We start from the raw sequence: 144,179 nt of genomic DNA on the forward strand, positions 1-144,179 counted from the left end.
GAAGTATTTATAGGTAAAATGATAAAAGAGCTGGCATTTGTTTTAAAATATTCAGAAAGAAACAAAAAAACCCAGAAGTATTTATGGGTAAAGTAACTTAATTTCTTGGGGTTACTTTTTTAAAATTTATTTTAGTGTTGAAAGTCTTACAGATGTCCCCATTTTCTCCTCTTTACCCCTCTCTTCCCATCTCCTCCCTCTCCCCAGTTCTTCCCCTGTCTATTTTTGGGTGTCCATGGGCTATGCACATATGGTTGTAAGTTCTTTGGTCAATCTCTTCCTGCCCTCCTTCCCTCTGAGATCTGTCAGTTTGTTTCATTCTTCCATGTGTGTTCCTATCTTGTTCGTCAATTTATCTTGGGGTTACTTTAAAATATTCTAGAAAAAAAGTATAGTTGGGGAAAAAGATGAAAACATTTGAGAAAATGCTGGTATTTATTGAAACTGGATGAAAGGCCACACATGTGTGTGTGTGTATGTGGGGAAAGTGAAAACAGTTTTTCTCGACACCTCCCAGCAGAAGGCCTTTACGTAAACATGACATAGCATAGTCATAAGAGACATTATGTTAGCTAATGTCTGACCTATCCTTGGCTGAGAGCCACTATTGTTCTGGTCCCTATAAGACTGGCCCAGGACTTTCAGGGGTGCGGTTTGTCCCCCATGTATGCACAGCTGGCCACCACTAGGAAGATGGTTTCTCATGTACGTTCAGCCCCGTCATTGGCTGAATAAATATTCCATCCTAGTTTGGCTCCATTGGTTCTTTGGACTGTCTGGATCTAGTGCGAACCTCCCCGGCCTTGATCGTTTGCATTACAGGGGGTCTATTATACTATTCTCTTTACTCTTATGAATAACTAAACTTTTTCATAGTAAAAAGTTTATAATACAGATAACACTGCTCCATGGATGTTAGTGACTCAGTGATCCCCCCACTTTTTAATCTGACAGGGCTTTTTCACATCTTGATAACACTTCCTATGTTGTTTTTGCACTATTCAAAAAAACTGTCTCTTTTCTTTCTGGTCTGAAGGCTTCTTGTGACTTTTTTTTTTTAAAAAGTCTCTGAACCAACCCTATTCACTCCAACAAATACTTCCTGAGCATTAATATGTGTACCAGGCCCGGTATTACTAAGGAACATGATGTGTAAAAGCAGACACTGTGGCTAACACATTGAAGTTACAGTCCAGGGGCACCCACAAATATTAATTACTTATGTCAGTAAATGTAATTGCTATTATGAGTGTTATGTGGGAGAGCTCTGGCACCGGTTATAAAGATTAGTCCACAAAGAGTTGACATGTGATGTAACTGTCAGGGCTGCAGCCTGAAATTCCTTCACTTCCACGTAGGTGCTCCCTTTCAGCAGAGGCCGGAAGTTCTCTCTCATACCTGCTCCTTTACCTTCCAATTATACAAGCCTTGATGACTCTTACTTCTTTGGCCCTTTCAAACACTCTGCCCTTAGGAGCATTTTCTAATTGCTAGGTGCTTGCAAGCACCAAAACACTTCAACTGTTTGTTTTCCTTGGGGCTTTTGATAAAAGCACCCTTGTCCTTCTATTAGATTAACCATGAAAGTTATCACAGGTCTCACAGCCTCTTTTAAACAGATGTTTAATGCCCTGTCCCCTCTCTATCCCCAGAAATGGGAGTTTCTGTGAAGACTGAGAATACAGATGACCAAACCTTCCTCCCCACCTACTTGCCATGCATCTGAGTCCACAACAGCTGCATGCAGGGGTGCTGGAAGAATAGGAACAGGAAATTATTTTGCAGTTAAAAAAGTCAAGGACGAGCCCAGTTGGCGTGGCTCAGCGGTCGAGCGTCGACCTAGGATCCAGGTGATCGGGGTTTGATTCCCGGTCAGGGCACATGCCCGGGTTGCGGGCTGCAGCCAATCAATGACTCTCTCATCATTGGTTTCTGTCTCTCTCTCTCTCCCTCTCCCTTCCTCTCTCTGAAATCAATAAAGATATATTTTTTTAAAAAAAAAAAGGGCCGAAAGCTTCTGACCTGCCAAAAGAATGCTGCCTCTTTACTGATGTGATGGAAAAAAGCACTGAAAGGCCAACTCCACATTGGAGCTCTGGACCAGGCTCTCCCTCCAGCACTTGATCTATTAACAACCAGGCCATAAGCACAAGAGGCCTCTTTTGCATTCATAGCAACCTCTGCAAGCTTTCTGAAGACAATCATTGAGCAAGTGGTCGCAATCTTGGCATTTAATACAGGCTACTGAATAATGAATTCTAGTCTCCACTCTGCTTCTCCTTCACTGTGCAGTGATAAAAAGCATGGACTGGGGAGCCAGACTACCCAGACTACTTTCCTTCCAGTTCCAGTTAACAATCACTAGCTTTGTAGCCCTGGGAAAGATTCAACTGCTCTCTCCATCCTCAAAATAGGGGTTAATGATAGCACCCACTTCATAGGATTAATATTAAATATATATAAGGTATCTTGATATTGGAAGCACTATGTGCTTACTGTCATTATTATTAGGGTTGAAAATCATAATAGGGAGCCTAGCTCAGAGTAAGGAGACCTAGACTTAATCTCTTATCTTCATTTTCTCTCCTAATGCATGTGGCCTGTAACTCATGTCCTTCACTTGACTGTTGGGTTCCCAGTAGTGCCCACAGCAGGCAATCCATAAAAATGTACTGAAAACCAAAGGCTTGAATGAAGACATCTATTGACCTATCACTCCTGACTTCCATAGTAATTTGCTAAAAGGAGATTTCTAATAATGAATTAAATAAAAAAGTATTATTACTTTGAAAACTTTACAGAAACTTTTGGAAAATGTTTTGAAAGTTTTACTATTAAGGTAGTAATATAAGGTAGTCAAACTTTAAGTTTTATATCCTTGTTACAAAACTTTTGAGACATGCATTGATTCTGTTTAAGAGCTTAATCTAACCTTCAGTATACATTTAACAGCAGACCCCTTATTGGTGATAAAAATGAGTTCATACAGTGAGGTTAAAATTATACCAATTATAACTTGCATGTGCTCATTTTGGCACTGCTTTTGAGTTAAGTAATAAATTAAAATGAACTGAATTTTGAAAGGCTGTGCTCAATATTGGACCAATGGTTTCTAACCCACAGGCTATTTAACAGTCAATAGGCCACAATTTCTTTACCAGATCCTGAATGTGAAAGAGAATAGTCTAAATCTTGGTGAAATGGTAACAGGGTGGTTACTCCTCCAACATTTTGGAAAATAGTCTCTGGGGATCATTCTGATTAGAAAATGAATATGAAGCTGTCACTCTATTCATTCTAGTTTAGTGTATTCTAAAAGTAATGCACACTTTTGTGACTTTCATGACAGCATTTCTATGTAACTGTGCATGTGGGATTCTTCCATTTCTGAGCCTAGACTAAACCTGAGCAATGATAATACTGCTATTTAGGAAATCAGGTGTTACACAAAAGTAGTCCCTAAACAGCTTAAAAGATTTCATTGTTTTTAAAATCTCTGGTGAAGATACCTAGGGTTGATAAATCTGAATTTTACATGTCATATTGTAAACATCAAGTAACACCACAAACATTTTTAAAAAAGGAATTTTATTGGTCTTTAAATGGCTCAAATTGCAAATAAAGCAATTGGGTAGTGGCATCAGCCTAAGACATGTGATGTGTCTTTGTCAGTTGGCTTCATAGCACCTCAGTACCCAGGAGAGGAAAGGTCTCACAGCAAAGTCACAATGTTAGTGGTTAAGACCCCTGGTTAAATAAGACCACGAAGAGTACACATGGAGAGTGCTGGGCCCATGGGGCCAGTGTTACATTGGTACTTTAATTCTACACATGGCATAGCCTATGAAAAATACGAAATAAAAGATGTACATCTCAAACCCTTTAAGGACAAATATTTAACATAACAAGCCAGTCGCAATATCTAAAGAGCTGAATTCTAAAAAATCTATTTTTGTTAACTTTACTTACACATCTGTTACCTGGAATGCCTGAACACAATGACTTATTGAAATCAGGACTGAGCAAAAAGAAAGAAACACTCTGTGAATCAACTGTCTTAGCTCTGTTCCAAAGAAGAAAAGAAAAATCTGACAGTGGCAGATTTTCCATTGAAATTATGCTTCCAAATAGCGTGCTTAATTCTCCCTGTGGGCACACCACACAATGGAGACACAGGCCTAAAGTTTGGCCTGTGTAAACTTGTTTTCTGCACTCTACTCAGATTTGATTGCTTGATGTTAACTTTAAGGAAAATATAGCTACAGTGTTCTTCATTATGAACACAAACAGGCTACAAACACACCTAATAACTCCCATAGAGCCAAACTGTAATCGTATGAGTACAAATTTAAAAATCAACAGGTGATGCCCTGGTTAGGTGGCTCAGTTGGTTAGAGCATCATCCCATTCACCAAAAGGTTGTGGGTTCGAATCCTGATCAGGGCACATACCCAGGCTGCAGTTCAATCCCTTGTCAGGGCATGTATGGGAGGCAGCTGATCGATGTTTTTCCTCTCACAGCAATGGTTTTCTCTCTCTCTCTCTCTCCCCCCTCCTCTCTCTCTCTAAAAATCAATAAAAACATACCTGGGGTGAGGATTAAAAAAAAAAAAAAAAAAAAGAACAGGTGGCAAGCATGAGTATTTTCCCAAAGCGTTCTAGTGCAAAATGCATTAGCACTATTGATGTGATTGCTCCAAAGAGATAAAAAACTTAACACATGCTTACCACTTGCAGAAAGGGATTTACAGGAACTAGCATCTTAAACAAAAAGAGGGTTCACTAAATATAACGGTGTTGAATCCTCATAGTCTAAAATTATCTTACAAGTATATGCTGGCCCTTCATTTTAAACAACCGTATATTTAATTAGAAGCAATCAGGAGCTCTGGAACTTTACTTTGAGGAACCAGAGTATGGCACACATTTTAAATTTGGACAGAATCCCTAGCAGACAGTCATTTCTCAAGAATCTTCTATACAAAAGTTGTACTCCTTACTAGGTATGTAGTCTCTCACCAGGACACATGGGGTAATGGGCCCATGGTGCCAATGAGAACAACCCAGAATGATGTAACTGGGTATTTTTTAGTTTCTAAATTAAGGCATATTCGAAAATATCCATGTGCAAGTTTACACCACTTTTCTAAGTTAATGCAGGTTCACAGATAAATTACTCTCATAACTATATCCAACAATCATGCCAATTACTTTTCTTCTATTTTTGCATAATAATGGTTAAAAAAGTGGTACAGTTTAACTATCATGTTCACAATTGTCATTTTCAAGGCAGTAGAAGACCACAACATTTTAAAATGATATAAAATAGCTTTTCCTCCCATTCTCCACCCCCAGAGCACCCCTTTAACAGTTTAATAAAGACTGACCTCAAAACACAAGCTCATACATTACATTCAGGACTGTGATAATGTAGGCAATTATGAAATACGTTGAACTTTGCTTCTTGGTGAAGCCACATTAATTTCTTTTTAAAGTGAATATGCTTTCAGTGCAGTTCCAATTCATGCTTTTAGTGATACATAACAATTTCCCAAATGTTAAAGTAATTTCAGTCAATTAAGCCTTCGATGGCAATGCTTATAAATTATATTTATTAGTATGGTCAAGATAAGAAAGGAGTTTGGGCTTTGATTATAAAATGCAGCATCTTTCTCTGATTCTCTTGGCTAAACTTTTCCTTTTCTTTTTTCCATTCTTTTCTTTGCTATCTTCCATCTTTCTGGCTCGAATTTCCCTCATTAAATCAAAAAATACCTAGAAAGAAGGAAAAAGGGTAAATAAAACAAATAGGTAATATAAGCTTGGTACTTCCTGGCATCACAGCAGTAACCTCTGGACATAATATAAGAATAAATATTTAAAAGCTGTTGTTTCGGGAGTATACGGAGAGGAAAACTAAAGTCTACTTGTCTAAGTATATTGGGAAAATTGAGAAATTTTCTGAATTACACTCTTTGGTAAAATGTTCACATAATATAACCTTATCCTTCTATTCCAATTTTTAATATAAAAATTTCAAAAGCACTGCAAGTGATGATAGCTCCAAAGATAAAACACAAGGGATTACATCTGAATTATGAAAAAGCTTAATTATGGAACACTTTGCAAATTTAAAAACAATGTGGTGCATCTTTCCATGCAATGATATGGAAAGAATTATAAGACCTATTTGTTGTACAATTTAAAAAACCAAACCACAGAAATTGTCTATTTATCTACATACACAGAAATGCTATACATATAATATATAAACAGTCACATTCTACATTCTGTAAAAATCCTATTTATACAGGAGAAAAACAAACACACAAACTCTCCCTTAAACTCTGTATGCCCACCTATAAATGCAGGCAAATGTCTAGAAAGATACATACATGTTAGCAGTGTAGGTAATCCATGTTACCCACAGGGAGGGGAAGGGAGGGGATTGGAATTTGGGTGAAGAATAACTCACTTTTCCTCCTTATACTTCTCCCTCAATATTATGAAAAAATTTTTTTTACAAAAAAAATTCATGTGCAATGAAAAAACAAAAATAATATTAAAAAGCCAGAGCATTTAGCTAGAAGGGTACTAACAAGGTCATCAGATGAACCTGACACCCAGTCTTAAAACTTACAGTAAATGAACAAAAAGAATCTCTAATATTTTTAACCTCATGATTTCTGGATCAGGGTGAAAATCTACAAGCACAAGCAGAGTTCACTAAAACTTGAGGCCACCTACAGCAATGCTGTTAACATGCTTAATCAGTCCACAGTCTGTACCACCTTGGGAGATAACCAGTACGCAAATTCTTAGGTCCCACCCCAGACCAGATGAATCAAAATTTCTGGGGTAAGACCCAGGAATCTGTGTTTATCAAGCTTTGTATGCACTTGTTTGGGGGCTGAAAAAGACCCCCCTTGAGGGCTCTTAAGCATCTGTGTTGCCTTAGCCCAACAGGCAGTTTTCCTAAACACTGAAGACAATCTCTAGCAGCAGGATGATATGCACCTGGGAAGGCTCCTAGACATGAGGTAAGGCTGTTCCTTACCTAGTCTCTAGGAAAAACCAATCTGAACAAAGTGGGAATATAAGGAAAAAGGGTAGATGGTTTCCCTTTCCAGTCAGGAAAAAACAGAGGTTGAGGGTGGGGAGTGGAGTTGTACAGAGATTTAAAAATCTTCTAATCTAGGGTTCCTTCATTTTTGAGAACTTAAATGGGGCCAGAGAAGTGTCAGCTCTGAGGACTTCCACAATTCCTTCTAAATCATCCATCCAATCAAGATTAAAAAAAAAAGAAGTAAGAATTCAGGTCAGGATTCCTATCTGTGCTAAAAAAAAAAGTACATTTTGCTGTGGTGTCTCATGTTGTACTGTCTTTTGGAAACCAAGGGAAAAGCTGAAGTAAGAAATTCCTAACAGGTTGCACTTGAGCATTCAAGGCTGACAAAAATCAACACATATTAAATCATTAGAAAGTCTCAGAATCTCTGGACAAAATGGGGCAGAGTTAAAGCAAATCAACCGATTTTTAACATAGTAAGGAGAGCCACCTTTACCTTGTCAACATTAGCACGTGTTTTAGCAGATGTTTCCACATAGTTAACATTCCACTGATCGGCTCTGGTTTTTGCCTCTTCCACAGAAACCTGCCTTTTATCTTCTAAATCTGATTTGTTACCAACCAGCAGAAATGGAACATTCTCATCTTCTTTTACTCTTAAAATCTGCTCCCTGGATAAGAGAAAATGAGGAAAAAATATTACCTGTACATGTTAAAATAACTAAAATACCACCTGCTTTTGGCACTTACTTGTTTCTACATAACAACAATCAGCTCATCTATTCCATGGTAGGAAATGAGCAGCACTTCTTCCTTATTCTACCAACAATCATTTGAGTTACACATTCATTTAACTGAAAAAGAAAAAATACCCCAAGGAAGACAGTATAAAATATGGCAAATGAGGTATGAAATGAAAGTATCAAATGCAACTTCCCCCTAAATGCTTTCCGGAGCTCCACCTAGGATACGTGACATTTAGTCATCTGATCTCCTCAAATTCCACTTGGCTATGGCAGTTCTCAGACTTTCCTTGTTTGTGATGACCTTGCCAGTTTTGAGGAGTGCTGATGAGCGATCTTTAGAAAAATATCTCAGTTAGGATTTGTCTGATGTTTTTCTCATGATTAAGTTGGGGTCATGGGATTCTGGCGGAGGATACCGGTGGGGAGGGTGCCATTCTTATCACATCATATCAAAATCCAACAAAATGTTTTTAAAGCCCCACACATGCTGGAAATACCTGGAAGTCAGCTCTTGAGTACAGATTTTGCATTTAGAGATAAGTTTCAAGCTGTGAAGTGTCATCTTCACAGTCCTGTGACTCTGAGTAAAGTCCTTTTTTTGCCTCAGTTTTCTCATTTGTAAAGTGGGACTACAATGATACACCTTCCATATACAGTTGCTGTTAGAATTAAACATAAAGTGCTCAGAATAGTGCCTGGCACAAAGTCAATACTCAATAAATGTTAGCTGCTCTTACTGATTATTATTAACCCATTGGAGAAAGATGTTTTCTTGTAAAATCAACAAACAAATTTGTGACACTGAGGTTTACTAGCTTCCTATCTTACAGATGCCTCTTTGAAATACAGTGATGTTGAAACAATAGAAACATAAATACTTTAGACTAAGAGAAAAATGAGAAAATTAAGGGGATTATTAGAATGACAGATCAGCAAGGTACACCTGATTTCGTAGGAATCTTACCATGACGTTTGAGACGGAGTATCAATCTTTGTCCTGGTTTATTTTCAGATTAGTTTATTTTGTGCCTCTTAGACAGCATCTGCTGAATACCACCCACCACCTCCACTGCTGCTAACATTTTATTGAGTGCTCATAATGCAGCAGGCGCTTTAAATGTTTCAAGTGCTTTACATATATTATCTCATTTAATCCTTACCCCAAACCTACAAAATTAGTACTGGTATTGTCACCCTAGTACAGATAAGGGAAACAAGGCACAGAGAAATTATGTAACTTGCTCTGAGTCACAGTTAAATAGAACTAGGATTTGATTCTAAGAAATTTAACTCCAGAGCACACACACGCAACTTCTACACTAGATACTATGGGGCCCCTCATACTGGAATAACTAGAACAAACCCTCTTCAAAAAGGTTTAGTTCCCAAAAGTTATTCATCACAAGAGACCCCTACCTCTGACAGGGAATGAACACCAAGCACTGGGTATTATGGTGAGGGTCTCCAAGTTATAGGACATTTCCCCTGCACAGCAAAGTAACAATTTGGCAGAGGGAAATCTCTTTATTATATAGTCATCAGAGCAAACCTGTGGGAAAAGATGAGGTAAAAGGTGGAAGAAAAGTGTTGATCATATAAAGACAATTTTACCTTTTTTTTAAAAAAAAAAATATCTTTATTGATTTCAGAGAGAGGAAAGGAGAGGGAGAGAGAGAGATAGAAACATCAATGATGAGAGAGTCACTGATCGGCCGCCTCCTGCATGCCCTCAACTGGGGATCGAGCACGCAACCCGGGCATGTGCCCTGACTGGGAATCAAGCCCTGATCACCTGGATCCTAGGTTGACGCTCAACCGCTGAGCCACGCCCAGCCAGGCAACAACTTTACCTTTCTGAAAAAATGTTTTTAATTAGTTGTTTCAACTGAGGATTAGAATTGATACTAACAAAGTAACTAGTGATATTATAATATGATATCATAAAAGAGTGGCTTTTTTTTTTTTAATATATCTTTATTGATTTCAGAAAGAGGAAAGGAGATGGAGAGAGAGATATAGAAACATCAATGATGAGAGTCATTGATCGGCTGCAGCCCACAACCCGGGCATGTGCCCTGACCGGGAATCGAACCCTGATCGCCTGGATCCTAGGTTGACGCTCAGCCGCTGAGCCATGCCCGGCCGGGCTAATATGATATCATAGAATACTTCAATAACATAGTTTAAAAACAATGGCCTACATAAAAACATTTAATACATTACAAAAATACACAGTAGGGAAAGGGGTTGTATTTTACAAAGAAAACTTGCCACATTCCATTTTAACAACATGAAATGGGATGGCCATGTGGTGTTACAATAGAGCCATCATTCATTTAATGAGAGCCAGTATTGCAGAGCTGAAAAAGCAAGAATATGGAGGCAGACCTCTTGGATTTTAATTGCTTTGCCATCCCTAACTGCATGACCAGGGACAAGCCACTGAACCTTTATGTGCTTCACTTTCTTTACTTATAAACTTGGATAATACTTTTTAAAAAGAAATCACATTTAAGAAGTCACTAACTTTAAACATTATTTATTTTATGCACCAGTAAGAAAAATTGCTGCCAATTATAACTTAAGATGTCATAGTATATAATATAGCTCCAATTTTAGCAGATGACAAAATGTAAAAAATGTGTGTCTTAGAATCTATGAAATACAGTGGTATCTACCTCATATATGTTAAAAATGATTAGAACAGCATAAGGCACATGGTAAGCACTATATTAGATAGTGTTATTTTTTATTAGTGCTACATTCACCTGATTACTGAAGAAGTACCAAACCCTCTGAGACTCAATGCTTGCAGGACATTCTTTGGACCTGAATTATTAGTTTTTCTAGTATGAATAAACTATGGACCATACATACAGTCACCTCCATCCTTCACTAATTTGTAGTTGCCTTAAACATCTTTTAGAAAGTGAAAATATTAATGGAGTGCTGTGTCTGGGTGAGATAGGCTGAGCTGTACAGTTCTACAGAGTGCTATGTTTCCTAACCACTTACATGATTTCTTGCAAAAAGTATCTCAACACTCACCATTATTGGTATTAAATTTATGATATATTTGTGAAGAGGATTTTGGCCAATCACAATCTTTTTTCAGTGCTGGCAACAACAAATTTGCTGTTGCTTCCTTACTCAGTTTCCTTTGTGACCACCAGCTTAAACTAAGATGTTAATACTAACAACTTACCACTCAGTCTCACTAACCACCAGGAATTTAAGAGTAACTCTAGTTTGTGACTCTAGCACTTCTAGTCATTTATACATAATCATTAATTTGTTTCTTAATAAATACCTACTAAGCTACTATGAGTCAGGTACTTCAGGAAGACCCATTATTGAAATTACGGTGTGATTAATGCTATCAGAAACATGGCCATGGAAAACTTGGACCTATTGGATTTAGAGGTGAGAAGACAATATTCTTTAAATCAGTTGGTTTTATTAGCTACTTTCCTGGATATCAGAGAAAGGTAATGCTATGTCTAGAACACACATACACATTTGCTTACTGTGACACTCTCTTTAAATAGAGTTAAAGAGGCTATTACAGAATTTTAGAATAAGAAAATACCTTTACAAACTGGTCCAGCTTCTTCATTTTTGACAACAGAAAATGAGAATCAAAGTAAGAGTCTTCTAACATTTCTATCAATTGTTTACTAAGCATATGTTATATGCTAGCAACTCTGCCAAATATGGGTACTAGAAACACTGACATGGATAAGAAATGGATTCTGCTCTTAAGAATTTTTACCTATAAATCAAGCTCAGTATAAGAGTGTGCTGCTAGAGCTGAGGAAGTGCATCCCATACAGAGATGAAGAAACAATGGATTCCACCTTGGTAGGGGAGGACCAGAAAGGCTAATAAGAGGAGCTGACATTTGTGGTGTACTTTGCAGTTTGACTATGTGAACTGCTGACAGTCTCAAAATCCCCTTCCAATAATCACTGGTCAGTCATTAAGAAATTGTTATTTATAGGAGGTACAACAGAAGAGTAATGTGATTCACTGTAATAGCAATAGCCCAAGAGTCTTTCTCTTGGCATAGAAATACCTTATTTCCTTGAAATACCACTCTGACTTTGGTGACTGTGGTGATAAAATTTATTCCATTAACTAGAATAGGACCTGCTACGACATAATACACACTCAGATATTTCATGAATGAATAAGCACTGACATTTATATAATTTTCAACTTGTCTCCCAGCATTACAAGCTACCAGAATCTGCCACTCTTTGCAACTTATTATATACAAAACTGCTTCCTCATGGGAACCAACACACTTAATTTTACAAAAAAACCTGTATTTTAAAAGGTTCTTAAAGATATGCTTTTGTAAAGAATATTCTCATAGAATCCTTTAAATTCTTGAGACTTTCAAGTGTACACAAAAAGGAATACTTCGTAGGAGCCCAGGTTCAGTTTTTTGCTCAGCCACCTGAAATGACTTCTTTCCTCATTTCTGGAAATCCTTATCCTTCAGGCTCATCTATTTCATGAAGGCCTCTTCTGGATCCCCTGTAATGATCACTGTTTATGTCTCCTACTTGTCATTGACTTGCTCTAGGTTTCATGCCTTATTCAACTAAGCTGTGTGAATCTTGGAAACAGGAAACAAAAATTTCATGCTTCTTTTGTGTCCCCTATACCAAAGCAGGTGCTTAATGCAGAAATAAAACATATAAAGAATACTTTTGATTATGCATGTAGTACTTACGAGATTACTCAGGAACTTATTTATGCCACATTTCTCTTAGGTATAAAGAGAACCCCTCTCCCCTTTACTTCCCACCCTCCATCAAACCAAATGGATGCCAGACTTTGATTAAGCCAGTGGTCAATAAGGTAGAAAAGTTATTGTACAAATCAACCTAGTGTGCCAATCTATGGTATTCTCTCTTTGTGTTGTTGCTATTAATCCTCACCAGAGGATATTTTCCCCCCATTGCTTTTCAGAGAGAGTGGAAGGGAGGGAGGGGCACAAAGAGACAGAAAGTATGAGATATGCATCAGCTGGTTGCCTCCTGCATGCACCCTGACTGGGGGTGGGGAGCACACTTGAACCCAGGTACATGCCCTTGACCAGGATACCAAACCTACAACTCTTCACTGTGCAGGCTGATGCTCTAACCACTTAGCAATACCAGCCAGGGCTATGGTATTATTATTTCTCTTAAAAAATTCATTTCATGCTGTCAAGGACATCTACATTGTGAGGAGGATGGCAATGTGCCTGCTGAGCGTTACACAGGTGCTGAGAAAACAGTGACTAATGAAGAAAGATTTAAAACCTGGGTGAGGGCTCCATTATGTGATCCAAGTGTCAACTATTATGGCAGTAGTAGTAGTATACTCCAAAAAAAACCACTATTATAATGCATAAAGAGACTTTGGGTAGCGAGGCTGTCACAAACTCAAGCTCGTGAGTAAAAGAGGATAGATCCACATACTGATATCAAAGGGAATAAACACAATTAAGCACAGAGTGAAAGACTACCAAGTAAGAACTTCTAGTTATCCACTTGTTTCTGGGGAAGAAACTGTTATGCAATAAGTCAGAGCAACAACATTATTTCCTGACATACCTGAAATCAGCTGTGGCTGCAAAGGATTCCATTTCTGTAATAGAGAACACACAGAGGAAACCTTCCCCACTCCGGAAGTAGTTGTCTCTAATTGCAGCGTAGTCCTCCTGCCCAGCTGTATCCAAGATATCGATCTGCACTTCCTCCCCATCCAGCACTACTTTTTTCCGATAGCTGTCTGCTTTGGTAGGCTCATAGTCCTCCACAAACTAGAAAAGATGAAAAACCCATTTTTAAATTATCTTTTACTTTTCAAAACTTCTTATTTTGAAATACAGAGTCACATGAAGTTGCCAAAATAGGACAGAGAGGTCCCATACCCTTCGTTCAGTTTTCCCTAATGGTAAAAATGATGTTAATTTAAGTTTTCATTTTAGACAATTTGGTGGCTTCCTCATTTGCAAGTTTACAGCTTAAAATGCATGTCTTGTTTTCTCCCTTAAAACATAACCTGCAGAAGCCAAGCAGCTGCAGGGATTAGAAAGGACAGGCTGAGTGACACTTAAAAAAGAAAAGAAAAAAAAAAAAAACCGACCAGAAGAAAAAAAACACTACCTGCAAAAACTATTACACAAATATAGGCATACCTTAGAGATATTGAGGGTTTGGTTCCAGACCACCACAATAAAGCAAGTCGTAATCTTTTTGCTGGTGGAGGGATCTTGCCTTCAATTTGTAAAAAACATAAAACCTGTGAAGTGCAGTAAAGCATAGTGCAATAAAACGAGGTATGCCTGTATTAAATGTGTAAGAATCCCTTTCCATGTGACTCTAAATATCAATTTTCATGCCAGAATTGTGGCAATAACTTGAAAGTAAGTCCATATTTAGGTAAACATTGAAAGTAACATTAAATCTTTTCTTTTTCCAAAGCGAATCAAGTCAAACTGGCTTATACTTCTCTGCAGAATGTCAAATCTTGAATTCTAAGATTTCTCCTCAAACTTTTGATACTTTTAAACAGTACAATTAAACAACTTTACATTCCCACTTTTATTTTCAACGTCAAAAATCTCCCCTTGATATTTTGATCAGTGCATTATTATTAGTGTGGGTATACATACGAACATACTTTTGTGTGGTTTTTATTAGTTCCTGTAAATATTTCATTCTCTAACATTTTCCTATTTATTTGCTCATATCTATATCCTACCACTAGAATTTAACCCCTGAGAGCAGGATCCTGACTATTGGGACTCATCACTGTATCTCCAAAGCCTATAATAGCACCTGGTACATGGTAGATACTCAATAAAAATTATTTTTTTAAAAAAAGAACACAGTGTATTTGCAACTGTAAAAGCTATAGAACATTCTATTCTATTTACATGCTAATGTTTTACAAATATTTATGAACATCAAATGAGTATTAAATATTTATGAATATTAAACGAAGGCTTAACCATTCATCAAATGTCAAGGATGTGAATAGTTTTACTTTTGACCTCCTTATTGTCAAGGAGACAGATTTAGGATTAGTTTGAAAGAAGAGCAGCTAAACTCTGTGCTCACCTCCTCCCATGACCACACTAAAACTGTAACTAAATTATAGTACAACCATTTACTGAGAACCACCTAAAGACTAGCTGCACACAAATCCTAAAACTAAGGATATAAAAGAACCCACATCCATACTGGTGGGGGGGGGGGACGAAGAAGTGAAATAGGAAGGCCCCATATCCATGATATGGTGATTAAGGAGCAGGAGAGATATTTTGGCTGTGCAGGTCCCCTTGAGGAGGAAGTGGACCCAGCCTCATACTAGGCTCCCCAGACCGAGGCACCAGTATCTGAAAGACGAAGTCTGTATAACACCTGGCTGTGGAAACCAGTGGGGACTGCATTTGAGAAGGACAAGGGTCTACTAGAAACTGAGGCGAACCTCTTAGGTGGCCTGCACAGACTCACGTGCTCACGAACTCAGTCGCTCTAAGCTCCAGTGCAGGGGCAGCAGCTCAAAAACAACCAGCAACACAGAGGGAGGAAATAAATTGACTAACTTCAGGAAGAGGGCTGGAGGGGGAGAGGTCGGGGCAACTCTGAGCTGCCACTGTTCCTTTATTGAACTCCTCCCTAAACCTAGCCAGCCAGGCACAGGTGAGAGCCAAATCTGGGCTCTCCTTTAACCTGGCTAACACCATTCCCTGAGACCCTGTCCCTCCCAACTCACTTGCCCAATACAAGCCTCTTCCAGTGGCTCCTCCAGAAAAGCACCCTACCTTGGTTATTCCTATGAACTTTCTCAAAATGTCTCAAAAGATCCCCAAACAAGCAGTTGACCTCAGTGTAGCTTGTGGCTCTTGATATGCGGCCCCAAGCCTGGCATAAGCAGCAGCCAGTGTTGGCCTGGAACACAACTTTAACTAAGCAGCCACAAACCTGGCAAAGGTGGTGTCTGGTCTCAACTTGCACTATGGTGCCCACCAAAGGGTCCTATGACAGGAACTAGTAGCATCCAGCCTCACCAGAGAGTGTAGCCTCTCCCACGCATGTCCAAAGCCAGCTCCAGTGGCAACCAACTGAAGATCACTTTGAAGCTTCTACCTGGAGGCCCCCAAGCATGAAACAAGAGGCAACTGACCTTAGCCTGCACTGGAGCCCTTCCCAGGAGGCTCGAGACCCATAATACCCAGTGACCAATATCAGAACACACCACAGCATCACTCTAGCAGCTCCACAAATGACAAACCCGAAGGCCAGACTCAGTGGGCACCAGTGCCCAATTAAAGCAACTCCTGCTCCAAGGGGTCAGTCAAGACATAACAGCATGCCTGCTATAGTCACAGCCACCCTCACAGCCAGTCAACCTGAGGGTCAACCCCGCCAACTGACAGGCCAACAGCAATTGAACCCCAGCTACAACAAGTGGGAACACATAACACACACAGAAGACACTCCTGGGGCCCCAGGTACCGTCACCAGGGAAACTGCACCACTAGACCCCATAGGACACCTTCTACATAAAAGGTCACACTGTCAAGTCCAGGAGACACAGCAAAATCTAACTAATAAGAAGGAGAGATATACATACAGACAGCCAAAATGAAGACAATTTTTTTTCACAAAAGAAAGACATTATAAAGCTCCAGAAAACTAAATAAAATGGAAACAAGCAATCTCCCACATACAGAGTTCAAAACAATGGCTATAAGAATGCTCAATAAACTTAGGGGAAGAATAGATGAACTGAGTGAGAACTTACACAGAGAGACAGAAATCATAAAAAAGAACCATCAGAAATGAAGAATACAGTAACTGACATGAAGAATGCATTAGAGGGTTTCAACAGTAGACTAGATGAACCAGAAAACAGAATTAGGGATGTGTAAGACAGGTAGAAGAAAACATCCAATCAGAACAACAAAAAGAAAAAAAGACCAAAAAAAAGGACAATAGTTTAAGAGACCTCTGGGACAACATCAAGCACGACAACATTCACATCACAGGTGAACCAAAATAAAGAGAGAGCAAAGAATTGGAAACCTAATCGAAGATATGATGACTGAAAACTTCCCTAACTTGGTGAAGGAAATAAGACATACAAGTACAGGAAGTGCAGAGTCCCAAACAAGATGAACCCACAAAGGCCCACAGCAAGAAATATAATTAAACACCAACAGTTAAAGACAAAGAGAGAATTTTAAAAGCAGCAACACAAAGACAGTTACCTACAAGGGAGCTTCCAAAAGACTGTCAACTGGTTTTTCAACAGGAACATTGCAGTCCAGAAGGGACTGGCACAAAATATTCAAAGTGATAAAAAGCAAGGACCTACAACCAAGATAACTCTACCCAGAAAAATTGTCATTTAGAATCAAAGCTGACATAAAGAACTTCCCCAAAAAGAAAAAGCTAGAGAAGTTCCTCACCACCAAGCCAGTACTGCAAGAAATATTAAAGGGACTTCTTTAAGAAGGAAAAAAGAAAAAAGATATCAATAATAAAATGGCAATAACTACATAACTATCAATAATTACTTTACATATACATGAATTAAATGCTCTAATCAAAAGACATGGGGAGGAGATTAAAGATGGCAGTGGACCGAGTGGAAGGTACACTGACACTCTCCCAGGGCCAAACTGGAATTACAACTAAAATATAGCAAAACCATCCAGAATAATCAACTTCAACTAAAGACCACTTGGAGAGCACTCTCATAACCAAGGAGGAAAGGTGGAGAGAACAAAGAGACTGGTAGGAACTCCAGAGGCACAAAAGGGCTGTGGACTCCCACAGTAGCAGCTGAAGGTCTCGAGGAATATTTCAGCTCAGGAGAATTCCCAGTGAGAACTCTGGGGCATAAACCCCAGGCTGGGCTTCCCAGCCAAGAGCACCAGAATTGAGAAAGGTACCCACATAACATCTGGCTGTGAAAAGCTGCCGGGTTTCTGTCTCCAGGGAGAGATGGCTGGAAAAGCAGGCACCCTCTTAAACAGCCAATGCACAAAGTTTTGTGTGCAGCCACTGACCTTGGGCTCCAGCAGAGGGAGGACAGAGGGGAATGGAGCTGTGTGAGGAGAATCTAGGGCTGTGGGCTCTGGAGGGCACCCCTCTGGATTCCTGTGCTGAATCATTCCCCAATACTGTAGAGGGAGACATTTACCAATCAAGCAGCTTTTGCCTGAGGGGGAAGCAATTGCCCTACCCTGCTGGAAAACCATTTGTCCCTACCCTGTGGAGTTTCTACAACCTGAGGCTCAGGAAAAGAATCAGGTTAATCAGCCTGCAGGCAGAGGTAGACTTCAAAGTGCTCTGAGTCCTTGCCGGATCTGCTTCTGGACCTGGGCCTTGGAAAAGGAGACTTTTGTGTACTTCTTGTTCCTGGCCAAACAAGCCAAACCACACAAGAGGGAACCTCAACCACGGGATGTTGATAGCTTCAAACAGGGTAATCAAGGCCAGTCACAAACTGCATCTGACACAGCCCTGCACCAGAGACCCTCCAAAAAGACAGAGAGCCCCAGCAGGCCTACCTAATACATAGAAACAAACCCAAATAGTTAGCAAAAATGGGGAGACAAAAAAACAATCCTCAAATGAAAGAACAATAGCAGTCTCCAAAAGAGAGCTAAAAGAAATGGAGATAAGCAATCTATCAGATAAGAGTTCAGAATACTGATTGTAAGGATGCTCAGCAGCATGAAAAAAGATGTGGAAACTGAAGGAAATGAAGAATGACATAGCAGAAATAAAGAATACATTGGAAGGAATAAATAGCAGATTAGAGGAATCTCAGGATCAGGTGAGGGAATTAGAAGACAGGGTGGAAAAAAAATCACTCAATCAGAGATCCAAAAAGAAAAAAACAATTGAAAAACAGGAGAACAGTCTAAGGGAGCTGTGGGACAACACGAAAGGTAACAATATTCACATCATAGGAATGCCAGAAGAGGATGAAAGTAAGCAAGGGTTAGAGAACCTATCTGTTTGAACAAATAATGGCAGAAAAGTTCCCTAACCTGGTCAAGGATATAGTCATACAAGTTCAGGAGGCACAGAGAGTCCCAAGCAAGAAGAATCCAAAGAAAGCAACACCCAGACACAGCATAATTAAAATGCCAAGAATTCAAGACAAAGAAAGAATACCAAAGGAAGCAAGAAAAAGCAATCTGTAGCCTACAAAGGAGCTCCCATAAGGCTGTCAGCTGACTTCTCATCAGAAACTCTACAGGACACAAGGGAATGGCATGAATTACTCAAAGTAGTTCAAATGCAAAACAAGGATCTGACACCAAGACTACTCTATCCAGCAAGGCTATCATTCAAAATTGATGGTGAAATAAAGAGCTTCCCAGACAAAAAAAGGCTAAAGGAGTTTATCACCACCAAACCAGCATTGCAGAAAATGTTAAAGGGACTGCTGTAATTAGAACGAGAAATAGAAGCATTCCAAGAAATGTTAAAGGGACTGCTGTAGTAATAAGAAATTGAGAGTGAAACACAGGCATCAAGAACTAAAATGACAATAAATAAGGACTTATCAATAATAACCTTAAGGACTTTAATGGAGAAATCAACAGCAATACAGTCATAGTTAAGGAATTGAACACCCCACTGACTTCACTTAGATAGATCTTCCAGACAAAAAGCCAACACAAAAACAGTGACTAAATGGCACACTACATCAGATGGATTTAACTGATATTTACAGAACATTTCATGCCAAAGCTGCAGAATATACATTCCTCTCAAGTGCACATGGGTCATTATCAAAGACAGACCCCATGTTAGGGCACAAAACCAGTCTCTACAAGTTCAAGAAGATTGAAATCATATGAAGCATCTCAGGTTATAAGGGCATGAAATTAGAAATCAACTACAGTATAAACACTCAAAAACATTCAAACACATGGAAGGTAAATAACATGTTATTAAACAATGAATGGGTTACCAATAAGATCAAGAAAGAAATCAAAAATTTCCTGCAAACAAATGAAAATGAACACACAACCACCCAAACTCTATGGGACACAGCGAAAGCAGTCCTAAGAGAGAAGTTCCAGCACAGCAGGATTACCTCAAAAAGCAAGAAAAGTTTTTAGTAAACTATCTAACCCTACAACTTAAAGAATTAGTAAGCTCCCCTGTGAAGCTGTCTGGACCAGGGCGTTTGTTTGCTGGAAGGTTTTTTACTACTGCTTTGATTTCTTTAGTTGTTATTAGGCTATTCAAGTTTTCAGATTCTTCCTGATTCAGTTTTACATGATATCACTCATACGTGGAATCTAATAAACAAAATTGACTGAGGAACAAAATAGATCCAGAGACATAGAAGCAAGGAACAGACTGGTGAATCTCAGTAGGAAGGCGGGTTGGGGAGAGGTTAATCAAAGAACTTATATGCATATCCATGGACACTGACAATAGTGTGGTGAAGGCCCTGGGAAGGGGAGGATGAGGGTTGGAGGGGATCAATGGGGAAAAAAGGGGGGGATATCTGTAATACTTTCAACAAGAAAGATGAATGTAAAAGAAAAAGAATTTATTGGCTTTTGTTGGCTGAATGGAAAACAAGACCGAACATATGATGCTTATAAGAGACCCACTTCAGATTAAAACACATGTACACTAAAGTGATGGAAAACGATATTTGAGCCAAGAGAAGTGACAACAGTAACAACAACAAAACCTCCAAACTGGAGTAGCAATATTTATATTAGAGAAAATAAAATAGACTTTAAAACAAAGGCTATACCAAAACAAAGAAGAGTATTTCATAACAATATAGGGATCAATCCATAAAAGGAACAGAACTCTTGTAAATATCTATTAACCTAATTTAGGAGCATGGAAATACATAAAGCAAGTACTGACAGACGGAAAGAGAGAGATCAACAGTAAGACAGTAACAGTAGATGACTTTAACACCCCACTGACAACGTGTTGAACATCCACAAAGAAAATCACAAGGAAACAGTGGTCTTAAATGAGACCACTTAAATGAGACCATCTTAAATGATGCATTGAACAATGTAACATTAATTGATATTTTAATTATTTTATAATTGTTTTTAAAATTAAATTTATTGGGGTGACAATGGTTAATATGAACATACAGGTTTCAGGTGTGGGTTACGATGTTACAAGATCTGTATATTGCTTTGGATGCCTACCACCCAAAGTCGTATCTTCTTCCATCACCATATATGAAAACCCCCTTCAACCCCCACACCCTTCCCTCTGGCAACCACCTCACTGCTGTTTGTGTTCACAAGTTTCAGTTTTATATCCCAAATATGAGTGAAATCATATGGTTCTTAGCCTTTTCTGATTGACTTATTTCACTTAGCATAATATTCTCAAGGTCCGTCCATGTTGCTGCAAATGGCAGTATTTCATTCTTTCTATGGCTGAGTAGTATTCCACTGTGTACATGTATCACATCTTCTTTATCCAGTCCTCTACTGCAGGGCACTTTGGTTGTTTCCATGTCTTGGCCACCATGGATAATGCTGCAGTGAACATAGGGGTGCATATATCTTTGCAAATACATGTTTTTGAGTTTTTTGGGTATAAACCCAGGAGAAATTGCTGGGTTATATGGTAGTTCTATTCTTAATTTTGTTAGCAATCACCAGATTGCTTTCCATAGTGGTTGAACCAGTCTACATTCCCACCAGAAGTGAATGAGGGTTCGTTTTTCTCCATAACCTCTCCAACACTTGTTATTGCTTGTCTTGTTGATAATAGTCATTCTAACAGGCGTGAGGTGGTATCTCATTGTAGTTTTGATTTGCATTTCCTTAATTGCTAGTGAGGCTGAACATTTTTTCATATATCTATTGGCGCTTCATATGTCTTCTTGGAAGAAGTGTCTGTTCAGGTCCTCTGCCCACTTTCTGATTGGGTTGTTTGTTTGGTGTTGAGTTTTATGAGTACTTTGCATATTTTGGAAGTTAAAACTTTGTCAGAGCTACTGTTTGCTAATATCACCCATTTAGTTTGCTGCCTCTTTGTTTTGTTGTCAGTTTCTTTTGCTGTGCAGAAGCTTTTAAGTTTGATATAGTCCTATTCATTTATTTTTGCCTTTAATTCCCTTGCCTTTGGGGTTCAGTTCACAAAATGTTCTCTAAGACCAAGGTCATAAGTTTGGTACCTATGTCTTCTTCTATGTAACTTACTGTTTTGGATTTGACATTTAGGTCTTTAATCCATTTTGAGTTAATTTTTTTGTACATAGGGACAAACTGTAATCCAGTTTCATTCTTTTGCATGTGGATTTCCAGTTTTCTCAGCACCATTTATTCAAGACTGTCTTTACTCCATTGTGTGTTTCTGACTCCTTTGTCGAAAACTGTCTGCCTATATATATGTGGTTTTATATGTGGGCTCTCAATTCTCTTCCACTGATCTGTGTGTCTGTTTCTGTGCCAATACCATCCTGTTTTGATTATCATAATAGCTCTGTAGTGTAATTTGAAGTCAGGTAGCGTGATACCTTCAGCTTTGTTCTTTTCCTCAGGATTGCTATGGCTGCTTGGGGTCTTTTCTGATTCCATACAAATTTGATTTCTCGTTCTAATTCTCTAAAAAAATGACATTTGTATTTTGATGGGGACTGCATTAAATCTGTATATTGCTTTGGGTAATATGGCCATTTTAACTATGTTGATTCTACAAATTCATGAACACGGGATATTTTTCCATTTTGTTGTGTCTTTTTCAATCTGTTTTAATAATGCTTTGTAATTTTCAGTATATAGGTCTTTCTTGTTCTTTGTTAAGTTTATTCCTAGGTATTCGATTCTTTTCATTGCAACTGCAAAAGGAATTGCTTTTTCTATTTTTTTCTCGAAGTTTTGTTGTTAGTATACAGGAAGACAATGGATTTTTGTACTTTGAATTTGTATCCTGCAATTGTACTGTATTTGTTTATTGTTTCTAATAGCTTTTTGACGGAGTCTGTAGGGTTTTCAATATACAGAATCATGTCATCTGCAACAAGTGAGAGTTTTACTTCTTTGTTTGCTATTTGGATGCTTTTATTTCTTTCTCTTGCCTTATTGCTCTGGCTAGGACTTCCAGAAGTATGTTGATAAGAGTGGTGAGAGTGGACATCCTTATCTTGTTCCTGATCTCAGAGAGGAAAAGCTTTCAGCTTTTCACCACTGAGTGTGATATTAGCTGAGGGTATATCATATATGGCCTTTATTATGTTAAGGTACTTTCTTTTTATTCCTACTTTATTGAGTGTTTTAATCATAAATGGATGTTGTATCCCATCAAATGCTTTTTCTGCATCTCTTGATAGGATCATACCATTTTTATCGTTTCCTTTGTTAATGTGGTGTATTACATTAATTGATTTACATATGTTGGACCATCCTTGTGTCCCCGGAATGAACCCCACTGGAGCGTGATGCATTATCTTTTTGATGTGCTGCTGTATTTGATTTGCTAGTATTTTGTTTAGGATTTTTGCATCTGTATTCATCACAGATATTGGTCTGTAGTTTTCTTATTTCATGTTATCCTTGCCAGGTTTTGGTATCAGGGTTATACTGGACCCACGAAAAGTGTTAGGAAGTACTGCCTCTTTTTCAATTTTTTGGAAGAGTTTGAGAAGCAAAGGTTTTTAATCTTCTTTGAATGTTTGGTAGAATTCACACAATCTGGTCCTTGACTTTTAGATTGAGGTAACTAGGTGTTTTGTTTGCTTCTTGGATTCAACGATCTAGTTCTTTCCTTAGGTTTGGTAAGTTCTCATCCACTATTTGTTTGAATAGACTCTCTGTTCCCTTCTCCCTCTTCTTCTTCTGCAATGCCTGTGATTCTAATATTGCTTTTACTGACGGAGTCTGGTAGTTCTTGTAGAGCTCTTTCATTTTTCTTTATGCTCAGTGCTCTCTCTTCTTCCCTCTGTACCATTTTTAGATTCCTATCTTCAATCACTATTTTTTTCCTCCATCTGGTTGGCTCTGTTTTCTATGCTCAGTAGGTCATTCCTAATCTCCTTAATTGCATGCTTCATTTCCAGGATTTCTGATTGATTCATTTTTAAAGTTTCAATCTCTTTGGTAATGTACTTGTTTTGTTCACTGATTTGTTTTCTGAGTGCAATGAATTCCCTATATGTTCTCCCATCTTGTTGAGTATTTTCAGAACTGCAATCTTGAAATCTGTCATTTATATCACATATTTCCATGTGTTCCAGCTTGTTTTCTGGGGATTTTTCATTTTCTTTCTGATCATCCACGTTACCATCGTTATTTATGGTATTTACTCCTCTCCTTTGACTAGGCACAAATATCCCTTCTATAGCAGGGTTCTCTGAAGTGGTTTTTCTACTATTTTCCAGTAGATGGGGATGAACTGCGAGATTTTTTTACCTCTGGGATCTCGCTGACTTGACCTCCATAGCTTTTGCAAGACGTTACAGCTGCGCTGCTTGGGGTTAGGGTTTGTTTTACCCTTACCATAATGGTGAGTGACTCCGGACCCTGGACTTTCATGGGGTTCTGCTGCAAACTCAAACGCAGAGATCAGTCACAAAGGGAAACAGCAGTTCAGGGCTCTGTGGTTCCATCTGTCAGAAACACCTCTTCCTGACAGTGGACAGCTGCGTGGCAGGACCCCATGCTCCTGGTCAGGCATCTGCTAGCTCAGTCTCTGTTCACTCCCCTTGCCCTGCTGGACTGCCTCTGCAGTTCTTTGTTCCCGCCAGCCGAGGGAACCGCCTGCTTCCTCCCCTCTACCTGGCCACGGTGGGAGCTCTTGGCTGCAGTGGCTGCGTGTGCAGGCAGTCTTAGCTTTCCTCTTGTCTTGTCTGCTCACTTATTCCTGGTTGCCCACTTTTATATGTTTCAATGTGCGGGTCTCTCAGGAATGCCTCGGTACTGACAAGGGTCTTGTCTGTTGAATTATAGTTGGTTAAATTGTTGAAAATTCGCCCGGCTGGGCGTGGCTCAGCGGTTGAGCATCGACCTAGGATCCAGGAGATCAGGGTTTGGTTCCCTGTCAGGGCACATGCCTGGGTTGCGGGCTAGACAGCCGATCAATGACTCTCCCATCACTGATGTTTCTATCTCTCTCTCTGCCCCCCTCCTTTCCTCTCTCTGAAATCAATAAAGATATACTTTAAAAATAAATAAATAAATAAATTGTTGAAAATTCATAGAGAAAAGCCAAGGGGATCTCTCAGGTGGCCATTCCTCTAAAGGTGAATTAATTGGTATTTTTAGAGCATCTCACCCAGAAGCAGAATATACATTCAAGTGCACAGATTATTTTCCAGAACACACCACACGTCAGGCCATAAAACAAGTCTCAATAAATTTAAGAAGACTTAAATCATATCAAGCCTTCTCTGACCACAATGGTATGAAATTAGAAATCAATTACAAAAAGAAAACTGAAAAACACACAAACACATGTAGGCTCAGTAATGTGCTACTAAACAATGAGATCAAGAAAGATATCACAAGATACACTTTGAGTCAAGTGAAAAAGAACACACAACAACCCAAAATCAAAGCAGTTGTAGGGGGGAAATTAGAGCAATAAAGTCCTACCACAGAAGAAACAAAAATCTTATAAACCATCTAACCTTACACTTATAGGAACTAGAAAAACAAGTAAAGCCCAAAGTGAGTAGAAGGATGAAAATGGTAAGATCAGAGCATAAATTTTTTAAAAAAGATCAGTGAAAGCAAGAGCTGGTTCTCTGAAAACATAAACAAAACTGATAAGCCTTTAACCAGACTCACATTGCAAAAATTGAGAAGACTGAAATTATTAAAATCAGAAATAAAAGAGATCCGACAACTGACTCCACAGGTATAAGAAGACTGTAAGAAAATACTACAAACGTTTATATACCAACAAAGTGGACAACCTGGAAAGAGTGAAAAATTCCTAGAAACACCAAATCCTCCAAGACTGATCTGGGAAGAAACAAAAAATCTTAACAGACCATTAAAGTGCTAATGAACTCAAATCTGTAATAAAAAATCTCCTAACAAAAAAAGTCCTGAACCAGATGGCTTTACCAAACATTCAAAGAATTAACACCTATCTTTCTCAATCTATTCCAAAGAATTAAAGAGGAAAGGCTCTCAAACTCATTTTACAAGGCCAGTATACCCTGATAACAAAATCAAAGAAAATTATAGGCCAATGTCCCTGATGAACATAGAGGAAAATCCTCAACAATATATTAGCCAGCTGAATTCAGCAATACATTAAAAAGATCATACACTGTGATCAAGTGGAAGATACTCCCAGGATGCAAGATTGGTTCAAAGTGAACAAATCAATTAACATGATAGATATACCACATAAATAAAATAAAAATAAAAATCACATGATCATATCAGTAGATGCAAAAGCATCTGACAGATTCCAACATCCACGCATGATAAAAACTCTCAATGAAGTGGGGATAGAGGGAATAAACCTCAGCATAATAAAGATCATATATGACAAACCCACAGCTACCATCATACTCAATGGGGAAAAGTTGAAAACTTTTTCTTTAAGATTAGGAACAAGACAAGAATGTTCAAATTCACTACTTTTATTCAACGCAGTAGAAGTCCTAGCCACAGCAATCAGATAAGAAAAATAAATAAAAGGCATCCAAGTTAGAAAGGAAGAAGTAAAACTCATTATTGGCAGATGGTATGATACTACATACACAGAATCCTAAAGAATGCACCAAGAAACTATTAAAACTAATAAATGAATTCAGCAAAGTAGCAGGAAACAAAATTAATATTCAGAAATTGTTTGCATTTTTGTATACCAATAATGAACTCTCAGAAAGGAATTAAGAAAACAATCCCATTTACAACTGAATCTAAAAGAATAAAATACCTAGAAATAAACTTAACCAAGGAGGTAAAAGACCTATACCTGGGAAACTAGAAGACATTGAAGAAATAAAAGAAGATGCAAACAAATGGAAGGACATTCTGTGCTCATGGTTAGGAAGAATTAGCTTTGTTAAAATACCCAAACTACCCAAAGCAATCTACAGATTCTATGCAATCACTATCAAAATACCAATGGCATTTTTCACAGAATTAGAACTAAGAATCCTAAAATGTATGTGGATTCACAATAAATCCGTATAGCCAAAGCAATAATGAGAAAGAAGAATAAAGCTGGAGGTATCATGCTACCTGTAATCAAACACTACAAGGCTATGGTAATCAAAACAACATGGTACTGGCATAACAACAGACATGAAGATCAATGTAACAGACTAGAGAGCCCAGCCATGCTTCTATTGTCAACTAATATATGAGAAAGGAGGCAAGAATATACAATCGAATAAAGACAGTGTATTCAATAAATGGTGGGCAAATGACAAACATGCAAAAAGATGAAACTAGACTTTTTAAAACTAAAACAAATATAAACTCAAAATGAATTAAAAACATAAAAAAGGCATTAAACTCTTTGAAATCAGTCCTAGCAATATTTTTTTTGATATGTCTCCCCACACAAGGGAAACAAAATAAAAAATGGGACTGTATCACCCTAGCTGGTTTTGCTCCGTGGTTAGAGCATCGGCCTGCGGACTGAAAGGATCCCAGGTTCGATTCTGGCCAAGGGCAAGTAACTCGGTTGCAGGATCAGCCCTGGTCAGGGCGGGAGTGGGGGGCAATCACTCGATGTGTCTCTTTCACATCAATGTTTCTCTCTGTCTCTCTCTCTCCCTTCTACTCTCTCTGAAAAAGAAATGGAAAAAATATCCTTGGGTGAGGATTTAAGAAAAAAAAAAAGGGACTGTATCAAACTAGAGTTTTTGCATAGTAGAAAACTATCAACAAAACAAAAAGAAAGCTTACTGAATGGGAAAATATATTTGCTAGTGATACATTCAATAAGAGGTTAATATCTAAAATTCCTAAAAAACTCATACAACTTAACACCAAAAAACCAAACAATCCAGCTAAAAACTGAGCAGAGGGTCTGAACAGACATTTCTCTAAAGAAGACATTCATATGACCAATAGACATATGATATGAAAAGATGCTCAATGTCACTAATCATCAGAAAAATGCAAAGTAAAACCACAATGAGATATCACCTCACACCTGTCAGAATGGCTATCACCTATAAATCAACAAACAACAAGTGTTGGCAAGGGTGTGTAGAAAAGAGAACCTTCGTGCACTGTTGGTAGGACTCTAAATTGATGCAGCCACTGTTGAAAACAGTATGGAGATGGTTCCTCAAAAAACTAAAAATAGAACTACCATATGCCCCACTGTTATCTGAAGAAATACCAACCATGAATTTGAATAGACATATGCATCCCTATGTTCACTGCAACATTACTTACAATAGCCAAGATATGGAAGGAAGCTAGGTGTCCACTGATAGATGAATGGATAAAGAAGATATGGTACATATATACAATGGAATAATAAATAAAAATAAAATAATAAACAACACAGACACAAAGTCATAAATATTGAGAGAACAAACTGATGGTCTCTAAATCAGAAAGGGGTTTGTGGAATGGGTAAAAATGTGAAACAGATTCAGAAGTACGAACTGCCAGTTATAAAAACAGTCATGGGGATGTAAAGTACAGCATAAGAATATATTTAGTAATATTTTAATAACAATGTATGGTGTCAGATGGGTACTAGACGTTTCAGGGTGATCATTTCAGAAGTTATTTAAATATCTAATCACTATGGTGGACATGTGAAACTAATGTAATATTGTATGTCAATTAGAATTGAAAAATAAATTTTTTTTAAAAAAGAAGGCAATGATTAAAAATGTTAACTAAGATTCTAGAGCAAGAATTTTGTGGAAAAACATCTTATAAGCCTTAATTTTTGGAAAAAGAAACCATTATTCTTATCACTTGACAAAACTAAATAGTTTGTACACTTTGATTTTAAAAAAAGGATAGTATGGACAACATAACTGAACAAATAAATTAGTAATTTCATTTAAAGTACTATTTCAATTTTCCCTCTGTCCAAATTTTTTATTACAGTCACTGACAAGCAGGACAACTGATGGATTTAAAACTTTTGTGTGTATGAAAAAAATGCTATAGAAGGATGCAACAGGAGGAGACATGGGGTGGTAAAAATCTGCAAGACTTTTTTCAAGAGACCAGGTTTAAGCACTTGGGTAACCTCTCTGAGGGTTTGTTTTCTCATCTGTAAAATGGGGATACCACTATTGACCATGCAGGACTGATATTAGGATTAGGTAAAAAAGAGTAACCACAAAACCTTGCTTCTATTGGGAGGAAGAAGAATTGAGGCTAAATGCTTAATATGGATCGAAAAAGTCTAATAATATACTACATGCACACATATCTGTTAACCTGTCTAGTAATTATATTTTAGAGATAAAGCCTTTACTTGTTTAATGGTGAATGTAGTACCATGCCAAATAAACAATAAAGAACTTTTTCACTGAAGTTATTACAGGACAACTTATGTATGTGAACCTCAAGTCTCAACGAGGTAGTATATTCACCATTTCTATTAATTCAATGTGAGAATTACCATTAAACACTAAAAATAAAAAGCCAAATTTAGATTGCTTAAAAATAGGTACTGTTTCTAGTTCTGTTTTGTTTTTAAAGCATAAGGTTTTTATGAATCTTGAGTTCTTGACTTGTTATATAAACTTGTGCACAAATGTTGGCTCTGAATTAAAAAAAAAATTAATAGCTTTCAAGGATTCAAGGAATTCATCCAAAATAGCACCAAAACTAAGCTAGAGAAATACTCTCTGAAAGCCCAAACTTTGATATCTATTATAAAATCAGCACTTACCTCATCATACATGAACTGTAGAGTCAGAGCAGACTTGCCAACACCGCCACTGCCCACCATGATGACTTTGTGTAAGGCCAAAGAATTCTGACCCTTGGGCTTATTTGCAGCCATCCTGTATCAGAGTTTTCACCAAAGGATTAAGAAGAATCTAAAAAGAATGAGAGAATAAGTAATGCTCAGTACATTCTTCTTCAGAATTCCAGTAAAGAAAGAGATATTATATCCGTATGCTTCAAGAAATTAGTTTTCATCCTGCAGTGATTTTAAACAGATGGCAAATGAAGTATGCTCATTTAAGGGAAGAACCACTTACCAGAGAAAACCATGACAATAAAACAAGTATATAACTCAAGGGCATTTCTCTTATAATAGTTTTCAGTAATGAGCTGTGACCAAAAGTGAAAACTTCCCAGTAAAACTACATGTTGACGATAATATAGTTGTATGAGAATATAATCACACAGACTGTGAAAACTGGCTAAATGATCACTTTGTTTTCATATTAACCTTTATTGGTAATAATTGAAGAGATGTTTCTTCTAATTCCAGTAAGAAACTGGACAACAAAAAAGACTGCCAACTAAAAAGCTTGCTTGCTTACTTTTAGTTTAGAAAAGAAGAAACTGCATCCCAACAATTTGGTGGTAGAATTATCAATAGAATCCAACACCGTCTACCCCAACTCCCAAGTATCCGATCACTGGAACGTCGCTGTACCTTGGGGTGGATGGTCAATAAACAAACATTCAAAGGCCTGGATCTTGTGTGCCCTTCCTTGGAACATTTATCATTTGTTTACTACATGCCTGTGCTCAGTGTGGAAAGGCCAGGTTGCTCCAGAAGCTGTAGTGGTGAGGTACATTAATGGCACTTAGTTACCTTTGGCCATGGTACCAGGCCTTAGAAAAGGAGGCTATGAGGTCACAACAAACACTGAGTCTGTGTAGAGGACAAGCAAGGAGAGTTTCTCTTATTAGAAGACCCAGGGGACTGTACCCTTCCTTATCATCATCTCTTTGACTTACTTTTGCCACAGACACACCTTTCCCAAGTTGCAACTCATAGGACTACACCCCATCCTGCCTACCTCCCTATACTGTGCTAATCTCTCCCAGTTTGGCTGCATCAGACGCACACTAGTCCCCTTCAGTTCTTCATATACTCTTCTCCATCTCTTGGCCTTTGCTATGCAGTTTCTTCCATTTGGCACATTCTCAGTCTACCTGGCTAACTCCTCTGTTTTGGGGTCTCAGCCTTACCTGAAACTCTGAATCTAAATTAGGTTCTCCCCTGCCCTTTGTTCTCTCCTTATAGTACCTGATGCTTTTCCTTCATAACTGTTACCAAGTTGAAATTGCTTGAGTGTGTTCATTGTTTAATAGGGGTCTTCTTCCCCAATATACCAGAAGTAACTGGAGTACAGGGGCCATGTCTATTTGGGTTACTTTATACTTAATGTAACTAACATGGCTTGACAAAACCAGCCATTCAGTTCATAAGCGTTGAATGAACAAATAAATGTTCGAGGTCTGACTTAACTTTGACAAGTGCTTTAAACACTACTGGTGTAAAGTAGCTGTTGCTACGACAGACTCAATCACGAGTCTGGGCAAGGACAGTCTGCTTGGAATCTGTGCCTCTCACACTACCTGTACAGGGCACTCAAGACCTGGGCACTGCTTTATGCTGCACCTAGAAATTATGTCCATATGCCTATTTGCCAATACAGAAAAGTATTAAGAAATACACCCCCCAATCTTGTTATCCATTTAACAAGAACATGGTAATATCTTTTGAGACTGCTTTTAATCTATATAGAGCATAACTGAGATCATACTATATATGTAATTTCTGATCCTGTTCTTATCATTATATCATAATCATTTTAGCAGAAGCAGCTTGAAATGTGAAACATGATAAAGAATCTATGCTTGGAGGCTAGAAGTTCAATTCAACTCAAAAAACAGGATCGAGTCATTCTTTTTCCTAGATACCAAGAACATGATCATTAGATTCTGAACGACTATCCCTGCTCAGAAATAGTGAAAATAGTATACTTCAGATAAGTAATGAAAAGTGAAAAATACCAAGTTTATAGAGCATGCTGTTGCAGGTGTGCCTAAATAAATTAGGAAATTACTCTCTTACTCTTATGATCCTTGCCTGGCAGCTGTAATCATTTCACAGCTACGTAACTACTGCTTTATTTTCAAAACAGAAAGTACCACATGAACTCAGGGTGTTACCATATCAATTAATATCCTAAAATTGTGTGTGTGCAGTTTTTAAAGCAAAACATTTAGCAGTTACACCAGCTGGGTTAAAACACTTTTCCTTCTAGAACAATTTAAATATAGCCTGTGACTTAGGAAAGGCAGTGGGTACCAAAGACAGTTTTCCAAAGTGCAATTATTACCTAATTATGAGCTGCACATCCCATATTTTCAAGAGGCTATTCAGGAAAAGCTCCCTCCAAAAATATACTCTTCTCCCCACTTCAAAACCGTGGTATTCCACAATTTAGCTCCCAATCCCTACTCTAGACGCTATTTTGATGGTAAATAAGCAAAACCCCTACCTACCTGGAACTTCAGACACACACACACATATACAAGAAAATTCCATTTTTTCATGCTAAGTGCAACAAAGAAAATAAGGGGGCAATGGGATTAAAAAGTAGGGGGGAAGGGCTACTTTAACTGGAAAGGTCAAGGATGCTATCTGAAGAGAGAGCATGTGAACCAAGATCTGAATTTTATAAAGAACTCAGCTCCAAGGGAAGAGCATTCCAGACACAGGGAGTAACAAATACAAACATCTAAGATGGCAGAGGGTTTGTCATACTCTAGGGAACAGAAGGTAAGAGTAGATGGAGCCTTGGGAGGTGAGACTGAGAAGTAGGAGAGGCCAAATGACCAAATGCCCTGAAGGCTGTGGGAAAATGTAGTTTTATTACAATGGTAATGAGAAGACTCTGGAGAGTTTTTAAGCAGGATAGTGACATAATTTCATTTATTTTTTAAAAAAATTACCCTGGCTGGTATGTGAATGGATGCTATAAGTATAAGAATTGAAAGCACAGAAGGCTATCCCATAGGCAATGCAAGAGAGGACAGAGGTTTGGGCAGTAGTAGCAGCAGCAGAAATGGCACTAACACTAGTTGCCCCATTATAACAAGTACTGGTATAAGTACCAATACCATCTATACTGGGATAACAACAAACCTTTACTGAGTCTTCACTAAGTGACGGGCATTGTTCTGAGCACCTTTTACATCTTAACTTAGTTGGGCACCACATTTCATGTATGAACAATCCAATGATATATATACCATTTTAACTTTACTTAAAAGATGAGGAATCTGGGTCACAGAAGATGATTTGCTCAAGGCTCAGCCAGGATTCCAACTGAGGCAGCCTGGCTCTCCTAACCACTATGTTGGTTTGGGATACTTTGAGAGACACAGTAGGCAGGACTTGGTTAAGTAGATGGGGAAAAACAAAAGTAACTTCTAAAAATATCTGAATGTGTGGTAAAAGATGAGGAAGGAACATGTCTGGGAAAGAAATCCTAAGTTCTGCTTGTGTATTAGATATCCAACTGGAGTTGCTGAATAGGAAACTGGATGTTCTAATCTGGAGTTCAGGGGTGAGGGTAGAGATGTAATGTGACAATCATCTAAAAGAGACAGAAATTAATGAAGAAGGAGAGGATGGCTCTACGAGCAAAGTACCCCTAGGTATGAACCCAGGAGAGGAGACCAGGGCACACAGGAATAGGGACATCACTTTCTCTGTAATTGGTGAGGTAAAGCAAAGAATGGGGGTATAGGTGCAGGTAACAGAAAGATTTGGCTATTTCCTTATTAATGGAACCTATATTTCTTCAATGAAATATGAACACATACCTGATTTATTGAGTTGGAATTCAAAAGCAAACCTATCTAGGCAGATCAATGGAATAGAACATATATATAAAGGTGGCATTTCAAACGGGGAGGGGGAAAACATGGAAGATAATTCGATAAATAGTACTGGGAAAATGGTGAGCCATTTGGAAAAAAATAAAGTTGGATCTAGTCTCTTCACAACAATGTAAAAGAATGGGGAAGGCATAAATTTTACATAAAATGTAAAACATAAAATGTCATAAAGCAAGTTTGATAAATTTTAAAATAAAAAAACTTTTACATTTGAAAATGTTCAATTAGCAAAGTAAAAAGAAAATGTTAAACTGAAGAAAAATATTTACAATTCATTTCAAAGTTAAGAGATAATTTCCCTATGTAAAAAAAGTTACTGTAAGATCAGCAACGACAAAGAAATGGGCAAAAAATATGAACAGTCACAGAAAAGGAAATACAAATGGCTCTAAATATTCTCAGCCTTGCTGATAAGAGAAATACAAATAAAATTATATCGGGACACCACACTGTTGTTTTTTTGCCGGGAGTCATTTTAATTGTTTTATATTTTAAAAAATCTTTTTGCCCAGCCGGGCGTGGCTCAGCGGTTGAGCGTTGACCTGGGATCCAGGCGATCTGGGTTCGATTTCCGGTCAGGGCACATGCCCAGGTTGTGGGCTCAATCAATGACTCTCTCATCATTGATGTTTCTATCTCTCTCTCTCCCTCTCCTTTCCTCTCTCTGAAATCAATAAAGATATATTTAAAAAAAATAAATAAAAATAAAAAATAAAAAATCTTTTTATTGTTGCAAGTATTAGATATCTGCCCTTTTTTTCCCCATTGATCCCCTCCACCCAGCATGCCCCACCCTGCCTTCGCCACACTACTGTGTCCTTGGGTTATGCATATTTGCATAGAAGTTCTTTGATTAATCTCTCCCCGCCCACTCCTCCGCCCCTGCCTTCCCACTGAGATTCATCAGTCTGTTCCATGCTTCTGTGTCTCTGAATCTATTTTGTTCCTGAGTCTATTTTGTTTAGTAGATTCCACATATGAGTGAGATCATGTAAAACTGAATCAGGAAGAATCAGAAAACCTGAATAGGCTAATAACAACTGATGAAACCGAAGAAGTAATAAAAAAAACTCCCAGAAAACAAAAGCCCTGGCCCAGACGGCTTCACATGGGAGCTTTCTAATTCTTTCAAGTTGTAGAGTTAGTCAGTTATCTAAAAATTTTTCTTGCTTCTTGAAGTATGCCTGTAGTGCTATGAACTTTCCTCTTAGGACTGCTTCTGCTGTGTGCCATAGATTTTGGGTTGTTGTGTGTTTATTTTCATTTGTTTCCAGGAAGTTTTTGATTTCTTTCTTGATCTTTCTTATTGGTAACCCATTCACTGTTTAATAACATGCTATTTAGCCTCCATATGTTTTAATGTTTTTGAGTGTTTTTACTGTAGTTGATGTCTAATTTCATGCCATTTTGATCTGAGATGTTTGATGCAATTTCAATCTTCTCGAACTTGTAGAGACTTGTTTTACATTTAAGGTTATTATTGATAGATACTAATCTCTTGCCATTTTAATTCTTCATGCCTATGTTTCTCTCGATTTCTACTTCTAAATACAGCAGTCCTTTTAACATTTCTTACAATTCTCGTTTGGTGGTGATAAATTCCTGTAGTCTTTTTTTGTCTGGGAAGCTCTTTATTTCACCATCTATCTTGAATGACAGTCTTGTTGGACAGAGCAGTCTTGGTTTCAGACCCTTCTTTTGCATTACCTTGAATACTTCATGCCATTCCCTTCTAGCCTGTAGAGTTTCTGATGAGAAATCAGCTGACAGCCTTATGGGAGCTCCTTTGTAGGTAACAGATTGCTTTTCTCTTGCTGCCTTTAATAGTCTCTCTTTGTCTTGAATTCTTGGCATTTTAATTATGATGTGTCTGGGTGTGGGCCTCTTGGGATTCTTCTTGGTTGGAACTCTCTGTGCCTCCTGAATTTGTGTGACTTTTTCCTTGACCAGATTATGGAAGTTTCCTGCCATTATTTCTTCAAACAGGTTCTCTAAACCTTGCTTACTTTCCACCTCTTCCAGCACTCCTATAATGTAAATAGTTACATTTCATGTTGTCCCCCAACTCCCTTAAACTGTCCTCCTGTTTTTCAATTGTTTTTTTCTTTTTGGATCTCTGATTGAGTGATTTTTTTTCCACCCTGTCTTCTAATTCCCTCACCTGATCCTGAGATTCCTCTAATCTGCTATTTATTCCTTCCAATGTATTCTTTATTTCTGCTATGTCATTCTTCATTTCCTTCAGTTTCCACATCTTTTTTCATGCTGCTGAGCATCCTTACAATTAGTATTCTGAACTCTGTATCTGATAGACTGCTTATCTCCATTTCATTTAGCTCTTTTTCTGAAGACACCTCTTGTTCTTTCATTTGGGTCTTGTTTTTTGTCTCCAGATTTTGGCTGCCTGTTTGAGTTTGTTCTATTAGGTAGATCTGCTAGGACTCTCAGTCCTTTTGGAGGGTCTCTGGTGCAGGCCAATGTCACACAGTTTTTGGCTGGCCTTGAGCATCCTGTTTGGAGCTATCAACAACCCTCAGCTTGAGGTCTCCTCTGTGGTGCTGGGTGCATTTGGACAGGACCAAGAGGCACACCAAAGTCTGCTTTTCCAAGGCCCAGATCCAGAAGCAGATCAGGCAAAGACTCAAAACACTCTGAGGTCTGCCTCTGCCTGCAGGATGACCAATCTGATTCTCTTAATGAGCCTCAGGCTGCAGAAACTCCTTACGGTAGAGCAAGGTTTTCCAGCAAGGTGGGGCAACTGCTTCCCCCCCAGGCAAAAGCAGCATATTTTCTCCCTGAGAAAGATGCCCTCTGCAGTGTGGGGGAATGACTCAGCACAGGACTCCAAAGGGGTGCCCTCTGAGTTCTATTTCCAGAGCCCCAAACCCTATATTCTCTTTACATAACTTCAATCCACTCTGACCTCCCTCTGCTGGAGCCCAATGTGAGTGGCTGCACATGAAACTTTGTGTGTTTGCTCTTTAAGAGGGTGCATTTCCAGCCATCTCTCCCTGGCAGACAGAAACCCGGCTGCTTTTCACAGCCAGATGTTATGTGGGAACCTTTCTCTGTTCTGGTGCTCTTGGCTAGGAAGCCCAGCCTAGAGTTTAGACCCCCGAGTCCTCAGTGGGAACCCCCCAGAGCTGATATATCCCTCGGGACCTTCAGCTGCTGCCTGTGGGAGCCCAACCAGCCCTTTCATGTCTCTGCACTTCTTACCAGTTTCCACTCAGTCTCCACTTTTGGTCCTTGGTTATGATGGTACTCTCCAGATAGTTTTCAGTTGCAATTGATTATTCTGGATGGTGTTTCTATATTTTAGTTGTAATTACAGTTTGGTCCCAGGAGAGTGTCAGTGTAGCTTCCACACAGTCTGCCACCATCTTTAATGCCCCTGGGATATCACTGTGTTACTCATCAGATTGATAATAATATGTATGGTATTATAGCTATAGCTATAGCTCCTGTTGGTATACTTTTTGAATGTGAGTTAAGAATGGTTTTATGTTTTTCAAGGGTTGTAAACAAATCAAAACCAAGAGAAACATGAAACAGAGTGTAATGGCTCACAAATCTAAACTGTTTGCAGAAAACAATCTGTCAATCCTTGGTGCAGAGAAACAGGCACATTCATTGATTGCAACAGAAGTGTCAGTTGGGACACATGGCCATATGCTCTTTACCCATTTATGTGGAGGCAGTTAAAACATATTGTTTTAAGTGAAAAAACTAGATATTGAACAATGTACCTTGTATGCTATGAACTACATAAAAAGATGAGAAAAAATGAATACTAATTTACTTGTTTATATATCTGACATAAAAAAATGCTAACATGAGATTGCCTCTGAGGATGGAAATTAAGTCACTGATGGATGGATGCGGAATGGTGACTTTTTGCTGTACACCATTTTGATTTTTATATTACATGAACATATAATTTGTTTTAAAAATAAAATTGAAATTAATCATAAACCAATAATGTAAGCCCATTTATTCCTTGCACTCACTTGGCAAAAAGCACAATTAACTACCTTCTTGGCACCTTAAGTACTCTAGGAATTGAAGGACTGAACCTGAATTTTAATTAAATATGACTTTTCCATGTGTGTGCAAGCATTTGTTTCCCCCCTTCAAGTCATACGACATAGGGAGTCTTGAATTTCAAACTGTTTGATTTATTTGGTTCCTCAATTATTTTCTCTCTTTTACTGTTCTATTTTTAAAAGTGATGTCCTAGAATAACGCTATAGAATCTTTTTGGTTATGAGTGGGCTTCAAGTTTTCAAACTTACTGTTTTTCTTTGCTTCATTCAGAAACTATGGTCACGTACTCCATGTTCACAATGTTCATTTAAATTATGAATTACCTGATTTTCCCTACCTCCCTCATCCCCATGCTTCCTTCTTTCCTCCATCAACAAAGATACTGAGTGCCTAACTTATTATGTAAGGCACTGTTCTAGGCATTGGGGATACAGAGTTGAATTCCACAAGCCTAGGTCCTTGCCCTCATATGCTTAGTTGACGGGTACCCATGCTCTATTAGCTTCCTGTTGCTGCTGTAAAAAATTACCACAAAATTATAGTGGCTTAAAACAAAACAAAATTTACTGTCTTACAGTTCTGGGTGCCAGAAATCCAAAATGAGTCTTAAGGGGCTAAACTCAAGGTGTCACCAGGGCAGGTTCCTTCTGAAAGCTCCAGGAGAGAAATCTGTTTCTTGCAGATAGAGACTGGCTTTCCTTAGCATGTGGCTGCATCACTACAATCTCTGCTTCTGGGGTCATATATAAAGCCTTCTCCTCTACCTCCTTCTTTTAAGGGAACTTGTGATTACATTTAAGGCCCACACAGATAATCCAAAATAATCATCCCATCTAAAGATGCTTAACTTAATCACATTTGCAAAGTCCCTTCTATCACAGAAGGTAACATTCAGATTCTGGGGATTCAGACATGGGTATCTTGTCAGGCCATTATTTAGCCTACCACACACAGAAAGTGGGTCAAGGCACTTCAGACGACAAATTTCCAATCCATACTCTAAGCTCTTTATTTTAAACTTCAAGAAATACTCTAACAAATGATCTAGTTCTCCAATACTCGATAAGAAATTACCATCAAACACTCTATTGCCCACTAAAAACAAAATACCCAATGGCCTTTGTATTTTCAGAGTTCATTATCTGCTTTAGACTTTCATAATAAAGACACTTATTATTAAGCTTTAGTCTAATAAAAATATTAGCTGGTAAATGTTCTTGCCAACACACTCCTTGCTGCTAGAGATTAAATAAAGCATTTCCTGCCCTGGCCAGTGTAGCTCATTGGTTGGAGTGTTGGCGCGTGGCCCTGTGCACTGAAGGGTATTGGGTTTGATTCCCAGTCAAGGGCGCATACATGGGTTGCAGGTTCAATCCCTAGCCCAGGTTGGGGCATGTGCAAGAAGCAACCAATTGATGTCTCTCTCTTACATCAATGTTTCTCCCTCTTTTCTCCTCCCTCCCTTCCACACTCTCTCTCTAAAAAAAAAAAAAAAAATCAATGGAGAAATATCCTCAGGTGAGGACGGAAAAAAAAAGCATTTCCCTCACCTCTAATTCGAGTAGTGCATTATTAAAGATTTATGCTCACTAAAGTTTAGTCCCTATCAAATCATTACAAACCATTACTAATCACAAGCAGATAGCACCCAAACTGGTGACTCACTTTCAAGCTGGAAAAATATTTCATATAAACAACTCACACATGACACTCCCTATCTATGTTAAGAATATCTGCTCAATAAAAAAAAAAACCCTAGGAATTTAGTATAAAATAAACAAATTCAGAAGATTTAGAATATACTTGACCAAGAAAACTATATACAGAATTCTATTTTATAAGGGATTTAAGACTACTTAGGTTTATTGCCAGGCACAGATAATATCACTGGTATATTTTTCTAAACATTTAAAGAACAGGTATCATCAATACTATTTAATGTCCAGGGCATAGAGAAAGCTTCTAAATTCTTTTCAGAGAGCTAGCTTCACACTGATGCAAAGTGCTAACAAAGAGAAACTAAAGGAAAAGTAAATTGTTTAACCTACTGTGTGAATATGGTACAAAAATTTTAAAGAAAAAAAAAAGTTACCAGATAGATAAACCAAAGTGACTAGGTGCAATTCAATCAGATATGCAAGAATGGCTTTATAATTTAGAAAGTCAATATAATTCTCTATATGAATAGAAAAATTATGATTATTTCTACAGGATCTGGAATGATAGTTGATAAAATTCAAAGTCTACTGCTTATAAAAACACTTAGTAAAGTAGAAATTTATTCCCATTTACACAGAAACAGGCTACTTTAAAACCCAAACCATAAAACTATAATCATGCTTAATGATAAAATAAAAGCATTTCCATTAATGTCGGGAATAAGATAAGAATGCTCACTATCATCACTCTTTTTAGCATCGTGCTGGGAGTAGTATCTGATAACATTAGAGAAAAATGGTAAATAAGCATTATACTACTGGTAATATGATTTCATGCTTAGGCCAAAGAATCAACTGAAAAACTGCTATAAACAGGAGATTTCAAAGGGTAAATAATATAATACATTAACATTATTTATAAAATAAATGTAATAAAAAGAGTACATAACTAAAAATAAAATTAACACCAACTGATGGGGAACTCAGGAAGTTAAAATATTTTTAGGTTTAGATATATAGTTGATAAGCTTGGTAATTAATGCATGTAGAAAGCTATTGTTCTGGGGACTGGAATGTATAACTGGACCTGTCCTGACTTCAGGAGACCCGCAAGCAATTCTATCTTTGTGTCCCAGGAGGACTGCAAGCGACCAAGATGGAATCTGAGCCATTGTGTTCCAGGCAGAGAAGATCCACTGCCTAGGATGCAAATAACGAATCACTGTCAGCAGATGAAGGGATAAAAGCTGGACTATAGCTTTTATCCGATTAACCTTTTCCCCTGAATTGCAAACCCCTTACCTATACTTCTCTTCTTCTTATAAAAAGGGTCAGCTTGAGATGAGATATAAGATGGTCTTTTTAGTGTATTCCACCCAAAACTAGGGATTCCCGTCAGCAGTGAGTTGGCACCAATAACCATCAGTTGACAGGTAAAATTCAATATTTCTTCCTGATAAGTTTTTTCTGAGTTAAACACCACAGGCTGCCTGTTGTTAGTGCATGTATGTATTTCTAATGAAATTCTTCACAAATCTGACAGTCATTTTTGTACAGGAGCCACATTAAACTTCTCTGTATTTTAAAAAGTATGTATACATTTGTTTTTAAGTTACGCGAATTAGATTTAAAAGCTTAAAAAATGCAAATTAGAGTGAACATAATAGTGGGAGGGAGAAAAAAATCTCAGAATTCTCTTTTATGGGTTTTAATATTCATGTCTATAGTTGCCATGGAACTAATTGAAAAATTTTGCCCAAAATTACGCGCTTAACTAGAGCCCACTTACCTAGATTTCAAAACTGGTTAATGACAGTACAACACACAAATTACCATAAGGGAAGGCAGATTGCTAAAGAAACTCCCTCCATTTTTTCTTGGCTACATTAAAATAATAAATCGTATAGATAAGTTGCATTGTAAGTCAACTGAGTTAATATTGAACTATGGTTTGCTTACTACTATTAATTCTCTTTTTCATGAAAAGTCAAATGTGTATTTGAAAAGTACAAACTCCTAAGTTTAAGTTATATTAAAGATAATGTGAAGTTACAAACTAGGAGAAAAATGACTTGACAATCATGAAAATATCTTGTAGCACTCTAGATTTTCCTGACCACGATAGAGTACTGATAAATCTTAATTTGAGATTTGATCATATCTTAAAGTTAAAAATGATAGTAATTTGTGGCATCATAAAACTCAAGTTTCAGTTTGTGATCTGCCTTCTGACTGTATCAAGGACATACTTATAGAAGAACTTTTACATTAAAAGAAACCTAAAGGGATGCTTCTCTCACAGGTGTTTTTAAGTAGAAGTATGAATAAGAATAATCTAGGGAGCTTACATAAAATGTATTTACCCAGGACCTATTCATAAAGATCCTAATTCACCAGTTTGGGATGGGGAGTATATTTATATTTTGTAAAAAGCTGCCTCAATAATTCTAATTTGTATCCTAGTTACGAACCATCACTCTGTATATCCAAAAGTTGAACCATGTGAAGTTGACAACATGCAATCTCCTTTTTACATATAAAAACAGCAGTTTCATTTGGTTCATCTAATAGAAAATGGCCAAGGGTGATAAACAACTAACATTTACTAAATGTACTACTTTGTATTAGGCACTAAGTTCTTATACCTGCTGATGAAAGTTTGAATTAACACTAGGCAAAATATCCTAGACTTTGTATAGGGGGACAAACAGTTGAGGAAGAGGAGGAGCTGTGTCAGGGATGATGCCACAGGGCAAAATATTGTTATGTTTGGGATAAAGACCACTGGGGTTATAGATGTACTGACTGAGGCAGGAGAAGAGGCTGGAGAACATTAATTTAAAACAAGTCCAACATTTGGCAACTTTCTATAGGGTAAAGGAAGGGACTCTTCTCAGTTGTTTCCAACATTCTAACAGCAAGAATATGGACTAGAATGTATGCCCTATTACTCTAAGTCAGAGAGCAGTAGGAGGAGGTGTGTGTGTGTGTGGGGGGGGGGCAGTGGGAGAGAGTGAGCAAGAGGGTGCCCTGTCTTTAAGGGGCTTACTTATTGGGTACAGTCATGGCTCATCAGGAATGATCGGGAATCATAGGGTGGGCAGCAGGCCCATGCAAAAGTAAACTTTCAACCTTTTTAAACATTTAAAATTAAAACATTAAACATGTGCACCTAAATTCAAGCAAGCTAGTGGTCAGAAGCAAAGTCAAAGCATCTCATTATCATTTGAGGCTTATAGACTTCAACTAATATAAAGTACAATTTGAAGATCAAAGAGAGATTTGGAAGGTCCAGGCCCCAAAGAAAGTGAGATTTTTCCTGGGGAATTCATCCAATACAGTAGCCTTAAGTATACTAGTCTATTTCTTTCAATTTTACATGTGGTATGATTTTAACAAGCTATTTTCACTTTTACCTAGGAGTTTCATTGCAAGATATTTTTAAAGTCAAGTAAATATGATGCAACTAAAGAACCACAGAAGGCAGTCTTAAAACAGCCCAATTCTCTCATTTTTCACATGAGGAAATAAGGGCCTGAGAAGAGTTAAGTCACTTGCAAGAAATCCCACAAAAAATTGTGGTAGAGTTAAAACTGGAACTGACTCAAGATGGTATGATCCAGCATATTCTATGCACCTGTGCCAGTGTAGCTGGAGCAGACGTGAAACCACCATGTACTTGCAAATAACTTTTGAAGCCAATGTCCCTTACCCTCATTTTTCACTCTACCTTTAAATCCGTGGTTAAGTTCAAGGGATGGGCTGAGCATGTTTGTTTTATTTGGTAATTGGGACCCACTTACAGGCTTCCACATTAACCAAGCCATCATCATACTGGAGGACTGAGTTTAACCAAGTAAGTCTGAGCTAACTAACCTTCTGAGGGACTGGCCTCAATGAGATCTAGTAGTGTCATGTTATACCGGGTATTCAAAAACACGGTCTTGGTTACACAGTGACAGGTGCTATATGAAGGCAAAGAGACTTGTTACAATAGGCTCTCTTTAACAACAAAACATTCTGGTTGCCAGACAACTGGCTAATAAGTCACATTTCTTCCTTTCTGGGTTCTTGCTGTTCTCAAGGATCAGTAGTAGCCTCAAAGAGAATCATCTAATCCCAAACTACTGAACCTCGACTCTAAAGGTTTGAAGGGAAAAAAATAAACTATTAAACCTCTTACATGCTATTTTATAAGATTTCACATTAAGAAACGGAAAGCATGAATAGATGTGTCCTGTATTTGTTCAATTCCAGGAGACTAAATTCTTAGGCCTAAGTAGAGTTGTCATTCTCATAAACGCAAGAAACAGAAGCAAGAAAATTCATGTGGTTCTGAACTTTGAATTGCTAATTATATTTCAGTTGGCAGGATGCAAATATAAAGCATGGGAACAAATAAATTATCAGAATAGGGGTTTTGACCCTGCTACCCCTAAAAAACTATATACTAACTAAAATACCAAAGGAACTCATACAAAGCCATTATTAATGTTGTCTGTCATTTATGTAAGTGCACCCTATCACCATAAGAAGTAAAATTACTTTGACATGGCTTACTTAAAATTCTTCAAAACTCCATATTGAGCTTAGGTCAAAATCTAAATTCCTCGATGCTGCCTCTCTACTCATTTACTTTTTCATTCTTCTCCCCTGAAAACTTATATACCTTGATCCTGATGAATTTTTCAATTTCTAATAATGAAATATTTGTGGACAATTTAAGGAAGTTTGGCTTAAATGATAACAAGTGAAGTGGACTTGTAGGTAGTTGAAGAATGGCACCAAGAAAGATTAATAGTCTATATGTAAGGATTGGCATGCCATAGACTGGGAGAAAATTTTTAGAATTTAAAAATAAAATAACTGAAGAAAAGAGAAAGAGAGGCAGATTTTAGCTCCCTGGCAGAATCTTTCTTATTACTTATTACAGTAAAAAATGGAAATGACCTGCTCAGCTGTTGTGGCTCAGTGGTTGAGCATCAACCTACGATCCAGATGGAGGTTCGATTCCTGGTGAGGGCACATGCCCGGGTTACAGGCTCAATCCCCAGTAAGGGGCGTGCAGGAGGCAGCCAATCAATGATTCTCTCTCACGTTTCTATCTCTCCTCTCCCTTCCTCTCTCCGAAATCAATAAAAACATATTTTTTAAAAAATGGAATGACCTGTCTGTAAGCTCCCATCAAAGAACTCAAACAGAGAAAGGGACGTGGTGTAGACTGAGCTAATTAAATTTAAATTTCTTCTCTATAAATACACATTGCAATTATCTCTAAGACAAATTTAATGTATGTTTAATATTTTTAATCAATGGTGAAAGAAGTTCTTGATCTACACAATTTGATTTAAACATTTTCAATTAATAGACTTTTGGTGATGTAACTGTGTACATAAAGGTAAAGAAAGCTATTTAAACAGAACCTCTTCTGTGAAGCATTTCCAGTCTTCTAACTGCTTTCCAGGCCTGATTCCTTGGTAGTTCCAGAGCATTCTAGAAAAACATCTATCACCATGCTAATAATTGGGAGCTTTTCAACAGCAAAGAACTTTTTTCAGTTTTGTAATCCCAGCATGTAGCACAGTATCTAGCAAATAACTACTATAGACATACACATTTGGAAAAAAAAATAATAAACTCTAGAAAATTACTTTGGAAACAGGTAATTAGTATGCGTAGAATTCTGAGACATTCCTTTAGGAAGAACAGGAATCCCAGTTAAGAACTACTGACTGAGGAGATGGGGCAAAGAAAAGTAGAGCCAGCAAAGGAGGCAGACAGCTCTCACATCTGAAAATGCTATGTTGCATTACCTGGAATTACAATGTATTATGCACTATGGTCAAATTGAACACTGGTCTCAGAAGCTAAGTTTGCTTTTACAAGACTAATGTTAAAAAAAAAAAAAAAAAAAAAAAAGCTCCTGAAAAAAATAAAACTGTTAGAATTCTAAGTTAAGCTAATACTTAATGCAATTTTCTTAATAAATTAATACACCATGTCAATCTTATATAACGTTTGACTAGAAATTCAATCTTCTGATAATCTGGAAAAACATCTATCACCATGTTAATAATTGGGAGCTTTTCAACAGCAAAAAACAGCAAGTGGCAAATCTCTGCAAAACTTTTTTTGCTTCTTATATATGTATTTTGAGGCTTAGGAGTTTCAGGGACATTAGATGTGCTATATGTTCTTATACTCAACCCAGTAGGTTTATGTATATAATGTTTACAGTGACTGAACTGTATCTGCAAATTAACTGAGGATATGAATATCCTGGTTCCCTTCAATCTGGGAGTATGAGGTATCAGCCACACATGGAGATTCTCAAACCAGAGCAACAGAAAAGGAGCCCAAATAGCATCAGAGAGCGGTAATTCAGTCCACCGGGGGGCCTCAGGCGACCTTAATTCCAGGACAAAAGCAAGTGCTTGTTATAACACCTGCCAGAGAAATTTGCACAGATTGGTGCCTGTGGGAGGGGCCATTCAGCAGAAATTCGGAGCAGTAGAAGGGTCTGAGTGAACCACCCAGTGAATCTTGATTATTCTCTGAAATAACTTTTAGCAGAGAGCAGGAAGGGGAGAAAGAGATTGAATCCTCCCCACCTGCAGCGAAAAAAATACGCCCCTTCGCCCACTTGTGGATGGGCTGTGGGCTGGAAATCTGAACCTGAGCGGCTGGGCCTGACCACACAGGGGACTCCGACATCTGGTCCAGTGGGACTCTGCGCAGAAGCCCTGTCCAGCGAGAACCAGTTGTGCGAGTAAGATTAGAGATCCGAGCTGGGCTGTTTTTTTTGTTGTTTTCTTTCTTCCTTTCTTCTCTTTCCTTCCCTTCTCTCCTCTCTTTCCCTTCTTCCTTTCCTTTTTTTACCTTTTTCTTTCTTTCCTTCCTTCCTTCCGTTCCTTCCTTTCTCTATTTCTTTTTTGGTAATCACAGACCACTAGAGGTGGTGACAAGGTAGTGCAAGTGATGCAGGCAGAGCTGGGGCATTGGAAAGAGAGGAAGTGCCCACTCAATACTCCTACAAGCTACAGGCACCCCCCCCCCCCCCAGTACAAATCTGTTGAAACCACCCTGACCAGGACCAGATCTCGCCCCCCACCACCAGCACAGTTCCGTGGGGGAAGGGAAAGCAGCCCAAAAGCAGACCCCAGCCTTTGGGCTAGGCAGGCCCCACCTACCATACTACTCGGGGATCTGCCCTGCAGGGCTTCAGCCTGGCTGCCCAGAGCCAGGCAGAGACATTGGCCTGCACCAGAGAACTGCCCGGAAGACCCGGGAACCACACACCAAGGGGCCAGATACAACAGTATCGGAGCAAAATCCAGCAAGCTCCACAAATAGCAGACCCAAAGTTTTTCTGTTTTTGTTTTCTTTTGGTGTTTTGTTAGTTTGTGTTTTCTTTTCTTTTAGGGTTTTTTGTTTTTTGGTTTGGTTTCTGTTTGGTTTGAATTGTCTGTGTCTCTCTTTGTTTTTTACAAACCCCCTAATTAATATCCTTTATTTAACTCTATTTTTTCTTTCTCATTCTCTTTAGTTTTTGTTAATTATTTTTAATTCAGTTTTTTCTTTTCTTTTCCTGTTCTGTATTTTATTTAGTATTACTTTTTAGAATTATTATTTCATTCATAATTTCCTATCTTTTATTTTTTACACTTACCCTATTTCTGGGCTTTTCCTTCTTCGCTTTCACATTCTCTTTTATTTATTAATTTTAGTTTTTCTCCCTTCTTCCCCTAATTCTTCTGGTCTCATGTCTTCTAGTATTCTTTTCTTTTTTCTTTTTTTGTATATCTATTTTCTTTCTGTTTCTTTGTTTTTCTTTAGGGTTTGGTCTGGTTTTGTCCTGTTTTGTTCTGTCAGCACCTACATAACAGTTGGCACAATGTGGTCTGGGTCGAGACAGTCAACAGCCTGAGGCCTGAGACGAACCACAAACAGAAGAACAATAAATAAGACCCAAATTCAACAGGAGAACCCACATAACCCATACAAGGGTCATTCCTTGAGCACCCAGCTGAGAAAAATCAAAGAGACTACATTACTGGGTCCCACATGAAGGCCACCCATTGAGACTGGGGGCAGAGCAGTCTTCTCTGACACAGAAACAAACACAAAGAAACAGAAAAGATGGGGATACAAAGAAACAGATTCCAAATGAAAGAACAGGAGGAATCTCCAGAAAAAAGATCTAAATAAAATAGAGGCAAGCAATTTATCAGATACAGAGTTCAAAGTAATAGTTATAAGGATGCTCAAACAATTTACTGAGAACTACAAGCAACTTAATGGGAACTATAAAGAACTTAGTGGAAACTACATCAGCATGAAAACAGACATAGATACCATAAATAATAATCAATTGGAAAGGAAGAATGACATAGCTGAAATAAAGAACACCCTGGAAGGAATCAACAGTAGATTAGAAGAAGCTGAGGATCAAATAAGTGGACAAGAAGACAAGATAAAAAAATACCCAATCAATCAGAGCAGCAATTAGAAAAAAAAATTAAAAAGCCGGAGGATAGTTTAAGGGAGCTCTGGGACAACATGAAATGTACATCTGCATCATAGGGGTACAAGAAAGAGAAAAATCTAAGCAAGGAATAGAGAACCTGTTTAAAGAAATAATGACAAAAAACCTTACATAACCTGGTAAAGGAAAAAGTCACAGAAGTTCAGGAAACACAGAGAGTCCCAATCAATATGAACCCCAAAAGAGCCATACCTAGACACAACATAATTAAAATGGCAAGCGCTAAAGACAAAGAAAGAATCTTAAAAGCAGCACGAGAGAGACAGAAAGTTACCTACAAAGGAGTTCCCATTAGACAGTCAGCTGATTTCTCAAAACACTTCAGGCCAGAAGGGAGTGACGCGAAGTACACAAAATAATGAAAAGCAAAGGACTGAATCCAAGACTACTGTATCCAGCAGGGAAATCATTCAAAATTGAAGGTGAAATACAGAGCATCACACACAGAAAAAGGCTAAAGAAGTTTATTACCACCACACCAGCACTGCAAAAAACAGTAAAGGGACTGGTGGAAGAAGAAGCATTAGAGAGACAGCGAGGAACACAGGCACAAAGAATAAAAACCACAATAAATAAGTATGTATCAATAATAATAAATGTAAATGGCTTAAATGCTCCAATCAAAAGACATAGGGTAGCTGAATAGATAAGAAAACATGACCCATATATATGTTGTCTATAAGAGACCCACCTCAGAAAAAAAGACTCACACAGGATGAATGTGAAGGGATGGAAAAATATTTCCTATGCAAATGGAATAAAAAAAACACAAAAAAACGCTGAGGTAGCAATACTCATATTTGACAAAATAGTCTTCAAAATGAAGGCCGTAACAAGAGACAATGAAGGTCACTAAATAAAGGGATTGATCCAACAAGAGGATATAACCCTGGGGGAAAAAATATAGGAGCACCCAAATATATAAAAAAATTTCTAGAGGACTTGAAGAGATCAACAACAATACAATCATAGTAGGGGACTTTAACACCCCACTGAAATCACTGGATAGATCTTCTAGACAAAAAATTAACAAGGACACAGCAATCCTAAACTACATACTAGATCAGATGGAATTAACTGACATTATAGAACATTCCACCTCAAAGCTACAAAATATACATTCTTCTTAAGTTCACAAAGGTCATTCTTAAAGATAGACCATGTGTTAGGACAAAAACTAAGTCTCTACCCATTCAAGAAGACTGAAATCATATAAAGGATCTTCTCCGATCACAACGGCATGAAACTAGAAATCAACTACAATAAAAAAAATCAAACATTCAACACATGGAGGCTAATACCATGTTATTAAACAATGAATGGGTTACCAATGAGACCAAGGAAGAAATCAAAAACTTCCTGGAAAGAAATGAACATGAATATACAACAACCTCAAATCTAGGGATTAGTGAACTTCTTGAGAGGGAAGTTCATAGCAGTACAGGCCTACTCAAAAAAAACAAGAAATATTTCTAAAAAAATATCTGACCCTATAACTTAAAGAATCAGAGAAGAAGAAGTAAACCCCAGAGTAAGTAAAAGGAAGAAAATAATGAAGATCAGAGCAGAAATAAATGACAGAGACTAAAAAGTACAAAAGATCAATGAAACCAAGAAAAGCTGGTTCTTTGAAAAGATAAACAAAATGGATGAACCTCTAGCCAGACTCATCAAGAAAGAAAGAGAGAAGACCCAAATTAAAAAAATCAGAAATTAAAGAGGTGAAGTAACAACAGACACCACAGACATACAAAGGATTATAAGAAAATACTATAAACAACTATATGCCAACAAAGTGGACAACCTGGACGAAAAGGACAAATTTCTAGAAAAATACAACCTTCCAAAACTGAGTCAGAAAGAATCAGAAAACCTGAATAGGCCGATAACAACTGACATAACTGAAGCAGTAATAAAAAACTCCCAGCAAGCCCTAATGGTGTGGCTCAGTGGTTAAGCATTGAGGTCATGGTTTGGTTCCTGGTCAGGGCATATGCCTGGGTTGCAGGCTAGATCCCAAGTAGGAAGCATGCAGGAGGCAGCTGATCAATGATTCTCTCATCACTGATGTTTCTATCTCTCCCTTCCTCTCCCTTCCTCTCTCTGAAATCAATAAAAACATTAAAAAATAAAACTCCCAGCAAACAAAAGCCCTGGTTCGGACACCTTTACAGGTGAGCTTTACCAAACATTCAAAGAATTAATACCTAGCCTCTTTAAATTATTCCACAAAATCCAAGAGGAAGGGACACTTCCAAACTCTTTGTACGAGGCCAGCATTAGCCTAATTCCAAAACCAGATAAAGACACTACAAAGAAAAATAATTACAGGCTAATAACACTGATGAATATAGATGCTAAAATCCTCAACAAAATAGTACCAAATCAGATCCAACAATATTAAAAAGATCACACACCATGACAAGTGGGATTTACTCCAGGGATGCAAGGCTGGTACAATATTCGCAAATCAATAAATGTGATACATCACATAAAGAAACTGAAAGACAAAAATCACATGATCATATCAATAGACACAGAAAGAGCATTCAACAAAATCCAACACCCATTTTTGACAAAAACTCTCAGCAAAGTGGGAATAGAGGGAACATAACTAAAAATAATTAAGGCCATGTTTGACAAACCTACAGCCAATATCATACTCAATGGGCAAAAACTAAAACCATTTCACCTCTAAAAACAGGAACAAGAGAGGGATGTCTGCTTTTACCACTCTTATTCAACATAGTTCTGGAAATCCTAGCCACAGGGATCAGACAAAAAAAATAAAATAAAAGGCATCCAAATTGGAAAGGAGGAAATAAATCTGTCATTATTCACAGATTACATGAAACTGTACATAGAAATCCTAAAGACTCCACCAAAAAACTACCAGGTTTAATAAATGAATTTGGCAAGGTAGCAGGATACAAAATTAACATCTAGAAACCAATGGCATTTTGATACACCAATAATGAACTCTCAGTAAGAGAAACCAAAAAAACAATCCCACTTACCATTGCAACAAAAAAATTAAGATACTTAGGAATAAACTTAACCAAGGAGGCAAAAGACCTGTACTCAGAAAACTACAGAGCATTTAAAAAAGATATAAACATGTTGAAGAATATACCATGTCCATGGACTCGTAGAATTAACATCATTAAAATGTCCATACTACTCAAAGCAATCTATAGATTCAGTGCAATCCCTGTTAAAATACCAATGGCTTATTTCACAGACCTAGAACAAATACTCCAAAAATTTGTATGAAACCAAAAAGAGACCCCGAAGAGCCGAAGCAATCTTGAGAAAGAAGAACAAAGTTGGAGGGATCAAGCTACCTGATTTCAAGCTATACTACAAATCTACTGTAATCAAAAGAGCCTGGTACTGGCACAAGAACAGGCATATAGATCAATGGAACAGAACAGAGAACCCAGAAATCGACCAAAGCCATTATGCACAATTAATATTTGACAAAGGAGGCAAGAGCATACAATGGAGTAAATAAAGTTTTTTCAATTAATGGTGTTGGGAAAATTGGACAGGTATATGCAAAAAAATGAAACTAGACCACAATCTTATACCATACACAAGAATAAACTCAGAATGGATAAAAGACTTAAATGTAAGTGGCAAAACCATAAAAATCCTAGAAAAAAAGTAGGCAGCAAAATCTCAGACATCTCTCGTAAAAATATATTTGCTGATATATCTCCTAGGGCAAGAGAAACACAGGAGAAAATAAACAAATGGGACTACATCAAACTAAAAAGTGTCTACACAGCAAAAGAAATCAGCATCAAAATGAAAAGGCAGCCCACTGTATGGGAGAACATATTTGTCAATGACACATCTGATAAGGGGTTAATTTGCAAAATATGTAATGTACGCATACAACTCAACAAAAGAAAAACAAATAATCCAATTAAAAAAATTGGCAAAGGACCTGAATAGACATTTCTCCAAAGAGGACATACAGATCTCCAACCGACATATAAAAAACGCTCAATGTCACTAATCATGAGATGCAAATTGAAACCTCACACCTGCCAGAATGGCTACCATCAATAAATCAACAAACAAACAAGTGGATGTAGAGAAAAGGGAACCCTAATACACTGCTGATGAGAATGCAGAGTGGTACAACCACTGTGGAAAACAGTATGGAGGTTCCTCAAAAAATTTAAATTGGAACTGCCATTTGAATGATCCTACTTCTAGGAATATATACTAAGAATCCTGAAACACCGATCATAATAAACATATGCACCCCAATGTTTATAGCAGCGTTATTTACAATAGCTAAGATCTGGAAACAGCCCAAGTGCCCATCAGTAGATGAGTGGATAAAAAAGCTGTGGTACATTTACACAATGGAAATACTATGCAGCTGTAAAAAAGAGGATCTGTTATCCTTAGAGATAGCATGAAGGGAGCTGGAGATTATTATGCTAAGCAGAATAAGCCAGTCAGGGAAAAACAAATATCACATGATCTCACTTATATGTGGAATCTAATGAACAAAATAAACTGATAAAATAGACCTAGAGGCATGGAAGCTGCAACAGACTGACAATTCTCAGAGGGGGAAGGAGGGGTGGGGAGAGATTAACCAAAGAAATTATATGCATATAAGAATAACCCATGGACATAAACAAGAGTGTGGTGAAGGCCTGGGAAGGGGGTAGGAGTGGAGAAAATAAAAATAAAATTAAAGAGGAACAAAAAATGTTTAATTTCTAGGGCCTTTTGCTTACAGGTATTCCAATTTTCTACTATGAATATCAATTTTTTAACCTTGGGGGAAAAAGCTTAGTAAAAAAGAAAAAATATCTAAAATAGTGCTTGTGACTGGGCTTTAATAAAATCACACTGTCACTGATAGCTGCTGTGGGCCAACTATGAAAACTGGTTATATAGCAAAGCTGGAGGTACACAAGGTAAAGCACAGAATTTTGTTGGAGGCCTGTTGTAGCCAGCCTCCAAGATGGCTGCCAACAATCCCCACCTTCCTGGTATTCACACCCTCATGTCTCTTCCTATATTGTACCAGCCTTGATCTGTGTGACCAATGTAATACATCAGAAGTGGAGGTATGTAACTTACAGGACTAGGTTATAAAAGATTGAGGTTTCTGTCCTGGCACACACTTCTCTCATTACTCTCTACAGAGGGCAATAATGTTGTGAATAGTCAGGCCTATGAGAAGCCCATGTGGCAGAGAATTGAAGGCTCCTACCAACAATCGCGTAAGACAGGAAGGGGACTCCAGACCTAGCCAAGTCTCAAATGATGGCAGTCAGATGCAATCACATGATTGCAGCCTCATGAGAGGCTGAGTCAAACCATAAACTAAGCTGCTTCCAATTCTTGACCCACAGAAACTGTAACAATAAATATTTGTTGTTTTGAGCCACTAAAACTGGGGTAATCCATAACATTTGTGACTACACACAGTTGCTTACAGCCTTGGAGGCTAGGGCCCTTTCAAGAACGTACCTTTGGAAAAAGCACCTAGGCTATACCTCATTTTGCTCCAAATTCAAGGTTCTGATTCCTATCTCATCAGATCCAAACCACAAATGGCATTTGAATACTTTTCAAAATATTCAATTCCCTCGATTTGCCTTCTACTTCTTTCCACTCTCTCCTACTCAATGTTGTCCCATTTTCTATTTTAGCTACTATAAAGAGTGGGCAAACTCCATCTGTAAAGGTCGAGACAGTAAATATTTTAGGCTTCTCTTTAGCAACTACTCAACTCTGTCGCTGTAGCTTGAAAGCAGCCATAGAAAATATATAAATAAATGGGCATGGCTGTGTCCCAATAAAACTTTAAAAAACAGGTGGCAGGCTGAATTTGTGTATAGAACTCTGGCTTGCCAATCCCTGCTATAAATGAAATTGATCAAAATCCCATTTAAGACCAATGCTTCCACTCATGCAATAGATCCCATTCCCTCTAGCTGACTCAAGAGATATTGCTCTGGAATACCCGTGTGCCACCATGCACCTCTACTAGATGCAAACGTGTTACTTCTCCTATTATAAAAAACAAAAACTTTCAACTGTGCTTCCATTTCTGGAACTTACAGGGTATAATTCTGCTCTCCTCCTCCTCTTCTGAGCTTACTCTTATCAGGCTTTTGTTAAGGTTCTCAATGATCTTCACATTGCTAAATCCAATAATAAATTTTCATTTTACTTCACTTAGAAGCATTTGACCAAAATGATCCTTCCTTCTTTCTTAAAATACTTTCTTTGATTTCCAGGATACTACAATCACTTGTTTTTTCTCAAATTTCTATGGTTGTTCCTTTTCCATTCTTCTCTCATTCTAAATGTTGGTGTCTCTCAGGATTCAGATCGGACCTCTTTTTTCTATCTATATTCATTCCCCTCATATCTCTCAGTATACTTCTATGTATGATGTCATCAAAATTTACACCTCCAGATTTCATCTTTCCACTGAACACCAGACTTACAACTGCCTACAGAACTTCATCAACTGGTTGTCTAACAGGTACTCCAAACTTAGCTGTTAAACTCCAAATTGGCCCTGGCTGGTTTAGCTCAGTGGTTAGAGTCTCAGCCTGTGGACTGAGGAGCCCCGGGTTCAATTCCTGCCAAGGGCACATACCTCGGTTGCAGGCTTGATTCCTGGCCCTGATTGGGGAGTGTGCAGGAGGCAACCAATCAATGTCTCTCTCTCTCTCATCCAGGTCTGTCTGTCTCTTCCCCCCTACTTTCACTATCCTCGGGTGAGGATTAAAAAAACCAAAATCCAAATTGCCCAAAACTCAACTCCGAATTTCACCTACCTCAACCTGCCTTCTCAACTTCCCCTTTATCAGTAAAGGCAACTCCATTTTTCGAGTTGCTCAGGTCAACCCTGGAGTCATTCTGGACTACTCTCTCACAGGCAACATCTGATCGGCCAGCAAATTTATAAGCTCCACTCAAAATATTTATCAACTCTTGAGAAGACTTCCCATATTACTGGGAATAAAAGGCTTACAATGGTCTATAAGGTCCTAAATTATCTTACCATTCCTTCTACTGGAAGACTTATACAAGGCTCACTCCTCACATCCTTTAGTACTCCTCTCTGTGGAATGTAAAATTCATGAGGGCAGAAATTATTTTTTTACACTAAATTAAAACTTGACTGAATAAAAAACACTCTCCAAAACACTCTCTAGATCTAATGGATTAGATCTATATTACATGCAATGAAGCTGAACATGACAGTAGTTTAACATGGAATGTCAAACAAATTAGTATTTCTCATTTTACAAAACTGTTTATGTAGGTGACATGCAAGAACAAAGGTATGATACTCTGCATTTTCACTAATCATCTGTGATGAGTTTTAAAAAGACATTTGAAAAAACTGGAAGATTTCTTTAAGATATATTTCAAATATACAGAGAGAAAAAAAGATATTATTTCAAATAAATTAGTTAAAGTGTATTACTCAGCCTCCTTCAATCTCTCTTGCATACCAAATAAAATTTTAGTGCAAATATCAAAGTTGCTGGTCACTCCAAAAGACTGTCAACTTCATAACAGAATACAAGTTCTGGATTAATGTACATTAAGTAGGACAAAACCAAGAGTACCAGTTACTGCAAAATTCATTTAGGCACACTTAATACTACACTCTAAGGATTTCTTCTAAGTCTCTCACATTAATTACTAAAGCCTGTTTACAGTACTAAAATTCTATCAGTCAAGCATCAATAGTTACATTTCAGAAAAAGAAAATCATTCATTCCAGCAATACCAATACTGATATAGTAAAAAAAAAAAAAAAAGACAAAAGGGGAAAAAAATAATCATAATTAACAAAAAAAGTATCCACAATAGGATACATAGGGAGAAATTTTTGTTTACTGTTATATCTCTATTATCTTAGGTAAGGTGTGTGTCTCATAGTAAGTCCTTAAGAAATACTTGTTTGAGTGAATTTGAGTTAACTGTGAAAAAGAGACAAAAAATACTTTCTAAGTTGATGGAAAACATGGCAAAACAAATTGTGTATATTAACTTTTTTCATTTTCCATTTTCATAGTGTTTTTTGAACATAATCAGAGCCCCTAACTTACAGCAGAAAGACTAAAATGTGAGTCATTAGACCTAGATTCTACCACATACCAGCCTCTAAAGACTTTAATTTTTCTGACTTACTAACCTCTAATGACTGTGGTTTTCAGATTTGTAAAGTAAGAACTGAACCAAGAAACTTGGACCCCTTTAAAAATCTACAAACTTCCAGCCTGATTGGAGTGGCTCAGTGGTTGAGCACTAACCTATGATCCAGGAGATCGAGATTCAATTCCCGGTCAGGGTACATGCCCAGGGTTGCAGGCTCAATCCCCAGTAGGGGGTGTGCAGGAGACAGCCGATCAATGACTCTCTCATCATTGATGTTTGTCCTTCGCCCTTCCTCTCTCTGAAATCAATAAAAATATATTTTTAAAAAATCTACAAACTTCCAAAATTTTGCATATGACTTCAGATGCTCCCTGAAACGCACAGGCATCTGACAACAGCCTCTAAAAAGTATGTTGACAGGGAAGTACAAGTCTGACTTCCTGGAAAAAATGTCATGTTATATAGAAGTGCCACACCAGCTGGTAAGTTGGTGGCACAGAAGTGAAACAAACACTGATATAAGGGCTTAAAATGTTCAAGATTTATGTTAGATATTGAAAAAGTTATCTTTCATTCTTCGACAATAACACTGGAAAGTAGGTAGAAATTTTCATTCTGTTTATATTTTTGTAATAGACCATGTAAATAAGCCTCCCAAAGTTATATAACAAGTCCAAGATCACACAGCTAATAAATGGGTGAGCTAGAATTCAAATGCAGGTCTATGAAATTCCAAACCTACACTATTTCCAATGTATCATATACCAAAAGTTTTGGTTACAAGGACACAACATACCTGACATAGCCAAAGATACTGAAGTAATCTTTTGAAAAGAGATTGAAAAGGTAATCTAGTTGCACATTATCTCTAGTATATTTACAAAAATCATCTTCATAGCTAAGTGATAGGTCAGTATGAAGGTTAGTTACAAAATTCACAGAATAAACCCGATAACTGCAGAGGCTGTGCAGATGTCCTACTAGAAAGAACCTCCTCATAAGTTCGGTTATATTTCCTAATACAAACTAATACATATTCCTAATTATTTTTAATGGAAAGAAAGCTAAAATTTGTACATGAATGCTTATTGTATTCTAGTATTTCAAAGTGTTTATCAAATGACCCAAAAAAGGCAGGCATCAGAAAGATGAAAAACCAAGCTCATAAGACTGACTGTGCAAGGGATAATGTATTTTTCAATACTAACAATCAGTTGAATGGAGATGTGACTAGAGTTCAGCTGTTTCCAACTGCTACTGTTCATATCCTGGATATTCACATGATAACTCAAACTCAAAATTAGTAAAACAACATGTTCTTTCTCCTACATTCCCCATTTCAATGAATGGCATCATCACCCACTCAGAAATGTCAGTTATTCTTGATGTCTCCTCCCTAACTTATTATGCAAATTAATCACTTATATCCTATATATCCCACCTCCTTAGTATTTCAAATCCAGCTGCTTTTTTCAACCAACTATATTTAGGACATCATCTTATGAGCCTGGATTATTCTAAGAGCCCAGTTTAACCTCTTCTAATGCATTCTCTAGAACAGTGATATTGAGAGCAGGCTTATATGCACCCAGGGATAAATATAAAATGAGCCACTGGAGTATGGGAAAATATTAAACCTTATATTTACACATTTCTAATCTTAGAAAAGGGAAGAAATTAAGCCTTACTAATAGCCAACATACTGATTGACACTGACATCCTCACTGGGTCTCTGTCAAATGTGTTCAGTCCTAAGGGAAGAGAATGGGCATTCTGAGAGAGGTGGAAAGTAGTGCTATCACTAACTGTTCATTTACTTTCAGGATATTAGTGTATTTTTGTTTACATTATCTAGGTAGATATATTTATAAATAGCTACCTAAGTTTTACCTAAAACACCCTTACAAAATAATTTCCTGAAAAGAAATCACAAATTGAAGAGATTCATGCAACAACACAATGGCAGGACTTTAACTTTTCTCTCCTAGTATAAGTTCTTTATCAGCCTCATGAAAGAAAAAATGACAAAGTAATCAGATCTGAGAAGAAGCAGGCCAAACTGAAATGGAATATTTATAACATGGATTTACATATCTAGTTCTGTATCAGTCATGTTTAGGTCTGGTTGCTAATGACCAAAGCCCCAAAACAACAGTAAAAAAATAAAAATTAATTTCTGTGATGATATAGGTATATGGAGATAGGCAATCCAGAGCTGAAATTGTGACTCCAAAATATTCCAGCAACCAACATTCTTCCAGTTTTTTAGGGGGTAGCTGTCCTTATGGTACAACATGAATTTCCAGTCATTACAAGTCAAGTTTAAGGTACGCAACACTACCCTACTTTAAGAGCCCTTCCTGAAAGTTTCATAAATCATTTCTACTTGAGCTCACTGGCCAAAAATGAGTCACCTAACCATAGTTAAGCATAAGAAAGATTGGGATATGTAGTCTTTATTCTGGGCAGTTACATGCTCTGCCAATATTTGGGAAGTTCTTTTACAAAAGAAGAGGAACACTGAGATCAGCCATCTCTAACATATATTGTAAATGATAAACCTTATTGTTGTTCTTTAGAGTATTACTCAATAATAACCACAACACCAAAGTACAAAGAGGTCTGAAAATTAAAGTTTTTCCAAGTAAGTTTGGTGCAAACTGATCTGAGGCAAAATCTGACGTGAATAGACAAAAGACTACTTATCTCATGTAGTATAAACAATCATACATTTTACTGCAGCAATAGTATTTGAATAAAAGGTACTGCACCAAAATATATAATATTTTGTATGCATGAAATTATCTTTCTTAAAATTCTGAGCATTCTGAATCCTAAGACATATCAGGCCTGGAAGTGTTTAGATAAAGGACTATGGAACTGTAATATGAAATAATCATAATTATTATGGTATTTAAAAACTAAGTATCCAGAACAAGAAAACTTCCACAATATTTAGTTATCTTTAAAGTAATGCAATACTAACTCAAAACTTCATATAATTTCTCTTAACTTAATAAGTGTTCACAGCATCCATTAACGCTTCTTACTTAATGCAATCCACGTTACACTCCATTAACACTTGTTCTTCCTGCCATGGTAAAAATGGCTAAAATAACATGTAGAAAATAAAAGGTAAACTAAAATACATTCCACTATCAAAAAATCCTGCTGAAAATCACATCAGTTTTAGGCAACAAGAACAAGATTCTTATACAGGTAGATGAAAGTACAATTGTTTATAACATGTGTCAGCTAAAATATTTTCTGGATTCTGGAATAACATTATACACAAGAACTGCTTAAATTCGCTAAAAAGAAAGAGGTACGTAGCAGAGAAGATACTGTTCAAAAGTAAATTATTTCTTTTATAAAAACAATGTGCTTACTATATGGAAAAACTATGAACATATATCACTGATGAAAATATCTGAATGAAGAAAAAGGATTCTAGGGTAAGTGCCACATTTTAAATTTATTCTCTGAAAAATTCACAGCATCATAACAAAACTGAAACTGGAAATGCACAAAATGTTGTAATGCCATTAACATGGTTAAATTTATAAAAATAAGACCTTTAAAATACGGAAGAAAAGAAGAGGGATCATATCCCCCTCTACTCATTTTGTGACACCAAGATAATCTTGATATGAAAACCTGAAAAGGACAAAAAAGAAAATTATAGGCTAATCTCTCATGAACACAAATGTAAAAACATTAAAATATCACCAGACCAAATCCAATGATATATATAAAAAAAAATCAATATACTATTGATTTATTCAACAATACAAGGTTGATTTATACATTCACAAATCAATGTAATTCACAAAAAGGGAGAAATCATCTCAACTGATGTAAAATAACTGCATCTGATACAATTTAATATTTACTCACTGAAAATCCTTAGCAAACCAGAAATCTCTTTAAACTGGTAAGTAACACTGACAAAATCTTTACAGGTGAAATAATATTTTCCCTATGAGGCAAAGGATAAGACAACACTGTTCACTATCATCACTTCCAGTTAATAATGCCCTGGAGATTCCAGTCAGTGCAATAAGGCAAGAGTGAGAAATAAAAGGCGAAGTAAAATTGAGATTATTCATAGGCAACATTCCAAAAGAATTAAATTATTGCCCTAGCTGGTTTGGCTCAGTGGTTAGAGCGTTGGCCTGCGGACTGAAGGGTCAAGGGCTCGATTCCTGGTCAAGGGCATGTACCTGGGTTGCCGACTGGATCCCCGGCCCTGGTTGGTGTATGCAGGAGGCAACCAATTGATGTGTCTCTCTCCTATCGATGTTTCTCTCTCTTTCCTTCTCTGTATCCCCCTCCTCCCTCCTTTCCACTCTCTCTAAAATTCAATGGAAAAAATATTCTCGGGTGAGGATAAAAAAAAGTTACCAACAGTAACAAGTGAACTTATTAGCAAAATTGCTGGAAATAAGGTCCTAACTTATTATATTTTTATATAAAAAAGTAATTACTGGATATCAAGGACCTAAATGTAAGACCTAAAACAATATAACTCTTAAACGAAAACATAGGACAAAAGTTTCACGACATTGGATTTGGCAACAATTTCTTGGATCTAACACCAAAGGTGCAGGTAAAAAAAAAATGGACAAATTTAACTTCATGAAGATTAAATAATGTTGTGCATCAAAAGATGCTACCAACAGAATATAAAGGAAACTCACAGAATGGGAGAAAATATTTACAAATAATATGTAAGGTATTAATATCCAGAATATATAGAGAACATTCCTAAGACTCAACAACAAATAAACAACCTGGTTTAAAATGGGCAAAGGACTTGAACAGACATTTCTCCGAAGAAGATATACAAATAACCAATGAGCACATGAAAAGATACTCAACGTCACTAATTAGGGAAATGCAAATCAAAACTATGAGATGCTATCTGACACCAATTAGGATGGCTATCAAAAATCAAAAACCAACAAACAAAAAAGAGAAAATAAGTGTTGGCAAGGATGTAGAGAGATTGGAACCCTTGTGGACTCTTGGTGGAAATGTAAAATGATACAGGCACTGTGGGAAATAGTATGGTGGCTCCTCAAAAAATTAAAAATGGAATTACCATATGATTCAGCAATTCTACTTCTAGGTACATATCTAAAGAATTAAAAGTAGGCTCTTGAAGAGATATTTGTACAACCATGTTCCTAGCAACATTATTCACAAGCGCTAAAGAATAGAAGCAACCAAAGCATCCGTCCGTAGATAGATGAATGGAAAAGAAAAATATGGTATATACATACTATAGAATATTATTCAGCTTTAAAAATAAAGGAAATTATGCAATATGCTACAACACAGATGAACCTTGAGGCCATTATGCTATGTGACATAAGCCAGTCACACAACAACAAATACTACATGATTCTGTTTATATAAGGTCGTTAAGAGTAGTCAAAATCATAAGGACAAAGTATAATGGTGGTTACCAGGGGCTAGAGGGAAGGGAAAATGGGGAGTTATTGTTTAATGAATATAGTGTTTCAGATTTACAAGATGAAAAGAGTTATGGGGATCAATGATGGTGATGGTTGCACAACAATGTGAATTTATTTAATACTACTAAGTTGTAAATATTATGTGTATTTTACCAAAAAAGGGTGGAAACAAACAAAAAATCACATAAAACTAAAAAATAAAGAAATACCGTATTCTTTATCTACTGCTACATAATAAATTACCCTAAAACTTAGTGGCTTAAAATAACATTTATCTTAATTTGAGAAGCTTAGCTAGGTGGTTCTACTTCAGGGACTTTCAAGAGGATGCAGTCAAGATGTTGGCAGACTACAGTCATCTGAAGGCTTACACAGAGTTGGAGCATCTGCTTCCAAAATGGCTCACTAATGGGGCTACTGTGGCAGGAGGCTTCACAGTTCCTCACCACGTGGGCCTCTCCATTGGGCTGCTTGAATGTTCTCAAAACATGACAGCTGGCTTCCTCCAGATGAGTGAACCAAGAATACAAGGCAGAAGCTGCAATGTCTTTTATGACCTAGGCTTGGAAGTTATACAATGTCATTTGGTTAGCCCTATTTAATGTATAAGGAAACCATACACAAGGGTGTGAATACCAAGAGGCAAAGACCTTTGGTGGGCATTTTGGAGTATGGTGACTTTACATAGAAAACTGTACAATTCTGAGAAAATTCAAAGACTCATTACTGTAGAAAATGGTAATCCTTCCCCAAATTTACCTATAGATTCAATACAATCACAATAAAAATCCCAGAAAGGTTTTCTGTGGAAATTGATAAGCTAATTTTAAACTTGTATGAAAATGCTAATGCCAAGAACATCCAAGATGATTTTGAAGAACAGCATCAAAGCATGCAGAGGTTGGGAAACTAGGAGGTTGCCTGTGTTTTTTTTTCTATAAATTTATTTAGTTTTAATAATACACCTTTTTTAAAAATGTTGAAACAGCCCAGCCGGGCATGGCTCAGCGGTTGAGCATTGACCTAGGATCCAGGCAATTGGGGTTCGATTCCCAGTCAGGGCACATGCCCCGGTTGTGGGCTTGATCAATGACTCTCTCATCATTGATGTTTCTATCTCTCTCTCTCCCTCTCCTTTCCTCTCTCTGAAGTCAATAATCGTCCTTGTGGTCAATTGTCCCTTAAGCCTAAATTAGGTGCCTGTTGGTTTTATGTGTCTAGCACAGTCAGTGCCTGGCATACAATAGGTGCTTATTTATTCAACAAATATTTTATTAAACAAGACCTATGCTCATCTCACCACACCATGCCGTCTCCCCCCAAATGTTCTGCCGTTCTATTCAAAACTTTACACTCTGCTAATAATAGATGCCTATCAGCTTCAAATATTAAAGAGCAAACAAAACAAGCTATAATTTCTAAAGCTAAAAACCCCCCCAAAACTTCAATTACTATTATTCTTCCCTTTCTCATTTCATTTATAAGACCATTATTGTCAACATTTACCAGTTTTAGAAGAAAACACTTTAGTAAAAACTCTGATCTCAAAATTATTTTCATATCGTTGCCTTAAAAGGGAATGCTTTTTTCTGAACCCTTCTATTCCACCTCCACACCGTGACACAGATTTAAAAATACACTTATTGACTAATATTACAAAAATAAACTACAAAAAGGAAATGTGCTATTTATCCTTGCCCTCAAAATTTTAATGTATGTGATAATATTTTATACTGACATTAAGTTAAAAAATTAGTCCTGAGTTCTGAACTTAAATGATATTACAATTATAATCTCAATATTTTAAACCAAAGAGAACATCACATTTTCAAGGTTTAGGAAAGTTATCAAAAAGTCTAGTTGTATCATATTTCTTAATCTATCAATGTGAGGAAACAGCACAAAGTAATTTACAAACAGAGATTAGGTTTTTGACATTTTGCACAAATCTATCAAGTGATGACATGCATGGTACACTGCACAATAAAACTGTTCTTACTATGAAGCAACTAGAATTTCATGAAAAGACGGATAAGCTTACTATTGTACCATCTTCAATGGTGTTAATGCTCTGACAAGAATTACTGCTAGGTTTTAAACAACCAAAAAAGACCCCATAAATATTGTGGCACTGTACATTTTAACTAATATTTTTTAATTGAAGAACAAACTCATTATTTGTATCAAAGATTTAAAAATACAATAAAATTACATACAGTTTAAGTTCACAAGAATAACGTGGAGTATCTAATTTGACTACTTATAGTAAAAGAGCCACCAAATGTACAGCCTGGAATTGAAGGAAAATAAGATGAAGAATAAAACAAATTATATCTGGAATAATGCAATCTTATTCTTCTTCCCAATCTAAAGGAAAGCAACTGTTAACTAGATAATTTAAAAAGTACTCACATACATTTTTATATGAAAAGTTAAACTATGTTTTGCTTAGCCTAATAGCATTTTCTAAATACTTAACAACTGATAGGTGGGGAAGTGGGCCATAATGTGCTAAGACACAAAGGGAAGTCAAGTTGTGATAAACTTTAACACATCCAAGATGGGAAAACCTTGATAATTTAGCCAGGATTATAAGAAATGATAAATTCTTGCCCTGGCTGGTGTGGCTCAGTGGTTAGAGTGTCGGCCTGCGGACCAAAGGCTAACAGGTTCAATTCCCGATAAAGAGCACGTACCTTGGTTGCAGATTCAATCATCGGCCGTGGTTGAGGTGCATGCAGGAGGCAACCAATCGATGTGAAACACTTCGATGCCCCCCTCCCCACTCACTCCATTCTCTCTTAAAAAAAAAAAAAAAAGCCCAATGGGAAAAATATCCTCGGTTTGGGTGAAGATTAACAACAACAACAAAAAAACAGAAATGATAAATTCTAACTGCATGGATTACCTCCCCAAATCAATAATCAGTGAGTGAATACCTACTAGTTACCAAGTGCCTTATTATACTTAACGCTGAACATACATTAAAAAGTAATCATGGGAATATCCCAAAATGGCAATAATTAAAAAACAAGCAATTTAGATATCAGAAACACGATTTGGGTAGGACAATATTTTATTTTCGAGTTGTATTCCATAAAGATTTTGTATTCAAAATTTTACCTGTCTCACAAATTCCTCAACTTTATTGAATAATTTTTTAAAAATATGATAGGCCAGAATCATAATAATCAACAATTATACTGTTCCTAGAGATGAATTCAGGGCAGTTTTCTTGGATTCAATAGCTCTAGAATGTGGAACTCGTGAGTTTTCCTATGGTCATTTTATAGTCTTTCTGCCTCTTCCTTTACTTTCACAGTTGTCCCTCACTGATCACTGCTGCCAAAGTACTGCCTTAAGCAGCATCCCTTTATCCCTAAAAATTGTTTGGAAGCAAACAGGCAATCTGTAATAGATATAAAGAGTAAGTAGATTCTGAACGATAACCTAATTATTCTTTTGAGCATGGGATGCATACTAGCCATTAGTGCTAGGACCTTGCATTTCTACTTTGAATGCTTAAAGGAATGTTGTTTCCCCTTATTTGTTTGTTTTTAAACCTTACTTCCTAATTCTTAATGCCATAGCCTTAACCTTCCTAATCTACTTCATAAGGTTGTATCTGGATGGTCAAATGGAAACAATGAATTTGAAATTGCTTAGTTCAGGGCCTGGCCATAGAGGAATCTACAGCTTCTAGTAATTTTCCCCTCTATCTTTAAGTGTGTTTCATACTTTAAGTTGTAAAATTTGACCTCCAAAGAAGTGAATGTTACTGTATTAATTTAAAAGGTTGTGATCAGGATGGTTAAAAAAAATAACTAAATAAATGAGGGATGTATGCCCTGAACAGGCAAACATAGGGGAAACTCACAAAGAAGTTATATGATTGTCATCTGCAATTATTTGAAGAAAAGTATACATAAAATGACTACTCTCAATTCTGTCAACAGATACACCAACTGACAAGTGCTCAAAAATATGTTTGTGTCTCAAGTGAACACGGATAATTCTCAAAGACAGATCACATGTTAGGACACAAAATAAACCTTAACAAATTCAAGAATACTGAAATCATGTCAAGCATCTTATCATATCACAGTGGCATGAAACTAGAATCAACTACAATAAAAAAATTCAAAAACATTCAAACATATGGAGGTTAAAGAGCATGTTATTAAATAATGAACAGATTACCAATAAGATCAAGGAATAAATAAAAAACTTCCTGGAAACAAATGAAAATGAACACACAACCACCCAAAATCTATGGGACACAGTGAAAGCAGTCCTGAGAGGGAAGTTCAAAGCATTACAGGCCTACCTCAAGAAACAAGAGAAAGCTCAATCTAACACAACAACTGAAAGAATTAGAAAGAGTACAAGAAGAGAAGCCCAGAGTAAGTAGAAAAAGGGAAATAATAAAGATTAGAGCGGAAATAAATGACATAGAGACTAAAAATATACATATAAAAAAGATAGATGAAACCAAGAGATGGTTCTTTGAAAAGATAAACAAAATTGATGAACCACTTGACAGACTCATAAAGAAACGAAGAGAGAGGAGCCAAATAAATAAAATCAGAAATGAAAGAGATGAAGTAACAACTGACACCACAGAAATTCAAAGGATTGTAAGATAATACTAGGAACAACTATAAGTCAACAAGCTGGATAACCTGGACAAAATGGACAGAAATTCCTAGAAAAATACAACTTTCTGGCACAGCCAGGAGTGGCTCAGCAGTTGAGCATCGACCTAGGATCCAGGAGATTGCGGTTCGATTCCTGGTCAGGGTACATGCCCGGGTTGTGAGCTCGACCCCTAGTCAGGGGCGTGCAGGAGGCAGCCAATCAATGATGACTCTCTCATCATTGATGTTTCTCTGTCTCTGCCTCCCTCTTCCTTCCTCTCTCTGAAATCAATAAAGACAATTAAAAAAATAAAATAAAAATATAATCTTCTAAAATTGAATCAGGAAGATCAGAAAACCTGAATAGGTTGATAACTGATGAAATTAAAGCAGTAATAAAAAAACTCCCACAGTAGACAAAAGGCCTGGCCTGGGCGGCTTCATGGGAATTTTACCAAGCATTCAAAAAAGAACTAACACCTATCATCCTCAAACTATTCCAGAAAATTCAAGGGTATGGAACACTTCCAAGCCCTTTTTTATGAGGCCAGCATTATCCTAATTCCAAAACCAGATAAAGGCACTACAAAGAAAGAGAATTACATGCTCCTATCCCCGATGAACATAGATGCTACAATCCTCAACAAAATATTAGCAAACTGGATCCAGCAATATATTAAAAGGATCATACATCATGACCAAATAGGATTTATTCCAGGGATACAAGACTGGTACAATATTCACGAATCAATAAATATGATATATTACATAAAACTAAAAGACAAAAGGGAAATAAAGGAGAAAATAAACAAATGGGACTACATCAAAATAAAAAGCTTCTGCACAGCAAAAGAAACCATCAACAAAACAAAAAGGGAGCCCACTGTATGGGAGAACATACATTTTTTTATTTTTTATTTTTATTTTTTTTATATCTTTATTGATTTCAGAGAGGAAAGGAGAGGGAGAGAGAAAGATAGAAACATCAATGATGAGAGAGTCATTGATCGAGCCCGCAACCCGGGCATATGCCCTGACTGGGAATCGAACCCTGATCGCCTGGATCCTAGGTCAACGCTTAACCACTGAGCCACGCCTGGCCGGGCTATGGAAGAACATATCTGTCAATGATACATGTGATACAGGGTTAATATCCAAAATATATAAGGAACTCATAAACTTAACAAAAGGAAGACAACAATCCAATTAAAAAATGAGCAAAGGACCTCAATAAACACTTCTCCAAAAAGGACAAACAGATGTCGAAGAGACATATGAAAAAATGCTCAATGTCACTAATCATCAGAGAGAGGCAAATTAAAAACCACAATGAGGTATCACTTTACACCTGTCAGAATGGCTACCATCAACAAATCAACAAGCAACAAGTGCTGTCGAGGGTGTGGAGAAAAGGGAACTCTGCTGGTACAAGTTGGTGTGGCCACTATAGAAAACAGTATGGAATTTCCTCAAAAAATTAAAAATGAAATTACTGTTTGACCCAGAGATCCTACTTCTAGAATATATCTTAAGAATCCCAAAATACCAATAAGAAGTAACATATGCACCCCATCCTATGTTCGTAGCAGCACAATTTACAATAGCTAAGATGTGGAAATAGTCCAAGTGCCTATCAGCAAATGAGTGGATAAAAAGCTGTGGTACATTTACACAACGGAATACTCTCCAAGTGTAAAAAAAGGATTTCTTAACCCTTTGCAACACCATGGGATGGACCAAGAGAGTATTATGCTGAGTGAAATAAGCGAGTCAGAGGAAGACAAATATCACATGATCTCACTTATAAGTGAAATCTAATGAACATAATAAAAACTGACAAAACAGGTCCAGAGGCACGGAACCAACATTTCTCAGAGTGGAGTAGGGAAGAGATTAATGAAAGAACTTATATACATATATGAATAACCAGTGGAAACACAGACAATAGTGTGGTGAAGGACTGGGTGGGGCAAGGGCAGGGAGGAGAAGCTTGAAGGGGGGAAAAGTGGGGATATCTGTCAACAATAAAAAATAAAAAATGTTTGTGCATTAAGTGCTTCTCCAGAGAGCAAATGAGGAAAAAAGAAGTCACAGGCAACAGACTTCAGTTCAAAACAAGGATAGATTTTTAAATTAACATATACATAAACAACATAGATTTACACAGTATCATTACAAGTGTTTAAGCAACAGCTAGTGGTTGGGTAGTTTTGAGCAGATTTTTATAAAGAGTGGAAGAAAATACTAGATGACCTTTTAAGGCCCATTCTAATTCTCTGAGAGATGATCCATTTTATACAGACAATCGAATCCAGAAGTTCTATTTTCACACTGAAGGTTTTCTCAAGATGGCGGCAGAGTAGGTAGATCTTGCTCTCACCTCCTCCCAGAACCAAACTATAAATACAACTAAATTGCTGAAAAATCACCGTGAATTACCAACTAAAGATTATCTGAACAAGAGTCTTATAACCAAGGATTGGCAAAAGAAGCCACCTTGAGACTGGCAGGAAGGGCAGAGACTTGAAAGGGGCCGGCGACACTGCCACAGTGACAGCTGAGATTACCGAGGGCTATCTCAGATGTGGGAGGTTGCCTCAGAGAGGTGTGAAGCCTAAACCCCAGGTCGGGCTCCCCAGCCCAGAATGCCAGAGCTGGGAAGAGGTGCCCAGATAGCATCCAGCTGTGAAAAGTGGTGGAGTTTCTGTCCGCCAAGGAAGAGGCAGAACCCGCTGGAGACAAAGGCACCCTCTTAAATGGCAAATGTGCAAGCTTTCATTTGCAGTCACTCAACCTTGAACTATGGCGGAGGGAGGGCAGAGTGGACTGAAGTTGCCTGAGAGGAGTTTGGGGTTTGGGCCTTTGGGGAGAGACATGGGGAAACAGCTTCCAGGATCTCTCATTCTCCAATACTGCATCAGCCATCTTTCTTGGGTGCAACAATCCCCTCACAGCAGGACCAGCCTAGGGAAAAGCAATTACCCCACCCTCTGGAATCCCGCCCACCCTACCCTGTGGATCTTAAGACCTGCTGAGGAGTCAGAGGCATAAAGAGGGCATAGAGGTCTGGGCAGGTTCAGGGGGTATCAATGACTGCCTTTGGAATGGGGTCATTCCCCCCATTTTCCCATTGAACCTAACTGGCAATTCCCCCTCATGGGAGATCCAACAGAAACACCCTGCTGGCTTTTGGCAGACCCAACCTCAGGGATCCAAGGACCCCACACGCCAGATTACTAGGGGTTCCACACTGCTGAAGTCAAGGAAAAATTCAGGACAGACTCAGATAGGTAGGTTTAGGGAGAGGCATCACATCCATCTTCCCTGTAGTCTGAATGATACCTCCTCCTCACCAGAGATCCAAAAGCCCTGACCTTCCAATTCAGCCAAAGGCTCTTGCAGTGACTGAGCCTTTTCAGTGACTAACAGGCAGCCAGCATCTGGATGCAGATCCCAGGGCGCCTTGGGCCCAGTGCTAGTAAAAGCCAGCACTGGAGCATGACCTGGTCCTTCCTGTGTGCAACAAAGACCAGCAAAGGATGCCACAAACTGTGGATCGCCAGTAGCTCCAGAGAGGTTGCTGAAGGCCAGGCACAGACAGCATCTGACAATGGGTTACACCAGACTCCCTACCAAGAAGCCAAGAACCAACACACGAAGTGGCCAGCTTCAGACAACATCAGACAGGATCCAACAAGCTTCACAACAGCATATACATAGAAAGATCGCAGCAGGCACTAAACTCTGATGAGGCGAAGTCCACATTTCCTGTTTTTTCTTTTCTTCTCTTTCCTTTTTCTTTTATATTTATTTTTTGCTTTTTCCTTTTCTAATTATTTTGTTTTGGTAGTGTTTCATCAGCACCTATATAGCAGATGATATGCTGTGGTAAGGGTTGAGCCTCACAGCCAGTCTGAGGGTTGATCCCACACACAAGTGGGCCAAAAGCAATCAAAACCTAATTACAAGGCTGGGAGATTAAAGATGGTGGCAGACTGAATAGAAGCTACACTGACATTCTCCTGAGATCAAACTGGAATTACAACTAAAATATAGAAAAACCACCCTGAATAATCAACTGCAACTGAAGACTAACCGGAGAGCACCCTCATAACCAAGGATGGAAAGTGGAGATTGACATAGAGACTGGTAGGAAGTACATAGCCACGAGAGGGCTAGCTGGGATCCCACAGGCAGCAGATGAAGTTCTGGAGGGATATCTCAGCTATGGGGGTTCCCACTGAGGACTCTGGAGCCTAAACCGCAGCTGGGCTTCCTAGCCAAGAGCACCAGAGCTGAGAAAGGTGCCCACATAACATGTGGTTGTGAAAAGCAGCTGGGTTTCTGTCTGCCAGGGAGAGATGGTTGGAAATGCAGCACCCTCTTAAAGAGCCAACACACAAAATTTCATGTGCAGCCACTCACCTTGGGCTCCAAAAGAAGGAGGAAAGAGGGGGATGGAGCTGTGCAAGGAGAATGTATGGTTGTGGGCTCTTGAGCTAGAGCTCAGAGGGTACCCCTCCAGATTCCTGTGCTGAGTCATTCTGCCATACTGCAGAGGACATCTTTCACAGGCAGACATTTCCATCCAAGCAACTATGGCCTAAGGGGGAAGTAACTGCTCACCCTGCTAGAAAACCTCTAGCATTACCCCATGGAGTTTCTAAAGCCTAAGGCTCATTAAGAGAATCAGGTTAATCATTTTGCAGGCAGAGGAAGACCTCAGAGTGCTTTGAGTCTTTGCCTGATCTGTTTCTGGAACTTGGTCCTGGAGAGAAGACTTTGGTGTGCCTCTTGGTCCTGTCCAAATGCACCCAGCCCCAGCAGAGGAGATCTCAAGCCGAGGGTGGTTGATAGCTCCAAACAGGGTACTCAAGGACAGTCACAAACAGCATCTGATATTGGCCTGCACCAGAGACCTTCCAAAAAAGATGGAGAGTCCTAGCAGGCCTACCTAATACATAGAAACAAAACCAAGAAGGCAGCCAAAATGGGGAGACCAAAAAACAAGCCCCAAATGAAAGAACAAGAAAAGTCTTCAGAAAAAGAGCTAAGTGAAACGGAGATAAGCAATCTATCAGATACAGAGTTCCGAATACTGATTGTAAAGATGCTCAACAGCATGAAAAAAGATTTGGAAACTATGAAGGAAATTAAGAACGACATAGCAGAAATTAACAGCAGATTAGGGGAAGCTGAGGATCGGATCAGTGAATTAGAAGACAGGATTGAAAAATCACTCAATCAGAGATCCAAAAAGAAAAAACAATAAAAAAACAGGAGGACTGTCTAAGGGAGCTGTGGGAAAACATGAAATGTAACAATATTTGCATTATAGGAATGTCAGAAGAGGTGGAAAGTAAGCAAGAGTTAGAGAACCTATTTGAAGAAATAATGGCAGAAAAGTTCCCTAACCTGGTCAAGGAAAAAGTCACACAAGTTCAGGAGGCACAGAGAGTCCCAAGTAAGAAGACTCCAAAGAGGTCCACTCCCAGACACATCCTATTTAAAATGCCAAAAATCAAGACAAAGAGAGGATATTAAAGACAGCAAGAAAAAGGAATCTGTTACTTACAAAGGAGCTTCCATTAGGTTCTCAGCTGATTTCTTACCAGAAACTCTACAGGCCAGAACTACCCAAGGTAATGTAAAACAAATATCTGAAACCAAGACTACTCTATCCAGCAACGCTATCATTCAAAATAGATGTTGAAATAAAGAGCTTCCCAGACCAAAAAGAGGCTGAAGAAGTTTATCACCACCAAACCAGTACTGCAAGATGTGTTAAAGGGACTGCTGTAATGAGAAGTAGAAATAGAAGCATTGCAAGAAATGCTGAGACTGCTATAATAAGAAGAAAGAGAGAGAAAAACATAGGCATAAAAAATTAGAATGCAATAAATAAGGAAGTATCAATAATAAACTTAAGGACTTTAAGGGAGAGATTGATAGCAATACAGTCATAGTTGTGGATTTTAACATCCCACTGACTTCACTGGATAGATATTCCAGACAAAAAGCCAACAAAGAAACAGTGACTAAATGGCACACTAGGTTGGATGGATTTGATATCTGCAGAACATTTCACCCCAAAGCTGCAGAATATACATTCCTCTCAAGTGAACATGGGTCATTCTCAAAGAAAGACCACATGTTAGGACACAAAACCAGTCTCTACAAGTTCAAGAAGAGCGAAATCATATCAAGCATCTCAGATCACAATGGCATGAAATTAGAAATCAACTACAGTAAAAACACTCAAACACATGGAGGCTAAATAACATGTTATTAAACAATGAATGGGTTACCAGTAAGATCAAGAGATAAATCAAAAACTTCCTGGAAACAAATGAAAATGAACACACATCAACCTAAAATCTATGGGACACAGTAAAAGCGATCCTGAGAGGGAAGTTCATAGCACTACAGGCCTACCTCCAAAGGCAAGAAAAATTTTTAGTAAACTATCTTACCCTACAAGTTGAAAGAATTAGAAAATTCCCCTTTGAAGCTGTCTGGACCAGGGCTTTTGTTTGCTGGGATATTTTTTATTGTTTCTTTGATTTCATTGGTTGTTATTGGCCTACTCAAGTTTTCTGAGTCTTCCTGATTCAGTTCTTCATGATCTCACTCATATGTGGAATCTAATAAACAAAACAGACTGAGGAACATAATAGATCCAGAGACACAGAAGCATGGCCCAGATTGATGAATCTCAGTAGGAAGGCGGGGGTGGGGAAGTGGGAGGGGAGAGATTAATCAAAGAACTTACATGCATATATGCATAACCCACAGACACAGACAACAGTGTGGTAAAGGCCTGGGGTGGGGGGTGGGGGGGTGGATGCAGGGTGGAGGGGATCAATGGGGGGGGAAAAGGGGGATATCTGTACTACTTTCAACAATAAAGATAAATAAATAAATAATAAATACATGGAATAAAAATGAATTTACAGAATATATGCTACTTTAACTTTCTGATGAATTAGATGGCAGTGAAATGAAAACACTCCCCAAATGTTGGGAGACTGAGCACTGGTGTGTGGCTATAACTGTGTGGGGTAGAATATATGCAGGATTTTGGGCCCAAATCTGATTCCACACCATCAATTCCAGCCAGAGAACTAGGTATTCATAATGAATTCTGCAGAAAGAATTTCCTCAAAGTCAGGTGACCCAGGCCCTACAAACTCGTCTGGAACCACACACCCCACAGATGTGTGCTCTAAGTCACTCCAATTGATAAACTCATCTACAAACTTGCCTTACCAAATAACCTATAGACCCAAGGACCCAAGCCATAATACATCAATATAGCATGAGCCTAATTCATCTGCAAAACACAGAAACCACTTAAGGCTGTGAAAGCCTAGAAGGGAACTACCCTTAGATTTTCACAGACCTCTAGCATCTTTAGCCTAGAAGTCACTGTAGCATCCATGACTGGCTGAGTGAAGACCACAATGAAGTTTAGAACTGTGTGGAGAAGCAGGATCAAAAACCTAGGACTGGTTGTATGAACTGGGAAACTATGGAGCAGTCCTAATCTTGCTTATCATTGTGCTTTGCTGCTGCCCACCAAGAAAGTCAACCTTCCCTGCCTCTTACCACATTCATCAACATTAAGGACCCCTTACAGAGATAGTGAAGGACTACAGTCTTAAAAAGGCATATACATAGCTAAATTAACATATAAATGTACATCTTTGTATACCCAAAGAAGATAATATAGTAAAGCAATTAAAATAGCTATTAAAGACACAGTAATACTATTTCACATTTGTTCTGGAGATATTAATCAATGCAATTAGATAAGATACACAATGAGAGGCATAAACACTGGAAAAGAAAGGGCTAAAAGTTCTATCTACAGGTGACAAAACACTATATAAGGTCTAAGAGAAACAATGATTAAAGTAACTGAAACCATAAGGATTCAGCAAGGTCCCAGGAAGTATCCAGAAATCAGCAATATTCATATACATGAATAATAACCAGTTAGAAGATAGAATGGATAAGAAAACTCTGTTACAGCAACAAAAAAGTAAAATACTTATGAATAAACTTAAATGCTCAAAACTTATATCTTCGTAAGTTTTCTTCGTATATAGTTGTCTTTAAAACTATAAACCATTCCTCAAGAGATTTAAGATAATGAAGACATCACTTGTTCTAGGTTAAGATGTCTCAACACCATCAATATATCAGTTCTAAATTAACTCATAAGTTTAATGCAATCCCAATAAAAAGAACAATGAGCTTTTTAATGGATTTAGACACACTAATGCTAAAGTTCATACGAAATGATAAAACATCTGGAAAACACTGAAGAGAAGAAACTATAATGCCAGACTAGTTCGAGCAGATATTAAATCATACTACAAAACCTCTATTGTGTGGTACTGGTGCACAAATAGTCAGACAATCCCAATAGAATAAAATACACCCAACTACATATAGAAATCTTTCATATGACAAAGGGGACAAAGGTCGTTTTGTGGGTTGTTTTTTTCCCCCAAATAAATGGCACTGGGTAAGTGGATAATCAGGTAAGATCAAACTGGATGCACGCCTCACACCATATACCAAAATATACTCCCAAACAGATCAGATGACTGTGCAAAAAAGGAAACTCTAGTTGTACTAGAAGAAAGCATAAGTGAATTCCTCTATAACCTGGTAGGGTAAAGGCTTTCTAACTAAGACTAAAAATCCAGATTAGATAAATTTAACATTAATATATTTGACTACTCAAACAAACTTCTGCATAGCAAAAACCAAAATCCAAAAAACCACCATAAGCAATTCCAAAAGACGAATGATCAAAATATTTGCAACGCTGTCAAAGTTAAAGGGCTAATATTCTTAAATAGAAAGAATTTTTAAAATCTGAGGAAATGACCAAAAATTATTAGAAAGTAGACAACATGAACAGATAATAATTTAAAAATGTAAAAAATGGTCCTTAAACACACACAAAAATGATCAATTCACTTGTAGTAAGAGGAATACAAATTAAAACTATACCAGGACACCATTTCTCACCTAACAGACTGGCAGAAATTTAAAAGCATGGTAACATACTCTGTTGGTGAGACTGTGGCACTTCCCCCCCCCTTTCCTTTTATTTTTATTTTTTGCTTTCCTTTTTTTTTGTTGTTTCTGTTTTTCTATAATACAAAAAAGCACAGGGTATGGGGGTATAAGTGGTGATGGAAGGAGACTTGACTTGGGGTGGTGAACACACAATACAATACACAGATGATGTATTATTAACCTTGGTTCTTGAGTTTGGCAAAGAATGAATTCAGAACCAGGAACTCAAATTATAAGAGAAAGTTTATTTAGAAAGTTACAGAAGTAGTGAAAGTGAGCTGTAGAAGAAATGGGCTAAGGAAACAAATAACAGGGGCAAAAGAAGGGACTGTGGAGCTTAGGAAAAAGAGAGAGAAGAGCAAAGGTAATGCACCTGTGGGAGGGAAGGGAAAGGGAAAGGGAAAGATGTAGGCACAGAGACTGGCACTCTTATACACTACTGGTGGGAATTCAAAATAGTACCAGTATATAGGGAGAGGAATTTGGCAATATCATAAGTCTTATACATGCATTTATCTTGAAGATATACCTGCAACACAAAAATACATGTATGCAAAGTTTTTCATTATAACATCATTTGTAATAAAAAAATATTGGTAATTACTTAAATGTCCAAGTACAGGAAAATGGTTCAATAAACCATGGTATATAAAATGGAGTACTATGCATTTAAGAATGAAAGTTATTTAGTTTATATGTATCAGTTTTCAAATAGCTTCTAAATTGTTAGGACATAGATATATAGTAAGTTATTTGGACCTAACTATTAAAGAAATAAAACCCTTACGTGTTTCTTTTGACCTAGGGACACTATGAAAAACATTACTGACATAATAAGGCTGTAATGAACTGAGAAAGTTTGGGAACTTCTGACAAATGCCTGTGAAGGATTTTAAGAGTGAATGTGTACGTAGTTATGAGGTTACTGTGGCTTGTGATTAACAAAATTTACAATAGGCTTAAAAAGGCACTGTCCATAGTATATAGGAAGAGCAATAATAGATTTCATGGTGGCACATAAGAGGAGCAACTAGCCCAGTCTTTAGAGTTGTTTTTCCCCACCTGAGGAATGGTGTCAAGAGAAAGAATCTAATCAAGATACAATTTTTGGAGATATAACCTAAGCTGAGTTCTGAAGGACCAGTAGAAGTATTCTAAACTGGGGGAAGGAGTGGCTAGAATTATAGGAAGAGGAAATGGGGGACTGAAAAAATGCTAGATTCCAGAAGCTTGGTACTGCTGAAACTGAATATCCTGGAAGAAAAGAGATGAGGCTATGAGGTTAAGGAAGGAGTAGATCTTGAAGGTTTTGTATATGTGATTGAGGATAAAAGGAGTTTGGATTTTATTAACAGGCAAGGAGGAGCTGCAAAAGGGTTTTATGCAGGAAAGTATTCATGATTGCTCTAACCAAGTATGGAGGAAAGAAAAGGGGGCGGTGGTGGGGAGCAACCAGAGGCTAAAAGGCTGCTGCAGTAATCCAGAGTAGATCTAGACAGAGTAGCTGAACTAAAGCATGTGGAAACCTCCACTTTCAATACATTACTATGCTAGCTACTCAACTGCTTAAGAACACAGTAGCAGAGATCCTGTGGTTTTGATGACCACAATCATGATCTTTGTGAAAACCTGGGATTTTTGCCTCATTTTCACAATGCATTTGAGAGTAGAAGTTATTTCACAATCTTGCTGTTTTATTCTACAAGATGACACTGTCAGACCCTGATATTTAGCTTTAATAAGTGAATTCCGGAATGAAATTGGATCCTACATTTCAAAGAGATTACATGTGTCACAGGTTCTATTTATTGCATCTCATACAGGACTCTAGCTGTGAAAGCCTTTCAGAATAGTATTATAACATTTTATAGAGACTTGCTTTTTTGGCTTGTACAGACTATCCTCTTGACATTGAGGAATCAAGTCTTCACCTTCAGGTATAATTAAGTCAAAGATATAAATTCTCTTCTAAAATTTGCTCACAAGTCTTTTAAAAATTCAGAGCTCTATACAACCAAATCGTAATGAGTCCAATAGATGGCTTAGAGCTAGAGAGAAAACAAAGAATATTAGTTACTAATGAGGGCTAGATAATGAGCTGTTTTTTACAGTTATGCACTTTTTTAAAAACCAAGAGATGAACACATTTGTCTTAAATGCATTTAAAAGTGCTTATAAAAAACTGCACAGGCTTAGAAAGAGTGAAAGAATTCTTCTAGCTCTGAATAGCAATTAGACCCTCACGAGAGTTCTGCCGACTTTAAGCCTTCATACCAAACCCAAAGAGAAAATGATATATGGTTTAAAATGGTAAAAACACACCCAGTACACCTTTGCTTCTTTTACCATTCTTCCCATTCCCCTACCACCTCTCCCCCATCTCCTTTAGTGAAAGAAAGAAAAAACAACATGCCTTAGGGAACAGTTACTACGAATAGGTTTCCAAAAGTCCTCTCAAATCTCAAATACTTCAGAGGTAAAAAGCAGTCATCAAACACCAGAGTTGAGTTCCCAATACTCTGTTTTCCCAGAACACTTACATGAACAATGCCCAATCATTTTTTTTATCACAGAACATATAAAAGGTGATAACACTTATTTGTAGGTACACTGGAGATAAACAGAAGAGTTTCTACTGCATGAGGCCACTTGGCCAGGGTTACTAGTAACCCCAGGCCCCACTTGATGACCAAGTGCTGAGATCAATATCTTTGCTTTCCTGAAGCTGGGGTCAATCAGAATCTCACTTTCCTCAGCCTCTCAGGGTTAATTGCAATACCCAAGCTCTAAGACATTGTTATTTTAAAATCCAGACTCTACTACACACTAGCTGCCTAGCCACCAGCAAATAACTTTATTTACTCTTAGTAAAGTGTAGGAAAAATACCTATCTTGCAGAGAGAGGTACTGTGGAGATTTGAAATAATATAAGTAAAACTCTTATCACAGTGCTTGGCAGGCAATCAATGAATGAGGAAGGTTATTATCAGGAGGGGTGATAAATTCAAAAAGGAAATCTGACCACTGTACAGTGATAATGTAAATGAGGTAAGAAATCACAGGTTTCCTTCTCTCTCCTTAGTGTTAAAGAATTAAAACATTTTATAAAACAATGGAAACCATATACGGTCTCCCTACTTCTTCAAAATCATAATCTTTTTCCTCATTAACAGCCTCTTATCCTTGTCACCCAACGAGTAAGGGTAATTAGTATGTATTACACTTATATACACACACATACAAGAAATTATACTGGTGCATTTATTTACATTCTGTAGAAGCTGACCTTGGAAAAACAAATCCAGGACCACCACCAGATACTGGTCAAGTAATGAACATATCAGCACTTTTTGATTTGGACCTACCTAAAGTGAAAATAACCCAACTACCTATAGACAAAAATGATCACCCCACAAAAATGGTAGACAAGTATTTCCTATAATTAGCCCTTTTCCCCCTGAAAGCCCTGCAAAGAAAGTGTTGTATGAAGAACTGCTTCAAAATAGATGATACAGATGACTGCACAATCAGCAGTTACACTAGAAAACAGCATCTGGATGTCTGAAAAGAAATGTGAATGTGGCTATTGGTAAATTATGCCAAGGTCATATTGGATGCCAGAGGATTTCATGTATCCATGGGAAAAATGAGCCACTATAAGCAATTCTGTGATGTATCAAGTTTTCCAAACAGTGGTAACTCCCAATTTCCCCTTTTTAAGACAGGGTATGACTATCAACTCCAAACTTAAACCTACTATCACCAGGAAGTGTCTGCTTGATAACCTTGGGCAAACAAACTCAAGTAGTAAAACTTTAACACTGGAATACAAATTATTATAATGCCCAGTCATAATTTCCCAAATATGATTTAACCTTTCAGTGGAAGACAGAGTTTTGAAAGGACAGCAAAGGATTCTCCTTGAATCATTCTTTGACCATGCTAAAGAACGGACAGGCAAAGAAAAGTCTGCACATGTCAAGAGACTGGAACAAAAACACAAATTTAAAAAACCCCAGTCCAATAAAATAAATGACTCCTGGAAGGCAACTGTGAGCTCACCTACAGATTCATTCATTCAATGAAGAAATGAATGAATAACTTATGTCCTAGGCCAAAGGCATGTAAACACAGAGGTGAGTAAGACATGGCTTCTGCCCTGAAGAAATTCTAAGTCTAATAATAATGTTTTAGAGTTACAGTCATTTTATTGTAACAGTGTATTAATAAAGACAGAAAAACATAAACTAATAAGACATTTAAGTAGATTAGCAAACATAAGCTAAACAAAATGTCCTCTACTGTGAGTTCACTAATGAAATTTGTTACCCAATTTTTGGAACATGATTCAAGTTGTAATTGACGACAAGAATTAACGTATGACACACGTTTTATAAAGGTTTCGCCCTAACATCACCACCAAACACAATTTGTAAATTAGGTGTTTTTCAGCTTGACATGTAGGGCGTGGCGCTGGAGTTCTCGCACAACCTCAATGGCACTTGGATGAGCTTTCACAAGTCTGGACATTCTGGTTCCCGAGCAAAGGCCAGTTAACTCCTTAATGCTCTCTAAACCTTGAAACAACACTTCGTGGTCACCCCCGCCCACTCAGACACATATACCGCTCTAACGCATACAAATCACATCTTCCACTTCTGGAAAACCTTTAGGAACGGACTACAGAGGAAGCACCCCTCACTCAAAATATATTCTCTTACACGTTTTAGAGGCGGGGTTACCCGAATAGGGGCCAAACCTGTCTGCGGAAGAGCCCAGAACCAGCTATTCAGTTCAGTGCGTAAAATCTAATTACTTCAGTCTGAAAAAGCTATTCCTTTAACGGCTCTAGCACAGGCAAGGAATTGAAAGAAAGGGAAGGAGAGAAAAGGAGCGGAGTGAGGCGCAGGGACTTAGGTAGCAGCTGCGGGTCCCCCAGGTCGCGGGCACCGCCCAGGCAAGCACGCCGGGCCAGAAATGCTGGGTGACCTTCCGACGAGTCCAACTTGAAGAGGGTACCGCCCGCCCTCGGGGGTGCGCTCGACCGCACAGCGGCGAACGCGGAGCCCCGGATTCCAACCCGGGCTCGCCGCCGGGCAAAACTGGGGATGTGCAATCTCCGCGGCGGGCCCAGGGCCTGGGCCTCGGCTCGCTGCCAATCGGACACACCCCCGCCTCCCCTCCGGCAGCCCCCACCCCTCCCGGGGCCGCCAGGGCAAGGCATAGCTCACCTGCACCAAAAACCAGCCCGCCGCCCCACGGGCACCGGAAGCCGCGGCAGAGCTGACTCCGGCGAAGAGTACTCGGCCCTGGTCAGGGAGGCTCTGCGCCGCGAGCAGCAGAAGGAGGAGTCCGACGGGCGGCGGCGGAGGTTGGGCAGCAAGGGGAGGAGGAGAAGGATGGGGAGGAGGAGATGGGGGGAGGAGGAGGAGGACTCGAGCGCCCAGCTCCTAAAAGACCCACCCTCCTCCCGGCCGCTCTGCAGCAGCAGCCGCAGAGCACTTCCGGGGCGCTAGGAAGCGAGGCGGGGCCTACGGGGGAGGGACTTCCTTTCCTTTGGCAGAGCAGAGGGTGTAGGTGGCCAGAGCTGGGGAACAATGGCTGGGAGGGCGCGGGCTCTCTGGCGTCCACCCTCTTCGTGCTGCGGCGGGACTGCGCAGTCTTTCGGTCAGCCCCACCCCCAGCTCCCTGTGTCCAATGAGATGAAGTCAGCTCCTTGGGGCCCGCGAGTGGCCGCGGCCTCGTGGAGTTTTCCGAACCTCGGCGTCCTTGTCTCTCTTATGGAGAGCAAGAGGGGGTTCTTGGGGAAAGGAGGGGAGACTGAAGGACGCCATCTTGCTTCTCGGGAGCAGCCCCTAGTCCCGGAGGCAGCTCTGTCGTGTGGCTGGGGGTTTCCAAAGCGGAGCCGGCGACGTGGCAGTCGCGAGCAGAATCCTAGGAAATGGGTCAGTCAAGTGCTCTAGCTGGAGGGTCTCGGTGGCTGTCCCGGGCCTCATATCTAACTGCTGGTCCGTGGAGAAGTCGCTTGCTTGGATGGTCTAGAGCCTTTTCTGAGGGGGCTGGAGAGCCCTAGGACACTGCAGGTCTGCTGTGGCGCTGAGATCATCCTGAGGCCCCACCCTTTGATTTGGTAGCCTGTTAGAAGTAGTTCCACAAAATTGGTTGCTTTGTTTAAATCCAGCCACAAGTTCGAAATAGATCACTTGCCTTATCTCTTTATTTTCACTTATTCTCTTATTTTTCCCCCTGCCCCCAAATTGAGTATCAGCTCCGTGCTTGGCCCGACCCGTTCAGGGGGTAGGCAGACATGAAAGCACTTAATTATGATTGGAAGTATGGTATGTCAAGATATACGGAGGAAGAATAGGTGCCTTTACTAACTGCATTAGGCTTTAAAGATAAAGGCAGGTTTCCCAGCACAAAAATGAGGGCTGGAATGGCAAATCCAGATCCTGACAGAAAGGTCATGCAGCACAGGGACAAATAATGTGTTGAGAAATCTGAGTTTCTGAAAAAGATGAGACTGGAGAAGCAGACAGGAGCCAAATCTTGAGAACTATCTTTCCCACCATGGTGAGGCAATGAATAGAGTAACTTACCCTGGATACTTGTACAAGCTCTGGGTGAGGGACAGGTTAGTTGGGGGGAGCATGGCCAGAATAGTGCTTGTAGACAGAAATAAAGAAAAATGATGGAAGGACCATTATGTGAGTGGCAGTGATCATGCAAAGATTAGATTTCTAAAATATTCAGGGGGCCAAATCAACTGATTTTGATAATTGATTGCTGGGGTCAGGTGCAGGTAAGGAAAGAGAAATGGCAATGATGCTGTTTTGCTTTTGGGGGAGGATAAGGGTAGACTTTACCAAATGAGATAAGGAAGGGTGGTGGTGGGATGAGGAGGGGTGCAGCAATTGAGTGCCATTTTGGACCTGGTGCATTTGAAGTACCAGTGGTGTGGTCAAATGGTAGTTGCAGTATGATCTAGAGCTCTGGGGAGAATCCAGGCTGAAAAACCCCAGGTATGTACCACGCCCAGGCAAATGGGGGTCTCACTTCATTGAGCACAGTTTCAAAACCACTTCTCCTTTCTCCCTGTTTTCTTGGGAAAATTGCTGAAATGTTACATTGAAAAAATCCCCATGTGGTGATTTATGCCCATCCATAGACAATACTGAAATGCTTAATGGTCTAAGGATAATAAAGGTTAGGCTTACAGGGAACTGAATATGACATTGGTAACTAGTTTAGCATCATAAACTCGTAAAATGAAATGTTATTTTAACGAAAAAATTTTAAAAATTTGATTATTGACGTTAGCTTATTGAGGATGACAGGTTGTGCAAATAACTGCTGAATGGAGAACTAGAAGGAGGATGGCCCGGCGGGGCGTGGCTCAGCGGTTGAGCGTGGGCCTAGGATCCAGGAGATCAGGGTTGGATTCCCCGTCAGGGCACATGCCCAGGTTGTGGGCTCAATCAATGACTCTCTCATCATTGATGTTTCTCTCCCTCTCCTTTCCTCTCTCTGAAATCAATAAAGATATATTTTATAAATAAATAAAATAAATAAAAAGAGGATGACTTGAAGAATGGGCAATGGGAACACAGTGAAAGATAACTTTAAATTCATTAGCCTGTCTCAGCTGCATCTTGGTTGTTCATAGCTGTGCTAACCTGGCTTAAAGCAGTCAGAAATAGTATGGATCATTTTGAGCAGAGGCTGCAGAAAACCATAAATAGCAAAAAGCCTATAAATAATAGCTATAGTGTCAAAGATTATTAGATCTTATATTCCTATAGAGCAACTTTTTGAACACAAAAAATGAGGAACTCTCACTTTTAGTTCTTAGATTATTCAAGTACATTATTCTCAACTTTCCTAAAGTAGAAATATACAGGGTGTTCCAAAAAATCTATACACAGTTTAACAGCTGATAGCTCAATTTTGAAAATGAAATGTTTTTAATAAACACTGCCTTTATAATTATTCAAAGTGTGTGTATACATTTTTTGGGACACCCTATATTTAAGTATATTAACTATCTAATGGATAATATATTGAACTAGAAATGAGAACAATGACCTTGAGCTTGAGTTCCTTTTATGTTTTTCATTGTATGACCATAGCAAAGTCACTTAACCTCTTTCTGACCTACTTTTTTTTATCCTCATCTGAGAATGTGTTTTATTGATTTTAGAGAGAGAGGAAGGGGGGAGAGAGAGAGAAACATCTATGAGTTGCCTCCTGTATGCACCCCAACCGGGGATCAAACCTGTAACCTAGTTATGTGCCCTGACTAGGAATCAAACCCGCCACCTTTTGTTGTACCAGACGATTCTCCATTCAACTAAGCCACCTGGCCAGAGCTTTGACCGTAAGGTAGAGAATAACTTCCTACTAGCCTGCCTCTCAGGGTTATTTTAAGAAGTAACAAATTAATGCTTTAAAAGCTCTTTGAGGTACTTGGATGAAAGAGCATAATTGTAAGTACTTTTAATAATTAGCACTAATTTCCAGTAGAGCTCTTAAGCATTCATAAATTTGTTGCCCAGGCAACTCAAAGATAATGAAACAGAAAGGATTCTGTTTGGTGTGGGGTTTTTTTTTAGAGCTAGAAAGAGGAAGGGAGAGAGAGAGAAAAACATTGATGTGAGAGAAACACTGTACATACCCTGACTGGGGATCGAACCCACAACCCAGGCATGTGCCCTGACCAGGAATTGAACTGGTGACCTTTCAGTGTAAGGGATGATGCTCAACCGACTGAGCCACACCGGCCAGTGTTTTATTGTTGTTGTTGTTTTTAATCCTCACCCAAGGGTATATTTTTTTTCATTGCTTTTCATGGTAGAAGAGAGTGAGAAAGAGAAACATCGATGTGCCCTTGACCAGAATCAAAAGACTCTTCAGTCCACCGGCTGATGCTTTAACCACTTAGCCAAACTGCTAGGGCAAGGATTCTGTTTTAAAATACACTTAGATTTCTTTTTGACTTGTGAGTTTAATTTTTATTTATGGTCAAAAAAATTTTTATTTATGTATTAAAAAAGATAGCTTGAATGAAAAGTAAAGTTTTAGTAACTATAATTCTTAATGTTTGCTGCTGCTTATAGCTAATATGCTTTTGGGAGAAGTGTAAGGTAGGTATGCTCTTATTAGAATCATGTTTTAGAATTAACAATTAGTCTGCTGCAGTTATGGAACAGAAATTTTCTGTTCAAAGCATTACTCATTTCCCTATAGAATAATAAGAATCTGGCCTGGCTGAGTGGCTCAGTAGTTGAACATTGACCCATGAAATAGGTGATCCCAGCCTGGTCATATGCCCGGATTGTGGGCTTAATCCCTGATAGAATCATGCATGAGGCAGCCGATCAATGATCCTTTCTCATCATTGATGTTTCTATCTCTCTCTCCCTCTCTCTGAAATCAAGAAAAACTTTTTTTTTTTTAAAAAAAGAATTATCTGAAACATGAAAGCGAACATTCCTGTGAAACTTCTGTCATTCCCATCATTGTTTAATCAGAAATACACAATAAAGCATGTAGTCCTGTAAGGTTCTGTCCAATGTCTTATCAATGTAAGAACCATCCAAACCTGTAGAAAAATTTTATAGGATTTTATTTTAGCTAAACTGACAACAATTGATGGGCAGGAAGATCTCAAATGCTCTGAAGAATGACAGTTTCTTTTAGGCATGTGAAATTGAGGGAATGTAAGGAAGATTACATGAAGGTGGGAGAAAGCAAAGTGGGGATTGAATTATAAAGTAATTAAGATTATGGGCTCTCTTGAGGGTGGTTACACTTGTTTCAAAGGTATATAATCTAGATGCACAAGAACCATGAATGAACTGCTTGCATAATGCAAAGACACCTTTTATGCCTGGGGCATGACTATTTACTATGACCTGCACAGTTAAGAATTTATGATCAGATCACCCTATGGGGTTACTTTCTGTAGAAACCCCCCTTTTTTGGTCATCAGTAGATGAAATTTTGCCCATTAGGTTGGTGGCTTCTGAATTTCTCTTTTGAAAAGTATATGCATATATATAACACTTTTTAAGTATATGCATATATATAACACTTTTTAAATATATTTGTGGCTATATAATGTACATATACATAGTTATATTTATAAAAAGATTATGAATGTACATGTGCATATAGTAGCAACAACAACAAAAGCCTCTGAGGTGTGTTGGGGGCCAGATAAGAAAGTACAGTATTTGATTAATAGAATTATGAGCATTATCTGTAACACCCATGATGCCTTAATATTTGTATTATTTCATTTTGTTTTCACAACAACTTTATGAGATAGGCATTGTTCAAAAAAATTACACTTAGAAGGCTTAAAGACTTGCCTAAGGGCTTAAAGATTTGCTACAAAGTCACAAGTAACAGAGTCAAATTCAAATTCTTGAGACTCAAATGCAGCATTCCTTCTAATACTTTATACCAGGATTACCAGCTTGATATGACAGTTATGCCAGAACATAATTATAATATGGCTTATGATTGATTGTCTGCAGAATCTCTAAAATTCAGCCAAATTTAAATTTTTAAAACTTCCCATGTGCATATATGCATATAAATTCTTTGGTTACTCTCTCCCCCTCCACCCACCCGCCCTCCTCCATCGCTCTGACTTTCATCAGTCTCATCTATGCTTCCATGTCATTGAATCTATTCTGTTCATCAGTTTATTAAGTTCTTTAGATTCCATGTATAAGCGAGATCATGTGATAAGTTTGTCTTCCTTGCCTGGCTTACTTCACTTAGCATAATTTTCTCCAGGTCCATCCATACTGTCCCAAAGGGTACAAGACTCTGCTTCTTTACAGCTGCATAGTATTCCATGGTGTATATGTCCCACAACTTTTTTTACCCACTCATCTACTGATGGGCACTTGGGCTGTTTCCAGATCTTAGCTATTGTAAAGTGAGCTTCTATGAACATAGGGGTGCATATATTCTTTCCAATTAATGTTTCAGGATTCTTAGGATACATTCCTAGGAGTGGAATCACTGGGTCAAAAGGCAGCTCCATTTTTTATTTTTTGAGAAACCTCCATACTGTTTTCCATAGTGGCTGCACAAGTCTGCATTCCCACCAGCAGTGTACTAGGGTTCCCCTTTCTCCACACCCTCCCAGCACATGTCATTTGTCGATTTGTTGATGGTAGCCATTCTGACAGGTGTGAAGTGATACCTCATTGTGGTTTTAATTTGCATCTCTCTGATGATTATCGACGTTGAGCATTTTCTCATGTGTTTCTTGCCATCTGTATGTCCTCTTTGAAGAAGTGTCTATTCAAGTCCTTTGCCCATTTCTTAATTGGGTTGTTTGTCTTCCTCTTGCTGAGTAATATGAGTTCTTTGTACACTTTGGAAATTAGCCCCTTATCAGATACATCCTTGGCAAATATGTTTTCCCAGACTGTGGGGATCCTTTTCAGGTTCTATTCTAAACATAGTCAATTAGAAAGTCTTGGGTGAAGCCGCAAGGTATCTGTAATTATAACACTCTCCTTCAAATTTTGATCATTAGTCAGGTTTGGTAAGTTTTGGTTTCAGTAACTTATCCAAGGTTATGCAGAAGCCTAAATAGAGCCAGAAACTAACTCAAATCTTATGAGTCAAAGTTAAAGATCTTGTTATTGGACTTTGCTGCTCTTTTACTGACTACATGTGATGGGTAGGATGGGAAAATGGAGAGGAAAATAGCAATTTTATTTTTTAATTATTTTTAACCACATTCTATTATATGGTTTTAAGATTAAATGAGTTAATATCAGTAGAGTGCTTAGAACAATATCTGGCATGTGGCAAGTAGATGTAAGTGTTAATGAGTAAGTCTTTGTTTAATTACAGTATTCACTTTGCCCAGGGTTAAAATAGGTAAAATTGTATTAGATACAGCATTTTCTATATAGGAAAAAATGTATGTAAATAATGGTGGAATCCTCAGCCTTTTTTTTAGTCATGGAAGCCCTGAATTTGTATACCTGAAAATATTTCTATATTTCTTTTCATCTTTTTTGGTATATTAAGGGAAATGTTAATAATATACTTATTAAGTAAAATTTTTTTAAATAAAATTTTGGATTTACAGCTGCATAGTATTTTTATGTCCTTTTATTTAAGATATAATTATAGTTAAGGTACATGGGATGATTTGTTTTACATTGTTTTATCACTGAAGTAGCTCCAAAATAGATTCTTATTGTTATGTAATTAAGTATATTGGATGGGCCAGGCATAGAAATCCAGGTACAGAAACTAGGGTACAGGAACTCACCAGGGCAGGAAGCCCCAGATGCCTATGTCAATGTAAGAAACACTGAAATCTGTGAAGAATTTTTGTGAACTTATTTTAGCCAAACTGTCGACATATGTCAGGAAGCAAAATCTCAATGAATTGAGAGAATGCTCCCAAGAATGGCAGTGTTGCACCTTGTTTTCTGCATTACAACCAAAAGGGGAGATGTAAGTGGTTTACATGAAATCCGCTGGTGATTAGGGAGGTGGGAGAAAGCAAAATGGGGAAACCTCTGGAATTGGATAAAAAGTAAAATGATAACATACACATTTTATTTAGATGGGTGCAGGATAGTTAATAGTCAACACTGAACTCAATAACAGTGAGGGGAATTGTGGTCTCAGAAGAGTGGTGCCTGTGTTTTGAGGGGTCCAGTAAAAAGGAAAATGACTTTGGCATTCCAATATGTTATTGTAGATGCAAAAAGACAATAGACAGGCTCAACTAAGGTAAGAATTGACCTTTGTCAGGGAAGATATTGCCTTGGACATGACTACCCACCATAAACTGCTTTTTAGTTAAAAAGTTTTAATTTCAGACCCATCATTTGTGGTTACTTTAGGTCTCTGAGTTGCAAGGCTGCCATGCAGGCCTTCCCTGAGGTAGTCACATTAGCATATGCCCCCCCCCCTTTTTTTAATCCTCAACCAAGGATATTTTTCCATTGCTTTTCAGAGAGAGTGGAAGAGAGAGAGAGAGAGAGAGAGAGAGAGAGAGAGAGAGACATTGATGTGAGAGAGGCGCATCACTTGGCTGCCTCCCAAAAGTGCCCCAACTGGGGCCAGGGATCAAGCCTGCAACCGATGAATCTGCCCTTGGCTGGAATCAAACCCGGGACCCTTTAGTCCATGGACTGATGCTCTAGCAACTGAGCAAAACCGGCTAGGGCAGCATATGGTCCCTTTTCATCCACACTAGCAAGGGGCGAAACTGGGAAAACAAGAACCTTGTCCCCAGGACCGATCCTCCCCTAATAAATCACTGGTCATGTGGTTTAGACCCCCTGAGCATTCCTTCCTAAAGATAACATTTAGGCCTCAGTTGTATTTAGCTCCAGACCCAGAAAAGCAGCAAAACCAGACAAGTGGTCCCATGGCTGCCTCAGGATAAGACACATTTACTAATGACCCCCGGCCTTGGCACTAACCAGTCAGTGGAGACCACGACCCTGAAAGAGCACACCTGGAAAGCTGATGAGTATTCTGTTGAGACACTTCCCTGAGGATTCCCCTATGATTCCCACCTGCAAGAAAGAGATAAATATACTCAGGACAAAAGACCCAGTGCATGCTCCCCACTAGGGAAGCATGCCAATGCCATCTCTATCCCTCTCAGGGGACCCCATGAGACTTGCAACCAGGGGAGCAATGGGCAGCGGGAGCTCATCCTGGGCTTACCCCATGAACCTATCTCCAAGGCCTCCTTCTCTCTTTGACTTCTCAGTGAACCAAAGCAGCCCCGCCTAGGCTCTCCTGTTGCTTGTTCTATGCTCTTGTTTCACTGTCCTAAGTATATTTTTGCTGCCATGAAAAATACCCAATACCCTTTGGCTCAGTGCTGTGTAGCCCTTCCCTTTGGATATTCCCATCCCCTTTTAATAAATTTAATTTTTCTTTATTCACCTATCTGAGACGGCTATTTAGCCTGTCCATGCACCACTGACCTTAATCTTTCAAAGCACGTTTTAGAAGCCATTTGGATTTGTCTTCCGAATGAAATATTTCTCTTGAATGAGGTAATAGATATGTTTGATTCTATTTAATTTTCTTCTCTACAGGTTTCTTCACAGTCTTTCACCTTGAACAGATTTTTATTTTTTTTATTATTTTTTTAAATTTTATTCTTGTTCAAAATATTACAGATGTCCCCTTTTTTCCCCAATGACCTGTTCCACCCTGTCCCTTCCCCCTCCTCAGTCCCTCTCCCCACCATTGTCTGTGTCCTTGGGTTGTGCATATATGCATATAAATTCTTTGGTTACTCTCTCCCCCTCCACCCACCCGCCCTCCTCCATCCCTCTGACACTTGTTAGTCTCATCTATGCTTCCATGTCATTGAATCTATTCTGTTCATCAGTTTATTAAGTACTTTAGATTCCACGTATAAGCGAGATCATGTGATAAGTTTGTCTTCCTCTGCCTGGCTTGTTTCACTTAGCATAATTTTCTCCAGGTCCATCCATACTGTCCCAAAGGGTACAAGACTCTGCTTCTTTACAGCTGCATAGTATTCCATGGTGTATATGTCCCACAGCTTTTTTTATCTATTGATGGGCACTTGGGCTGTTTCCAGATCTTGGCTATTATAAACTGTGCCGCTATGAACATAGGGGTACATATATTCTTTCTGATTAATGTTTCAGGATTCTTAGGATACATTCCTAGGAGTAAAATCACTGGGTGAAAAGGCAGCTCCATTTTTTATTTTTTGAGGAATCTCCATACTGTTTTCCATAGTGGTTGCACTAGTCTGCATTCCCACCAGCAGTGTACCAGGGTTCCCCTCTCTCCACACCCTCCCAGCACATGTCATTTGTCGATTTGTTGATGGTGGCCATTCTGACAGGTGTGAAGTGATACGTCATTGTGGTTTTAATTTGCATCTCTCTGATGATTAGCGATGTTGAGCAGTTTCTCATGTGTCTCTCTCTTGGCCATCTGTATGTCCTCTTTGAAGAAGTGTCTATTCAAGTCCTTTGCCCATTTCTTAATTGGGTTGTTTGTCTTCCTCATGCTGAGCAATATGAGTTCTTTGTACACTTTGGAAATTAGCCCCTTATCAGATACATCCTTAGCAAATATGTTTTCCCAGACCGTGGAGTTTCTTTGTATTTTGAGGCTGTTTTCTTCTGCTGTGCAGAAGCTTTTTAGTTTGATGTAGTCCCATATGTTTATTTTTTCTTTTGTTTCTCTTGCCCTAGAAGACCTATCAGTAAAAATTACACTATGTGGGTTGTCTGTGACTTTACTGCCTATGTTTTCTTCCAGGATTTTTATGGTTTTGTGACTTACATTTAAGTCTTCTATCCATTTTGAGTTTATTTTTGTGTATGGTAAAAGTTGGTGGTCTAGTTTCATTCTTTTGCATGTATCTGTCCAGTTTTCCCAGCACCAGTTATTGAAGAGACTGTCTTGCCCAGCTGGGCGTGGCTCAGCAGTTGAGCTTCGACCTATGATTCAGGCAATCAGGGTTGCATTCCCGGTCAGGACACAGGCCTGGGTTTCGGGCTCAATCCCCAGTTGGGGGCATGCAGGAGGCAGCCGATCAATGACTCTCTCATCACTGATGTTTCTATCTCTCTCTCTCCCTCTCCTTTCCTGTCTCTGAAATCAATAAAGATATATTAAAAAAAAAAGAGAGAGAGAGAAAAGAAGAGACTCTCTTTACTCCATTGGATACTCCTCCTTTGTCAAATATTATCTGACCATGATGGCGTGGGTCTATTTCTGGGGTCTCTGTTCTGTTCCATTGATCTATATGCCTGTTGTTGTACCAATTCCAGGTCGTTTTGATTACAGTGGCTTTGTAATATAGTTTGAAGTCTGGTAATGTGATCCCGCCCACTCTGTTCTTTTTTCTCAAGATGGCTGCAGCTATTCGGGGTCTTTTTTGGTCCCATATAAGTTTTCGAAATGTTTGTTCTTGGTCTGTGAAATATGCTGTTGGTATTTTAATAGGAATTGCATTGAATTCATAAGTTGCTTTGGGTAGTATGGACATTTTAATAATATTCTTTCTTCCAATCCATGAGCATGTTATATTCTTCCACTTGTTTAAATTTTCCTCTATTTCTTTTTTCAGTGTCACGTAGTTTTCCGAGAACAGGTCTTTTACATCCTTGGTTAAGTTTATTCCTAGGTATCTTATTTTTTTAGTTGCAATGGTAAATGGTATTGCTTTTTTAGTTTCTCTCTCCGAAAGTTCATTATTGGTGTATAAGAATGCCATTGATTTCCGGATGTTGATTTTGTATCCAGCTACCTTACCAAATTTGTTTATCAAATCAAGTAGTACTTTGATAGAGTCTTTAAGGGTTTTCAATGTACAATATCATGTCATCTTCAAATAATGACAGTTTTACTTCCTCCTTTCCAATTTGGATACTGTTTATGTTTTCTTCCTGTCTGATGGCTATGGCGAGGACTTCCAGTACTATGTTGAATAAGAGTGGTGAAAGTGGACATCCCTGTCTTGTTCCGGTTTTTAATGGAAATGGTTTTAGTTTTTGCCCATTGAGTATGATGTTGGCTGTAGGTCTGTCGTATATGGCCTTTATTATGTTGAGGTATGATCCCTCTGTTCCCACTTTGCTGAGAGTTTTTATCAGAAATGGGTGCTGGATTTTGTCGAATGCTTTTTCTGCATCTATTGATATGACCATATGATTTATGTCCTTCATTTTGTTTATGTGATGTATCACATTTATTGATTTGTGGATGTTGTACCAGCCTTGCATCCCCGGAATAAATCCCACTTGGTCATGATGTATGATCTTTTCAATGTATTGCTGGATCCAGTTTGCTAGTATTTTAGTGAGGATTTTAGCATCTATGTTCATCAGGGATATATATTGGCCTGTAATTTTCTTTCTTTGTAGTATCTTTATCTAGTTTTGGGATTAGGATGATGCTGTCCTCATAAAAAGAGTTTGGGAGTTTTCCCTCCTCTTGAATTTTCTGGAATAGTTTGAGTAGAATAGGTGTTAATTCTTCTTTGAATGTTTGGTAAAACTCGCCTGTAAATCCATCTGGTCCAGGACTTTTCTTTGCTGGGAGTTTTTTGATTACTGCTTCAGTTTCATTAGTTGTTATCGTCCTATTCAGGTTTTCTGCCTCTTCTTGACTCAGCTTTGGAAGGTTGTATGTTTCCAGGAATTTGTCCATTTCTTCCATGTTGTCCAATTTGTTGGCATATAGTTGCTCATAATATTTTCTTATAATCCTTTGTATTTCTGTTGGGTCAGTTGTTTTACCGCCTCTTTCATTTCTGATTTTATTTATTTGGGTCCTCTCTCTTTGTTTCTTAGTGAGTCAGGCTAAAGGTGCATCAATCTTATTTACCTTTTCAAAGAACCAGCTCTTGGTTTCATTGATTTTTTTGTATTGTTTTTTCAGTCTATGGCATTAATCTCTGCTCTGACTTTTATTATTTCCTTCCTTCTACTTCCTTGGGGCCTTTCTCTCTGTTCTCATTCTAGTTCTTTTAGTTGTTGTGTTAGATGGTTCATTAGATCTTTTTCTTGTTTCTTGAGATTGGCCTGTAATGCTATGAATTTTTCTCTCAGGACTGCTTTCGCCGTCTCCCATAGGTTTTGGGTTGTTGTCTGTTCATTTTTGTTACTTTCCATGAAGTGTTTGATTTCTTCCTTGATCTCCTTGGTAAACCATTCATTGTTTAATAACATGCTATTTAGCCTCCATGTGTTTGAATATTTTTGAGTTTTTTTATAGTGGTTGATTTCTAGTTTCATGGCATTGTGATCTGAGAAGGTGCTTGATATGATTTCAATCTTCGTATATTTGTAGAGACTTGCCTTGTGCCCTAACATGTGGTCTATTTTTGAGAATGTTCTATGTGCACTTGAGAAGAATGTGTATTCTGCTGCTTTGGGGTGAAATGTTCTGTAAATGTCAATTAAATCCATTAGGTCTAGTGATTCATTTAAGGTCTGTGTTTTCCTGTTGATTTTTTGTCTTGATGATCTGTCCAATGCTGACAGTGGGTTGTTAAAGTCCCTCACTATGATTGTATTGCTGTCAACCTCCCCCTTAAGTCCCCCAAGAAATTTTTTATATATGTAGGTGCTCCTGTATTGGGTACATAAATGTTTATAAGGGTTATTTCCTCCTGTTGGATTGATCTTTTTAGTCAGATGTAGTGACCATCTTTGTCTCTCGTTATGGTCTTTATTTTGAAGTCTGTGTTGTCAGAAATAAGAATTGCTACTCCAGCTTTCCTTTCCTTTCCATTTGCATGGAATATTTTACTCCACCCCTTCACTTTTAGCCTGTGTGAGTCTTTTGCTCTCAGGTGGGTCTCTTGTAGACAGCATATATTTGGGTCCTGTTTTCTTATCCATTCAGCTACCCTTTGTCTTTTGATTGGATCACTTATTCCGTTTACATTTAAGGTTACTATTGATATCAACTTATTTAATCCCATTTTTCGCCTTTATGCTGATGTACCTTTCTCTCACTATTCCTTCTTTTTCTTAAAGCAGTCCTTTTAGCATTTCTTACAATGCTGGTTTAGTGGTACTGAACTCCTTTAGCCTTTTTTTTTTTTGTCTAGGAAGCTTTTTATTTCACCTTCCATTTTAAATGATAGCCTTGATGGGTAAAGCAATCTTGGTTGCATGTTCTTGCTTTTCATTACTTGGAGAACTTTGTGCCACTCCCTTCTGGCCTGAAGAGTCTCTGTTGAGAAATCAGCTGTCAGCCTTATGGGGGTTCCCTTGTAGGTCACTGCTTGTCTCTCTCTTGCAGCCCTTAATACTTTCTCTTTGTCCTTGACATTTGCCATTTTAATTATGATGTGTCTTGGAGCGGGTCTCTTTGGGTCCCTCTTGTTTGGAACCCTCGGTGCTTCCTGAACTTGTGTGGCTTTCTCCTTCACCAGCCTAGGGAAGTTTTCTGTAATTATTTCCTCCACCAAGTTCTCTATCCCTTGCTCTCTTTCCTCCCCCTCTTGTATTCCTGTAATGTGAATGTTGTTTCACTTCACGTTGCTCCAAAGTTCCCTTAGACTGTCCTCATGCTTTTTAAGTGTTTTTTCTTTTTCTGCTCTGATTGTGTGATTTTTTTCTACCTTGTCTTCTAAGTCACTTATTCCACTCTCTGCTTCATTGAGACTGCTTTTAATTCCTTCCAGTGTATTCTTGATATCAGATACAGCATTCTTTATCTCTGTCTGAGTTTTATTTATTGTATGTGTCTTTTTTTAATGTTTTCATTGAACAGATTTTTATGCTTGTTAACTATGAATAAAATCGTGTTTTTTCATCGCTAATAGATGAAGAGCCCAGTTTAATATTTTTAAGGGTTCTTTGATACATTTTGACAAAGTCTGTGAAAATATGTCTTTGGTCAGCACCTGTGACTATGAAAGCTGATACCCATTTTTGTTTTCATTCAGTTTTGTAAGTTGCATTATTTTTCTACATATCCAGCATCAGTTTCTAGTTGCTCCTGTATTATTGTGTGTGTACACACACAGAGAATACCTCCATATCTTCATGCTGAATGCTAATTTAGTGTTTAAGATACTTAATTAAAATGAATTATTTTATCATAAATGAACTGATTTATCCTGGGAAAGGGTAAAGGTAGGGATAGGCGAGACAGAGGGTATTTATAAAGTCAGGAGGGATCTGGTAAGTAGAATAGATTAGACCAGAAGGTACAGATCTGAGAAGCCAGAAGGAAGAATTAGCTAAGGACAGGGATATTTACTGAATATTTACTATATTTCAAACTTTGTCCCAGGCACCTTACAAAATAAGGAATGTCTAGCTAGATTCCATAATGTTTAAATCTTGGTTGAGAGTCAGAGAAAATAGTATTAACAAGCAGGACACTTGAGCAAATTATATTACTCCTTGTCTTTGAAATATTTAGACTGTATAGTTTATTATAAGAATTGAAAATTACATGAGATAGTTTATGCTAAGTATTATAGTCAAACCTACAACTTTTGAGCTATACCCATCTCTTCCTTAATTCTTTTCACAAGGGAAGACCATCAGTCAGTCTATTTTGTATCTCAAAATCACCCATTCCACTTCATTTCTACTACTACTTCCCTAATTCAAGCTATTATTACCTGCTTATGGTTACTGCAATATAGATCCAGTGAGTTCAGCCTTTTCCTCCTCTAAATCCAACATTCACACTGAAACCATCATGATCTTTCTGGAGGACAAACAGGATCATATAACTTCTCTGCCTAAACTCCTTCAATACTTCTATTAATCTCAGGATAGTCTGAATTCCTTCATGTCTTATACAGCCTTACACAATATAATTTCTGTTCATTTCTGTAGTCTCACCTTTGGTCACTTACTGTTTCCCTTACTACACACACACACACACACACACACATACACATATACCCCTAGCTCCAAATATGTAGGTGCCTGCTTTTGTACATACTGCAGTCCAAAAAAACATATGAAAGTTAAATGAGCAAAAGCTAAAACACATTATACCAAGTTTTAAAGATTATAAAGATATAAATGTAAAATTCTCAATTGTATAAAAGTTTTAGTTTTTGTTTGTTTTGTTATTTTTATATTTGCTTTTAATTTTTCTCCCCCCCCCTTTTTTTTTGGTTTCTCTTTTTGGTTTTTTGTTTGTTTTTAAAAGTTTTAGTTTACATAACCAAAACTGCCATATGTATACATGCCATATTTAAAACATAGATAAAACATCAAATATCATAAATTATTATTTTTACTCACATTCTGATCCTCTCATTTGTGGTGACATTTAGTAGACAAAATTTATTTTTACATTGGAAAGAAGTTGATAACATAGATTTTGCAAAGTGATGCCATTTTTTTTACTGTCTTATAAACTTTGAAATATTACTGAAAAGCTTGAATTTCAGCTTTCTCTGATAACAGATTCTTTAGTAAGTTGCATCCCTATTTTCATTTATACTGTGTTCTTTCTGTGTTTGAATCATTGGAATATTTATGGATGGCAATAATCAATCCATAATTTTAATTACCTTTCCACCTCTTTTGTCATTGTATTTTATGTCTTAGATACAATTGTCAAGGATAAATCTCCAGTATTTCCCAAATGTTCTTTAATATAGTTTTTTTGCCCTCACATATGAATTCATAGTCAATCAACTTCATGTCCAATAAGCATCTGATTTAGGCTAAAGATTCAAAACTACAGGCCAATCGAATGTTTGTTTGGTTTTTGCTTTTGTCTGAATTATATTGTTGTTAGCAGCACTTTAATTTTTTTCATTAAGTTTTATAAAATATTAAGTTTAAATGCAGTAAATTATTTAAATAAATGTAAAGGTGACATTACTCTGAAGTTGACTATTAATTGACAACACCACTTTGTAATAACAGCTTCACATTTTTATCAGTGGCAATGTCGTGATCCCAGTTCAGCATAGAATATGTAGAGGGTGGGATAGGAGGGGATTAATGCATAAAGTCCAATGCCACCTGTCTCTGTGTTCTTATCCTCACTGTTTCTTCTGCCTGGAGAAAATCTCTCTACTCTTCCCTCTTCAACCTCTTACTTCTCCTTCACTCATCTTTACATCACTTCATCCAGGAAGCCTCTCCTCACCTTCCCATAGGTGGTAGGTGACATAAGCCTGTGCTCCCTTTGTGCCCTGTACTTTTCTTGGCACATATCACATTTTATTGGGACTGTTTCTTTGTCTTTCTTACTCGGGAAGGCAGGAATTATATCTATCTTGTGTACTATTATGTCCTTATATTAGATTAATATTATTTCTTAAATGAATGAATCATGGGGAAAAATTATGAAGGTAAGTGCCCTCTCTATGTTAATCAAGATAAGGTAGGTTGTTATATGCAATAACAGAAAATCTCAGTGGCTTAACATCACAAAAGTTTATTGCTTTATCATGATACATGCATAGTTCCAGTTTGCTGGGATTTTCTGCTCACCCTCACTTAGGAACTCAGCTGTTGGAAGCACCAAGTGACAAATGCTTTCACAATCACAGCAGGCACCGAGAACCTGGCAAATCTTCACTTGCTCTTAAAGTGACATACTTTTGCTCATAATTCATTGACAGAGTAAGTCATATAGTCATGCCTATTCAAAGCGGGTAACCCCCCACATGCCCAGAAGGAGAGGGCATGTGTGTATAACCCTAAGATATCATACCCTCTGTCTTAGTTAAGACTTAGTTGTATGTGACATAAATCCAGCTCAATCTAGTTTAGGAAAAAAGGGAATAATAAGATCATAAAGCTGAAAGAAATTAAACTACTCAAAATGCAAGAGTGACTTTGGGCCTCGATATCTGTACCAAGATTCTTCCAAATCTTGTCTCTGATTCTTTCTGTCGGTTGGCTTTATTCTCTTCCAGTACAGAATGGAGGATATCATATGGCCACTGATAGCTTCCAATCTTTACATCTCATGGCTGCCACCACAAAAGAGAGGGTCAAGGGTGTTTTTTTCTAGTTTCCTTAGTAAGGTCTTTGTATAGTCTTGTGTGAGTGATATGTCCACTCTTAAACTAGCCATCTGTGAGCAGGAGTCATAGAGCAAAAGCCTGGTGCCTGGAATCTACTCCTCAAGAATTGGGGGCTGTGATGGTTAATTTTATGTGTTGACTTGGCTACATATAGTGCTCATTTATTTAAGCTCTAGGTGTTGATGTGAAGGCATTTTGCAGATGTGGTTAATATCTACAATCAGCTCACTTTAAGTAAAAGAGATTACTCTTGATAATGTGGGTTGAAGTTGAAGGCCTTAAAAACAAAAACCAAGATTTCCTGGAAAAGAGAAAATTCTGTTGCAAGTCTGCAGTGGCAACTCCTGCTGAATTTCCAGCCTGCCCAATGGGTATATGGATTCTGGATTTGTCAACCTCACAATCACGTGAGTCAATCCATTAAAATAAATCTCTCTATATATAATTGGTTCTGTTTCTCTGGAAAACCCTGACTGATATAGGGACCATTGCAGGATATGACAGAATCCTGGACTGGGAGGCAGACAGCTATCTTAACAGTATATCAGTGACAGGAAGAAAGAAGATACATAGAGGATGGGGAAGGAAAAAAGGGAGGAGGAATAATGAAAAATACATATGGTAAAGAATATCAGAATGTGGCTAAGCATTGACTCACATATGACTAGCCTTTAGTTACCTAACCTTGTCCTAATGCATAATAAATAATCATGTAATCATATTAAAATTATCCCTTTCTAATTCAGATTAATGTATTCCTTCACTTTGAACTTTTGTCAGTAGATGCTAAGTTTTTTATAATTCATGTCTTAGCATGTTTAGTTTTTATCTATTTTCTAAATAAATGTATTAACTTTCTCTTGCTGCTGTAACAATTACCACAAATTTAGTGACTTAAAGCAGACAAATTTATTATTTTACAGTTCTGAAGCTCAGAAGTCTCACATGGGTTGTTGGAAGTGTTGTGTTCCTACTAAAGAGTTTAGGGGAGGTTTCTATTTGCTTTTTCCAGTATATAGAGGACACTCACATTTCTTGGCTCATAGTCCCCTTCTATCTTCAAAGTCAGGAATCGCATCACTCCAACCTCCGATTTGTCATCACATCTCCTCTTTGACTCTGCCCCTCTTGTCTCCCTTTTATAAGAACTTTTATGACTACATTGGGTTTATCAGAAAATCCAGGATAATTTTTTTATTAATCCTTAACTTAATCACATCTACCACATTTTTTTTGCCATGTGAAGTAACATATTCACAGGTTCCAAGAATTCAGGACATGAACTTCTTTGGGTGTAGGCAGTATTCAGCCTACCATAGTAAATCATTATTAAACTGATACACATACTGTAAATAATATATATATATATAGTGAAAGCTCCTTTTCAGTAATATTGAAAGGCAAGTATTTTTAGCTTTTACATCTGTTTTGTCAAGTATTTACCTTCAAATTTCTCAATAATTGGCTCACACTGTCATATCTTATTTTATCAGCTGTACACATTATCTGTTGGCTTACAATTTGATAGATAGTGATTTGGCTCTGTTATAAACAACCCCGTCAGCTTTTCCCATCCTTCCAACTTGGTAACATCCTTGTTCTTGATAAACCAATAATGAATGTTTATATCATTATACTGATGTAAATATTATTTTTTATGGAGCTGAATAGAGAAGTATGATTGCATTTCCTTTTCTAAACACTTGTTTGTCTTTTCATACGTGCCTTGTTTCTCTCATATAATTTGTTATCCAGGTGCTCTTGGACTTCAAATTATATTTTAATCTTTTTTTTATACTTTACATTCAATATTATTTTGTATTAGTTTCAGGTGTACAAAATAGTGGTTAGACAATTATATACTTTATGAAGTGTTCCCCTGATATTTTCAGTACCCAAAGGTTATTCTTAATATTGTAATAGTTACTAATGACTGTATTTCCTATACTGTACTTTACATCCCCATGACTATTTTCTAATAACCAATATGTACTTCTCAATCCCTTTACCTTTTTCACCTGGCCCTCCAACCACCCTTTCCTCTGGCAAGCATCAATCAGTCTGTTCTCTGTATCTATGAGCCTGTTTCTGCTCTGTTTGTTCATTTATATTGTTTTTTAGATTCCACATATAAGTGAAATCATATGGTATTTTTCTTTTTCTACCTAGCATAATACTCACTAGGTACATCCATGCTGTTGCAAATTTTAAGATTTCATTCTTTCTTATGGGCTGAGTAATATTTCACTGTATATATGTATCACTACATTTTTATCCACTTGTCTATTGATGTGCATTTGAGTTGCTTCCCTAGCTTGGCTATTGTAAATAATGCTGCAGTTAACATAGGGGTACATATATTCTCTTGAATGAGTGTTCGGGATATCTTCAGATATATACACAGAGGTGGAATTGCTAAAAATGGCAGTCCCATATTTAATTTTTTGAGGAAACTCCATAATGTTTTTCAGATTAGCTACACCAATCTGCACTCCCACCAACAGTGCATGAGGGTTCCCTTTTCTCCACAACCTCACCAACACTTGCTATTTGTTGACTTATTGATGGTGGCTATTCTGGCAGGCGTGAGGTGATATCTCATTGTGATTTTAATTTGCATTTCTCTGATGATTAATGATGTTGAGCATCTTTTCATGTCTATTGACCATCTGAATGTCTTCTTTAAAGAAGTGTCTATTCAGGTCCTTTGCCCATTTCTCAATTGGATTGTTGCTGTTTTTTAATGTTGAATTGCATAAGTTCTTAATAAATTTTGGATATTAACCGCTTATCAGATGTATCTTTGCTGAATATGCTCTCCCATTTAGTAGGTTCTCTTTTCATTTTGTTGATAGTTTCCTTTGCTGTGCAAAAATGTTTTAGTTTGATGTAGTCCCATTTGTTTATAGTTTCTTTTGTCTCCCTTGCCCAAGGAACTATATCAGAAAAAATATTACTAAGAGAAATGTATGAGATTTTACTGACTTTATTTTCATCTAGGATCTTTATAGTTTTAAGACTTATATTTAAGTATTTAATTCATTTTAATTTTATTCTTGTATATGGTGTAAGAAAGTGGTCTAGTTTCAAGAAATGAAATTATATTTTCCCAATACCATTTATTAAGTAGACTGTCTTTACCCTATTGTATGTTCTTTCCTCCTTTGTCAAATATTAATTGACCAAAGGCATGGGTTTATTTCTGGGCTCTCTATTCTATTCCATTGATCTATGTGTCTGTTTTTATGCCAGTACCATAATGTTTTGATTGCTATGGTATTGTAGTATGGTTTGATACCAGGTAGCATGATTCCTCAGCTTTGTTCTTCTTTCAAGGTTGCTATTGCTGTTTGGGGTATTTTGTGGTTCCAGGTAAATTTTTGGATTATTTGTTCTAGTTCTGTGAAATATGCCATTGGTATTTTGATAGGAATTGCATAGAATCTATAGATAGTTTTGGGTAGTATGGAAATTTTAATGATGTTAATTCTTCCTATTCACGAGCATAGTATATGCTTCCCTTTATTTCTTCTTCAATTTCTTCAGTGTTTTATAATTTTCTGAGTACAGGTCTTTTACATCCCTGGTTAAATTTATTCCTAGGTGTTTTATTTATGCAATTTTAAATGGGATTGTTCTCTCAGTTTCCCTTTCATATAGTTTATAGTTCATATAGTTTATTATTGATGTATAACTTTCTGGAAAGTTATTTTTTATCCTGCTATATTACTGAATTTATTTATTAGTCCCAGTTTTTTTCAATTTATTGTTGTCAGTATTACAGATATCTGCCATTCCTCCCACTTGCCCCTATCTACCCAGCCCCTGCCCCTCTCCAGGCATTCATCTCACTATTGTCTGTGTCTATGGGCTATGTATATATGCGTATATGTTCAGTGGTTAATCTCTTCCCATTACCCCTACCCCCCTCTGCTCTGGGATCTGTCAGTCTGTTCCATGCATCCATACCTCTGGCCCAATTTCTTTCATCAGTTTATTTTATTTATTTTATTTTTAAAAATATGTTTTTATTAATTTTGGAGAGCAAGGATGGGAGAGGGAGAGAGAGATAGAAACATTGATTGACTGTCTCTTGCATGCCCCCTACTGGAGACTGAGACCATAATCCCAGCATGTGCCCAGACCAGGAACTGAACCATTGACATTTTGGTGCACACAACGCCACTAAACCAACTGAACCACACCAGGCAGGGGTGTCAATTTGTTTTGCTAATTAGATCTCATATATAAGTGAGATCATGTAATATTTGTCTTTCTTGGTATGGCTTATTTCACTTACCATAATAATCTCCAGATTTATCCAAGCTGTGGATCCTTCTATTTATATAGCCACATAGTATTCTATTGTATACCACAGGCTTTTAAAAAATGTATCTTTATTGATTTCAGAGAGAGGGAAGGAAAGAAACATCAATGATGAGAGAGTTGTCATTGATCGGCTGCCTCCTGCACGCCCCCAACTGGGGTTTGAGCCCGCAACCTGGGCATGCTCCCCAACCAGGAATCGAACCATGATCTCCTGGATCCTAGGTTGATGCTCAACCACTGAGCCATGCCCGGCTGGGCTACCACAGCTTTTAAATCCATTTATCTACTGAAAGGCACTTAGGCTATTTCCAGAATTTAGCTATTATATATAACATTGGTATGAACATAAAGGTGCATATATTCTTTCTGATTGGTGTTTTGGGATTCTTAGGCTATATTCCCAGGAGTGGGATTGCTGGGTCAAATGGGAGAACCACTTTTAATTTTTTGAGGAAACTTCATACTGTTTTCCACAGTGGCTGCATCAGTCTGCATTCCTATAAGCAAAGTACTTTTCTCCACATCCTTGCCAGCACTTGTTTGTTGATTTATTGATGGTAGCAATTCTGGCAGGTGTAAGGTGATACTTCATTGTAGTTTTAATTTGTATCTCTCTGATGATTAGTGACATTGAACATTTTTTCATATGTTCTTTGTCCATCTGTATGTCCTCTTTGGAGAGTGCCTATTCAGGTCCTTTGCCCATTTTTTAAAATTGGATTGTTTGTGTTCCTGGCGTTGAGGTGTATAAGTTCGTTATATATTTTGGAAATTAACCCATTATCAGAAGTATCATTGGTGAGTGTGTTTTCCCATACATTGGGTTCCATGTTCATTTTGGTGATGGTTTCTTTTGCTATGCAGAAGCTTTTTAGTTTGATATAATCCTATTTGTTTATTTTTTCTTTTGTTTCTCTTGCTCTCAGAGATGTATCGGTGAAAATACTGCTATGTGAGATGCCTGAGATTTTGCTTCCTGTTTCCTTCAAGGATTTTTATGTATTCATGATTTACATTTAAATCTTTTATCCATTTTGAGTTTATTCTTGTATAGTGTAAGTTGGTAGTCTAGTTTCTTTTTTTTTCTTTCTTTCTTTTTTATTTTCCCAACACCATTTATTGAAGAGACTATCTTTACTCAAGTGTGTGCTCTTGCCTCCTTTGTCAAATATTGATTGACCATAATGATGTGGGTCAATTTCTGAGGTTTCTGTTCTATTCCACTGATCTATATGCCTGTTCTTGTGCCAATACCAGACGGTTTTGATTACAATGGCTTTGTAGTATAGTTTGATATCTGGCATTGTGATCCCTCCAACTTTGTTCTTCTTTCTCAAGATGCTGAGGCTATTCAGGGTCTTTTTTGATTCCATATAACTTTTTGGAGTATATGTTCTAGATCTGTGAAATATTCTGTTGGTATTGCATTGAATCTATAGACTGCATTGACTCTATAGATTGCTTTGGGTAGTAAGGACATTTTAATGATGTTAATTCTTCCAATTAATGAAATTGGTACATGTTTCCACTTGTTTGTACCTTCCTCTCTTTCTTTTCTCAATGTCTTATAGTTTTCTGAGTACAGTTCTTTTACCTCGTTGGTTAACTTTATTCCTAGGTATCTTATTTTTTTAGTTGCAATGGTAAATGGGATTTTTTTTTTAGTTTTTCTTTCTGAGAGTTAATTATTGGTGTAAAAAATGCCATCAATTTCTGGATGTTAATTTTGTATTCTGCTACTTTGCCAGATTCATATATTAAATCTAACACTTTTGGGAAGTTTTTTTAGGGTTTTCTATGTACAATATTATGTCATCTGCAAATAATGACAATTTTATTTCCTCCTTTCCAATTTGGATGACTTTTATGCTTTCTTCTTCTCTGATCACTGTGGCTAGGACTTCCAGTACTATGTTGAATAAAAGTGGTGAAAGCAGACATCCCTGTCTTTTTCCTGTTTTTAAGGGAAATGCTTTTAGTTTTTTCCCATTGACTATATTGTTGCTTTATAAGTTTGTCATATATGGCCTTTATTATGTTGAGGTATGATCCCTCTGTTCCCACTCTGCCAAGAGGCTTTATCATAATTGGTGCTAGATTTTGTAAAATGCTTTTTCTGTATTAGTTGATATGATCATGTGAATTTTAAAAAATATGTTTGTAATGTTTTTTTTTATCCTCACCTGAGGACATTTTTTTTCATTGCTTTTCAGTGAGAGGGGAATGGAGAGAGAGAGAGAGAAACATAGATGTGAAAGAGATATATCGATTGGTTGCATTCTGCATGCGCCCCAACCTGGGCCCAGGACCAAGCCTGCAACAGAGGTACATGCCCTTGGCTGCAGTTGAACCCAGGACCCTTTATTCCATGGGCCAATGCTCTAACCACTGAGCAAAACTAGCTAGGGCTAATGATTTTTTTTTGGAGAGAGAGGAAGAGAGAGAGAGAAACACTGATGTGAGAGAGAATCTTTGATCAACTACCTCTTGCATGCCCCCCCACTAGGGAGCAAGCCTGAAACCCAGGCATATGCCCTGACTGGATATTGAACAGGCAACCTTTTTTGATGCATGAGACAATGCTTCACTGACCGAGTCCCACAATCTTGGGCAATCATGTGATTTTTATTCTTCATTTTGTTAAGGTGATGTATCACATTTATTGATTTGTGAATGTCATAGCAGCCTTACATCCCTGGAATAATTTCCACTTGTTTATGGTGTATAATCTTTTTAATGTATTGCTGGAACTGATTGCTAATATTTTGTTGAGGATTTTAGCATCTATGTTCATCCAGGGTATTGGCCTGTAATTTTCTTTCTTTGTAGTGTCTTTGTCTGGTTTTGGAATTAGGATAATGCTGTCTATGTGAAAAGAGCTTGGAAGAGTTCCTGCCTCTTAAATTTTTTGGAATAGTTTGAGGAGAATTGGTATTAGTTCTTTGAGTGTTTAGTGAAACTTGCCTGTGAAGCCATCAGGTACAAGAGTTTTGTTTGCTGGGAGTTTTTTTGATTACTGCTTCAATTTCATTAGCAGTTATCAATCTATTCAGGTTTTCTGATTCTTCCTACTTCTGTTTTGCAAGATTGTATGTTTATGAATTTGTCCATTTTGCCCACATTGTCCAATTTTTTGGCATATAGTTGTTTATAGTATTGTCTTACAATCCTTTGTATTTCTGTGATGTCAGTTATTACTTCTCTTCTTTCATTTATGTTTTTCTTTATTTGTGTCCTCTTTGTTTCGTGATGAGTCTGGCTAAAGTTTTATCAATCTTGTTTATCTTTTCAAAGAACCAACTCTTGGTTTCATCGATCTTTTTGTTTGTTTGTTTGTTTTTGTTTTAGTTTCTATGTCATTTATTTCCCCTTGATCTTTATTATTTTCTTCCTTTTACTTACTGTTGGATTTTCTTGTTGTTCTCCAACTCTTTTAATTGTAGGGTTAAATTGTTTACTTGAGCTTTTTCTTGTCTCTTGAGGTAGGCCTGTAATGCTATGAGCTGCTCATTGTGTTCCATAGATTTTTGGTGTCATTGGTTACCTATTCATTTTCTAATAGCATGTGATTCAGCCTTCATGTATTTGAATGTTTTAGAGTGATTTTTATTATAGTTGATTTTTAGCTTCATGCCATTGCAATTTGCAAAGGTGCTTGATATGATTTCAATCTTCTTGAATTTGTTAAGACTTATTTTTATGTCCTAACATGTGGTCTATCTTTGAGAAGGCTTATGTGTACTGAAGAAGAATGTATATTCTGCAGCTTTGCGATAAATTTTCTGTAAATATCAATTAAATCCATCTGATCCAGTGTTCTGATTAAGGTCGCTGTTTCCTTGTTGATTTTTTGTCTGAAAAATCTATCTGGTGATGTCAGTGGGGTTGGGGGTGGGAGCAAGGCCCCCTGCTATGACTGTATTGCTGTCATTCCCTCCCTTAAAGTCCACCAAAAGTTTTTTTAAAAATATACTTAGGTGCTCCTATATTGGGTGCATATATATTTACAAGGGTTTTAATTTGTAGTTGGGTCAATTTTTTCAGTGTTATATCGTCACCTTCCTTGTGTCTTGCTATGGCTTTTGTTTTGAAGTCAATTTTGTCAGATATGAGTATTGCTACCCCATTTTTTGTTTGTTTCCATTTGCATAGACTATTTTTCTCATCCTTTCACTTTCATTTTGTGTAAATCTTTTATTCTGTGGTGGTCTCTTGTAGACAGCATATATATGGGTTCATGTTTTCTTATCCATTCAGCTACCCTATTTTTTTTTTTTTTTAATATATCTTTATTGATTTCAGAGAGGGGAAAGGACAGGGAGAGAGAGACATAGAAACATCAATGATGAGAGAGTCATTGATCGGCAGCCTCCTGCACACCCCCACCTGGGGATTGAGCCTGCAACCGGGGCATGTGCCCTGACCGGGAATCGAACCCCGATCGCCTGGATCCTAGGTCAGTGCTCAACCGCTGAGCCACACCTGGCTGGGCGTACCCTATCTTTTGATTGGAGCATTTAATCCACTTGCATATAAGGTTATTATTGATAGGTACTTATTTATTGCCAATTTTTTTCTTATACCTATGTTTCTGTCTCTCCATTTCTTCTTTTCTTTTTAAAAATATATCTTTATTGATTTCAGAGAGAGGAAGGGAGAGGGAGAGAGAGAAACATCAATGATTAGAGAGTCACTGATTGTCTGCCTCCTGCAGTCCCCTGACTGGGTATCCAGCCTGCAACCATTGCATGTGTCCTGACTGGGAATCGAACCGCAATCTCCTGGATCCTAGGCCAATGCTCAACCACTGAGCCACACCCAGCTAGGCTCAATTCCTTCTTCTTAAAGCAGTCCCTTTACCATTTCCTGCAGTGCTGCTTTGGTGGTAATGTACTCCTTTATACTTTTTATGTTTGGGAAGCTCTTTATTTTGCCTTCAGTTTTAAATGATAGTCTTGCAGAATATAGTAGTCTTAGATCCAGGTCTTAGCTTTTCATTACTTTGAATGCTTTATGCCAATCCCTTCTGGCCTTAAGCGTTTCTGTTGAGAAATCAACTCACTGTCTAGTGGGAACTCCTTTGTAGGTAACTTTCTGTCTTGCTGCCTTTGAGATTCTTTCGGTGTTTTTAATGTTTGTCATTTTCATTATGATGTGTTTTGGTGTGGATCTCTTTGTGTTCATCTTGATTTGGATTCTCTGTGCTTTCTAAACTTGTGTAAATTTTTCCTTTACCAGGTTAGGAAAGCTTTCTGTCATTATTTCTTCAAACAGGCTTTCTATTCCTTGCTCACTTTCTTCTCCTTCTTGTACCCCTATAATGCAGATGTTGTTACATTTTGTTGTCCCAATATTCCCTTAAACTATCCTCCTGCTTTTTAATTATTTTTTTCTTTTGCTACTCTAATTTGGGGGTTTTTCTACCTTGTTTTCCAAGTCACTGATTTGATCCTATGCTTCATTCAATTTACTTTTAATTCCTTCCAGTGTGTTCTTGATGACAGATATGGCAGTCTTTATTTCAAACTGGTTCTTGTTCATGGTTCCTGTATCCTTTTTCATGCTGTTGTAATGTAGTTCTACTAAGTTTCTTGTAATTCTCACTAAATTCCTTGAGCAGCTTTATAGTCATTACTTTGAACTCTATCTGATAAATTGCTTGCCTCCATTTCATTTAGCACTTTTTCTGGAGATTCCTTGTTCTCTTTCACTGTGTGGCTGTTTCTTTGTCTCTCCATTTTAGCTGTCTCTTTGTGTTTGTTTCTATGTATTAGATAGAACTGCTTTGCCTCCGAGTCTTCATGAGGTGGCATTATGTAATAAGTGTCCTGTGGGATCCAGTGGCACAGTCTCCTTGATCTCCTGAGCTGCATGCTCTAGAATATCCCATGTGTGGATTATGTAGGCCCTCCTGTTGGAGTTGATCGCTGTTGGCCTATTCATGTGCCAGATCCAACCTTCAGGCTGGCTGACTTTGAGGCTCAACTCAAACCATGTCGTGCAAGTTATTGTACAGGTGCTGAGTGAACAAAACATGACAAAACAAAGCAAAAGGTAAATGGACAACAACAATATCAATAAAAAGAGTAAGAAAGGAAGATAAAAAAAGAATAATAAAGCTGAAAGACAAAAAATCATGAGGAGAAAATATATGAAAGGAAAGAAGAAAAAAAGAAAAGTAAAAGTAAAAGAAAGGAAAGAAAGAAAAATATTATGAAAAGAAAACCAGGAAAAATGTATATAAAAAAAAGGAAAGAAAGTAGAATTAGAAAAGGAAAGAAAGAAATATGAAACATTAAGGACAAAAGATAAGAAAAAAGAAGAAACAACAACAGTAAAAAATAAAAATAAAGTAAGCCCTGGTCTGTTTGGCTCAGTGGTTAGAGGCTCAGCCTGCAGACTGAAGGGTAGTGGATTCAATTTCCAATCAAGGGCACATATCTCAGTTGCAGGTTTGATCTCGGGCCCTGGTTGGGGTGAGTTTGGGAGGCAACCAATTGATGTTTCTCTCTCACATTGCTGTTTCTCCCTCTTTCCCTTTCTCTCCATCTTCCCTCCCTTCCACTCTCCCTGAACATCAATGGAAAAAATATCCTTGGGTGAGGGTTAAAAACAATAATAAAATAAATATAAAGAAAAAAAGTGAGGCTTTTTGGATCCTGCTCCAATGCTTTCCAAATCTGGCCACTTGGTCTGCAGGTTCCTGGCCTCCCAGCAACCTGTCCTCAGTTCCAAGCAACCTACAGTGTGTGGCTATCTCTGCTGGGCTTGGTTGCACCAGGGAAAACCAACCTGTGCTCCAAGGCAGGTCTCATCAGCATAGGGCCCAGGGGCAGGTCAGCAAGTGTCCCAAGGCTCCCTAGGATCCATCTCTGCCTGCCTTTCCCTGCTGGTTTGCTGGCAGAATTGGACACTGAAAAGGCTTAGTCTCTGAAACATCCTCTGGCAGAATCAGGAGTATGGGGTGACTGGATTTCCATTCAAAGGAGGTGTTATTTATACTTCAGGTAAGATGGTGGGTGTGTAGCCTGGCCCATGAGCCACAAGTCCGAGTCCACCCCCCATTTGTTCTTCACCTCAGCAGGGTGGAGCCCTTAATAGTTAGGTGGGTGGAGCCTATGAAACCCAGAAGCCCAGTCTGCAGGAGTCTGGGAGTGGAGGGTGTTTCTGTTGGATCTCCCATGAGGTTTCCTGGAAATTGGGAAGAATGGCTCCCTCTTAAAGCAAGTCACTGACAACCCTTGAGATTTCCCAGCCTTCTAAGCCCCAAGCTATGCCTCTGACTATGGGGCTTAAAATGCAGGGTGGGGCTAGCAGGATTCCAGAGGGCTGGGTGAGTGGAATGGCAGATGTTGGGGGTAGTTGCTTTTCCCCAGGCTGATGCAGCTTGGAGTGGATTGATTGTTCCTCTCAAGAAAAATGGCTGCTGCAATATTGGAGGATGATCTGGCACCAGGTCCCTGGTGACCACTCCCGGATGCTTCTACCCCAGGCCATCCCCCCAGACTCTCCTCAGGCACTCCAGCCTTAATTGCCCTCTGTCCACTGGCACCCCAGATGAGTGTCTGCAAACAAAAGTTTGCACATTGGCCCTTTAAACCAATGGCTTTGACTCTAGCAGGCTCTGCCTCTACTTGGCAGATAGTAACCCCACCACCTTTCACAGCTGTGTGCTCTTGGGCGCCTGTTTCTGGCCAAACTTGCTCCAAGTTGAGGAGCCAGTCTAGGGACTAGGCTTCACACCTCTCAGGGGGAACCCCCCTTAACCAAGGTATCTCTCCTTAGCCTCTGCCTGCCAGGCCTGGGAGGAGGGCCAGCCCCTTCCATGACTCTTCCTTTCCTAGGGTCTCCATATGTTTTCTGCAGTCCTTGATTAAAAGTCTTCTCTTTAGATAGTCTCCAGTTAGTATTTAAATGATTGTTTCCCCGATTTAGCTGGAATTTCCAGTTTGGTTCTGAGAGGCCTTGAAAGCAAGATCTCCCTACTCTCCCAGTTCCAGTGGTTTTTGTTGTTGAATCTTTTGGGTTGTCTATATACAGTATCACGTCATCTGCAAATGGCTGTTTAACTTCTTTCTTTCCAATTTGAATGCCTTTTATTTCTTTTTTCTTGTCTGATTGCTGTGGCTAGGACTTCCACTACTATGTTAAATAAGAGTGGTGAGAGTGGACATTCTGTCTTGTTTTTGATCTCAAGGGAAATGCTTTTAATTTTCCCCATTAAGTATGATGTGGGTTTAATTTTTCCCCATTAAGTATGATGTGGGTTTGTAATGTATGGGCTTTATTATATTGAGATATGGTCTGTCTATTACAATTTTGCTGAAAGTTTTTATTATAAATAGGTGCTGGATTTTGTAAAAAGCGTTTTTCTGCATCTATTGATATGATCATATAATTTTTATCCTTCATTTTGTTTATGTGGTGTGTCACATTAATTGATTTGTGAGTATTGTATTCCTTGCATCCCAGGAATAAATCCTCCTTGATCATAGTATATGAGCTTTTTAATGCATTGCTGGGCTCAGTTTGCTCAATTTTTTAATTACATTTTTAGGGAAAGAGAGAGGGAGTGAGAGAAACATCTATGTGAAAGAGAAACATCTATTGGTTGCCTCCCATATGGGCCCCTACTGGGCACTAAACCTGCAACCTGGGTATGTACCCTGATTGGGAATTGAACCTGTCACCTTTTGGTGTACAGGATGGCACTCCAACCAACTGAGCCACAGCAGCCAAGGCTGACTTGCTAATATTTTGTTGAGAATTTTTACATCTATGTTCATCAGGGATATTGGCCTACGGTTTTCTTTCTTTGTAGTGCCTTTATCTGGTTTCAGAATCAGGATAGGATAATACTAGCCTCATAAAATGAGTGTGGGAGTCATCCCTCCCCTTAAAAGTTTTGAAATAGTTTGAGAAGGATTGGTGTTAGTTCTTCTTTGAATGTTTGGTAAAATTCACCTGTGAAGCCATCTGGTCCAGGACTTTAGTTTGTTGAGAGTTTTTGGATTACTGCTTAACTTTTATTAGTTGTATTCAGTCTGTTCCAGTTTTCTGGTTCTTCCTGGTTCAGTTTTGGAAAGTTGTATGTTTCTAGGAATTTATCCATTTAACCCAGGCTGTCCAATTTGTTGGCATATCAAATATCATATTTTTAATAATATTTTGTATTTCTGGGGTGTCAGTTGTTACTTCTCTTTCATTTCTGCTTTTATTTATTTGGATGTTTGCTTTTTTTTGTTGATGAGTTTGGTTAAAGGTTTCAGTCTTGTTTATCTTTTCAAAGAACCACACCTTTTGTATTGTTTTTTAGATTCTATTTTGTTTATTTCTCCTCTGATATTTATTATTTCCTTTTTTCTACTCACTTTGGGCTTTGTTTGTAGGTGGTTTTTTTTTGTTTTTTGGGTGTTTTTTTTTACTTCCTTTAAGTGTAAGGGGCCCGGTGGTATAGTCTCTTTGATCACCTGAGCTGGATGCTCCAGGAATGTCCCTTGTGTTGGTTGTGTGTGCCCTCTTGTTGTAATTGAGTCTTGTTTGCTGTTAGCCTGTCAGTATGTGTGGTTGATCCTCAGGCTGGCTGATTATGAGAACCAACCCTCACCACAGTGTGCATGTGCTGACCACACAAAGAATTCACCTCAGCAGGATCTCGTGCCTGCCAAGATCTCCCTTTTGATGGTTCACTTGTGAAGCTAATTGGATCATGCTCTAATGTTGTCACCAAACCTGGGTGGCAGGTCAGTAAAATGCCCAAGGCACCCCAAGGTCCACCTTCACCTGCCTTGATCTGCCATCTACTTGTTAGGCTTATTCACTGAGTCTCTGGAGGTATTTGAGTTGTATGAGTTAGGTCCTCAGTGAGTCACCAGGTAGGGGCAAGACTGAAACAGGTTCAAACTCATGCCTGTGCTAGGTCTGAGGCCAGTCAGCAAAAGTCCCAGGGTACAACCAAGGCTAGCTGCCACCCATTGGGTGCTTGCAGAACTTTGTGGTGAGCAAGGTCTCAGGGAGTTGTTAGGGTGAGGCCAGCAGTTTTTCAGGTCTAAACAGACCAAAATTCAGCCATGTGAAGGAAGGGCTCTCCACCTGTCAGGCATGCAAGGGAAAAATGGCCTCATCCTAGAGGTACACAACTCAGGTTGCCCAGGATTCTTCCCAGACCTCCTGGAGAGTTTGAATTCAGCAGAGCAGGGCTGTCAGAAATCTGGAGGAAGGGTTAGAGGATCTCCTGTGAGAGGTGATGCCAGTCAGGCTCATGGGAAAGTAGGGGGAATGGCACCTGCCCCAGAGCCACACAACTCAGTCTGTCCTGAATTCTACTGGGAACTCCTGGGCCATCAGGAATTGGGAGGGTGGGGCTTCTGAGAGTTTGGTGGGTGGGGCTAGTGGATGTCCTATGAGGGAGAGGCCCTGGTCAGGCCCACATGAAAGTGGAGGAAATGACCCCCTCCCCAGAGCCACACAACTCAGTTGCTGACTCTGAGTTTGCCTGGAACTCTACTGCCCAGGCTCAGGCAGCTGAGTCCTCTGCTGAGCATGGGGTAACAGGGAGTCCAAAGGTGGGGCTATTGCATTTCCCCAGGCTGGTGCCATATAGAGGGGAGTTCTCCACCCAAGAAATATGGCATCTGTAGTGTGGGAGACTGACTCAGCACAGGGACCCTGGTGGCTGTCCTTTCAGCTCTCTCCTCAAAACACAACCCAGTCTGTCCTTCCACCACTACAGTTTGTTTAGTTCTGCCCCCCCTCTGCCAGAGCACAAGGGTGAATGGCTGTGATAAGAATTTGTGTGCTGGCCCTTTTAGAGGGTACCTGAGTTTCTAGTGGACTCCCATCTCTCCCTGGCAAACAGAATCATCACAGATTTTCACAGCCAGATGTTATGTGGATGCCTCTTCCTGGCTCTGGTACTCTAGGCTGGGCAGCCTGGTATGGGGTTGAGACCTCCCCACACTCCTCAGGGGGAACTTTTGCAGCTGAAATATACCTCTGGAGTCCCAGCTACCACCCTTTGGAACAGAGCCAGCCCTTTTCGTGTCTATGTCCTTCTTACCAGTCTCAATGTGGCTTCTTTTGTAAATCGTTTGTTATTAGATTTCTGCTCAGCTAGCCTTCAGTTGGTTATTCAGGTTGACTTCTATATTTTAATTGTAATTCCAGTTTGGTCCTGGGAGGAGGTGAGTATAAATTACTTCTACTCCACTGTCATCTTGGGTTCCTCCTCTTAACGATTTCAAAATGTATCATCATGTTATTTATCAAGTCTCCTGATTCTTGTAGCCCTTCCTCCTAAGCCTTCAGTCCTTTCAACCTCTGGCCTGGTTGGTCTCTAAGTCTATGGCAGAGCTCTCTCCTATGATTTTCCTCCTCATCATCCTTCTTCTTTCTTCTTCTTCTTTTTAAAGTAACTTGCATTTAAAAAAGGGGTTGTGGTGAGTAGAAAAGGTGACTTTTCTGAAAGTTAGATTTCTGACATGTTGAACTATTATTATCTATTTGTTCTACAATGACAAAAATGATTTTAAAATCTGACTTAATCATAGGCTCAGGCTTAAATTTGGTATAACATGAATCCTGACTCAGTATTTCTAACAACCAAGTAATACTGAGAATGAGTATTGGTCCCTCCCCACCCGCCAGCTTTATTCAGATATCCTTGGCATATAACATTGTGTAAGTTTAGGGTGTGCACACACTGATTTGATATATGAATATTACCAAAATAAGGTTAGTTAATGCATCTATCACCTCACGTAGTTATAATTTTCCTTTTTGTAGTGAGAACTTTTAAGATCTACTCTCTTAGCAATTTTTAAATATACAGTATTGTTATACAATTGTATATTGTTATACAATATACAGTTAATATTGTTAAATATACAATATTGTTAACCATGGTCACCATGTTGTACATTACATTCCCAAGATTTATTCACCTTATAAGGAAGTTTATACCTTTTGTCTACCTTTACACATTTCCACTCCTCTTTTCCACAGCCCCACCCCTGCCCTTGGCACCCCCAGTCTGCCTTCTTTTTCTATGAGTTCACATTTTTTATTTGATTCCACATATGTGAGAGCATACAGTATTTGTCTTTCTATGCCTGACTTATTTCACTTAGTATAATAACCTCAGGATTTATCCATGTCATACAAATGACAGGATTTTCTTTTTTTGAATATATATACAATGGAATATTATTTTGCCATTCATACACACCCCCCTCCCACATTTTCTCTTTCCATTCATCCTTTGATGGACACAGGCTGTTTCCATCTCTTGCCTACTGTAAATAATGCTGCAGTGAACATGGGAGTGCAGACATCCCTTCAAGATAATGATTTCCTACAGATATTTATACCCAGAAGCAAAATTGCTAGATCTATTAGTTCTATTTTTTTCTTCAGTTACAAGCCCCAAGCCTTTTATATAGTGAATGAAAGAACTGTTTAAAACATTTTTTTACATTCTAAAATGGGTTGCTTTCTGAAGACTTGGTAGATTCCTTAGAATTAGTACAGTTATTAAAATTTTATAATATGGAATGAAATTCCAAAAAATGTAAAATTTTAATTAGACCTTAATCATGCTTAATACGTGTTAAGTATCTTTAGCCTCTTTCGTGTGCGTGTGTGTGTGTGTGTGTGTGTGTTTAAAAACCATTGTCACTTCAGCAGGAAAATAGAGGGCAAGTGGTGAGAGGGACTCCTAACTGGTACACCTTCCCAGTGGATGTAGTTCCTGTCAATTGCTCCCTTCTGGAGGAATATATGTTAAAGCAGCATTTGTTGTGAGCCAGTGGGTTCCCCGCAATTTTGTGAATAAACTGTTAGAGGCCCTTCCTACTTTCTTCAATGAAGGACTCCTCAAAGATCCCTTGGCTCCTCCAAAAGGGAGCTGCCTGCTTCAAGGCTTTCTCAGGCAATGGTGGTACTATAATCTTACTATCTCACTGCAGCTCATTTTTTAGCCACTCAGTCACTGTGGCACTGCTGTACACAGGCCTCTTTCAGCTCGAAGGTAGGTAGGTTTGTCTGTATGTGAACCTCACAGGTGGTGAAGTGCGGGCCCCATGCCCACAGTTTGTGGATTAAAGATGTCAGTCTCCAGGAAGCGATTTGGCAGCTTGTAAGCTGGGTCAGGCCCTGTGGCTTCCAGTTAAGCCTCAGAGTGTCAGCTACAGCTGTGCTGATGTCTTTCTGAAGGAGAGACCTTTCCTGGCCCTCTACTGAGAAGAAATCACAGTAAACAAGCCGGTTCTTATGTAAATATTTGTTGGGTACTTATTATGGTCAAGACATCAAGTATCCTGAGGGTTCTTATTTTTGCCACATTAGCCTCCACTCTCTTTTTTATTATTATTTTTTAATCCTCAGCAGAGGATATTTTTTCCACTGACTTTCAGAAAGAGTGGAAGGGAAGGAAGAGGGGGGAAGAGAGAGAAACATCAATGTGAAAGAGACACATTGATTGGTTGCCTCCTGAACATTTCCGACCTGGGCAGGAGATCAAGCCTGCAACCCAGGTACATGCCCTTGGCCTGAATCAAACTGGAGACCCTTCAGTCCTATGGTAGAGGCTCTAACCCCTGAGCAAAAACAGGTAGGGCCTTCTCTCTTTGTTTTTGATCCTTCTCTTTTTCTCTAAGTTAGATAATTCTAAAAATTATTCATTAAATTTTTTCTGCCTCCCACTACATCTGCTTTTCACTTCCTGTCTCTCAATTTCTACCCCTTCTCCTCTCAGGTCTTATTTGCTCAACACAGGTGCCTTCTATGTATTCTCAAGGACTCTGCCATAGGTACTATCCCAATTTTTAACTTATCTGGATATTTTATAGGCATTCAAGAAATTATTGGTTATGATGTTGGGTTTCTCATAGATTGGAAAGAACTTGGAAAGTATCCCTGTAATTTCAGCCATTTGTCCTATTTCTAGCCTGTGGAACTACTCAGAATATATCTATACTCTGTTCCACAAATTAGCTTTTCAAATAAATTAAGACTCCTGTGATAGTCTCCCAAGTGTTTTTGTTTTTTTCTTTTGAAGTTAAATATGCCAGCTTATTTTTATAATCCTCATAGTATATTTCTTTGATGCACTCTAGTTTTGTCAGTTTTCATAAAGTGTAATAATTTAAACTAAACACATTATTCTAAATGTGTTCTTTTTTCCATTTATTTTTAAATTAAATTTATTGGAGTGACATTGGTCAACAGGATCACATAGGTTTCGGGTGTAGACCTCCGTGACACAAGATCTGTATATTGCATTGTGTGCCCACCAAAGTCAAATCTTCTACCATTACATATATTAGGCCCCCACCATTCCCATACCCTACACCCCCTTCCCTCTGGCAACCACCACATTGATGTTTGTTTCCACAAGTTTCAGTTTTATATCCCACAAATGAGTGAAATCATATGGTTCTTAGCTTCTTTTAACTGACTTACTGCAAGTTGTCCAAGTACTTTACATAAATGATTCCCCAAACACCATATATATATTTTCCTTGAGACTCATATGTCAGTAGAGGTCACAGTGTGTACCTAGCAACCCTGATTTTCTTAGATATCCACCAATTCCCCCTTATGACTCAGGTGAAGGTGATTTATCCCCAGCCCAGGAGTAAAATCCTGATTGCTCTAAGCCAATTAAGGTATTTCAGAATGGAAGCCATCCCCCTTGCCAGGAGATTGATTTAATGGATGACAATTAAACATGTAGGAAAGTTTGCTAGAGTTGTTCTTGGAAAATTTCCTTATTCATAAAAAGAATATGCCAAGAAATGGCCTTTCCCCCCACCTCTGTATGTTATTTTTGGATGGATTGCCAGGAACTGCTATAGTTGTTTCGCTATCAGCTAGTAATGTAAGGGTAAAGATATTGAAAGAGCCTGAGTCCTTCATGCCAACCAACCCCTCCTCCATGTTTCTGGCCCTTCCTCTATACTTCCTATTATATGAGATAATGAACTTTCTTATTATTTAAGTCAAGTTGAACTCTCCATCTGTAATAAAGTAGTAGTTACCAAGAAAGTTGTTTAGGAACTCTTTATTCATTTATTCAGAGCTCTCTCCAATAGCTCAGCTGGCAGAGTGAAGGACTGTAGCCACGCGTCTGCCGTCATCATTTATTCAGATATCATTCATTCATAAAAAAAAATTCATAGTAGGGCATATAAATTATATCTTAATAAAGCTATTTTTAAAAAGACAATCCCCTCCCCCCCCAGACCAAATGGTTTGGCACATAAAGTTTTCTTGAACTGAGTTGACTGTGTGGCCTGGCTGTGCCACTTTGCAGTGTTTTCCATCTCCTTTGGCACATGTCCCAAGGTGATAATTCTTTCTCCTTTGGAAGTTATGCCACTGGATGTGAACTCAAATCCCCTTTATTCTGTGCAACCATCCAGAAAAACTCTGTATAAATATCCTAGTCAATAAAGAGAGAACAATTGAATGGAATGTTTGGAAATGTTGTCAGGCACTTCCCTTGAAAAAAAAGTTCCCAATCTATAATGTTCCTACTCTCTAATCTATAGTAATAGAATTGGAAGGGTAATCCAGGACAAATGAAAATGAGATAGGAGCACTATGAGATAGGAGCACCAGAAGATGAGGGGATACAGTGCTCTTTCTAAAAGGTTTGGTGCAACAGAGTTGGTATAAATAAATATAATGCAGATGTCTAGCTTTGGAGCAGATTTTAGTTGGTTAGAGGAAAAATGAGGTCCCACTTCCATTAATGGTTGAGTGGTTTGTATCAGACCAACCATTCCACATGTAACACTTATAAATTGTGGACAAAATATAAGGAAACAACTATATGAACGCATTAAAAAGTGACCAAAACAGGCAGAAAATGGAGGGGAGTTAACACTTAGAAGAAAGGAAAGAAATCCGGTGAGTTTTCCATTTTTATGACTCTGCCTGAGGGCAGGGTCCGGTCAGTATTATACAGGGTAGCCAAGGCTCAGAAACTGTTCATGTGTGCAGGCCCACAGAAAAGCCCCAAGACTGAAAATCTACTTCTGTAAGCAGAGAGCAGTGAAAAACTGAAGTAGGCTGGCCATTCCAGTCTGTTAATAGAGTTTATTAGGGGAAACTTACATACAAGGGATGTCTTAGGTGAGTGTAAGACAAAATCGATCCCTGTGCCAATTTGCAGGTACCAGAAAATTACATAGGGTAAAGGGTATGTGAATACCATCAGGTACAGGTATTACTTTACATTTTTGGCAAGGTCAGGACAACAATCTGTTCCAGGAATCAGCACTTAGCAGGATGCGAGGGAGGAGTACTGATTTACATCAGAATGAACATTATTAAGATTAGACAGTCTCTAAGTGGCGTTTTCAGAAAGCAATCTCTGTTCTGGCCCAGGTCCAACTTTCTGGACAGACAGTGGTCACATGGAATGGTTTCTCCTCCACCCAAACTTGGAATTTTACAGGTCAAGTATTCAGAATCAGTGGATAAAACAACCACAGCCGAAATGTAAAGGAGAATATTCCAGAAGAGAGAGTCCTAGAGGGACCCCCAGTTTATGTGTATAAACTCTGTCTGAACATCTGGCTGACCCCTGCATTATGTGTGTGAAGAGCAGAATCCAAGTAGCCTCTATGCGAATAAAAGAACAGAATTTGCAGCTGCTGCCCAACATAAAGGAAACAGAGTTTGGAGTTTGAGTAGCCAAATTAACTGTCTGCTAAAACAAAATTCAATATTCTTGAAAAGAAAATAACAGAGTTCAGAGTCTCTACAGTGTATCATTCACCATGTCCAGGATACAATCCAAAATTACAGGACAAGAGAAGAAACAGAAAAATGTGACCAATACACAAAAGAAAAGATAATAAATGGAAACCAACCTGAGGATGTTTTAAAATTAGCAGGCAAGAATTTTAAGGTAGATACTACAACTATACTAAAAAATGTAAAAGAGGAGTGACATCAGAGCAATGGTAGCATGAGAGATACCCTTGGCCTCTCCCCCTGAAATTTCAACATATTAACCAACTATAATTAAACAAAGAAATCCCTACTTAACACAGAGGCAAGCATGAGAGACCTATGCATTGAAACACCTAAAGGTGGGCAACCAGGAATAAGTGTGGAGGTATGAAGGGAGGAGAGCTCAGACACAGCCCTGCAGTGTGGAGACAAGGAGAGGGGAGGAAGCTGCTGGCAGCAGGCACTTCCTTCAGCTGGCCAGGAGGAACAGAGAGCTGTGGGGGCCAGTACAGCACAGCTAGCAGAGAGAACAGTAACTGAGCCAGCAGATGCCTGACAGAGTGTGGGGTCCTGCTGTATAGATATCCACTGTCAGGAGGGGGTGTTTCTGACAAGGAAATAGAACCACAGAGTCCTGCCCCACCCCCAACCTGGGTTCCTAAAACGTGCCTCCCATTGCCCTCGATGTCTTTGTAAACCAAGCGTGACTGCAGTGGAACTACTGTTTCCCTGTGACTCATCTTCCAGTTTGGTGTTTGGGACTGGACCCCATGGAGGTCCAGGGCCACCATTATTGTGAGGGAAAAACAAACCCCACCACCAAGCAGTGCAGCTGTACTGCCTTACAGAAGCCAAGGAGGTCAAGTCTGGGAGTTCACAGAGATAAAAAACAGTCTTGTGATTTAGTGCCACCTCCTGGAAAATAGTAGAAAGAGCTCCTGAGAAAACACTGCTATAGAAGAGATATATATGCCTAGACAAAGGAGAGAAGCAAATACCGTGAATAACCATTGTAACAAGGATGATCAGAAAGAAAATTTAAAATCCCCAGAAAGCAAGCTGAAACACATGGAAATATATGATAGAAATGACATAATTTTCAGGATTGCAGTTCTCAAGATACTCAATGAGATACAAGAAAATATAGACAAGCAATTCAGTGCACTCAGAAAACAAATCAATGAACAAACAAGTACTTTACCAAAGAGACTGAAATGTTAAAGAAGAAGCAATCAGAAATCCTGGAAATGCATGAAATTAAGGCGATTATGAATGACCTACTAAGCATAGAAGACAGAGCCAACCAGATGGAGGAAATAATTAGTGGTATTGAAGATAGGAATCTAAACATGACACAGAGAGAAAAAGAGAGAGACCTGAACATAAAGAGAAGTGAAATAGCTTTACAAGAACCATCTAACTCCATCAGAAAAAGCAATATTAGAATAATAAGCATACTGGAAGAAGGAGAGAGGGAGAAGGGAACAGAGAGTCTATGAAAACAAATAGTGGATGAAAACTTCCCAAACCTATGAAAAGAACTAGATCCTTGATCCAAGAAGCAAATAGAACATCTAGTTCTTCAGTCCAAAGAGGCGCTCTCCAAAGCACATTGTATTAAAATTGTCAAAAAGTAATGACAATGAAAAAATTCTGAAAGCAGCCAGGGAAAAGGAAGAAGCGACTTCCAAAGAAAAACCCATCAGAATTTTATCCAGTTTCTCAGTAGAAACTCTACAAGCTAGAAGAAAGTGGAATTAAATATTTAAACATCTGAAAGACTTTACCACCAAAAATATATCCAGCAAAATTATCCTTCAAATATGAAGGAGAAATGAAGACATTCCTAGACATACAAAAGCTGAGAGACTTTATCACCAGAAAACCTCTATTGCAGGAAATACTCAAGAGAGTTATTCTACCTGAAACAAAGAACATAAGGTGATAACACTATGAGTAAGATCACCAAGAAATAGCAAAACCAGGAATAATTTGTGACAACAAAAGCATAAAAGGTGAGGGGGTAATGGCCTGAACTGGTAAAGGAGGGTGAACATCAGATGCACTCAAAAGAAAAAAACTATTGTATATATGCAACTTTATTTTTTATAAACCTAGTGGTAACCACATACAAAAATCCCCAAATCAGGACACATAGCTTAAAAAAAAAAGTGCACAGAGGAAAGAATTATGAAACACCACCGAACAAAAGCAACAGGCAGAAGTAAAAAGGAAAAGAACTAATAGAGGCACAAAGCTACCAGAAAACAACAGATAAAATGGCTCTAGGAAATCTTCATACATCAATAATTACCCTGAATGTAAGTGGTGTGACTTTACCAATAAAAGAGGCACAGAGTAGCAGAGTGGATCAAAAAACAAAACCCAACCATATGCTGCCTTAAAGAGACACATCTAAGCTGCAAAGACAAAGGTAGATTCAAAGTAAAAGGGTGAAAAATGATTCTTCAAGCAAATTACATCCACTGAAAAGGAGGTATAGCCATACTTATATCTGACAAAATAGATTTCAAGACAACAAAGATAACAAGAGACAAAAATGGACACTTTATAATGATAAAGGGGACACTACATCAAGAAAATATAACACTACTTGATATATATGCACCCAACCAGGGAGCACCCAAATTATAATGAAGCAAATACAGAACTAAAGGGAGAAACAGATAAAAACACAATCATACTTGGGGACCTTGATACCCCATTGACAGATCAACCAAACAGAAAATCAATAAAGAAATATCAGGCTTAAGTGAAACTCGACCAAATGGACATAATTGACACAGAGCATTTCAATCCCAGAACATCAGATTACACATTATTCTCCAGTGCACATGGAACATTCTCAAGGATAGAACATATTTTGGGTCACAGAGCTAACATCAATGAATTCAAGAAGATTGAAATTATAACAAGCATATTTTCTGACCATGATGACTTGAAATTAGAAATCACCTGTAAAAAGGAAGTAAACAAACCCACAAATACATGGAGATTAAACAACAGACTGCTAAAAAGTGGCTGGGTCACAGAAGAAATGAAAGATGAGATCAAAAGATATATAGAAGCAAAATGTTGGATGTGGCAAAAGTAGTAATAGGAGGGAAGTTTATATCATTACAGGCCTATCTCAAGAAACAAGGGAAATCCCAAGTAAACAACCTAATATCACATCTTAAAGAACTAGAAAAAGAAAAGCAAGGGGAATGCAAAATCAGCAAAAAAAAAAAAAAAAAAAGGTATATAAATTAGAGTAGTATTGAATGAAATAGAGAACAAAAAGTCTATATAAAAAATTAATAAAACAAAGAGCGTGTTCTTTGAAAAGATTAATAAAATTGACAAACCCCTGGCTAGACTCTCCCCCTCCGCCAAAAAAGGGAAAAGACCTATATAAACAATCAGAAAAGAGAGAGGAGAAGTCACCACAGATCACAGATATGAAAGGATCATCTTAGAATATTATGAAAGACTATATGCCACCAAATTCAATAACCTAGAAGAAATGGATAGGTTCCTAGAAATATATACCTTCCTAGACTAAATCATGAAGAATCAGAAAATTTAAATAGACCAACAGCAGCAAGGATATTAAAACAACCATCAAAAAGTTACCCCAAAAGCTCCAGGACCAGATGGCTACACCAGTGAATTCTTCCAAAAGTTCAAAGAAAATTAAAAACCTATCCTTCTCAAACTCTTCCAAAAAATTAAAGATGGAATGCTTCCTAACACATTTTATGAGGCCAATATAACCCTGAGACCAAAACCTGGCAAGGATAACACAAAAAAGAAAACTATAGACCAATATCTCTGATGGATACAGATGCAAAAATCCTAAACAAAATACTAGCAAATGGAGTACAGCAGCACATCAAGAAAATAATATATCACAGTCAAGTGCAGTTTATTCCAGGGGCACAAGGATGCTTCAACATATGTAAATCAATCAATGTAATACAACACATTAAGGAAAGAAAGGATAAAAATTACATGATCTTATCAATAGATGCAGAAAAAGCATTTGATAGGATACAACCTCCATTTATGATTAAAACACTCAATAAAATAGGAATAGAAGGAAAGTATCTTAACATGATAAAGGTCTTATATGATAAATCCTCTGCCAATATCATATTTAATTGTGAAAAACTTAAAGCTTTTCCTCTAAAATCAGGAACAAGACAAGGATGTCCACTCTCACCACTCTTATTCAACATAATTCTGGAAGTCCTAGCCAGAGCAATAAGGCAAGAGAAAGAAATAAAAAGCATCCAAATAGGGAAGGAAAAGTAAAATTGCCACTTTTTGCAGATGACATGATTCTGTATATAGAAAACCCTAAAGACTACACCAAAAAACTATTAGAAACAATAAACAATATAGGAAAGTTGCAGGATACAAATCAATGAAAAAATTCATTGTCTTCCTGAATACTAACAACAAGACTTCAAATATAAAATGAAAAAACAAACTCCTCTTGCAATTGCAACCAAAAGAATAAAATACCTAAAAATATACTTAACAAAGAATGTGAAAGAACTATATATTAAAAACTATAAAGCATTATTAAAAGACATTGAAAATGACATAACAGAATGGAAAAATATTCCATGTTCAAGGACTGGAAGAATGAAAATAGTCAAAATGGCCATATTACCCAAAGCAATATACAGATTTAATGCAATCCCCATCAAAATACCAATGTCATTTTTTTATATGGGCAAAGGACCTGAATAGATATTTCTCCAAAGTGGACATACAGATAGCCAAGAGATATAAAAAAATGCTCAAGGTTGATAATCATCAGAGAGATGCAAATTAAAACCACAATGAGGTATCACTTCACACCTGTCAGAATGGCTAACATCAACAAATCAACAAGTGACACATGTTGGTGAGGAAGTGGAGAAGGGGGACCCTAATACACTGCTGGTGAAAATGCAGACTAGTGCAGCCACTGTGGAAAACTGTATGAAGTTTCCTCAAAAAATTAAAAATGGAACTGCCCTTTGATCCAGTGATTCCACTTCTAGGAATATATCCTAAGAATCCTGAAACACTAATCAGAAAGAACATATGTACCCGTATGTTCATAGCAGCGCAATTTACAATAGCTAAGATCTGGAGCAGCCCAAGTTCCTATCAGTAGATGAGTGCATAAAAAACTGTTGGACTTTTACACTGTGGAGTATTTGCAGCTATGAAGAAGAAGGATCTTGTACCTTCTGGGACAGTATGGCTGGAAATGGAGAATATTATGCTAAGCAAAATAAGCCAGGCAGAGAAAGACAAACATCACATGATCTCACTTATATATGGAATCTAAAGAACTTAATAAACTGATGAACAAAAGAGGTTCAGTGACATGGAAGCAGGGTTCAGACTGACAAAATCTCAGAGGGAAGTGGCTTGGTGGGTGGAGAGAAATTAACCAAATAATTTATATGTATATATGCATAACCCAAGGACACAGGCAACAGTGTGGTGAGGGACTGGGGAGGGGGGTAAGGAACGGGTGGAAGGGGACAATGGGGAGAAAGGGGACATCTGTAATACTTTGAACACAAAAAATTCTGAGAAAATAAACAAACGGGACTGCATCAAAATAAAAGGCTTCTGCACAGAAAAAGAAACCATCAACAAAATGAAAATGGGAGAATGTATTTGCCAACGACATATTGGATAAAGGGTTAAAATCCAAAATATATAAGTAACTTATACAACTTAACAAAAGGAAGACAAACAATCCAATTTAAAAATGGGCAAAGGACATAGACAGACACTTCTCCAAAGAGGACATACAAATGGCTAAGAGACATATGAAAAAATGCTCAACATCGATAATCATCAGAGAGATGCAAATTAAAAGCACAATTAGGAATCACTTCACAACTACCAGAATGTCTACCATCAACCAGTCAATGAACTACAAGTGCTGGAGAGGGTGTGGAGAAAAGGACACCCTAGTACACTGATGGTGGGAATGCAGACTGGTGCAGCCACTATGGAAAGCAGTATGGAGTTTCCTCAAAAGATTAAAAATTGACCTGCCATTTAACCCAGTGATCCCACTTCTAGGAAAATATCCTAAGAAACCCAAAACACCAATCACAAAGAACTTATGCCCCCTATGTTTATAACAGTGCAATTTACAATAGCTAAGATCTGGAAACAGCCCAAGTGCTGATCAGTAGATGAGTGGATAAAAAGCTGTGGCACATTTATACCATGGAATACTATGTAACTGTAAAAAGGAAGGATCTTTTATCCTTTGGCACAGCATGGAGGGAACTAGAAAGCATTATGCTAAGTGAAATAAGCCAGTAAGAGAAGGAAAAGTACCACATGATCTCACTTATATGTGGAATATTAAACAAAATAAACTGATAAACAAAGTGGATCCAGAGACATGGAAGCATGGAACAGACTGAGGGATCTCAGAGGGAAGGTGGGGAGGGGGCTGTGGGTGGGGAAAGATTAATCAAAGAACTTTTATGTTTATAAGCATAACCCATGGACAAAGGCATCAGTATGGGGAAATCTTGGGGGTGGGATGGATGTGGAGTAGAGGGGATCAGTGGGGATAAAAAGGGGACATCTGTAATATGCTCAACAATGAAGATAAACTTAAAAAAGAAAAAGAAAAAATACCTATGTCATTTTTTAAAGAAATAGAATGAGAAATCATCAGATTTGTATGGAACCACAAAAGACCCAGAATAGCCAAAGAAATCCTGAGGAAAAAGAATGAAGCTGGAGCCTGGCCAGGGGTGGCTCAGCAGTTAAGCATCGACCTAGGATCCAGGAGATCAGGGTTCGATTCCTGGTCAGGGCACATGCCTGGGTTGCAGCCGATCAATGACTCTCTCATCATTGATGTTTCTATCTCTCTCTCTCCCTCTCCTTTCCTCTCTCTGAAATCAATAAAGATATATTAAAAAAAAAAAAAAAAAGCTGGAGGTATCACCATACATGACTTCAAATTATACCACAGAGCTACAATAATCAAAACAGCATGGTATTGGCACAGAAACAGACACACAGATCAGTGGAACAGAATAGATAGCCCAGATATAAAACCACATGTATATGGGCAGATAATTTTCTTCATTTTTATGTTTTAATTTATCTTTATTGTTGAAAGTATTATAAATGTCCTCTTTTCCCACCTGGATCCCCACCACCCTGAAACCCCTCCATTCAGGCCTCACCACACTATTTTCTGTGTCCATGGGTTATGCTTATATGCATATAAGTTCTTAGGTTAATCACTCCCCACCCACACATGCACCCATGACTTCCCTCTGAGATTCATTAGTCCATTTCATGCTTCTGTCTCTCGATCTATTTTGTTCATTGCTTTATTTTGTTCATTAGATTCCACATATGAGTAAGAGCATGTGATACTTCCCTTTCTCCAACTGGCTCATTTTGCTTTGCAAAATACTCTCCAGTTCCATCCATGCTGTCTCAAAGGGTAAGGGATCCTTCTTTTTTATAGCTGCATAGTATTCCCTGGTGTAAATGTCTGAGGAGATGCTTGATATGCTATCAATCTTCTTGAACCTATAGAGACTTGTTTTGTGTCCTAACGTGTGGTCTATCTTTGAGAATGTCCCATGTGCACTGGAGGAGTTTGTATATTCTGCAGCTTTGAGGTGAAATGTTCTGTAAATGTCAATTAAATCCACCTCACCTAGTGTGTCATTTAGAGTTACTGTTTCCTTGTTGATTTTTCTTCTGAAAAATCTATTCAGTAAAGTCAGTGGGGTGTTAAAGTCCCCTGCTATGACTGTATTACTGTTGATCTCTCCCTTAAAGTCCTCCAGAAGTTTTTTTTTTTTTTTTTCAGCCTGTGTGGGTCTTTTGTTCTGAGGTGGGTCTCTTGTTCATATATTTGGGTCTTGTTTTCTTATCCATTCAGCTACCCTACATTGGGCAGATAATTTTTCAACAAAGGATCCAGTGACACACAATGGAGTAAAAATAGTCTCTTCAATAAATGGTCCTGGGAAAACTGGAAAGGCACATGCAAAAGAATGAAACTTGATTACAGTTTGTCCTCATGTACAAAAATTAACTCAAAATGGATCAAAGACTAAATATGAGACCCAAAACAATAAGTTACATAGAAGAAAACATAGATACCAAACTTATGGATCTTGGTCTTAGAGAACATTTTATGAGCTTGACTTTAAAAGCAAGGGAAGGAAAGGCAAAAATAAATGAAAGGGACTATATCAAACTAAAAAGCTTCTGCACAGCAAAAGAAACAAGATGCCAACCACATGGGAGATGATATTTGCAAACAGTAGCTATGACAAAGATCTGATTTTTAAAATATATAAAGAACTCACAAAATTCAGCACCAAACAACCCAATCAAAAAGTGGGCAAAGAATGTGAACAGACACCTCTCCCAAGAAGATATATGAACAGCAAATAGGTATATGAAAAGATGTTCAACCTCACTAACAATTAGGGAAATGCAAATTAAAACTACAATGAGATACCATCACATACCTGCTAGAGTGGCTATTATCAACAACGCAAGTAATAACAAATGCTGAAGAGGTTGTGGAGAAAAGGGAACCCTCATTCACTGGTGGGAATGTAGACTGGTACACTCACTATGGAAAGCAGTCTGGCAATTCCTCAAAAAGTTAAGAATAGATCTGCCATATGACCGAGAAAGCCCTCTCCTGGGTATATACCCCAAAACTCTAAAACATGTATTCTCAAAGATATATGCACTCCTATGTTCATTGCAGCATTAGTCATGGTGGCCAAGACGTGGAAACAACCAAAGTGTCCTGTGATAGAGGATTGGATAAAGATGTGGTACATGTACACATGGATTACTACTCAGCCATAAGAAGGGATGAAATACTGTCATTTACAAAAACATGGACGGACCTTGAGAATATTATACTAAGTGAAATAAGTCAGTCAAAAAAACCCACTAAAAATCATAAGATTTCATTCATATGTGGGATATAAAACTGAAATTCATGGGCACAAACAGCAGAGTGGTGGTTTTCAGAGGGAAGGGGGTGAAGGGTGAAGGGAGTCTTAATTATGGTGAGGGGAGAAGATATGAATTTGGCTAGTAGGCACACAGGACAATATATAGATCCCATAACATAGAATCCCACACCCTGAAACCTTTATGTTCTTATTGACCCAATAAATTTAATTTAAACATGTAAAGGAAAATACAATTTTATTAAATTAACATACAGAAAATCTAGGCAAACGAACAGAAACTAAAAATAAAATAATAATAACCAAACTGAAATTCTAGAACTAGGTATTAAAATATCTGATATAAAAGATTGACTGGATAGGTTTAACTGCAGATTGGAGATAATAGAAACATGAATTAGTACCCTTTAAGATAAGTTGATAGAAATTATTCAATCTGAAGAAAAAAACACAGAAGAAACCTTGGGAAAAAGTGAACAGAGCTCTGATGACTTGTTGAACAATATTAAGAAGTCTAACATTATGTGTAACTGAAGTTCCATAATGATAGAATGTGTGTTGGTGTGTGTGTGGGGGGGGGGGGTGGGGGTGCATATGTGAAAGAGATTGAAAGCAAGAGAGAGAGAGAGAGAGAGAGGGAGGGAGAAAGAGGCTCTAAAACTTGAAGAATCAATGGCCAAAGTGTTTTCAAATTTGGTAAAATATCCCAGATGGTTGGCAAACACCAATCAGGATAAGTACAAACAGAAACACACCCAAGCACATCATAATCAAGCTACTGAAATCCAAAATTAAAGAAAAATTCTTTATAGCGGCCAGAGAAAAACAGCACATTATAAACAGATCAACAATGATACCTAATGGCAATAGACTTTTTACCAGAAGCTAGACAGCAGGCAATAGAATGGCATTAAGTGCTGAAAGAAAAAAAACAAAACCACTAGAATATTAATCTAATATATATCTAGTAAAAGTATCTAGAGTTTTATATCTCCACTGAAAAATGCCATTTAATGATTAAGAAGTACAAATTGGAAGTTTCAAAATAGTCAAGGGAATGTAGTCAATTATATTTATGCTGTTAGGTGGGTACTAGACTTATTGGGGTCATCATTTCATAAGTTATATATAAATGTCTAATCACTATGTTGTACACCTGAAACAAATATAATATTGTATGTCAACTGTAATTTTTTTAAAATATAATATTTTAAAGGAAAAAAAACCACCCTCAAAAACAAAAGTGAAATAAAGGCATTTAATATAAATGAAAACAAAAGAGTGTTTGTTGTCAGTAGACCAACACTACAAAAAATGCTGAAGAAATATTTAGTACTATGACAAATAGCATCATCCATGTTTTATGTAGTAATTTGCATTTCTCAAGAAGCCAAGCCTGGAACAAAGTTTCAAGTGAAGTAGTTTATTTGGTAGATGTATGGGGGGAGTTGTGTCTGTACCCCACCCTCACAAATTTATATATTAGTCTAATACCCTCAGAATGTAACCGTTTTTGGAGATAAGGGCTTTAAAGAGGTGATTAAGTTAACTAAGGGCTTTAGGGTGGGCCCTAATCTAATATTACTGATATCCTTAAAAGAAGTAGAAATTTGGCCACACACAGAGACACCAAAAATATGAGTGCCCAGAGATGACAGAGCAAGAAGGCAACCATATGCAAACCAAGAACAGAGGCCTCAGAAGGAATTAAACCTGTTGACAGCTTGATCTCAGATTTCTAATTTTCAGAACTGTGAGAAAAAATATTTCTGTTATTTAAGCCACCCAGACTGTTATATTTTGTTATGACAGTCCTAGAAAACTGAACAGTGGGTAATCCCAGGAAACATAGTAATGACAAGGAGAAAATTCTAAGATGTTATAAATTAAAATTACAGAGGCTGGAGGGAGTGACAGAACTGTTAGCCTGTTAATAGCTATGTGTCAGCTCTGCTAATAGTCTTTCACACTCATATATATCTTTTGGAATTCAGGATTAATTCCAGGTGGCTATACCTGCAATTATACAAAAGAGAGAATAGGGGGGCATCTTGGAACTCCGGGAGTCTTGGCTTCTTCTTGACACATGAGCTTTACTCATTGTGCTGTGGACTCTGCTGCAGATGCTGCTGTGTCTGTCGCAGAACTAGCCCTGCTTCACCTTCTCCCGTCCCCTTTGTGTATAGCCAATGTAAATTCCTTCAGAATAACTTACAGCTTTCTCCCCACTACTCCATGTATAAAAATGCTTGCAAATCTCCTGTATGTTGGACATGTCTTTTCTACCTAGCCATGTTGCTGGCGGTTTAGTCCCCATACCCCAGGACTGGTGTTCTTTTTTTTGCTAGCAATAACCTAACCCTTTCTTTTAAAAATATTTTCAGTCCTGGGAGTTGAAATCTTTTGGTTAACAGTAGAGAAGTAGGTAGGAAAGAAAGGAAAAGAAAGACAGCCAATAAAAGTGTTTTATTATGCTCTTTAAGCAACAACCAAAGTGGTCACTCCACTGTAAAGGCCTGAAGGGATATTGCTAAAGATCATAGTAATTAAGAGGACAAACTTTGGAGTCCAGCAGATATGGATTCAATCTTACTGATTATATTTATCTGTAAAATAAGGATAATATTATTGTTTAATGAGAGTAAAATTAAATGGTCGATGTAAAAACCTTAGCCAATATTTGACATATTTTAAGTGCTAAATAAGTACCATTATTTTATCATTTAATTTCATGACAACTCTGTGAAATTCACATAAATGAAGATAATTTTTTAAAATATTTGTAGTAATTAAAATTATTAACATTTAAGTTACATTTGATTGATTATGATTTTAACTGTGTTATTATGGTTTACAGTATTTAGTACAGTGTCTTAGTAAATACTTAAAATACTAAACAATTATATAGTATTTATTCAATAATAATTCATTTATATACACAGATTTTTACATTGAGGGGGTGGGCTGTACTAAGATGATATTCCTTTGTGTTTGGAACCTCCTGTTTTTATAATCAGATACTGTAAAGTACAACACATACATATTATACTAATAATACATGTAAGGTATTGTCTTTCTCTAAATCTCAAGGTTTGGAAAGGGCTTTGGTGAGTCATCAGCCTGATGTCTTGTGGTGATGTGTGACCTTTTCATCTGCCTACTGCCTCCAAGCATGACTTCCTGAAATAAAGCTACATTTTCCTAAATGCTGACTGGTTGTAGTAGCTTTGTTACTGATGTAGTTGCTGCTGCCCAAATTCCTGGATAGGCATCAAGGGTCCTGCTGGCAAACAGAACAGTATTTTGTTACAAAGATGTCAGGTACTTTAGTAAATTACCTTTAATTATGGAAAACTAAAAGGCTCATAACAGAATTAGTAATAAAAATGGATTATCTTTTTATTTTCAGTAATTAAGAAAAATAAAAATTTAAATACAGAAGTTCTAGCCTCACATTTTAAAAAACAATGTTCAGATCATGTAACTGATACTGAAAGATCCAATTTACTTTTAAAAATGTATTATTTGGAGAGGGAAGATGGTGGCACTCTGACAAGAAGCAGAGTGCCCTTGTTTCCAGCCATGGACTGGATTTACAGCTAAAATACTGTAGCTTGGAAAAACAAGAGAAATAAACCTGAGTGGACATATTTTGAGTAAGGAGCACTAAAGAAACATCAGAGTCTGGTAAGAGAGGGGGCTTTGAAAGGGGGAATCCCCCCTGAAACCAGTGTGGGGCTGTGAGACCTGAGAGTTAGAGGCTGAAAAGCTACTTCCCATTAAGAGTGTGGGCTGGCATCCCAAAGCTGGGATCTCAATCCTGGAGTGGAGGAGAAGGGAAGGAGAGCCTGTGAAGGGTGGGCAGAGAGGGACACAGTGTGCCTGTGAGTAGACGACTGCACTTTCCCAGTGAAACAACGTGCCTAATGGCAGCAGCCAGGGTGGGAGACTTTCACCCCAGGTATTGACCACAGGAAAGGCTATCTCCCAGTGTGTGACATCCAAATAGAAAGGGGACCAGAAAGCTGCACTCAGCAGTGACCTAAAGGTACCCTCTGCTTTCCTGTAAGGCATTGTGTAGAGCCCCAGAAAGCATTTGAACTGTGTGGCACAGGGAAATGGAAGAGAGCCCTCCCACTGCCAGAGAGAGAACCTGAGCCACCTGCAGGGTGGATAGGGACTCCAGCCAAAGCTGCCAGTGGGGTGAATCTAGAGATTTTTGACCTACTCTGAGGGAAGCCAGAATAGCATGCTAGGAGCAGCCTCAGTTTTACTGAGATCAGCTGAGCAGGAGAACTGTGTGGGGCTGACTTTGTGAACCCTCCTGCTTGGATCCTAGGAACAGGTGTGCCAGGACCTTGCAGGGTGGGTTCTCTGCATTTTTATTGCTAAACGGGTGTCCAACTTCCTGGCTTGCATTGGGGAGACAGATCAGCAAAAACTGGGAATTGTGTCTGCATTGTGGAAAGTTTGAACTGAGTGCCTTGTGATATCAGCCAACCAGATCTGAGAAATGAGAGGCAGAGAATGCCTATCTCTCCCACAGGCTATAAGCATCACCCCCAACAGGAAAGGGGCTGGTTCAGCTCCCCAAAGGCCCAGATATCCCCTATAGGACACAGTCCTGAGGGCAAAGGGAGAACAGCTCACAGGACAACAGGATAAGAGTAAGACTCTCAGGGACTATTGTTTGGGAACTGGAGGAAAAGCTTAAAACCACTTTTGGAGGCTGGACAGGCAGTGTGCTCACTGGAGTCTATATTATCAAAACCACTGAGTCCAGGCCTCTGAAACTGTCTATAAAGAAAAGGCAACAGATTGAATGCAATCTGAACCTGCAGCAACCCATTGAATGGGGAACTTGAATTGGAGGATCGGGTAGAGACTGAGGAACTAGCTGGCTTTGAAGCAGAGACTAACTTCCCCATAGTGAGTGCCTGACAGCAAAACCTCTAAGTAAGGGGAACAATATCCTGAGCTACACTAGCTGGCCAGCCTGCACCCTAAAGACAGAAGACTCTGGCATAAGACCAGGTGACCACAAAGGGGAGGCAAAATAGCTAACAAGTGGAGGTGGCCCACAAAGAGCCTCAGACCAGCCAACTACCCAAGGACACCAAAGCCAAACCTAGACAGCTCCTGTCATTGGCTGACACACAAGTACCTCTAAGGAAACCCAAAATCAGCACAAAAGACAGTGAGCCTCAGACAACATAACCTGACCAGACAAAACTCACCTGATTGACTTTTATTTATTTATTTATTTATTTAGAAAAAATAGAGAAAAAAAAATTTCTTTTTAAATTTATAAATTGTTTTTAATTTTTAAATTAATTTTTAAAAATTTTGTTTTGTCTTTGTTTTTTTGCTTTGCTTTTTTTCTATTATCAAGATTTTCTTGATATTTTCTGCTTTATTACTGGGATATTGTCATTATAATCAATAAGTTTATTGATTTTCTCTATTGTTTCCCGCATATCTCTTATTGGACTCCTTCCCTGCTCTTGCTTTATCTCTCTCTCTCTTCTTTTCCCATTGGAATAACTTTCTTTTTTTTTTTTTCTTCTCCTCTTTTATTCTCTGTCTTCCTGTCTTTTTGTTTGTTTGCATTTGTCTCTTTATTTTTATTTTTTATTTTCAAGCATTTTCCTACTCCTACTCTCTACCCTTAATTTTTTACTTGCCCTTCTTTCCTTTCAGAAGCTTTCCTCTGCCCCATTTATCTCCTAGTAGATTCTCTATTTTTTTATTTTCTTTTATTATTATTAATATTTTTTTACTGTTAGCAATAATATCCCTCCTCTCTCTCTCTCTCTCTCTCTCTTTGCTTTAGCATTTGTGTTCTCATTTCTTTCTGAATTCTACTTTCTCTTGGGATGTTTTCATTGTGATTGTCAGGATATTTTGTAAGTTACTCTTTGTTACCTAGCAGTTTGGTTGTGTTTTGTTTTGCCCTGTCAGCCCTGTACAATAGCTCACATGATGTGATTGTGGCTGAGCCTCATAGCTGGCCAACCTGAGAGGAGAGTTCTCCTAAGAATGGGTCATCAACAATCTAGACCCAATTACAACAGGAGAGCCCAAAGAATCCACAAAATGGACACCCACAAAAAAGATACACTTAGAGCAAATAACTCAGAAGTATAAGGAAAACACACCTCTGTGTCCAGATAGATATACACTACAAACAAAATCCAATCCCATAAGACTGGGAGACAGCAAATATATTTAATTGACAGATAAAACACTAAGAGTCACTAAAATGGGGAGACAAAAAGAAACAACTCCCAAACTAAATAAAAGGAAAAATTGCCAGAAAAAGGTCTCGATGAGATGGAGTTAAGCAAGTTATCAGAAATAGAGTTCAGAGTAATGGTTATTAAGATACTCAAGGAAATAAATGAGAATGACAAGACATGTAATGGGAAGGTTCAGGAACTTAGTGAAAACATGAAAATAGAACTAGATCTGATAAATAAGAACCAGGCAGAAATGAAGAATACTATATCTGGCATCAAGAATATGCTGGAATGAAATAAAAGCTGGCTCAATGAAGAAGAGGATAGAATAAGTAAGTAAGAAGATAAGATGGAAAAAAACAATCAGAGCAGCAAAAAGAAAAAAAAACACACTTGAAAAGCATGAGGACAGTTTAAGGGAACTCAGGGACAACATGAAGTGAAACAACATTTGCATCATAAGGGTGCAGAGGGGGAGGAAAGTGAGCAAGGGATAATGAACCTGGTGGAGGAAATAATCATAGAAAACTTCCCTATGCTGGTGAGGGTGAAAACCACACAAGTTCAAGAAGCAGAAAGGGTTCTAAACAAGAGGAACCCAAAAGACCCACAATAAGACACATCATAATTAAAGTGGAAAATGCTACAGACAAAGAGAGAATACAATACAGCCAAGAGAGAAACAATCAGTGACCTACCCTGATAAGGGAACCCCCATAAGGCTAACAACAGATTTCTCAACAGAAACACTTGAGCCCAGAAGGGAATGGCATGAACTTCTCAAAGTAATAAAAAGCAAGAACCTGCAACCAAGACTGCTGTATCCAGCAAGGCTTTCATTTAAAATTGAGGGTGAAATAAAGAGCTTCCCAGACAAAAGAAGGCTAAAGGAGTTCAGTACCACCAAACAAGCATTGCAGAAATGCTAAAAGGACTGCTTTAAGGAGAAAAAGAAATATGGAGAAAAAGGTACGTTGGAATAGAGGAAAAAATGGCATTAAATAAGTATATATCAATAGTAAACTTAAATATAAATGGAATACATGCTTCAATCAAAAGACATAAGGTAGTTGAATGAATAAGAAAACAGAACCCATATATATGCTGTCCACAACAGACCCACCTGAGAGCAAAAGATTCACATAGGCTGAAAGTGAAGGGATGGAAAAAAATATTCCATGCAAATGGAAATTAAAAAAAAAAAAGAAGAAGCTGGAGTAGCAATACTTATTTTTGACAAAATAGACTTCAAAATAAAGACCATAACAAAAGAAAACAATGGTCACTACATAATGATAAAGGGATCAATCCAACAGGAAGAAATAACCCTAAAAATATATATGCACCCAATATAGGAGCACATAAATATATCAAAAATTTCTTGGTGGACTTTAAGGGGGAGATTGACAGCAACACAATCATAGTGGGGGACTTTAAGACCCCACTGTCATCATTGGACAGATCATCAAGACAAAAAATGAACATGGAAACAGAAACCTTAAATGAGACACTAGATCTAATGGATTTAATTAACATTTACAGAACATTTCATCCCAAAGCAGCAGAATAGACATTCTCCTAAAGTGCACATGGAACATTCTCAAAAATACAACATATGTTGGGGCACAAAGCAAGTCTCTACAAATTGAAGAAGACTAAAATCATATCAAGCATCTTCTCAGATCACAATGACATGAAACTAGAAATCAACCACTATAAAAAACTCAATAATATTCAAACACATGGAGGCTAAATATCATGTTATTAAACAATAAATGGGTTACCAATGAGATCAAGGAAGAAATAAAAAACTTATTGGAAAAAAACAAAAATGAACACAACAACCTCAAATTTATGAGACACAGCAAAAGCAGTCCTGAGAGAAAAGTTCATAGCAGTACAGTCATACCTCAAGAAACAAGGAAAAGCTCTACTAAACATCTGACACAACTACTAAAAGAATTAGAAAGAGAAGAGTAAGAAAAGTCCTGCGGAAATAAGAGGGAAATAATAAAGATCAGAGCAGAAATTAATGACATAGAAACTAAAAAAAAAAAAAAAAATACAAAAGGTCAATGAAACTGAGAGCTTGTTATTTGAAAAGATAAATCAGACTGATGAACCTTTAGCCAGACTCTTCAAGAAACAAGAGAAAGGAGCCATATAAGTAATATGAGAAATGAAAGAGGCAATATAACAACTGACCTAACAGAAATACTGATTCTAGTATCTTAAGAAAACAGTATGAGCAACTATATGCCAACAAACTGGACAACCTGGGTGAAATGGAAAAATTCCTAGAAACATACGATCTTCCAAAGCTGAATCAGAAAGAATTAGATAACCTGAATAGACTGATAACAACTAATGAAACTGAAGCAGTAATCAAAAAACTCTCAGCAAACAAGTGTCTGGGACTAGATGAATTTACAGGTCAGTTTTACCAAACTTTCAAAGAAGAATTAATAGCTATTTTCCTCAAACTATTCCAGAAAATTCAAGAGGAAGGAAAATTCCAAAGATCTTTTTAAGAGGTCAGCATCATCCTAGCCCCAAAACCAGATAAAGACACAACAAAGAAAGAAAATTACAGGCCAATATTCCTGATGAACATAAATGCTAAAATCCTCAACAAAATATAGCAAACTGGATCCAGCAATACATTAAAAAGATCATACAACACAACCAAATGGGATTTATTCTAGGGAGGCAAAGATGGTGTAATATTTGCAAATTGATGAATGTGATACATCACATAAACAATAAATAGGACAAAAATCATATGATCATATCAATAGATGCAGAAAAAGCATTTGACAAAATCCAGCACCTATTCTTGATAAAAAATCTCAGCAAAGTGGGAATAGAGGGATCATACCTCAACATAATAAAGGCCATATATGACAAACCTACAGCCGACATCAGACTCAATGGTCAAAAACTAAAACCATTTCTCTCAAAAAGGGGAAAAAGATAGGGTTGCCCACTTTCATCACTCTTATTCAAGAGACAGAAAACATTCAAATTGGAATGGAGAAAGTAAAAGGGTCATTATTTGCAGATGAGATGATATTGTACATAGAAAACCGTAAGCCTCCATCAAAGTACTACTAGATTTAATAAATGAATTTGGCAAGGTAGCTGGATCCAAAATTAACATCTGAAAATTGATGGCATTTTTATACACCAACAACGAACTCTCAGAAAGACAAACAAAAAAGAAAATACCACTTACCATTGCAACTAAAAAAATAAGGTACCTTGGAATAAACTTAATCAAGGATATAAAAGAACTGTACTCACAAAACTACAGGACACTGAAAAAAGAAATAGAGGAAGATATAAACAAGTGGAAGAATATACCATGTTGAATGGATTGGAAGAATTAATATCATTAAAATGTCCATACTACCAAAAGCAATCTATAGATTCAATACAATTCCTATTGAAATACCAACAGCATATTTAACAGAGCTAGAACAAACATTATAAAAATTTATATGGAACCAAAAAAGAACCAAAATAGTCATAGCAATCTTGAGAAAGAAGAACAGAGTTGGAAGGATCACTTTACTGAATATCAAACTATACTACAAAGCCACTGTAATCAAAACAGCCTGGTAGCCTGGCCAGGTGTGGCTCAGCGGTTGAGCATCAACCTAGGATCCAGGAGATCGCAGTTCAATTCCCAGTCAGGGCACATGCCTGGTGGTGGGCTCAATCCCCAGTTGGGGGCGTGCAGGAAGCAGCCGATCAATGATAACTCTCTCATCACTGATGTTTCTATCTCTCTCTCCCTCTCTTCCTTCCTCTCTCTGAATTCAATATAGATATATTAAAAAACAAAACAAAATAAAACAAAAAACAGCCTGGTATTGGTACAGTAATAGACATATTGATGAATGGAAGAGAGTAGAGACCCAATAGACCCAAGCCATTATGGTCAGTTAATATTTGACAAAGGAAGCAAGAGCATACAATGGAATAAAGACAATCTCTTCAATAAATGGTGTTGAAAAAATCAAACAGGTATATGCAAAAAAATGAAATTAGATCACTAACTTACTCCATATATAAGAATAAATTAAAAATGGATGAAAGACTTAAATGTAAGTCCCGAAATCATAAAAATCCTGGAAGAAAACATAGGCAGTAAAATCACAGACAGCTCATGTAGTGGATTTTCACTGATACATCTTCTAGGGCAAGAGAAACAAAAGAAAAAATAAACAAATGGGACTATATAAAAATACAAAGCTTCTGCACAGAAAAAGAAACAGCTTCAAAATACAAAGGAACCCCATGGTATGGGAGAACATATTTGCCAATGATGCATCTAATAAGGGTCTAATTTCCTAAGTGTACAAAGTACTCATACAATTCAACAAGAGGAAGACAAGCAATCCAATTAAAAATGAGCAAATATTCTAAATAGACACTTCTCCAAAGAGGACATAAAGATGGCCAAAAGACATATAAAAAAATGCTCTAGGTCGCTAATCATCAGAGAGGTGCAAATTAAAACCACAATGACATATCGCTTCATACCTGTCAGAATGGCTACCATCAACGAATCAACAAATGACAAGTGCTGGCCAGGATGTGGAGAAAGGGTAACCCTAGTATACTGGTGGTGGGAATGCAGACTGGTGCAGACACCATGAAAAACAACATGGAGATTCCTCAAAAAATTAAAAATGGAACTACATTTTGACCCAGTGATCCCACTTCTAGGAATATATCCTAAGAATCCTGAAACACTAATCAGAAAGAATATATGCACCCCTATGTTCATGGCAGCACAATTTACAATATCTAAGATGTGGAAACAGCCCAAGTGCTCATCAGTAAATGAGTGAGTATAAAATCTGTGGCACATTTACATCATGGTGTACTATGCAGCTGTAAAGGGAAAGGATCTTGTAGCCTTTGGGACAGCATGGATCAACCTGGAGAAAATTATGCTAAGCAAAATAACCCAGGCAGAGAAATACAAACATCACATGACCTCACTAATATGTGAAATCTAAAGAACTTAATAAACTGATGAACAAAATAGATTCAGTGACATGGAAGCATGGATCAAACTAACGAATCTCAGAGGGAAGGGTGTGGGTGGGTGGGGAGAGATTAACCAAATAATTTATATGTGTACATACATTACCCATGGACACAGACAATAGTTTGTTGAAGGTCTTGGGAGTGGAGTGGGTGCAAGGTGGAAGGAGTCAATGGGGGAAAAAGGGAACATCTGTAATAGTTTGAACAATAAAAAAAAATTATTTGAGAGAATGTTGAAAACATATTTCAATAGTTTTATTTTATTAAAAGCATGATAAACATTTTTTACTTCAATGAAAGAAAAAACAAATTTGTATCTATATTGTAAACAGTATGAGAAGTGGGGAGATTAAAAAAAATGAACTGTACTCTCAATAATAAAGATTTTTTTAAAAAGAATGAATTGCTTTAAAATATTCACTTATAAGAGATAAAGATGGTAGCAGAGTAGGTGCAAGCTACACTCACCTCCTTCCAGGCCCAAAATGGAATTACAACCAAATTATAGGAGAATCGTCCTGAATAACCAACTGAAGACTAGCTGAAGACAGGTCTTATAGCCCAGGATTTACAGAAGCCACATAAGGACTTGGAGGGAGAACAAGACATAAAAAGGGCAGGCCCTGCTTCCATGGGTTATGGCTGAGGTTCTGGAGTGATATTTCAGCTGAGAGAGTTCCCCCTGAGAAGTATGGGGTCTAAACAGCAAGCTGGGCTCTCAGCCCAGAGCACCACAGCCAGGAAGAGGTGCCCACATAACATCTGCCTATGAATATCAGTGGGGTTTCTATCCATCAGGGAGAAACAAGAGTCCATTGGAGGCACAGGTGCCCTCTTAAAGGGTCGACATACAAAATCACATTCACACTACTCACCATGGGCTCGTGCAGACTAGAATTGCATGAAGAGAGATCTGTTAGAATCATCTGCTGGGATACCAGTAGACCCACCCTCTTGGCTCTGGAAGCCCCATCTGTCTGATACCTAGTGGCTCCACCCTGTCAAGGTCAGGGGAAAAACAGACCCATTTTTGTGGCTCTGGGAAGGGGGTCCACAATACCACCTTCTTGAAAGCCTGACCAGCACCTCCCCATTATGGGACAACCACTTGCTCCTACCTAGTGACTCATTGTAAACCTACCACAAGCAATTTGAGTACTGCCAGAGGGTCATGATTGAGTCCAGCTGGCACTCCTATAAGTGAAGGCCTTGAGACTTTGACCTGCCCAGGAGCCTGGTGCTGGTAAAAGCCAGTCTTGGCATGTAGCTTGATCCTTCCCACTGTCACGCACTCAGACCCAGTAGAGGCAGCCACAAACTGTGGATCACTTGTAGTTACAAACAGGTTGCCCAGGACCAGTTATGGACAGCATCTTATATTGGCCTGTGCCAGAGTCCTTCCTAAAAGACCAAGAACCAGCATACCCAGTGGCCAGCATCAGACATCAGAGCAGGATCTAATTAGCTTTACAAGTGCGATATCCAAAGGGTGACCTCAGCAGACACCAAACCCAGTTGAGGTAAATTCTACTTCAGGTGGTCAGCACCTGCATAGCAGCCCAAATGCTATGGTCAGGGTTGAGACTCACAGTCATACAAACTGAGGGTTTATCCCATGTACAAAGATGACAATAGCAATCAAGACTCAATTACAACAAGTGGGTCCATATGACCCACAGAGGGGACATTCCTGGAGTACCCAGCTCAGGTAATCAAGGAGACTGCACCAATGGACCCTGTAAGACACTTACCACATAAGGCCATCACATGAACACTTGGAGCCAAAACAGAGAGACAAAGAAACAGACCACAAATGAAATAAGAGAAATACCCAGAAAAAGAGCTAAATGAAATGGAGGCAAGCAATTTACCAGAAAAAGAGTCAAAGTAATGGTTATAAGGGTGCTCAACAGCATGAAGAAGGACATAGAAACCAAAAAAAGGACCAGTCAGAAATGAATAATACAGTATCTGAAATGAAAAATACACTCAAAGGAATAAACAGGAGGTTTAATGAAGCAGAAGATCAAATCAGCAATTTGGAAAACAAGGTAGAAAAACACACCCAATCAGACAGCAAAAAGAAAAAGAATTAAATAGAATGAGGATAGTTAAAGGGATCTTCTGGACAACATAAAGAATATCAACATCCTCATTATAGGAGTACCAGAAGGAGAAGAGAGAGAACAAAGGATTGAGAGCTTATTTGAAGTAATGACTGAAAACTTCCTTAACCTGCTGAAGAAAATAGACATACAATTTCAGGAAGAGCAGAGAGTCCCAAACAGCATGAACCCAAAGAGGACCCACACTAAGACACATCATAATTAAAATGCCAAAGATTAAAGACAAAGAGAGATTCTTAAAAACCACAAGAAAAAAACAATTAATCACCTACACGGGAGCTCTCAAAAGACTGTTAGCTGATTTCTTAACAGATTTCAGGCCAGAAGGGAATGGCATGGAATATTCAAAGTGATGAAAAGGAAGGACCTTTAACCAGGACTACTTTACCCAGCAAGGCTATCATTTAAAATTAAAGGAGAACTGGAGAGTTTCCCAGATAATAACAAGTCAAAGGAGTTTGTTACCACCAAACTAATATTACAAGAAATGCTAAAGGGCCTAATTGAAGAAGGTGAAGATGAAAGAGGAGGAGGGGGAGGAGGAAGAGAAACAGAGGAACAGAGTTAAAAGAATAAAATAGCAATAAATACTTACCTACCTATAATCACTTAAATGTAAACAGCTTAATGCTCCAATCAAAGGACATAGGGTAGCTGAATGGATAAGAAAACAAGACCCATATATATGCTGCCTATAAGAGACCTACCTCAGAATGAAAGATATACACAGACTAAAAAGTAAAGTGATGAAGAAAGATATTTTATGCAAATGGAAATTTTAAAAAGCTGGGGTAGCAATAATTTTATCTGACAAAATAGACTTTAAAACAATGGCTATAGTAAGAGACAAAGAAGAAAACTACATAATAATAAAGGGAATAATCTAACAAGAGAATATAACCCTGTAAACATTTGTGCACCTAATATAAAAGCATCTAAATATGTAAAGCAAATATTAATGGGAAAAAAGGAGAGATTGGCAGTAATAAAATCGTAGTAGGGGATTTTAACACCCCATTGACATCAATGGATAGATCTTCCAGATAGATAATCAACAAGAAAATGGAGAACTTGAATTATACATTAGATCTGATGTATTTAATTAATATCTTCAGAGCATTTATCCCCAAAACAACAGAGTATACATTCTTTTCAAGTGCACATAGAACATTTTCTAGGATAGACCACAGGTTAGGACAAAACACAAGTCTCTATAAATTTAGGAAGATTGAAATCATATCAAGCATCACTTTTGACCATAATGTAATGAAACTATAAATCAATGCAATAAAAAAAGAGTGAAAAACACAAAGACATTGAAGCTAAATATGGGTTATCAATCAGATCAAAGATGAAATAAAAAGATACTTTGAAACAAATGAAAATGAGAACACAACAATCCAAATTCTATGGGACACAACAAAACCAGTCCTAAGAGGGAAATTAATAGCATTATAGGCCTATTTCAAGAAACAAGAAAAATCTCAAATAAACAATATAAATCTACACTTAAAGGAACTTGAGAAATAACAACAAAGTCCAAAGTGAGTAGAAGGAAAAAAATGATAACGACATAAGCAAAAAAAAAAAAAAAAAAAAAAGGACTAGAGTCTAAAAAACAACAATATAAAATATCAGTGAAACCAAGAGCTAGTTCTTTGCAAAGATAAACAAGATTGACAAATCCTTAACCAGACTCATCAGGGAAAAAAAGAAAAAAGAGGACCCAAATAAATGAAATCAGATATTAAAAAGGAGAAGTAACAACTGACAGCACAGAAATAGAAAGAATTTTAAGAAAATATTACAACTATATACCAACAAATTCAACAATCTAGAAGAAATGGATAAATTCCTAAACACATAGAATCTTCCAAAATGAAATCAGGAAGAATCATAGAATATGAGTAGACATTATTGAATTTGAAGCAGTAATCAAAAAACTCCAAACAAACAAGAGCCTTGGCTTCAAAAGCTAGGTGGTTTCACAGGTGACTTTTACCAAACATTCACAGAAGAACTAACAACTATCCTCAAACTATTCCAACAAATTCAAGAGGACTGAAAACTCCCAAGCTCATTTTATGAGGCCAGTATTATCCTAATTCCAAAACCAGATAAGGACAGTACAAAGAAAGAAAATTATAGACCAATATTCCTGATGAATATACATGCTAAAATCCTCAACAAAATATTAGCAAACCAAATCCAACAATGCATTAAAATGATCATACACTATGACCAACGGATTTATTCCTGGGATGTCAGGTTGTTACAATATCTGAAAATCAAAACTACATAAACAGAATGAAGGGCAAAAACCACATGATCATATCAATAGATGCAGAAAAAGCATCTGATAAAATCCAGCAGCCATTTACGATAAAAACTCTCAAAAAAGTGGTAATAGGGAGAACATACATCAACATAATAAAGGTGATATATGACAAATCAACAGCCAACATCACACTCAAAGGCAAAAACTACAAATGTTTCCCTTATAATTGGGAATAAAAAAGGGTTGTCCATGTTGACCACTCTTATTCAACATAGTACTGAAAGTCTTAGCCATGGCAATCAGACAAAAAGAAGAAAAAGCAGCATCTAAATTGGAAAGAAAGAAGTAAAACTGTCATTATTTGCAGGTGGCACAATACTGTATAGAGAACCTTAAAGATTCCACCAAAACATGGCTCGAGCTGATAAATGAATTCAGTAAAGTAGCAGGATACAAAATAAGTACCCAGAAATCAGCTGTGTTTTTATGCACCAATAATGAACTATCAGAAAGGAAAATGAACAATCCCATTCACAATTGCTTCAAAAAGAATAAAATACCT

At 37.9% G+C, this 144,179-nt stretch overlaps 1 protein-coding gene and 1 pseudogene across 2 annotated transcripts; both read right to left on the minus strand.

Annotated features, from left to right (window-relative positions):
- Positions 1–4,691: 4,691 nt before the first annotated feature.
- Positions 4,692–80,732, minus strand: RALA (RAS like proto-oncogene A). 2 transcript variants are annotated; one of them, XM_016207277.2, is made up of 5 exons: positions 80,531–80,732; positions 29,688–29,838; positions 13,425–13,633; positions 7,566–7,740; positions 4,692–5,775 (listed from the first exon to the last, which is right to left on the minus strand). In XM_016207277.2, exons 2-5 carry the CDS (start codon positions 29,799–29,801, stop codon positions 5,653–5,655), a joined length of 621 nt encoding a protein of 206 aa, XP_016062763.1. In that variant the 5' UTR covers positions 29,802–29,838; positions 80,531–80,732; the 3' UTR covers positions 4,692–5,652. The 2 variants fall into 2 exon arrangements, with proteins under 2 accessions (XP_016062763.1, XP_087677205.1); XM_087821079.1 differs by lacking the exon at positions 80,531–80,732 and adding an exon at positions 77,179–78,704.
- A 34,102-nt stretch (positions 80,733–114,834) lies between these two features.
- On the minus strand, positions 114,835–115,968 carry LOC107532775 (sorting nexin-12 pseudogene; annotated as a pseudogene).
- Between the last annotated feature and the right edge of the window lie 28,211 nt (positions 115,969–144,179).

This window comes from Miniopterus natalensis, chromosome 10 (assembly GCF_054644295.1).
Source record: "Miniopterus natalensis isolate mMinNat1 chromosome 10, mMinNat1.hap1, whole genome shotgun sequence".
NCBI classification, from domain to species: domain Eukaryota; kingdom Metazoa; phylum Chordata; class Mammalia; order Chiroptera; family Miniopteridae; genus Miniopterus; species Miniopterus natalensis.

Coding starts and splice junctions, on each gene's coding strand:
- RALA (XM_016207277.2), bottom strand. CDS start 29,801: ATGGCTGCAAATAAGCCCAAGGGTCAGAATTCTTTGGCCTTACACAAA. Junction 13,634..29,687: donor TACAGTTCATGTATGATGAG/GTAAGTGCTGAT, acceptor CATCTTTTCTAG/TTTGTGGAGGACTATGAGCC. Junction 5,776..7,565: donor CACGTGCTAATGTTGACAAG/GTAAAGGTGGCT, acceptor CCTTCTTTCTAG/GTATTTTTTGATTTAATGAG.